A 125,866-nucleotide genomic window follows, 5' to 3' on the forward strand; every position below is an offset into this window, starting at 1 on the left:
CCTTAAAATGGTCATAATAAAGGTTTTTGAGCTAGATCGCGTTATTTATAAATGTGTCGCAACCCTCCACCACCCGACACGGCCAATCAGTAAAAGATGTGTCGCGTTGACAAAAGACAAATTGTTCACTACTTTAGCCCACCGGTGTGTTGAAGAGTGAATCCACAACATTTACAATGTTTGAGTAGTACGACGTTTCGCTGGTAATTACATCATCCAGCATCATCGGGCGATTTGCCATAATAGTGAAGCCCTCCACCTGCTCCCGGTCTTAAATCGAGCAGCAGGGTGACGTCATCATTTAACCCAATCAGGTGCAGAGATCAGGGGTGGAGAGGCGGGGGGTATTGTAATTATATAATAGATTAGTAATCAGTTAATTGTTATGATTAGTAATCAGTTGTAGATTAGTGGTGGAGGGTTGCGACACATTTATAAATAACGCGATCTAACCCAAAAACCCTTATTATGAATAATATTGGTCGCGAAAGCCTACGTGTTAAACCTTAAAATGGTGTTGAACAAATGGATTTAGGATGCAGCGAATGTGTACCGAGTATAAATACACTGCACTGGCTGTAATCGGCAAGTTACAGTGACAACAATGCGCTCATCACGGCACGCGGCATCAGCTGTTCAGGATACACAGCTGTTTCGGCTTGTAAAAAAAAAAGTTATCCAACGTTATTCGATGTTTTGACCGTCGAAAAGTCCACTCCAGTCATTTCTCATATTTACGAACGACAAACGCCGTTCGTGACCGCACGACACTAAAACTTAATTTACGTGATTAGGTTTTTTCGGTAAAGTCACGTAGGTAAAAGATAAATAATAAAAGTGAATATTCAATTATAATATTTAAAACATTGAAATTAAAAACAGCAATTGCGCTGTGACGGTTCGACCTGAAGACGGAGGCTCGTGTTGCCTCCGAAACGTCGTGATTTTTTTATTTTATTTCTATTATTTTTTTCTATTATTTTGTATTATTTATTTGTATTATTATTATTATTATTTTTCCTACGTGACTTTACCGATGAAACCCCGAAGAGTATGAATTCTTGCAGTCACGAAAGCTTCAAATCTAGAATTAACTTACGTGAGATTGTTTTGCTTATTTGAAACTCTTCTCGTCGTTGGGTTTACATTTTTAAATCCTTTATATTAAGTTAACTTGCTTGCTTGCGCGCTTACGACCGTGCAAATCTTACGGTCGTTTTTTAACCCAATTCCCGTGATCCAATCGAGCTGACATTTTGCACACAGACTCGTTGTGCGTGACAATTTATTTTCGTGAAAATTTTTTCCAAAATTTTACACTTTTTAGGAATTGTTTTTTTTTATATTTAATTACCAATTGCTTAATGGTGGCAGGCAATCATCTGACCCATAGGCGGCAGCCATCTCAAGCCAGAGGACGAGAGGACTCTAGCCGCCCGTTTCAAAGACCAATGTCCTTATATACGACTTTCCTTATATTTAATTTAAAATGCCAATGTGATCAAATGAAACTCTTACTCAAGAAAAACAGAAATGAATAATAAAATAAAACCGATGCCACGCATATAAAGGATTTATAGTGAAAAACTTTGTTTTTACGGGTTAATTTTTACCGACACGATTTTTCAATCGCGCAAGTGCACGTCCTCGTGAAATCCTCAATAACCTCACGAGACAAGTTATGCCCGTTGGTGCCCTCTACTGCGTTGGCGGCCGCTTGTCACGCGAGATTTTAAATAAAGCAACAAAAATAAACCGGACCGCGACCGAATCACCAATAAGTCGTGCAGATATTAGGCAATCGTAAAAAAAAAAGTTGGGTCGGTTCACATATACACTGCGCAATACCAACCGATGGGATTACTCGATCCAGTTTATCGCTTTGACACAAATGCGATTAGGGGAGGAGTGGGGTCATTCGGTTGCAATGGGAATTGAGACGGGACGATCATCACCAAGCTCAACTTGTATTGCAATGAGAATTGAAACCGAAGAAAAGCGTCATTAAGTGGATTGTGTGCAATGCAAAGAATCACGGCACGTATATTTTTTAACAATTCGATGATCAGCCACCAGGGTGTATAATAAAGTGCTGTCCGAAACTCTCATCCACTCTACACTCTCTGTGATATGATTTTTTTTTATTAAGGTCACAGTGTTATTGACGATTGTGTTAAGGTGTTTTTTGTTTGTTTCAGTGCTGGGATGGATAACAGGTTAGGGACCGGTTTGCTCTACTGCCATCTACTGGTCAAACACTTTGAAACAGCTTTGTGAGTGACAACGGTGGAATCCACCAACCCTGGCCTCCGGGCTTGGGACAGGATTACAGGTATGCACACAGACGCCCCCTGCCAGTTTAACACGTAGTGGCTTTCGCGACCAATATCATCCATGATATAGTTTTTTTTTGTTTAAATCGCGTAAATATATAAATCTGCCATCTGATATATATCTCTGCCCAGAAGGTGGGGCATTACCTGAAACGTCAAAAAGCGTAACACTTACGAATAACAATGTATATGGACGATGGCGTCAGAGCTGGAATATGCCAAATTAATAGAAGAAAAACGATTAACTTAAGACTGTATTTGTATTGTGGGCTACGTTGAGTTGGCGAAAGAGGGTGGTGTTGGGAGCCTTTAGGAGCAGTCCTTACCTGTGGCTGGTAACTCAGGTTGCCAGGTTGCCAGCGTAATGGGCGAAACGTAGCACCCCCCCCACCCCCCATTCATAAAACACAAAGGAAATTTACGGTGCAGAAAAGAATAGATTCTTCTAGGCGTGCTGTACTCATGCGCCACCTTATGGACACTTCGAGGGTGAACAAAAGCAGACGATGCAAGCCGTGCCTGGGGTGACGAGGTGCTCGAGGGCCAAGATAACCAAACTCTTTAGTTCTTTCGGTAAAGTAACGTAGGTAGAAAAATAAAACAAAATGAAAATAATAAATCACGACGTTTCGATCGCAACACAAGTGGTCGTCCACTGCTGATATATTATTTTTATTTTGTTTTTTTTTATTTTGTTTTATTTTTCTACCTACGTGCAGTCACGAAAGCTTCAAATCAAGATTGGCCAAGATAACCATTCACCCACCGTACAGCAATTGGTTCAATCCATCATACCTTGCAGAGCTGATGCGCATGCGAGCCTCCTCCGCGTACTTCCACATACCAAACACCAATTAATAGAATTAACCAAACGCCCCAAGAGATAAAACGTTTCCCTCCATTAAAAAAACTCGTAAATAGTTTCAGCAGCGTTGACTCAGTTTTCCCACAATGTCTCATCGGCAGAATTACACTTGACTCAACCGATGCTCCATAATGAAGAGGTTTTTGGGGGGGGTTAAATCGTGTAAATATAAATGTGTCGTTAAACTCACAAACACGCGACGCAGTCAATTAGTAAGGGTTGTCACGTCAACAGAACGTGCCAATTCGTTACGAGTACTGCACGCCGGTTGTGTGTCGGAGAGCAAATCCACAACAGTTACAATCTGCCCAGATTTGGCCGTCCGCCTGATGATGCTGGTTGTATTCTTTTGTTATTTCGTGATAGAAGAAGAAAAAGAATAATGAAAAAAGAAAGTGAATAAAAATAATACAAATAAAATAAAAACCACGACGTTTTGATCGCAACACACGCGGTCGCCCTTTTTCCTGATGACGAACGCTTGTGTTGCGATCAAAACGTCGTGGTTTTCATTTCGATTTCAAGCTTTCGTGACTGCAGGGATTCATCTTCTTGGTTCTTTCGGTAAAAGTCACGTAGAAGGGAAATAATAAAATAATAAAAATACGATCATTCTCACGACCTTTCGGCCACAACGCAAGCAGCCGTCCTCAGATGAAGAACAGGTCTGTCGGAAAGACAGCGTCTGAATGAACACCACCAGGCTTGGCAGCGTATATTTAAGCTGGGTTGGAGGGGGAAGAGCGCCTTGACAAAATAATTTGCATATCAAGAGGAATTTACTTAATTTTTATAAATTTTATTTTTAATCTACGTGACTTTACCGAAAGATCCAAAGAATATGAATTCCTGCAGTCACGAAAGTTAATTACTGGCCAAACGTTATACTCAGACTGTAAACGTTGTGGCTCTCCAACACACCGGCGTGCTGTACTAGTGACGAATTGGCACGTTCTGCGTACGTGACAAATCTTACGAATCGGTTGTGTCGGGTTGTTGCGGCGGGTTTAACGATGCATTTATGTTCACGCGAGCTCACCGAAAGCCATCTTTTATGGATGAAATTGGTCGTGACAGCCGTTGCTGTTAAACTGCGACATGTTAAAGGCAAGGCGTGTCTCTTTAAGCTATGGGTCCTAGTTTGGTGAAATATTAAATCACATAGAACTCAATAATCTTCAGCGTCGTTGTGGAGAATATAATTAATACACAAGATATGCAGATAAGAAGATAGGCTTCAGACATCCGTCTCTCCACATGAACAAATATAATGTTTTTTTTACACGACCCATCAACCGCATGCCCTTCTGGGAGTGAATAACTTCGGCAACATTAATAACAACACGACGCAAATTTTAATACAAAACGTAACTCGGAATAACCGTCGGCTTTATTTCGTGCAAAAAGAAATGTGTGTCGAGACTGACATAAGTGACATTATTGTCAATGCAACACGATCCTTTCGTGGCTTGTACACCTGGGCTCACCAAGCTGGTTGAGTCACCTGGGTTATATATGGGCAGGGCTGCCCTAAGAGGAGCGGGCAAAGGGGGGGGGGGGGGGTCGGGGGAGGGGTGTTGCCGTGGCCACCACACACAAGAGGAGCCCACAACAGGGCCCCCCTTTTTGTGCCACTAACGATAACCCCCACGTGACATTCTGCCCCAAAGCCCCCCAGGACCTCTGGGTGGTCCTGCATGTGGCATGTGGAGTGGCTGTTGTGGGGAGCGGTGCCGTAGTGGCTACGTGCGCTGTACTGCAAACCCGGCGACCAGAGTTTGTTTCACTTATTTCGGCACTGTACGTAACCAAACGGTGCTAATTCTAGATTTGAAGCTTTCGTGACTGCAAGGATTCATATTCTTAGGTTTTTTTCGGTGAAGTCACGTAGGTAAACATTTTTAATTAATAAAAGTAAAATAAAAAAATAAAAATATTTAATTTTTATTTTACTTTTATTAATTTTAATTTTTTACCTACGTGACTTTACCGAAAAAACCTAAGAAAACGGTGCTAATCGGAGCTGCGGTGAAAGGACAACACATTAAACATGAAAAAGCAGTTTCTGAAAAAAAGAGTTTACAATGTAGGTGATTTAAAAGTGCGTAGCTTCAGTGGCTTCCTAATATCGGAAGGAAGAGCGTTCCAGACGGCCGCAGAAGAGCATCTGAAAGCGCCACGCGATGCGGTGACCGCCTTTGTCCGATGGTCAGCCAAAAGCCGCCGCTGCTGCTGCTGCGAGGATGAGCGGAGTTCGCGTGATGGTGGTTCATGCTCCTTCACGAGATCATCGAGGCATTGCGGTCACCTTGTGACAAGCACCTTGCGGGCTCGATTCGCGATCAAGGCCAACACCGGTCACGATTATCTGAACCCGTCCTTGCACCTCCTCTAGGTCGACTTAGGGGCCGTCCATAAATGACGTCACGCGGTTTTGGGCGATTTTTGACCCCCCCCCCCCTCGTCACACGGCGTCACAAAAAGTCAGACCCCCCCTAAAATATGACGTCACAAGGCTCTGCTCCTCCCCCCAAAAAATAAATAAATAAAACATGCTTCAAATCTCTTTAAACTATTGTCATCGTAGTGCGTATTTAATGTGGCGCTGCACTCTGATGTTGTAGGAGAAAACATTTATTAAAAGGTCTATTTAATTAAGTAGAACGTGTTGTCGACATTTGATGTGACGTCACATTTCTCAACCCCCCCCCTCGTCACACATCGTCACAGATGTCTGACCCCCCCCCCAGGTGCGTGACGTCATTTATGGACGGCCCCTTAGCCTCAAATGAGTACCTGGTGCGATGTGTAAACGTCGCCACTCCGGAGACAAAGGCGGCCGGGCGTGGTGCTGGCCACCGACCCCCTCGTGTTCCGTACCAGCCTTCATAGGTGTTCGCTAACACCACTTGCCCAAACAGTAGAAGGCTATAGGGTGATCTTTGCCTTTGTCTTCGCTGTCGCGCCACGTAAATGTTTTCGCACAGAACTGTGACAATTTCTTTTGGAGGTTGTACTTTGCAATAAAGAACAAACTGGTAGTGATGAGGAAGCATTCGATTATCATCCGTGTAAATGCCGCAGCTGTGGTCCATGATCACATCAGCTGCTAGAAGAACTGCTGAGGCTCTACATGTGTGTACGTCATTGTGCTGCGAATGTCGTGGTGCGCACGTGCCTGTGTAAGTGTCACATTTATCTTCCTGGTTCTTTCGGTAAAGTCACGTAGAAGAGAAATAATAAAATAATAATTTATTCTTTAAAATAATAATTTATTATTTCCCTTCGACGTGACTTTACCGAAAGAACCAAGAAGATGAATCCCTGCAGTCACGAAAGTGTCACATTTGTTGTTGTTTTTAAAGCGATCGAGCGCCGGTTTAATATCGCAACTGAAAAACAAGTTGCGTTATAAATTCCACATTTCATTTGCGCGTGCGTTTGTGCGTGGTGCGAGCCCGGCATGCAACGTCGTCAGTCCACGACACCCGGACGGGCAGGCGACACACGGCACCAACACTCGGAGATGATTCCCAGCGTTTTCCTCCTCGAAGCCACGACTCCTCGTCTCGCACATCTTTTTAAACCCTAAATTCCTCTTTCTCTTTTCATATTTCCCGTGCGTGATCCCGTGTCCGCCCCCCACCTGATCTCCACACAACCTGCACATATGTAGTGTACGGACGCTTGTGAATGAGCTCGTCGCATTATGCCTACGTTCCGATTAATGGAAGCATTTATAATGATAATTTCATTTTATTGAGTGTCACTCATGCAATTGCATCCCACAACGTAGCTCATCAATTAGCCAGTCCCTTACACAATCTAGTAATACGACGTTTTACCCTTGCGTCTGACAATATTTTCAGGAGCTAAATTCCAATGTCAAGAGACAGCTGTCCTTAGAGCCGAGTCTCATACGGTGTTCGACCAGATGACGCCAAAAGGCGCCTTTGCAACATCCCTTTTGCCATTCCACTTCTGGATGAAAAACCTCCCTGGGCCGTGGAGATCGTAGGAGAGGGGGGGTAGGGGGTTTATATGGCCACAGTTCACTGCACTGATGAGTGCGGGCTGGTGTACGTGGGGAGGACAGGCAGGTGGACATAGAAGTCCTGTGCCACAATCGATTTTTTTTTTATTTAAGTACCATCTGCCACCCACCACGTGCAGCCCCAAAGCCTGAACAACAACAACAAGCTGTCTTGTGCATGGTCAGGGGTCAGGGGTTGGCGGCTCTTTAAAGGACGGCCTCGTGGCTGTTATTCACTAAAGGACCACCACCGTCTCGTATTCACCACGCAGTGCATTGTGGCTCTTGAAATATTGAGGGTTTTTTTGTTGTTTTACAGAGTTCGAATGAAATGTCACCTCTTGTTATTCTGGTTATGCGTCATGGCTGCAGGCTGCTTAGCTTCCAAGACTTGGGTGGGAAATCACAGCCTTCTCGCGGTGGCCAACTTCCTGCTTCGTGCCTTCATGTCACCTTAACCACAACGCGCGTGCCCTCGTCGATGTGAAGCGGATGTCGCTAATTTGAATGCAGGTGTGGTCAGTCGAGCCAAATGCCCGCAAAAAATGCCCATTTTAAGGACCATAAACCGATGAAATGAGGACCTCGAGTGAGCCGATAAAAATCCAAGGACTCTCAAGACCTAAATGTGGCACCAACGTGTGAAATATCTGGCCTTGGCTCATAGACTCTCCGTTGTTTATGGGCTATGCCATCTTATTCTCAGTTACTCATTGTTTGAGTGTTACGTGCCTATTAGTCCTGACCCTCAAAACATGTCCATAAGGAAGCAATAACCCGTGACAGGATTTACAATTATCAATATGTAACTCGCACTCGCGACCTTGCGAAGGTCAACTTACTTGCATTAGTACATGATAGCAAAATACATTTCCTTATATGCAAATGCCATTCGTGTGGGCCCTATAAATCTCAGGGCCATAGCGCTGGGCTCCACACATCTCTTCGGTCACCACGAAGCGTCGTCGTTTCTCACCTCCTCGTGCGTGAATCTTCTCTGCCGCCCGCTGCCACCGCCGCCTCCTCACACCATGGCCGCTCTGCGCTCACCGCTGATGCTGCTTCTGGCTATCTGCGGATTGTCGCTGCTCGTCAGCCAGGGTGAGTCGGCCGGGCACTGACGCGAGACAAATAGAGGGGTTTCACTATGAGATCTCTTTTACCAGTGGCAAAATATAGTAGTAGGTTTTTACCCTTTTAAACTGGTACAAAACTGACACCTTTATTCAAGGCATCATGTTTGCAATAACCACAACACAAGTAGTCAAAAAAGCAAACAAAAAGAAGCAACTCTGATAATGATAATAATATGCACTTTCCTTGAAGTTGATTGGTCCACACCCGAGACGGCTTTCTTTAGAGCCTAGTCCCCATTGGTGTTGGACCAGATGACACCAGAAGGCGTACAACTCAAACACAGTGCAATATCAGAGTATTGAGAGCTCGAGCATTTACACTATGAGATCTCTTTTACCAGTGGCAAAATATAGTAGTAGGTTTTTACCCTTTTAAACTGGTACAAAACTGACAGTTTTGTACCAGTTTAAAAGGGTAAAAACCTACTACTACTAGAAGGGTTTCAGTTAAGTTTATTTTTGCTTTAACCGGGTGCAAATTCACGAGATCCGTGTAGTCTCAATTTGCAAAGTGACCGATGTATGTTGCATATATGTTGAACTTCTTTCGCATCGTAGGTAGCCAGAGTAATGTATAACCCCAATTGCACAATTTGCAGGTAATGTTTTAGATTTGGCAAATTTGAAACCTGACGTCAGCACAGTGGCCAACTTCTTGCAAATAATCTTTAACGTCCTCTGCGAAGCAGATGGCACAAAGTATTTTTCTTACGGTCAATATGCACACCGCAGTATTAATCAGGGCGGACGTTTGGCCTCGAACTGTGAGACTCTGCAACACGCTGAGAACACTGCCCATGTGCAGACATTAAAATCTATATGAAGACCTTCATCTGTTTGTCTCAAAAACCTCTAGGGTACTTCCCGACAAGGTAGAACGCTGAAATTTGGTACATAGGTAGCTTTAAGGACACAAACAACAGGGGAAATCTGAGAATCCCAAATTTTTCATTTTAAGGCCCTTAAATATCGATTTTAAGTGCCCCATAAACATGTTTGTGCCTCGGTGTCATTCAGAAACCGTTCAAAATATAAGATTGCAGGTTGTTTTCTTGTGAGAGAGCGTTAAACGTCAATTACAATGAAAGCGAGAACCATTGTTCTATCTTTTATTGTTTTTTAGATATTTCGGATTAAAGTGGTGTTGAACGAAAAAAATACTAATTTTATATTGTTCAAATCTGAATAATTTGAAAACGGCAAAAGATATAAGCTTACCCTCATAGAGTATTAAGTTAATACATTTTTGTTATTTCTAATAAAAAAATAACGGAATCTTTAAATTGAGCGGTTTCCGATGGGTACGTCTTTAAATATACCAAGTTGAATCAAGTCGTCAACAATTTTTTTTATGTATTTGTGGAAAAATAACAATTTTTGGAGAAGTTGATAGTGTCTGATCGTATATATAAAAAATATATTAAAAATCATAGCAGGTTAATTATTATTTGCCTGGCAAAGACAGGCTTAATGAACGAGTAGATTATAAAGTTATATATTCACCCTCGCCTATTAATCACCCACACAAAACGTCGTATTTATGGTGTAACTGCCATTGTCTATCGTTATTCACGTTTCCAATCTTTCCACGTATCCGCCTAAACCTCAGTATCCAGAGAGTTGCATACGCCAAGTTGTGCTTGATGTCCTTTGTAACTTACATGAGCGAATGTTTTGCGACTCAGCCAAGGTGATAGGACTCACACCGAGGGCAATGTAGAAGCTACACCACGATGTGATGATGCTTACTCGACAAGGCCAACATCAGCCCAGTCGGACACACGAGCAAAAGCGTTTAATGTGCTCACAAAACGGCACGCCTGATATTGCGTGCAGCACAACACAAGGGTTTGGGTAACTTTGTGTGGATCTGACCAGGTGGTTCAGCGGTTGAAGGGGTCACCTTCTTAAGATCCTGCTTCGGGGATGACTCGCCCCATCGACCCCCGGGGGTCGAGATAACAAGTACACCATCATAGGCAAGTCAACAATGGCTGTGAAATATGGATACACTTGCCCCCGTCATAGGAATAAAGAATTTCCACCACTGCCTGAGGACTGTGAACGGGAGAGGAGATTCAGTGCTCATTCGATCAGGAAAGCAGCGTGATGACTTTGACTTTTGTTTTATTGTTTATTTCCAGGCCAAGCTCTGAAGTGCTACGAATGTGGAAGTGTTGCGGAATGTAATACGGACGCAAGAAATATAACCGTTTGTCAAAAAAATGAGAGCTGCTACTCTGAAAATTCCCGCAGTGAGTGAAGTGAATGAGCCCCAGTGCACCCTCATGTCCCCGCGACTTCTCCAACTGATTGTCATGGCCCTGGGGTCCTGTCTTCAATCCTCACTTCTTTTTAGAACAGATGCTGTTCCACATAAACCCAGGGCACGTTTATCTTTCAATCTCCGATGCGTTTTCGTGTTATAAACCGCATGTTGTGCGGCATGACATGCAACGTTTCGCTCCTCATTCGGAAGCTTCTTAAGAAGGCTTCAGAAGCCAGCCCTGGGTTTCATCCCGTCAGTTTGACTGCCTTTCGGCATTTCGGAGAAAATGGGAAAACGCAGTCGCCCGAATGTGAATAAGGCGACACTTGTGAAGGGATGTCAGAAGTGGCTCTGCAATATCTGCTTCCACAGACTATTCTGCAATCAAATCATACGATTCATACATTTGGTTTTGGTAGCATTCTTATAGCTCAAGGCTATCGCCAAGGAAGGTGCTATGTGTCACAGATGAGTGTCGTCTGCAGTAGTTTCACAGTCGTGGGTGATGTAGTGTGTGGCTTTACCAAATTAGATACGGTCATTTGAGAGCTAAAAAAAGAAACATAAAATATTTGGACCGTGGCGCCAACACACGTGGCCTACTCTCTTAAAAATAACGTCGCTGGATATTGTACGCCGCCACTGTGACGCAATCGGCATGTATGTTGTGGTGGTTAATCATGCCCGTAGTTGAATATGCCCATGGTATTAAACAGGGCCGCCGTATTCTCTGAACCGCGAGCCACTGTAACAAGCGGCGAACGCTCGGCCATGGCACCGCCCCAGGGCGACGCGGTGCTCCCTGAGAGTTTGGAATTCATTATTTGTCCAATTATGAAGCGCTATCTTCTTGATTCTTTCGGTAAAGTCACGTAGAAGGGAAGTAATAAAATAATAAAAATAAAACATAATAAAATAATTCTCACGACGTTTCGGCCACAACGCAAGCAGCCGTCCTCAGGTGAAACCAGCCGTCCTCAGGTGAAACCAGGTCTGTCGAGGCGACAGCGTCATTCAGACGCTGTCGCCTCGACAGACCTGGTTTCACCTGAGGACGGCTGCTTGCGTTGTGGCCGAAACGTCGTGAGAATTATTTTATTATGTTTTATTTTTATTATTGTATTACTTCCCTTCTACGTGACTTTACCGAAAGAATCAAGAAGATGAATCCCTGCAGTCACGAAAGCTTTAAATATGAAGCGCTACATATAAACATAAAAATGATAACATTTGGAGTGGGGAGGAGAGGGTGGAGAGGAGGGGGTGGAAGGAAGGCAAATGTAGTTTTAAATAATTTAGTATGGTCGCTGCTTAATGTGCAGCACTTCACCACTTTTGAATGTTTCTGTCGTTTCCTGAATAGATGCAAAGAAGAAGGGTTGCATTGAAAAATGCGAAAGAAATGATACTTTCATCCAAGAATGCTGCGGTAAAGACCTCTGCAACGGCGGAGTGACCGCACAGGGCCACGTGTTCCCTACGATCGTGCTGCCCCTCCTGAGTCTGATGACGACGGTGATGATGGTGATGCAGGGTTAGGAGAGGAAAAAAACGGCTCACACGAGACACGACACCAACTCCCCACCTCCTCATCCATCAAACCATCTCATACTTATTCCATGGGTCGTTCGGCAAAGCCACGTTGATAGAAAAATAATAAAATATCACGACGTTTCGATCGCTTGTGTTGTGATCTAAACGTCGTGATATTTTTTTTATTATTTTTCTTTCTACGTGGCTTTACCGACAGACCCATAGAATATGTATTCATGTAGTCACGAAAGCTTTAAGTCAAGATTTATCCCATACTTGATGTTTAGACGGAGCGCTCCAGTGTGTTTTCTGCCTGTGCCGCGTGTTGCTCGACACAATTCCCGACGTTTCGCGCCACGTGCCAATAGCTTCTTGGAGAAACTAAAGCGTGGACCGAAACGTCTGACATCATGCCACACAACGCGCGGTACAACCCGAAAACTAATCGGAGACAGCACAGCCACGAAACCCTACACAGTGACTTTAGGCCTAGACAATGAATAGTGCAGTGCAGTGTCGCCGTCATCAGCCACGGTCGATCCACTGCCGGACGAAAGCCTCCCCAAGCCTTCGTCTTTGTTCACAGCAGTCCTGCGGCGCCACGATCCAACTCGCACACAGCCACGAGACGACTTCGTCGCTCGGGCAGCGTTCCCCTCCTTTGCCTGCCACTCGGTCGTGAGTCTCGGCCACCAGACATCTGCCCATCTTAGCACCTCGTGGCGCCTACGGTGTACACCAGTGGCTCTTGACATTCACTGCACCACCTTGGGTTCTCAGTTGTTCACAAAACGTACAACGTTAATAAACGCATGGGTTTGATGAAACAAAAGTAGTTGTTCTTACGTGCCCGTGCTAATTTATGTTTCGATGATTTAACGTTTTAAAAAAGATTAATGGCATGTCTCGCACCCCCAGAAGGGGGATCCCAAGTTAAGAACCACTGGTTTATACGACACCCATCTCATACGCGTGTCCCACAAAGACGCTATCTAACGATGTCTCACATAGTCACATCTGTGTAGATTCCGTCCTAACAAAAGTAATCCAATGGCATGAATCTTATCTTATGTACATACAAATTCGAGCACTATAATCAATAGCTTATATTCCGTAATTCTTTGTCACGTGTTCTTCATAACAAATAGAAAAGGGTTCAGGGTTCAGACCCATAGATTCCATTGTCTTGCGATGAGCTAGGACACTGCCTGTGTCGTCGTCTGTACTGAGTGCTGGAGCAAGCTGCGTTCACGGGTGTGCCCTCAAATTGAAAACCCTAAACGATGTGGCGATGCTGCTGCGGCTGCTGCTGCGTTTGGCAGTTGTACACAAGCACAACAATAACAACAACAAAACTGAACACCTTCGTCAACAACACTGTGGCCTTAAAAGGAAACGTATCGCAATATCTGATGTAAGATATCATTACGAAGAAGGGCCATTGCCCGAAACGTCGGCCATTATATCGTTTTGTTCCTTTTAAGGCCACAGCGTTATTGACGATTGCGTTTGTATCCATGTATATATTAAACATTGCCATTGTGCTGCTTCACGAGCCTGTGAAGAGGAAACACTCAAGAGGCTCGTGAACGCGGAGATGAGCAAGGTCTCCCATCGCGTTCTCGCGCACGATGTTCGACGTTTCGCGCCTCGTGCTGCTGGGAGCTTCTTTTGGAATAGACTACGGGGTACACCCCCACAGCCGCGAACACACACGCAAGAGTGCAGGGAAGTAAGTACACGTGAACGCAACAGCACTGTGACGTACAGACTCATCAGATATCATGGGTAACGGAGCTATAGAGCACGTGCGCTTTTAAATTAATCAGGACAAATGATTGTAGCCAAACTAATTAAGTTTAGCCAAGCTAATTATGTGAAGGTGTGGGGCATGGTGCCGTGGTGTAATGGTCAGCACACTCGACTTGAAATCCCAAAGGTTGCCGGTTCTGTTCGATCTCGCGGCGTGGCAGTTGAAGGACCATGTTTTTTGTTTTGTTTAAACTCCACTCCTGCCTCTGTCCATGCAGCAGTGTCAACGTCAGTCGATGGGCAGGTCGCGCACCCACACACACACATCAAAGATCAAAGATACCCCTATAGCCTTAACAGACTGTCGGGGCAAGTGCTGTTAGCGAGCACCTATGAAGGCCGGAACGGTACACGAGGGGGTGGGTGGCCAGCACCACGCCCGACCGCCTTTGTCTTCCTAGTGGCAATGTTTACACACCGCACCAGGTACTCATTTGAGGCTGAGTCGACCTACACACATACACACACACAACTCTCTACATCTTCAAAGTCAGCCATTGCAGGCCTGCGCTTTCACCTGTGTTTTTTCTCCTTCCAACATTAATGTGATTTTACAAGAGGTCACAACGACGTATTGGGGCAGAAATGTGCATTTTCTTTTTCAGGAATCGTTTAAATTGTGATACAAGTCTGAAACTTGCTGGAGATATTTACAATCGTGCATCTCCAAAGATTAAAGATTTTTTTTAAAAAAAATTCTAAATTCGGCTGCCATATCTCCAAGATGGCCACCATCTTTTTTGGAGGACATTTTTGAATTTTAGGGGGCTGTTTATTGTTGTCATTAAGTAACCCTAGGAGATAATACATGGCGAACCTGGTACTTGTATCACCACTCGAACGATGATTCACGTTATCTGATCCACTCACAGTACGGTACTGGGTTTTAGACGCAAGGATCCAATGGTGTTTGACTTTAATGTGAATGCCACGGTAATTACACAGCAGCATGCATTGTACTCGCACGGTAACCCGCACGTTGTTGATCACATTGTAATTCTGTTATATGTAATGGTATACTGTAATGGGTTTTCAATTCTCGCCAAAATATAACGTTTGTCTTGCAACACCCGCACTGTCTGATTATTCGTGTACGTTCACGTGTGTCCACCTATGCATAGGGATGTCCTCTGGCACCTACAGGGGATGTCCTCTGGCTCCCACATCATTGAACACAATCTTTGACCACGTGGTTCGAGAAACGTCCCATGGCTGTGTAGGGGTGTTAGAGAGAGAGCCGTTATGCATGGCAGCTTATGGGAAACAAACACAGTGGGCGGGGCTACGTGAGTGCACGGGGGGGGGGGTGCTCTCAACGACGTCCGCACCAGGCAGCCCGGGGCCCCACCCCTCAGCGGGGGTTGAGTATAAAGGGGGATGTGTCAGAGGGCTCGGGGCAGAATGTAAAAGCTAAACCAGTGAAGACCGAAGATCGTCTAGCTAGAGCCCTGGACTCCCCTGGGACGCCACCCTTGTCAGGGCCGCGCAGGACCGAGCCAGCGGCGTGGTCCCGAGAACCAGAGCTAGTGCTCTGGGACTCCGGGTACCGTAGCCCGACTTACCAGTGTCGGGCCAGACAGCCTCCCCTAGCCCGTTAGTGGAGGACTAGGAGGTAGGTCAGAGATAGCTAGCAGTGTATTCCCAGCTAGCCGGGTGAGGGGGCCGATACCCCCTCCAGTATTGTATGTCCGCGGTTGTGACAACTGTTGCGGAATAAATACGTGTGCCTCAACCCCGGGTGTCCAAGAGTCCTCAACGTTATTACAGCTGTACCGGAGGAATTTCCATCCGGTCCAGATAGAATTGGAGGCTGATCGATGCTCCCTATTGGTCAACCATGTTATTATGTATGCCGATGATCTGGTGATTGCTGCTCACTCAGAGGAGTTGGATGCTACATATGTAGTTGCTACATTATATGTAGTAGCTACATACGTAGCTACTACATATATAGTAGCTACATATGTAGTAGCTACTACATAAGTACAACTATATATGTACATATGTAGCTACTGTTGCTACTAGGATAATCCGGCACTGGGTACCAGCGGTGTCAAGATCGGCCTCTGTGTATGAGGCTCGTGAAGGACGCTGCGACTGGGCAGCTGGAGGCAGTCGCCATACAGAAAGAACGAAGGGCAAAGGAGCAACGCTCACAACAACGAGCGGAGCGGCGGGTGGATAAAACACAGCAAGTTGGCACAGTAGGGGGCACAGATGGTGCATCGGGCCACTCATCTTGGTCAGGCTTGGCACCTGGGTCTGTCCCGTGACCTGCGAGTGGGCGTTCGACACTTCTTACATGAAATGACGTTTATAGGTGTTTATATTTTGTGTGCTTTTAATTAGTTTACGATATGAAATTGGCATAAACATAAAAGTAGACGAAAAAATAAATATCCTGCTGTTAAAAGTTACCGTACCGTACTTACCGCTCCAATCTCGAGAACCCTGTATGGGGCAATGTACTACCACTAACGCTCTTGTTTCAACAACTTGATGCGTTGAAACACGTCGGCTTTCGCGACCAATATCATCCATAATAGACGTTTTTGGCTTAGATTTAAGCGATCTAACCCAAAAAAACTCTATTATGGGTGATGCGTTTGACGATCGCCGGACTGATGCGAACACAACGGAAAACACAACGCACTGCTCACCGGGGCGCACTGTCTAATTGATGTTTTAATCACTGGAGCTATTAGTCATGTAAATGTTATACACGTGCAGTATGTTCAGTGTTTGAGCTCTATGTAGTGTATAATGTCCTGTATACAATATTTGATACTCAAATCAAGCAAAGCTGCTTTTTGTCACGCCATGGTGCCAATCGCCGGATTAGTCCCGGCCTTGTTGGATGTTGGAAGCTGGATAATCGATGATCAACTGAAGTTTAACAACGTTACATTCCCAACCACTGTCTCATAATAAGACGCATACAATACACAAGCACCGACCGACGTAACACGCACAGCATACACATGACATAGTCAAGATATAGGTGTCCGAGTTGCATTGAACTGGCCACCGCTGGATTGCAAGTCCAACATGCAAACTATGATAGCTGCACACAAATTTGTGTACATTGCTAATTGTTATATGATTAAACATGCCTTCCCGGTAACTATTTACATTGACGAACCATGTAACATCTGCCTTAAAACCAGCAGTGTGCAGTCCCTAAAATATCAACGTAAGATGACGCATTATATAGCGCTATACAATGTCAAATAAGGCACAGGACTTAAAAGAAAATATATTTGGTCTCATGCGTTTAGTGCGAGTGTTCATGGCGACGCAGCAGAACTCTGTCGTGCTCCCCGTGGCGATTTAGACGTCTGCTTAGCCTCGCTCGACGTCCGTCACTGGGCCGATTGTTTCTCGCAAGACACGAGAGGCAGCTCAGTGTTTTCTGCGCCATCGGCGGGCGCTACAACCTCGGAGGGCTCCGGCCGAGAAGGGGCCGAATCCGAGTCCGGGGCGCTGAACTCCTTCAAAAAATCCCAACTTCCTGGCAGCGTCCCGGACGCGAACAAGCGCCTCGTGGCGAAACACGCGGCGACGTTGGCCGTCAGCGAGAGCAGCATGCAGAAGGTCTTCATGGGAAGAGCCTGGTGGACCAGGCCGTCCACCTCGTAGTAGCCGGGGTAGCGGATGAGCGCCGGCATCTTGATGAGGGGCTCTCCGCCCGTGACCCTGAAGAAGAGCCCCGTGACCAGCCCGACGATGAGCCCGTAGCCGTTGGACGCCCCGAAGAAGAGCACGCAGCAGAACTGCGGGAAGATGATGATGTAGGTGAAGTCTCCGCTCCAGAACCACAGGGTGAAGGTGGAGCTCGTCTCGAGGGCCAGGATCGTGGCCAGCGAGCCAACGGCGAGCACCGCACCCCTCAGCGCCCACATGGACTCGCGGTCCGAAGCCTGCCGGGCAACGCACAATCGCGCTGTTCATTTCGACGTGTGTGTGTGCACGCGCAAACAAGATGAGTGGCCGCCGCCGCCGTGCGATGGTCGTTGCGCTGCACTTACGTTGCACCGGGTCGTCATTTCGACGATTTTTCCAACGTGCGGCGGTGAAAATAATGTACAATTGCACGTGTGTACACGGTTACGCGCACATACGACATTCTTGAAGAAAATCGTGATCCTAAAATTGCAACAATCAATTGAAAGAGAAGGGGAATTAAATTCTCCACCCCTACAAATGAAGAGTACCGGTAACGGGGGTTCATTTCAACAGAGTCACTCCGGCTCTGCGACCCCGAAAAACAGTAACAATGCCCGGCACACCACATCCACCATATCTCTCGCTATGGCTGCGGCTACCGTTCACGTTTAGTGAGATTCATCTTCTTGGTTCTTTCGGTAAAGTCACGTAGAAGGGAAATAAGAAAATAAGAAAAATAAAACATAATCAAATAATTATTTTATTATATGTTTTTTATGTTTTTTATTACATTTTTTCCCTTCTACGTGACTTTACCGAAAGAACCAAGAAGATGAATCCCTGCAGTCACGAAAACTTTAAATCGAAGTTTAGTGAGATGTTAAGCCCACGAACACCACGAGAAGGGACAGTGTGTGGGAGGCTCGGGATTCAGAGCATTGAGCCGGCATCATTGAGAGACCTTACGATAAAAATTTTAGTAGCCAACCTTGATTGAATCGAGCTCTCCCGTACAATGTAATGAGTTGATGATTTAAACCCAATTTCCATAGATTCTCTTTAAAAAAGAAAGTTACATTTGATGTTTTCACTTAGGTTGGATATATTCCAGTTCTGAGAATTTTCTAAATATTCACTTTACTACCAAGCCGTAGGTCACAATTGTCCAAGGAATCTCAAAAGTAGTTACTTGTAATGATTTAATCTACCCTTTCCTAACACGCGGGGGAACAAAGATGTCACTTGAGACATCATCCTGGACCAGAGGTCGCGGATCTCAGACTCAGCTCCGTTTTCCCTGCCTTCTGTGAGCTGTTTCCCTAACACGTGACATAATGCACTGCTCTAGGAGAGTTACAAATAGACCCATCAACTCACGGATACTACGCCGAATGCACACAAAAATTGGGAATTGAGGCACAATTTTTGTTCATTTTATTTTAAACCGCAGCACCTGGGGGCGGATGATCTGCGTGTAGACGTTGCGAGTGAACAGCGAGCCAGCCGACAGGAGCGCCGAGTCCGCGGACGACATCACCGCAGCGGCCAGCGCCCCGATGCCCATGATGGCGATGTAGTTTGGGCAAATGTGCTGCAGCACGATGGGCACGATCATGCCCTCCTCGCCCCTCTCGTGCGGCGAGGGGAGGCCGTAGGTCGTCATGTTCCAGTCTGCGCGACAGGGGGCACGTGGGATCGGTCACAGCCGGCACAGGCTACGGGAGAACACCTCACTCTTTACGGATCGTGGACACGCGGCGATTCGATGCTTGCGCCGAATTGTGCATGCAAGAATGTATTATTTTCGTGTGAAATTTTTATTCTGGAAACGAATGGTTACCCAGATTTTTATCTGACAATACATCGAATTTGCCAGGAGGCAGTGAATTGTTACAAGCCTGATGGACCGAGCTGTTACAAGCCTGATGGATCCAGATAACTGTCAGGCTAAATCAAAGCCAAAAAATTAAAGCCATCGTTTTTATGGGTGGTGCGGTGGTAAAAAATGCAATTGTAACGGCCAAATAAGTAAACATTTTCAAACACCTGTTGAGCATGGCATTCTCACTCCTCGGATTATATTCCGACTCCCTGGATTCAAACTCCAAACGTACAGACGTCGGGCGTCGGGATCAAAACCCACGACCTCCCGCGTACCAGGCGAGGCAATTAACCTGTCGCCGCCGCGACGCCCCAAAATCCCCGCAACAATCGGCACACGTGCCACCGCCACTGCCTGCCGAGTCCCGCTCGCCGAACCCTTTCCTCGCCCCCCCCCGACGAGTAATTACCGGTGCTCACCGCGACCGCTCCGATGAGGACTGGCGGGACGGCGAGGATGAAGGTGATGAAGGCGGAGGCGAGCGAGATGACCTGCGCCTGCTTCACGGAGCCTGTCGCGAGTATCCGCTGGAAGTACGCCTGCCACGGGATATTGCCGAGAACCTGCAACCAGCACGGCCGTCAGCACGTGGGACACCGCGTGCACAGGTCCACCTCGCTCGACGCGCATCACCGGCCACGCGCGACGGCCGGGAAGGGCTGACGAGCACGAACGAGGGGGGGGGGGCTCTTTACGTTAAAAACGCATCACGTTTATCAATAACAACACCCGTCTCTGTGCGTGTGGCCTTAAAAGAGAAATATTTATTTGTTAAAGGGGAGAGAGCGGTGGCGTCGTGGTTAGCGCGCTGCGCTACGAACCCGGCGGCCAGAGTTCAATTCCAGCTCAGGGCGACGATTATAATCTTAACTGGTTCTGGGCTTCCCCTAGGTCGACTCAGTCTCAAATGAGTACCTGGTATGGTGTGTAAATGTCGCTACTGGGGAGACAAAGGCGGCTGGGCGCAGTGTTGGCCACCCACCCCCTCGTGTGCCGTGCCAGCCTTCATAGGTGCTCGCTAACAGCACTTTCCCCAAAAGTATATTCAGGCGCCATTGTAGCAGAATCAGGCAGGGCAAGAAATGTATTTGACCAGAGTAAACCGAGGTCAGCAGGTCGTTAGGCCAACACCGTGTGACTGCCCCCCCCCCCCCTCCGGGTGGCGTCGGCAACGCACGCGGGCTCCCGCTGAAGAGCGCTCCTCACCATGTAGAGCATGTTGTCGATCCAGCGCGTGATGTCCCTGGTCTCCAGGCGGCCCCGCCAGGGCTCCTGGTAGACGGTTTCCGTCAGCGTGGTGCCAATGTTCTTCACCGCCGGGTTCATCATGGCAAACGGCACGCACACCACCTGCCAGAGGGGATGGAACGCGCGCCGCCAAAATGCAAGTGTGACGGGCGACTCGACCTGCGGTTGGGTAACTGCCTGATGCAACAAACTAAGCCGGCGTATGCACACAAATCTTTTTTTTTAAAGATGGCCAAGCATCCTCATGTAGAACCACAGAGCTTTGGGAATTGTCGGCGCCATTTCTGGCAGCCTCCCCCCCCGCTTGTCTGTGGATTCCCGCGCCTCTGAAATCGTTCTCACTCCCTCCCTCCCTCTCGCTGAGAGTGAACGAAAACCGCGCGCGTTACAATCTCTCAAAACATTTTTTTTACTGCGGATTAAAAGTGACGGCACTGCAATATATTCCTGGACGTGACAAAATGTCATGGGATCAATTGGTTAGCATCAGAAAGGCAAGGCCAGGCATCAAGTTGATTGAGCCAGGGATCGGCTTAAAGATGACAGGCTGACGAGCCCCAGAGCTGGCAAAGCACTGAGCAGGCAGCAAGACGAAGTCACAGAGAGAGGTGGTGACGAGACAGGTGGTGACGAAACAAGTGGCAACATAACGGTGCCAAGGATTGACAAGGCCTAGGACAGATGGAGAGGCACCAGGGGTGTCGGGCTTAGCAAGGCCCAACGCAAGTGTTGTCACCTGTCCTGGATTTCTCAGGAACGTTTTTTTTTAAGGTATCCGTCCTAGGAAATCTTTACATCTTCCAGAAACATTAAACATTAATAGTCTCGGGGATTGTCGGTGACATGTAGTTTTCAACCCACAATTGTAAAGTGTGAAAAGGGTGATGTTTAATTTAAACAAAGGTGGCATGAAGGCAGTGGGGAGGGGGGTAGCGTTGGCAGGGCAGTGAGCTCAAGGAACACGCATCAGGACTCGGCAACAGGCAGAGGCAGATCATGAGAAGCGCTTAACTTAAGCCAAGTCAGCTCAACATCTCACGTGGGCACACAACTTCCACCCCCCCCCTGTGAACACGTGGTCAAGAGCTGCGTCCTCCCACCAGCCCGACGACGATGAAGACGAGCTGGACGACGTCGGTGTAGGCCACGGAGTAGAGGCCCCCCAGGAGGGTGTAAACGATGGTGATGAGGGCCGAGATGATGACCGCCACGGTCCTGTTGATGTCCACGATGACGCTGATGGTGGAGCCTGACGAAACACGTGCGCAAGTCCCTTAGACTCCGCAGATCACAAGCGCTGAACTTCACTGTCGAAATTCATCGCACCTCGGTCTGACGGTCGCACAATGCGAAAAATTGCATCACGCTTCGGTCAATATTAAGACAAAGTCCCCCCCCCCCCCCACCAGCCCCCCGGTGCAGCCTTCACAGATTACGAGGGCAAGTGCTGTTAGCGAGCACCTGCGAAGACCAGTCGCAGGTATCGGAGGCCCCTTTGCCAACAGCGGCGTGAACAGGCCGCAGCTTTTACTGCAGCCAGATATGTGGCGGAAGTTTGCGAGTTCAACACCTTGTCGGGGTTTGGCTCAGCCCATCAACCTTCTGAGATTGTCCTATGGTTAGACTCGTCCCTACAGATGGACTCACCCCTTTAGGACAACAAAACTAAACACAAGAACAAGCCCTTCTAAAGAAATTCGTTTTCCGTTGAGCACGTAGGCTTTCGCGACCAATATCATCCACTAGCATTTGGCCCGTCCAAGGACGGGTGTATTGCGGTAAACCTGAAACTTGCAAGCGGAAAGCAGACCGCGACGTGATATTCATCGCATCAATTCGTGTGCAGTTTGTAAGGGCGCGGTGACACAGACCTATTTCATTTAAAGGTTATAATCCCTCGTTCATCACGACGTCCTTTTTACTTCGATGTCTCAACAGCGTGACGGAGACCGCGTGACGTGAGGGTTCTGCCTTTGTAGTGAGGGTTGTGAGTTGACGCCGAGGAGGGGGGAGAAGGCACCTCGCCCCCCACATGTGGAATGACGTCACCTGCTCATGATTATTAATGAGGGGGGCTGGTCGACGTGGAGTGATGTCACGCTAGGGATACACAGACATTATTGGCTCATTATAATAGTAAATAATAGTATTAAATAATACAGGGGGGGGGGTTTGTACGCGCTTTAACCCCAAAAAAACTTGTATTATAGAAATTAGTTTTCAATTTAGATTAAAAATCGCACAGCTCCAGTGGACTTCCTAACGTGAACAGGAAACATCTTTGAACTTTTGAATTCGTGATGTTTTAACGGCTTTTTTTCTTTCATTTCATCTTCTTCACATTTCTCGACGACACCGCGCGAGTGGCGGCGCGGGCGTCTTACCGAGCGCGGCGAGGACGGCGGCTGCCCAGAAGAGGTCACCGAAGGTGGCGGGGAGGTAGAAGAGAGCGCCCATCCACCTGCCGTAGCGCATCTGGAAGGGGTCGAGCATCGTGACGTAGCGGCGAGAGCGCATGGGCTTGACGAAGAAGAGCGCGGCTGTGGCGTGGCGGGCGGGTGACACCGCGGGCAAACGTGGAATGAGATTAGGAGCGAAATTGCACCATCGGACGAGCTGTACGCATGTCGGCAGCGTGTCGAACACCGGCGGTGGTGGAGCGGTTTGCGCGCACCGCTGCGCTACGAATCCGGCGACCCCCTCCCTCCCCCCCTCCTCCCCCCCGGTTCGATTTGCGCTCACGGCCAACACCAGTGACGATTCTCATGAACCGGTGCTGGGACCTCCCCTAGGTCGTCTCAGCCCCAAATGAGTACATCTGGTGTGATGTGTAGACATCGCCATGAGGGAGACAAAGGTGGCGGGGCGTGGTTGTTGGGACACCCATCCCCCCCCCCTCATAGCTGCTACTCGCTGAAAGCACTTGCCCCAGCAGTCTGTCAGAGGCTATACGGGGGATCTTTGTCTTCGTACACCGCCGTTAATGTACGCGCATGCCACCGACGTCGCTGCACACCAAAGACAAAGACCTCCCGTGTAGCCTTTAACAGACCGCTGGGGCAAGTGCTGTTAGCGAGTTCTGTTAGCACCTTAGCGAGGTGCTGTTAGCGTCAAGGAGAATACATCGTCATCACGCGACACCTCCAATCATCCTCGCAGCAGCAGCAGCGGCTTTTGGCTGCCTATGTTGAGCTTCTTTCGCACCGTACGTAGCCATCCTTGCTAATCGGCGGTGCGGGCGGGCGGGGGGTGAACGGACGACAAACTAAAAATATACATTTTCTTTGGGCCTTTCGGTGAAGCAATGTAGATAGAAAAAAAGAACTAAAATCAAAGACACGACGTTTCGATCGCAACACGAGCAATCGTCTTCTACCTCCGTGGCTTTACCGAAAGACCCAAAGAATATGAATTCCTGCAGTCACGAAAGATTTAAGTCAAAAATGTAAAGAAAATAATGAATATATAAATATATAACGAGAATAAAAAAAAAAACACAAAATAAATCAGCACCGAGCGCCCGAGGGGGGGGTTTAGGGGTGGGTAAAAGGGATCTATTTTAGTAATAGGTTTTTACCCTTTAAACTGGTACAAAAACTGACACCTTTATACAAGGCATCATGTTTGCAATAACCACAACACAAGCAGTCAAAATGCAAACAAAAATAAACAACTCCGATGATGATAATGATATGCACTGTCCTTGAAGTTGATTGGTCCACACCCGAGACAGCTTTTCTCAGAGCCTAGTCTCCACTGGTGTTGGACCAGATGACGCCAAAAGGCCTCACACAGCCTCACATATAAAAGAGGACCCCCCCCCCCCTCCCCCACATCAGACTGCCTCTCTGCTGCTTCCCCCGCTCGTGAACAAGGGGACGACCTCGCCTCGCACGTTAAGCCAACAACCTCTCTGTCTGGGGGCAAAACAAACACAAATTTAATCTGGTTTAAGACAATAGATTTTTCCCCTTTTTGTCTGGCAACAAAACTTCAATCTGGTGTGTTTTTGTTTCCAGCGGCTTGTCATTGAAAACTTACAGCCGGCCGCAAAAAATGTCATAGCATGAGTTTGCAATGTGTGGAAAAGTTGTGATCAAATTGACTTTGAAGTTGGAGGGGGGGGGTCTGAACACGCACTCCCCACTTTGTCGTTGTAAATGGTTCGAGGCAGACGCGCACGCGATTTAAATTGCAATTGGCAGGTGGGTAGCGCTGCGACTGTTGACGATTGAAATAATCGATTAGATTATTGCTTTGATTCATCTGTAATAATAATCATAAAATCGGTGTACATTTTCCACATTATAACTCGAACCTGCTACATTGACCACAATGGAAAATAAACTAAAAACATGAATAATGAACTCGCCTGGGGGAGAGTGAAGCATATCCATCCCTTCATTCACAATCTGTTTTTGCTTGTGTGTTTGATTTTCAAGTATCGTCTAGAGTTTCATTACCAGTCGCATCAATTAAACATTTGATTAAAATCAAGCAGCATACAGAACAAGCAAACATACGAACTGCTCTACATCCCATCGCCACAAGCTTAGATTTGATAATTTTGAAATAAATGTTGCTTATTTAAACTTAAAATGTAAGTTTTATATATATATACATTTTGTTTGCCACTTTGCGAAATTGATTGTCAGTTCCGTAGGTTGACAGTGTCAAAATGTCTCGTGAAAGTCTGACACCAAATTGTTTTTTCAACACGTTGGGCGTGCCCAGACGCCACCGCAGATTGAAAAGGCATACTCTGTTGAACTTCTCTCGCACCGTACACAGCCAGCGGCGTTTTGGGAGGATTTCACTCCAGTGGGCTCGACCCTGCGGGGTCTGCGGACATCAGGAATCCATTGAAGACTTGTTAGAGCTAGAAAACAAATCAGTGGTACTGCCCTGCAATTGCCTGCTCGTGCCACTGTTGTCAGAAGTGCCTCTCAAATCGAGGGGACCACTGCAGCTCCCCCCGAGTGGCGAGTTTTTGACCGAATCTTCCACGCAGGTCAGAAAATCTTAAAACGGGGCCAGGGAGTACCCACACATGCCACCACCCACGCGACCACAGACTGGTCACGTGGCCCAACGTTAATGGAACGCTGGGGCACGTCCACTGCAGGGTGCTCGTTGCGAATAATAATAATAATCACCTTACCCACGCAGAGGCTGATGGCAGCGCCGAAAGGGAACTGGTTCCAGGCCAGTCCAAGCCCCGGCGTATACACCATCTCCGCCGTGCCGTTAATGTACGCACCTCCCACCCACGTCGCTGCACAGCGAAGACAAAGATCCCCCGTGTGGCTTTAAACAGACTGTTGGGGCAGGCAAGTGCTGTTAGCGAGTACTCGTCAAGGAGCTTAAGCCATCATCACGCGGTCATTCTCGCAGCAGCAGCAGCGGCTTTTGGCTGGACATCGAACAAAGACGGTCACCGCATCGCGCACTTTCAGATGCTATATACACTACACTATGCACTACACCAGGGGTGTCCAAACTTTTTGCAAAGAGGGCCACATTTGATAAAGTGAAGATGCCCGGGGGCCAATAGTTCCTTTTGACATTGTTTTAACCACAAAAGTTACGTGGAAATACACACTGTTATAAAACTATTTTCATTGTCACAATTACCTTTATTTTTCAAATGACAATGTAACCAAATATAAGCCACTCGGGCAGACGGGAACAACTCGAAAAACGCAATTCTGCCTTTCATTCAGTCAGATAACATTGAACAAACTGTATAGAATACCTTAAATTTCCATGAGTTTTATGATGTATTTATTCTGACAGAGCTGGCGAGCCATAAATAACACATTATAAGACCGAAGCTGCGGGCCGTATGAAATCTGCCCGCGGGCCGTGATTGGCCTGCGGGCCGGACTTTGGACAGGCCTGCACTACACGATGCACTGCAAAATACACTGCACATCACCGGCGCGGCTCACCTGTGGCCGTGAACACCCCCAGGAGGGCACTCATCTTGCGGTCGCCCACCATGGCCACCTCGCTGCGCGAGCCGCCGGACTTCTTCTCGATCCTCTTGGACTTGCGCGAGGCCCAGATGCCCGTTGCCAGGATGGCCGCGTAGAAGACGACAAGGACCACCAGGCCACCGACGTTAACGGCCATCGCTGTGCGCGATCTCGTGTCCCGCGCCGTGACCCCGTTCACCTTCACGCGGACGCTGGAAGACACGTCGGACCAGACGGACACGGCAAGTCCTCGCTTAGCGTTGTAACGCGGAAGAGGCGCGTTATAGCGAACACGCGTCGTCGCTCACACGTCGTTCACACGTTATAGCGAACGCGTGTTCGCTATAACGCGCCTCTTCCACGTTACAACGCTGTCGAACAGCTTTCTTGAGCTGCTGTGCCGGTAAGCGGTGCGACACGGCACGCGGTTTGACAGAGTAACGTGGCGGCGTACCCTCGCACGCGCTACATCGTATCTCGCCAAACGTTAACCCTCGTTGCGTTCCCTGTTCACGGGGGGGGGAAATAGTTTTTCTGTTAACGCGGAACTTTTCATCAGGGACGCATCTAACTGCGGTGCACGACCATAGACAGTCGGGGCAAGTGCTGTCAGCGAGCAGCGCGCGTGAGAAGCCGACACACGAGCGGGTGGATTGTACACGTGTTATTTTTGTCGAGTGAGTTTCTGCGCACACAATGCCCACCGACTCAATGATGACGACAATCAAGGCTTGTCGTGTTGGAACTGCTTTTTGTGGTTCGTTTCCTGTCCTTCCCCCGCACCTCCGATTAGCACGCTTGGGGACATACGATGCGAAAGAAGTTCAACATACAAAGACAGAGATCCCCCGTTTAGTCTTCACAGACTGTTGGGGGAAAGTGCTGTTTGCGAGTACCACATACGAAGGCCGGCACGGCACACGAGGAGATGGGTGGCCAACACCATGCCCGGCCGCCTTTGTCTCTCCACAGCTGGTGTTTACACAGCCCGCGCAATGTACTCGTTTGAGGCCGAGTAGACCTCGGGGAAGCCCACGACTGGTTCAAATGTTCACTGCTGTTGCGAGTGGGAATCCAACTCGGGTCGGCGGGTTTGTAGCGCAGTGCGCTAACTACTGCGCCACCGCTCCCCGTTACACAAGCACCCATGACGACAGGAATTCCTAGTTTAACCATTTAAAGTCGCTCAAGACAGCCCATTTAACCCATGCGTGTATTTTCTCGGTTACCGTAATAGTAATACTACGAGTCTTTATTCGTCTTGTTTGTGGGGTTAGATCACGTGAATACGAAGCTAAATTGCGTCGTGATTCACCCTCCACATGACACGGCTAAAACAATCTGCATCCCACTGGGATTTTTGCACAGCGTTGGTGTACGGTGCTTTTTTTCTGGAAGACTTTTCAGTTTTTTCCTGTATTTTTCTGTCTGTGGATCGTCACTTTAAGATGTTTTCTTGTTCATGTTTTGTTTTTTTGTTTGTTGCGGTTGCACCCGATTCAAGAGCCGAATGGCTCACAGGGCTTTACCAAATAAATTAAACTGAAACTGGATTTAAGTTGTCGCGTGAACAAAACATGCCAATCCAGATACTCAATCGATTAACCTAACACGTATTTTACGTTTGCTCTTGCTATTAAGACACAAAAATAAAAAAAATAAACGATCACTATGACGCAGTTGTTTATCAAATGCTTTTTTTAATCTCCATCTGTAATTCTGTGGCTACAGGCGACGTTAAAACGGTTATCTTCCTGGAACTAAAATGGAGAGAAAATGTGTTTATCCAATTAGTAAGAAGAGTAACGCGACCTTTAGTAATGTTGTTTAGTGTTCACGTGTAGGTATTGAGGGTCACGTAAGATCACCGTGCAGTGCAGGATTAGCGTCGTCGCAAAAGTAGCGACACATACCAAGGACCCCGCAGTATCAAGCTCTCAATTCCGGTTCAGTGATTCTGCACTTGCTCTATTACTATAGTACTATGCCGCCTTCAACTTTTACGAACGACTGAGTGTTTAAGGTTAGCGATTTTGTCGTATTATCCGGCTGTATAGCAGATACAAAAAATGCAATTACTTTACTATGCAAGTTAAAAATGTGTGTGTTTTAATATTTACGTTTTTTTATTAGGGCCCCTTTATAACATCAAGCTACAGACCCGCACTCGCTTCATCCGGCATCGACACCGTGCGGCAATTCATCAATAGTAACTGGGACTTCAGTAGCTTCTAAGCAAGACGTAAGATCGGCGAAGAGGTTCAATGACACAACCCACGATAGCAGCAGGGACTTCAGGTGGTGCATCTCATCAGCCGCATCGGACCGGTGCACGCAAAACCGTGGACCGGGTTTCAACATTCATTGCCTCGTGGGCAGTCAGGCTTTCCTCGAATGCGGGAGAAATGCCGCCGTGCGTGTTGGAACTTCTTTCGCACCGTACGTAGCCAGCCGCGCTAATCGGACACGAGTCGCGTGTTGAACGCAAAATGATATGACGATACGTAACAAGAGCAATAGTTGCGCGTCATTGTGGACAATGTAAAATAACTTGGTAAAGCAATAGCATGAAGCTGAAACGCCTCTTTTAATTCAACGCATAGCTATCCGATGAAACAAAAATAACAATGATTGCATCAAGTAAAAGCCAGAAACTGTAGGCACCGAAAAAACCCGAAAAAGTTCACTTACGGTTAAAGTTGTAGCTCCTTGTCGGGCTTGCTGCTCACAAATGCGGGTTAACGCCTCGATATTCGGTTAAAATAAGCGAACTGGACCCACGTCACTCATGAATATTCATCAGTCGACAGGCAGTTTGTGTAAGGGGCCGTCCATAAAATGACGTAACGCGATTTTGGACGTTGACCCCCCCCCACCCTCGTCACACGGCGTCACAAAAGTCAGACCCCCCCCCTCAAATATGACGTCACAAAGCTGTGCTTCCCCCCCCCCCAAACCATTTTTCCATTTTGCAAATAAAACATGCATAACATCGCTTTAAACTATTGCCATAGTGCGTATTTAATGTGGCGCTGCACTCTGATGTTGTAGGAGAAAACATTTATTAAAAAGTATATTTAATTAAGTGGAACGCGTTGTCTATATTTATTTAAAGTTGCGCTTTTTGATGTGACGTCACATTTCCCAAACCCCCCCCCCCTCGTCACACATCGTCACAAATGTCTCACCCTCCCCCCTCCCCAGGTGCGTGACGTCATTCATGGACGGCCCCTAAGGGGTTAAATCATCGCAGGTTGTTCATCCCGAAGCAACATCCACGACAGGGAGGTGGCTAAAGAGCAAGGGGGGGGGGGGGCTTTTAACCCCAGATCGCATTGCAGTCAATACATAGACAAGCAAACATGAGGTTTTGGCTCAAGACATCCGAGACATGTGAAATGCCAACATTTCGTAAGCTGGCGGGAATGGCGATGTGATTAACGGGTTCATGTTCCTCCTCTTCCCTCAACCAAAGACAAAGTTCCCCCCCCCCATAGCCTTTGGGGCAAGTGGTGTAAGCGAGCACCCATGAAGGTCGGCACCGGCACATAAACAATAATAATTTAATAACACCAACACCCCCGCCATTCGCCACGAAGTGACGGTGACGTCTCCACGGCGCCCGTGCCAGGCTATGTGCACTTTGAGGCCACTTGAAGCATCGAGGACTCGCTGCTGACAGGTCACGGGACAGACCCAGGTGGTGCCATGGGTTGGCTGACTGAGATGACCGGTAGATGCACCAGCTGTACCATGTGTCAACTTGCTGCATTTTATTCGCCGGGCGCTCCGCTCGTTGTTGTGAGCGTCGCGCCTCTGCCCTCCGTTGTTGTTGGAGGGCGACTGCCGCCAACTGCCCAGCAGCAGCGTCCTTCACGAGCCTCCTCCGCAGAGGCCGATCTTGACACCGCTGGTACCGGTCATCGGCAAGTCCACTCAGCTCCACATCCTCCCGTACCGCATCAGCTCCATCTCTTCTCCAGCCCGTGTCGTGTCCGTTTAGCAGCCCCCTCTATGCGGCCAAACAGAAGTTGCTTGAGCTTGCGGTGGCTGGGAATGCGGGCTACACGACCCAACCTCCACCCGACACGCACGCACCTTTGCAGGCTCCATTTCAGACGACAGATGATGTAAGAGGAATCGACACGAAGCACTAATCAAAGTTTAAAAGTTTTGTTTCTTCTGCGCATTCGTCCTCGCCGCTACGCTTGGACACGACACGGCAACAAAACGATCCGCGCTAGGCGGGTCGCGGCGTTTGCGTGCGCTGTGGGACGGAGTTGCCAAAAATAACTAAATTAACTACGATTTTGACTTCCGTTAATTCGAGTCCCGCCATGAGGTTCGATTGCTGCTGGGTTGCAAGATGAAATGTGGCAGAGTGCCCATAGTTTAGGATTGTGTCAGAGTAAACTGGGCTGCCATGGTAAACTAGATAACCGTGATGAAGAGTCAAGTTTACCATGGAAATTAAGTTTGCCACGGGAGTCCAATTTACCATGGCAATCGTGACTCGGTGTTTCGTAATGCTGCCAAGCCTTGGCCATCACCTCCCGTCCAGCGGCACACGGGAGAAGAGAAGCGACACTTTTTTGTTGTCCCGCCCAACGTTTGCAGTCTTCAAGTAATTGTAAATTAACCGATTATAATTGGTCAAGTAATTTAATTTCTTTTTTCATGTACAGATTTTTTATTTGAAATCGAGGCAAGCGCGCGCGTAGCTCAGTAACACGCCAGTGGTCTCTGGGGAGGGGGATACAAAAACACGCCCAGGGCGGAGGGGAACTCTCCGGCACTCGCACAAAGCATCGGTGTGGGTCAGGGGGATGCTCCCTGCCCACCCTGACGGGGTCCGTGTAGTTATTGGGGTGGGGGGGGGAAGCAGCAAGCAACATTCTAGGGGTAGATCTGGGGGTGTGTTGTGTGGGGTGGGAGTTGGGGTAACAATGTCTCTGTCCATCCACTCTCAACTGACGAAGAGGATAATTAGGAGAATAAAAAAGGGTTAATTGATTACTTAAATAAATCAGCCCAGCTGTTAGAAAAACTCAACTAAAACATGTTTTACACTGTCGAAAGTGCACACGTTTTTAGCACGCTAGGTAAAATATAAACTAAACTGTTTTTTTTTTATTTTACCAGGTAAGGCCCACTGAGCTATTCAGCTCTTTTTTAGAAGCGACATGGCTGTCACAAATGACAGCTCAAAACGAAGTGGCTCATCAGGTGCAAATGTACAGCAGTCAAATACTCTAAACGCACGATGTTGATTCGAAATGTGGAGGGGAAAAACCGGAGGACCCGAAGGAAAATCCACACGACCGCGGGAAAAACACGCAAACTCCAAATATACAGGGCGCTAGGGCCGGGATCGAACCCACAACCTCCTGCATACCAGGCGAGGTAGTTCACATCTCGCCAACGACATTAAGGCTGCGAGAGCTCTTAGCGAGCACCTAATAAGGCTGACGTGCACAGCGCCACGCCTGGCGGCCATCCCCTCTCCCACTTCAGTCACATGACCACATCAGCTTCTCAATCAAGGCCAGGAGGCACAGCAGAGTGACAGCACTGCTCCCCGAGTCGTGTGCGAACCCGTCCTTGGTATCCCCTAGGTTGACTCAGCCATAAAACGAGTACCCGATGCGGCGAGTAAACTTCAGCACTGCAAAGACGAACGCACACAAGTGTGGAGTTGGCCCATAACACACCTGTTCCGTGTGTCAGCCTGGCCATGACGGGTGCTCGCTAACAGCATTGACCAACGAAGAAGCGTTTGGCTAAATTGGAGATCCGTGCCTTTGCCATGCTGGGTTCGTTACGTCAAGAGCATAGGGACAGATCAGTGGATATAATTTACGTGGTAAGATTAAAACACACGGGAAGTGTAAAAACCAGGTAGAAATGACTAAACGCCCAGATATTTATTTAAAAAATATTTCATTAAAACCGCAATCCATGATATTCCACTCTTAGCGTGTGTAACAAGTCAAATATAATAAAGTCGTTGTGCTTCATTATCCGATGTATTTTACAGTTGTACCGCGTGTTTCTTTTAGCACGATGTCCAACGTTTCGCCCCAATAAAAAATGAGCTTCTTCAGGAAACTGAACCGAGCGGCTCACTCTCTCTCTCCCCTCTCTCGATGACATCGCGTTTGCTGGCCGCTGCCGGTCCCCGTTAACCTCGTGCCGTCAACACGCGGCCAACAAACCCTGGACACACATCGCGTGGAAACCGACGCAGCAGTTTCGATTTAAAGCTTTCGTGACTGCAGGGATTCATCTTCTTGGTTCTTTCGGTAAATTCACGTAGAAGGGAAATAATCAAATAATAAAAATTAAACATAATAAAATAATTCTCACGATATACGCTCCAAGCCTGGGGTGTTTCATTCAGACGCTGTCTTCCCGACAGACCTGTTGCTTCACCTGAGGACCGGCTGCTTGCGTTGTGGCCGAAACGTCGTGAGAATTATTTTATTAGGTTTTATTTTTATTATTTTATTTTTTCCCTTCTACGTGACTTTACCGAAAGAACCAAGAAGATGACGCAGCAGTGTTCGCGCTTCGCTATTCACAAATTCAGCGCGTCGAGCGGTCGAAAAAAGGGCGGCAGCCTAAACGTCAGCCACCACCGCCAGGGCCAGCAGCAGAGCTAGGATGGTCATGCCGACTGCGGTCACAGGACGCAGCGCCCCTCCGGCTGTTGAAGAGAAGAGAGACGCAGGCTTTAGCTGCGACATCGATTACGCGCACACACACCGGGGCAAGCTAGCCCACGGTACATACACAGGGCTTTATTTACGACCGAATGTATGCGAGACAGAGGGGGGGGGCATCTCCCAAACTTTGGTATTTCATTTATATACGACAACATGCATCCATTTGTTCTTTATTTGTTTTGCTTATTGATGTTAGATTAGCTTAGAGTTTTGGGACCACCCAGACCGTTGGGAAGATACGAAGAAGATCCGGGCGCATCTCGGGCGATTTCAATTAAATGTCCCCTTTCACAAACAACGCAGAGCCTGAGAAACTGTGTCCTGGGTCTTCAAATCCCCAAATGAGGACACATGCAGACAATGTGTGTTGTATTTGGAGAGCCTATACTATTGACCACACACGCAAGGGTTGCTGGCAAAATGAATACTTGCTACAGATAGCAAATGTTTGTGGTGGTTGGTATATGCTTTGTTGTGGTGGAAATTGATCGTTCAAACATGAAAGCATTTGGTTCTTTCAGTAGGCGTTAATTTTTTCTTGCTGTGATTGTCCCACCTGATGATGATTGCTTGTGTTGCGATCGAAACGTCGTGATCTATTATTGTTCTACCTACGTGACTTTACCGAAAAAAACCAAAGAGTATGGATTCCTGCAGTCACGAAATCTTCAAATCAAGAATGAAAGTATCTGTTACGGGTTTACACATTCGGTTAAGGACGCAGTCGATCTCACCCACCGTTCCTATAGTGGATAAACAAAAGTATCTCCCCATATTTTAAATAAATAGAATGAGTCCATTGACTTCATTGGTTTTCCAGTACCAATATTATCCAGCAGCAAAATCTGGATCGGTTTTGACCTCATGGGTCTTATCAACAGAGTCGGACTGGTTCAACAAATACTGCCACGGTTACCCGATGTTATTGGCAAGAGCACTCCATCTAAGCTATGGTGCCCTGTTCATTGCAACAACGAAAAGCATACACATGCGTTGTTGACGAGTGTCATTATGGAGCACACACATCCATCTGGACCTGTGTCTGTGATGGAGCGTGTCATCGGTCTCACCTTTGCCCTCGAGGATGTGGTAGGTGGTCTCCATGCCAGCGTAGATGTGCTCCGTCAGGTGACAATGCAGAAGCCACGTGCCTGGATTTCGGGGCCTCATCTCCACGGAGTCGGAGGTGCCGGGGAAGAGTTCGTGAACATCGCCCCGGTGATCATGGCGCTTCTGGGTGACGGCAGCCCACACACACAAACACAGGTCACTGCCTCTCCGCTCCCGTTTTCATTCACTTATTGTTTCGCATATTAGCACTTACCCCAACTAAGAGGTTGAAAGCATGGACGCATTGACGCATTAGCGACTGTAATCTCTTCGTCGGTACAGGTCGCTAAAATTTGGTTGGAAAAAGTTGCCTCAACTTAACCGGCGAGCCGCAATTATTTATAAAACTATTTATAAAGCAACTATTTACAAAACTATTTATAAATCAGTGGCGTGTCGGTTGGTGGCGGACGCTCTTACGATGCATATCCGGCCAGATTATTATGATGATGATGATTATGATGCTATTACGTGGCCCAACCCCCAAAAAAATCTATTACGAATCATTATCTCAGCTGCGCAAACCAACCCAGCTGTTAGGATGATGACGCAGATGAAGATGCTGCGACCGACGCGTCCCCACGTGCAACCCACCCCCCCATCCCCGTGAAGACGCCCGGCGTCGTCTCTCACCTTGTAGAGGAAGGTCTCCCCGTGGAAGTGCACCGTGTGGATGTCCACCTCGTTGCCCATGCCCAGGAGGTACCAGGCCACCTTCTCCCCTCGGTACATGCGGAGGCCGCGCGCGTTTCCGTACAGCCACCCGTTGATCGCTGCCAAAGGCATCGGTGTGTTTAGTGGAGTTCGCTGGCTCCCGCTCATGCGTAACGGTGTGATTCTAATCATCCCAATGCCATCCTTATCCCCGCAACCTTGCGATTAGTGCGGTTGGCTACGTACGGTGCGAAATAATTTCAACATGCATGCATGCATGTACAGTGCGAAAAAAGTTAAAGGTGTACAGTGCGAAAGAAGTTCAACGTGCATACATGTATGTTGAACTTCGTTTGCACGGTACGTAGCCAACCGTGCTAATCGGCTAATCGGAGGTATTCAGTAACGGCTCGGGGGTCAACAGTCGTCAACCCAACCCATCGTCGTGATTCAGAGAGGTCGATAAAATTCGGTACCACTCTGTGGGAAGTCAGCTGCTCTTGGCATATGGAGAGACTGCTCTCCCTGCCATAGAAATGAGACATTTTCAAAACAATTTTGTTTTCTTTACTCAGTCGCCGAGTTTCCGAAGCGCCAAGGAGCCAGCAACAAGCAGCACTCGTGAAAAGTGTAACGATAACAAGATGTACCTTGATAAGAATATAGGCAACGCCACGTCTCATCACCTAAGCACAGAGACACTTTTGTTGAACGAGTGCCGACATGACACAACAAAGCCTCAATACTTCGTTTAAAAGTTGCAAGGAGCAAAAAAAAGCGCTACAAGGCATCAGATTCTTGGACCCATCCGTGCGGAGCGTTGCCCGATGGCGCTCTACGCTGCTCCCCCGTGCGTCCCCCCACCGTGCATGCGGTTGCTCTCCTTGAAGCCCTCGTCGGAGGCGTCGACCCGCTCGGGGTGAACGCAGAACGCGCGCACGTTGTCCTGCAGGTACCACGAGAGGTTCTCGTCGAAGATGAGGAAGAGGAGCGCGAACTCGCGGTCGACGTCCGCCCTGCGGCCCTCCGTGCCCAGCACGCCCGTCTCGCAGACCACGAGCGGCCCGAACAGCCCGCTGTAGAGATCCTGGCAGAGACGCGAAGCACATGCACCATCACGGGCACCATCACGGGCACCATCACGGGCACCATCACGGGCACCATCACGGGCACCATCACGGGCACCATCACGGGCACCATCACGGGCACGCGCGCGGGATGGCGAGGTGCTGCATCGCTCCTCGTCGTTTGCTCAGAGAGATCGCGTGGCCCACCTCGACTAGTCGCCCTCCCCGCAACGACGGCGCTCGACGTCTGCGATGGAGGGTGTCCCCCTCGCCGCTAAGCGGAACCCCGCTGGGAACGTGCGGGGACCACGTGTGTGGCTGGGGACCGCACGAGGTTAAGCCACGGGCCACAGATGCCACCCCCGCGTCTGCCACCGCGGGCACCAGAGCCCCGGGCGTGTGCGAATCAGCAGGATTCCCCCCGGCGCTCACCTTCACGGGGTCCACTCTGGAGTAGTAGGTCCACGTGACACAGTTGGGGTCACTCGGTCCAGGCCCAGAGGCCTCCGTGACCTCCCAGCGGTAGGTGTGGGTCTTTCCTGCGGGGAGGGCCCAACACGTGACCTTGACAAAACGGCCCGCGCAGCGCTCTCGTCTCCTTACTCCCCTGCTGTGCTGCCGCCTGCGTCTTGTCCTGCAGCGTGTGGCGCCTCCCAGCACAACCACGTGGCAATCGATGTGCCCCACGTGTTTCTTATGCTTCGCGTATGCCTCGTGTTGTGTGCGTGTCCCGCGTAGCGCGTGCGTCTCTTGAACCGTGCGCGTGCCGTGTATGATGAGAGTCCCCCCGTGTAGCGCGTGAAAGCCTGTGTACCGAATTAGGGCCCAACATTATTAATCGAAAAATATCAACAAAATACAGTAAAACCTTGGATTGCGAGTAACTTGGTCTGCGAGTGTTTTTCAATAAGAGCAATTTTTTTTATAAATATTAATTTGATAAACGAGCGAGGTCTTCTTGCAATACGAGTAGTATGTGTACACGTGTTGTCTGCCGAGCGTCACGTGATCACAACTGATATACGAGTGCTTTGATATACGAGTGCTTTGGATGACAAGCACGTTTCCGGAACGAATTATGCTCGCAATCCAAGGTTTTACTGTACCAATATTCTGGGTTCTCAAGTGGGAGGGTGGGAAGGTGTTAAGGTCTTCCAACTAGCTCCAAGATAACTGGTGAACCCCCCCACCCCCCCACCTCTCGCGGTCCACACTCACCGGGATCGGTGGCGGTTGTGTCGTTGCCCGCCGCGTCCACCCCGTGGGCGTGCACGCTGTACGGGCGACTCGCCCCGTTCCGGAAAACCACGATCAGCTCGTCCCCGACCTCGGCCCGCAGGACGGGCCCTGCGGTGGACGGGGCACGGCACCGGGGCAGCAGTGTCAATGTCAGCGCAGGGACACTTTGTTGCTCCATCGCCTAAACTATTCACTTTTTTTTTCGATTTAAAGCTTTCGTGACTGCAGGGATTCATCTTCTTGGTTCTTTCGGTAAAGTCACGTAGAAGGGAAGTAATAAAATAATAAAAATAAAACATAATAAAATAATTCTCACGACGTTTCGGCCACAACGCAAGCAGCCGTCCTCAGGTGGAGAGCAGGTCTGTCAAGTAGACAGAGTCTCAAGGACCTGCTCTCCACCTGAGGACGGCTGCTTGCGTTGTGGCTGAAACGTCGTGAGAATTATTTTATTATGTTTTATTTTTATTATTTCCATTCTACGTGACTTTACCGAAAGAACCAAGAAGATATTAACTTTTTATTTCACCGGGTAGGGCCGGAGGAAACCCACGCAGACGCAGCCGGGAGAGAATATAAACTCCGCGTAGAAAATGTGGCCCGGAGTCAGGAAATCGTATCCAGGCCCCTTCTTGCTGCGAGTTACAAATGTTACCACTGCACTGCCGCCCATCATCATCATCATCATCCCTTGACGGAATAAATTAATTCTAAATCAATTAATATGGAGTAAGTACTGCAGTATATTTTGATTAAAAATGATAGCTCAACTTCATACGTACATATGTACGTTGAACTTCTTTCACGCCGTACGTGGCCAACCGTGCTAAATCGAGCTCTGTAGGCCGTATCTGGCAGTTTAAACAAAAAAACAATCGGGCAGTGTAAAAAAATAAAAATTGCCACTGGTGCTGTGCGCGACGCGGTGCGGAGTTGGGGGTGGGGGGGGGCACCGAGGATGCCGAGGTGCTCCTCGTCGGGGCGTCTCGCGCGGAGCTTGGTGAAGGTGGCGTCCTCGTACTCCAGGTACACGGCCTTCTTGTACACGGAGCCGATCCGCTCGTCCCCGCGCGCAGTGAACTTGGCGGCGTCGCTGTGAGCAACGCCGCGGAGAGATGCGGGTGCCATGGACACAAGTCAGCAGGGATCAATATCTATTATGATTTATATATAGAAATAGTTTTGTATATATATATAAACTAACAAAACTAAACTTACCAGGTAAGGCTATATAGCTATTTTTCAGAACCGACCTGGCTATAACAAATGATTGCTCAACGAAGTGGCTTATCGCGTGGACATTTATAACAGCTAAAGACTCTAAACGTTCTAGATTTGAAGTTTTCATGACTGCAAAGATTCATACTCTATGGTTTTTTCGGTAAAGTCACGTAGGTTAAAGAAAATTTAAATAAATTTAAAACTGTGTTGACACACTTTCGCCAAGCATCAACGACTTAAAATACGTGGCCCGGAGATTTTCAAATCGACGCATACAAGAACACTGAAGCGCATCGACTAAAATCCGCCGCGCTCACCACTTAACAAAATCGGGCGACGCGGCAACAATCATTTCACAGGGCAAAACACCGAAGAAGTCTAAACCCGTTCAGAAATTCGCCGCGAATAAATAATCCACCGACGAAACACGGCTGCCTGGAAGTGCCCGCCCACCTCGCTCGACAGCGAAGGCCTCACCTGGCCTCGGGGTTGTCCCCGTGTCGCTCCTTCTCCCAGGTGTCGTCTGGAAAGTAGTCCCAGTCGACCTCGCGGGCTGCCAGGTAGTAAACGCGCTGGCGCTGCGCGCCGCCAGGGTGTGCGGTGCCTGGCCGCGAGCATCGGAACACCGAGTAAAACTGCTTCATGCCGGCCAGGTAGTGATCGGCGGTCTGGCATCCCACCTCGAACTTGCCTGCACGCTCCCACAAACAAATAAAACCACACGCAACAACGACAATTCCCTTCACTGGCTGTGGTGGATGGCGATGGGAATAAGCGGCAAGGGCTGCGTCGGATGTGGCGGTCGTGCTGCTGTACACAGCCCTCGGGTGTGTTCTCAGGTTGTACCGCGGCATCGTTGGGCACGGTTCCGACATGTCGCTCCACGTGCTTGACTCGAACAGTCAACGGGCCAGATCAGGACTTGTTACCCACCCCTAAGGCAGAAATGGAAACTGGCCCAGAGTGTGCCTATGGTGAAACCAGTGCTGCTGCTCAAACTCAACTGAACTAATTTTTTTTTTTTACCAGGTAAGGAGGCCCCACTGAGCTATAGAGCACTTTCAGAAGCGACCTGGCCCATAAATGATGGCTTAGCCAAGTGGTTTATCACGTGTAAATGTATCGCAGCCAAATACCCTTTAACAGCATGTAGATTCTAAATTACGGAGGGAAAAAACGGAGGACCCATAGAAAAATCCACACGACAATGGGAAGAAACAGAGACATGCAAACTCCAAATATTACAGGCGACGGGGTTGGGGTCTAACCCACGACCTCCTGCATCCCAGGCGAGAGATATAACATTTCGCCACCACCGTGCAGCCAATGGGTGGTGTGGAAATGATTTTAAATAATGTATGTGGAGAGACAAATATGGGAAGGAGGTGCATTGTCGGCTTATTTATTTTGTTTGCTTGGGAGTCGGGTCAAACGATCACGCCGCGGTCTTAAAGACATAAAAATATCTCTGCCGTAGGCTTGCGGAGAGACAAAATCGCCGCATTAGATACAAATCCCCATCCCGAGTTCCTTTCATCCTGCATGTTATTGGAAAAAAATGTATTACCACAGCCTGGGGAAATATTTTTGCACGTGTTAAACGTTTATATTTGTTGTATGCAATAGTATTTTATTGATTCTTGTACGAAAAAACTGGTGTTGCCCTCTGCCAATAACATATTGAAAGTAATAAGCAAGTGGGGGACATTTGGTGGGATGCGTTTGGGACATTTGGTTGAATGCGTTGGGGAAACATTTGCGGGTTGCGACGGGGCCAATCGTGGGACGCGTTCGGAATCCGTGACGACATTTGAAGGCGCGCGCAGAGAAGCGCCATCTGCGCGACCCCCATCTTCGGGACGTTTGCGAAAGCACGCGCGATGCGTGCGGCTCTGACCGGCGACGCGTGCCACCATGCTCGCCGTGCGGGCGACGTGCGGGAAGAGGCCGAGCGATCCGATGCGCCGCCCGCCCGCCAGCAGCGTGTTGCCCAGCACAAAGGCGCCGTGCATGTCCACTTCGTTGCCCACGCCCAGGAAGCTCCAGGACACGCGGCCGCCCTGGCACGCCGACAGACCCGGCTGGTTCCCGTACATGAAGCCGTTGATCGCTTCACGCGGAGACGGCACAGTACGGCAGCAGCCACGGCAGTAGCAGCAGCAAAGTTAACAGGAGCAGCAGGAGTAGCAGCAGCAGCCGCCACAGCCACAGCAGTAAAAGTTTTAGCAGCAGTAGCGGCAGCAGAAAAAGCAGCCACAAGCAGCCACAACAATATTTACATCAATCTTTCATCGAGATGCTGAAACGTTATCATTTTCAACGTATTAGAGATAGGAGGTACAAAAGTAACATTACTAAGACTGCATCAAGTGCTGTACTGAAGCATTGAACAAGTGGACGCAACTGGGAATGCTCGATGGAAAGTTCTTGAGGAGGCAATCATCACCAACGTCTTTGACAAAGGACATGTGGCACGTGGGGGGAGACCGTTGAACATCATTGGCTCGCGTGACCCTTGCAGCCACTAGGGGCGCTACGATCAGTTTTGTTATTAATTGAATTCGCGTTTTAAATCGTGCCGACGATGGCAACGAGGAGGAGGAGGGTGGCGAATCGCGAGGGGCCTCGGGGACGCGAGCCGAGCCACACCACGGGCACTGGGCGAGTTGGGAAGAGGGAGCGTGAAGAGGAGACGTCTCTGATGCACTGGGGGGTCAGGAGTAGGGGGGGGAAGGGGGTCAGGAGTGGGTTGGGGGTCAGGAGTAGGGGGGGGGGGGAAGGGGGTCAGGAGCAGGGGGGGGGTCACCCCAGCTACCGTGCATCTTGTTGGACTCTTGGAAGCCGGCGTCCTCCTTCTCCACGGCGCTGGCGTTCCCAGCGAAGCGCTTGATGTTATCGTCCAGGTACCAGCTTTCGTTCTCGTCGAACACGGTGTATAGGAGGAAAAACTCCTCGTCGAACGCTTTCTGCAGAGGGGAAATAATCGCAGCGACGTCGCCATCCAGGGTCGCGATCGGATGCAAGGTTACCGTGCGCTTCATTTATTTACATTTTGCCGAATTCGGCAGGCCTCTTGCTTGGCAGTTGAAACAATGGGGCGAGTATTTCTCAAATCCTCGCAAGCCTCTGTCCACCCAGCAGGACACCAATGGGCATACCCCACACAGCAAATTCGACTGTCCGGGTCTTGTGTGGCGGGCGCAAAGTGCGGTTACTCCCCCACCACATCCGAGAGGGTCTGGCAGGCGCGAAACAATAGGTCCCAAAAACCTTCTCGGAGCGCGCTTTCTGGAGCTCGCTCGAGTGGCGAAGACCCTTCAGACTGCCAGCGGAGGCGGCACCCGAACAACCAGCAGGGGTTCATGATAATCTTTTGGTTTTTCGGTAAAGTCACGTAGATGTTATTTTATTTGAACCATCTACGTACCAAAAGAATATGAGTTCCTGCAGTCACGCAAAGCTTTAAGTCAAGATTCAACGAGCAAGGGCCGCTCTCGCCTTTACCTGCTTTCCCGAGGGCTCCAGCGCCTCGGGGCGGCACACGAGCAGCGGCCCGAGCAGCCCCGCATTGGTGTCGCGGATGGAGTCGACGGCCGAGAAGTACATCCAGGCGAGGCAGTCGGGGTCGGAGGCCGCGGGACCGGCGCTCCGCGGCACCGCCCACGTGTACGTGAAGTTGCCGCCCGGGGGGACGTGCGACGCCCGGCGCTGCGCCTCTAAAATAATAATATATATATATACATACACACACAGGGTTAGGTTCCAGAGATATGTTAATTAGTTGATTTGATCGCAAGTCCAACTTTACTCCTGTCGATTACAAACACGTTGTACAGCGTGTACACTAAACACGGGGAATGGCTTTAAAAGTTGTATCATCTCCTGCAGATTTAGATGCCACTTGTTCTTCATCTCCTGCAGATGTAGATGCCAGCACCGCCATCTATTGCGCGGCGGTTGAACTTACGACCCTCGGTCCGAACAGCCAACTGGACATACGGACAGGTTTGTTCGGTCTCGTCAGCGTGACGGCTGTCAGATTACAGCGCGCTGTAGGCAACGTCAGTGGCGCCAATTCATCCTGTGGTGGTTGTTCCCTCTTTCTTGGTCGTGACCTAACAAGACGTCTCGGAATGCTGATTTTTATTGTCGAGTCTCGGGGACACCCCAAAATAGCAGCTTCCCCCGGTTAGATTTTACCGCATTGTAAATGTTGCGGCAGGCCGAGGGAGCGCCTCCCCTCCTGGGGTGGAGATGTGGTGGAAGCAGCTGTGGTGAGGAGGAAGGAGGAGGATGAAGGAAGGAGTGGAGGAGGAGGCCTCACCGGAGCGGCCGTCCGTGTAGGCGATGCCCTCGTTGTCCTTGGTGACGAGCAGGCCGTGCGGCTGGATGCTGTAGGGCCGTGTCGCCCGGTTCACAAACGTCACCACCACCGTGTCGCCCACCTGGGCTCGCAGTACGGGACCTGTGGGTGCACGCGCAAAAACGACGATTCCGCCGTGTAGCTTTCAACTGGCTGTTGGGGCAAGTGCTGTTAGCGAGCACCATTGAAGGCTGGCACGGCACACCAGGGGGTGAGTGTAAGCAACTATGCCCGGCTGCCTTTGTCTCCCCAGCGACGATGTTCACGCAGTGCAGCATCTAAATATATTTTTTATGCCAAGTCAACCTAGGGGAGGGCCCAGGACCAGTTAAAATATTCACTACCTGATATTATTGGTCACGAGCGTGAATCGAAGTCGCGTCGCCGAGTCATGCGGACCACCGCACCACCGCTCATCACACCTCCAATTAGCACGGCTGGCTAGGTACGATGCGAAGGAAGTTCACAATACGTACTTACACCACAACCACTACCCCCATACAAAGACAAAAATCCCCCGTGTAGCCTTAACAGACTGTACGGGCAAGTGCTGTTAGCGAGCACCTATCAAGGTCGGAACGGTACACGAGGGGGTGGGCGGCCAGCACCACGCCCGACCACCTTTGTCTCCCCAGTGGCGATGTTTACTACACACCGCACCAGGTGCTCATTTGAGGCCGAGTCGAAGTAGGGGAGGCCCAGGACCGGTTCTGATAACCGTCAACAGTGTTGGCCGCGAGCGGGAATCGAAGCCGGGTCGCCGAGTTCGTAGCGCAGTGTAACGCTAACCGCGACACTACCGCTCCCCATACACACACACACACGGGTCTCCAGGTAGCCAGGGTTGCCACCTTCGCCCGCGTCGTTCCACCCCCTTGTGGCCCCCGCCGAGGTCCCGGAGTCTCACCCATGAGGCCCAGGTGCTGCTCCCCGGCGTGCCGCACAGTTTTCTGCGCGAAGCTGGCGTCCGTGTAGCCCACGAAGCGCGCCTTCTTGTACCTGCCGCCCAGCCGCGTCGGCCCCCGCTCAAAGAACGTGGCAGACTCGCTGCACTCACGCACACATACGCGCACACACACGTGTAGCGGTTAGTGCCGCTGTGCTACGAACCCGTCACCGGTGACGATTATCTGAACAGGTCTTGGGCCTCCCTGTCGTCGACTCGACCTCAAATGCAGTACCTGGTGCGGTGTGTAGTAAACATCGCCAAAGGGGGGGACAAAGACGGCCGGGCGTGGTGTTGGCCACCTACTCGTGTGCCGTGTCGGCCTTCGTAGGTGCCACTTGCTAACAGCACTTGCCCCCACAGTCTGTTAAGGCTATACAAGGGTTTTGCACGCACACGTACCACAACATCGAACGTCGTTACCCGCGAAGTCATGGTGACATCACCACAAAGTGCTTGTGCCAGGCTAGGTGCGCACTTTTAGGCCACGTAAATTGTCAAAGGCTCGCCGGCAGGTGACAGGACAGACCCAAACTCAACAACAACCGCCATTCGCCACGAAGTGGCGGTGACGTCACCACGGCGCCTGTGCCAGGCTACGTACACATTGAGACCAAGCACACGCACGCGCGTGTACATTGAGATAATTAAGCAAGGAAGACTCTTATTCGGAGATCCTCATGGTGGAGGCCTCACACTCGCGAGGGCGTCGCAGCCATTGGCAACGTTGCCGAGACAACGACGGAAATCGTCGCGAGAGCTCCGGGTTGAGCGCGAACGCCACAGCTCCCGCGCTTGAGCGCGAGCGAGCGAGTTGGGCGCCAGCGCTCCGGAGCCGCGCGTTCGCTGCGTCCGCGACGAGGCCGCCGTCGCGCTCACGTTTCGGGGTCATCGAGGCGTTTCCCGGTGAAGGCGTCGACGCCACTGGGGCCGTAGTCCCACACGCTCTCCTCCGCCGCGACGAAGTACCGGCGCGTCTCGCCGCCCGCGGCCGGTGCGGGCGCGGCCCGCCCGCAGTCCCTCACGGTGTACAGCGCCTGCATCCCGGCTGCAAGGCACGCACAAGCGACCACGCTGCTGCCGCTGTCGGCGTCGTCCGCGGGGTTCCACGCACCACCACTACTCCGCTCGCGCTGCGCAAAACGGCGGCCGGACACATTCGGTCGCGCGCCACAGGGACGGGGGCAGCGGCGCGAGCGGCGGTTTTCACCGTGCACGTGGTGATTGACGCCGCACGTCAGCAGCCACTTGCCGACCTCCGTCGGCACGGCATCCCCGGACGCGAAGGAGGCGGCAAAGAGGCCCACGGTGTCGACGCGCACGCCGCCGGTCAGCGCGAGCGTCTGGCCGTGGAACCTCGCCGTGTGCAGGTCCTTTTCCCCGCCGATGGCCAGCAGGTGCCACGCCACGCGCTCGCCCACGCACATCTCCAGGCCCGGCAGGTGTCCGAACACGAGGCCGTTGATGGCTGCGGAAGGCGGGGGGGGGGGGGGGGGAGGACGGGCAAACAGCGCGACGGCCATCAGCATCGGCCGGGCGGGCTCCACGAATCGATCCACGGCTGGATGAAGGCCCTCCCGGATGTCGGCTTGGCACGGGGCCATTCTGTTTTGGTTCGTACGTGGGAGGGACGGATGCTCGAGGGAGATATCCACGCCGCCTCCCGCGGTCGCGTTGTTCATTCTCCACAAAGGATGCTCACAATTATTTAGTGTTGGTTTATTAATGCGCGTCGGCAATTTTGGGGCCGCGGATACCGGCACACACGGGCGGCACCTTTAGCGTGGGGTTTCTACGGCAACTCACCCACGCTGTTAAAATGAGGGCGGCCGCGCACCGCGCTACAATCGCGACGCTCTGCAACGAGCGGCAAAATGCGCTCCCCCCGCCATGCCGCGTCTCGCCCACGGGCAGTCCGTCACCTCCTTGTCGCTCTGCCATCGCTAGTTGCCATGGCTACCGTTGCCATGAGCTTCACTCCACGGGTCGGCCTGGTAGACCGCTCTACCAGGCCGACAACTTCATGGCATCCACACTGCGTTCAACCACCACACTGCAGGTCACAACAACACACACCCCACCACACTCCACCCCACCAACCCTGCCCACCCACGACACTGCAGGTCACTGCACTTTTCCACCCGGTTTTTGCCTCGCACTGCTCATCTCTGGAATTACCTCCCACTGTCCCTCGTCCAAAGCTATTCATTACGACGAAAACCACCTTTTTTGTTATCCACTTTACCCTCAACTGTGCCGTCTGTTGCTGGCCGCTTGGCCTCCGGGCGCCGTGCTCGGCTAACACGATTGTGAAATGTGCAAATAAATTCACAGCGTTAGCAGCCGTGCTCGAGCGACGGAGGTTGAACGGGAGAGACAGACACCCCCCCCCCCCCTGCCGGAGGCGACTCGATCATTAATTTTACAAAGAGCGTGAACAAAATACCTGACAAGTGATTGATATTCTTTGGCCACAAAACCGTTTTGAATTACGAAAAGATTTTTTTTTGTCACACACTGCAGCTATTGAACTAAAATGTTTTTATATAACGACATCATTATGGATATTATTTTTTGTAATATTTTTTAAACCCCGTATAAAACACCACGGCAAGCTGCGCACGAGATAAATTTAGCCATCGTGGAAATAGCAAGGTCAATGTCCGACGTTTCGCTCCACGTGCCACCGGGAGCTTCTTTTGGGAACAGAGTTCAGCCGGACTCCGTGCTGAACGGCGCGCGGCAACATCCCAAAAACGCAAACGTAGAGCCGCTTACACCAACAACCGCACAAACCTACACTAGCCCACTTACTCGCTGAAAGCGGGCTAAAACTTCGTGGGGTTTTGTTAGAAACAACGACAACAACGTGGATATCCCAGGGCAGCCGACCGCCGATTTGGCTTGGTGAAGCTGTGACGATTACGGTGGCTTCTGATGTACCGTGCATCTGGTTGCTCTCCACGAAGCCCTCGTCCTCTGTATCCACACTGTCAGGGCTCCCACAGAACCTCTGGATGTTCTTCCCGAGGTACCAGCTGAGGTTCTCGTTCACGATGGCAAACATGACCACAAACTCCTGGTCCACATCTCGCCGCTTGGAGGTCACGGGGTCAAGGATGCCTGCACCGCGCGCACGCCAACCAAACGTAAAGGATTAGAGTTGTAAACGCTCGCCAACTCAGGTTGGGAGCGTTAACTCTGGTGGTGGGAGGTGGTGGGAGGCGGAGACGGTGGTGAAGGTGGTGGTGGCGGTGGGGGTAGCGAGGGTTGGTCGATCGCCACACACACGTTGCGAAACTTCCATCCCGTGGGCATCGAGGAGGTGCCCATACTCTGGTTTGCCAGCCAGAAGGCAGTACAGCAAAAAATGTGGACCCCACCTGTTCCGTCTGTATGGGATAGAGTGCTTCCCCCTCGTACACATGGGTATCCTCCCAAATGTAAGCACTCAATTATTACCCGATAACGCCTTAATACATGGAGGAGCGCAGAGCTTTGGCAATCGTTGGCACAGGCTCACCGCTTGGCTGCCTTCACGTTTGTCCGTGGTTCCTGCTCGGGGCTGCGGATCCTTCACTCTCTTTACAAGGAAATAGCGGAATACTGCAAGCGTTACTAGGTAAACAGATCATACGTTACATTATTTTAAAAGAGAACCAATTGCTGCCGACAGAATCCCAAATTACATTAAAATGGCGGTTCTTTTCTTTTCTTTCAGGAAAGCCTCACTAAATCTCAGGACCCATGTTCTCATTTACCAGCGCTCTGGCTCCCAACGCGGAAGGGAAACTGGCGCGCGCCAAACTCGGGTGCCAGCCGGGGTGCTCTGACCACGGGCGCGATCGTGAACTCCCCCCGGTTGTCTGCATTGTGGGCCGGGGGGGGGGGGGGGCATTTACCTCTCTTGCACGTGAGCAGAGCGCCGACAAGGCCGGAGGCGATGTCGCGCGAGGCATCCACGTGGGAGTGGTAGGCCCACGTGAGGCACGCCGGGTCGTCGGCCGTGGGCCCAAACTCCTCGCGCACATCCCACACGTAGGTGTGCCTCCCGCCGGGGGGAACTGCGTCGTCCAGCTTGTCGTCGCCCGACGTTCCGTCCGGGTACCTCGCTCCTGCGACACACGACCGCCGGCACGGGCAGACCCCCCCACCCCCAGCAACCGCACCGCACGGCCACACAAGGCACGCCACGCCACACCGTACACGCAGACACAAGCCATCAGCCAGGAGGGGAGGAAGGAGGAGGAGGAGAAGAAGAAGCAGAAGAGTTGATGACAAAGACAGGGACTTGTAATGTGCGGTGTGTAATGTTCTGGGAAGATTTTCCCCAACGACAACCATCTTAAGAAATCAACAATGCTCTAAAAACCAGGACGAGTGGCAACCCTGTCAACTGGTAGCAGAGCGCGGCTGGCACGGGTTCCGGTGCGAGGGAAATATAGCAAGTCCCCGGGTTGCGGAAGACCCGACTTGTGGAAATCCGACCTTGCAGAAATGCTCCCGTAAATTATGTAAAAAAACGTCAACATGTAGACATTTTCACGTTAGTTACGCAAGCGCAAGTACTGCAGCGCGGCGAGGTTGCAGATGAATACCGCGTAAGGCGGCCCGGGGCCTTACTCCTCGCTCCACCAAAACACCACCTTCACCAAGCCCGAGCTTCAATAGAATTCAAATTCAGTAAATGGAATATTTTGTAGTGTTACATAACGTTTTTCCTTTTGTAGCGTTACGTAATTTTTTTTCTCTATGCTTAGAACTATATTTTCTCCATGTGTCTATTGCTTGTTTTCTTCATTTTAAGTTTATTTCATGAGTTATTTACTGTATGTACTTTATTTAACACAATTACACTTCAATTGCTCATGGTCTCAGCCAACAGCGATCAGAGAAGCCTAGGCCTAACCTAATGCACGGTAAACAAACATTCGGAAGTGACTGCTTTCTATTAACAACTCATGTAAAAAATTTCGTGGTATTCATAAACAACTGGATACAGTATATGTTCCATTAGTTTAATTGTGGGTAGTGTTATGGTAGATATTCGTTGAAATGAAATAATTATACGAAGTTCAGAGCGTATATACAGCGCGATATGGTACTTGGAGAAAACAAACGAGAAATCGGCTAGGGGAGGCACAGCGATTTCCAGCTATGGGGATTTTATTGTTGATTTTGGGGGGAAATTGTTCAGTTTCCGACGTACGGAAAATTCGGGTTCCGGATCGTTCTCGGGAACCTAACCCTTCTATAACCCGGGGACTGCCTGTTTAGAGCCGCACGTCAATGACGCGGTGAGACACCGTGCCCTAGCGGTGTGATGTAAAATGGACCCCCATGATCGAATGGCCTCCCCAACAAAACCCACCGCCCTTGACTAGAGACACGCGTGTCGAGTATTTGGCTGCCTTGATAAGCCACTTCGCCGGGCTATCGTTTGTGACACAAAGGTTGCTTTTAAAGAAGAAGTTAACAGCTCGGTTGGCCGTACCTGGCAAAATAAAAATATCTTTAGTTTATAGTTGTATTTATCTTTGACCATGCATGGTAAAAACGTGTGCACTTTCGATAGTGTAAGACGTAATTTTTTCAAGAGCCGGGCTGATTTTCTAAGTAATTAATACATTTCTCTCTCCGAATGATCCTATTGTCAGTTGAGAGTGGACACCCTGGCCACCACCACAATAGAAAGGCACCCCCCCCCCTCCCGCATGAAGAGTGCCGTGCCTTCAGAGCGCTTGTCGTAGAAGACGCCGTGGGGGTGCAGGCCGTAGGGGCGGCTCGCCAGGTTGCGCAGGTTCACGCGCAGCACATCGCCCACCTCGGCCCGGAGCACGGGCCCCAGGAGGCCCAGCCAGGCCGGCCGGGGAGACTCGAGCGAGAAGGAGGAGTCTGTGTACTCGCGGAACACCGCCTTGCGGTAAATGCTGCCGATCCGCGCCGGGCCCTGGGACAGGTACATGTGAGCGTGCCTGCGGGGGATGTGGCCAAACGAGAGAGAGAGAGAGAGATGGAGAGTTATCGTGGCAAGTTTAGGATACTTTTGGGGCGGTGAAATGCAAATGAAAGCAACACAGTTTGAAGTTATGACTAAAACTGCGTGCTACTTTTACCAGGTAAGGCCCACAGAAGCGATCTGGCCACAAATGATTGCTCAACAAAGTGACGTATCACAATGTGGAAATTTATCGCAGCCAAACACTATACACTTGTGATGTTGATCCTAAATATGGAGGGAAAGACCGGAGGAACTGGAAAAAATCCATGCGACACAGGGAGAGAAACACGCAAACTCCATATATACAGGAGGTCAGGATCAAACCCACGACCTCCTGTATACCAGGCGAGGGAGCTAACATCACTGCCACCGTGACCGCCCACTTATCTATTTTATAATAGGTTTCTTGAATTTCGTGTGCCGTGCTGGCCTTCATAGGCGCTGCTCATTCAGAGCACTTGCCCCAACAGCCTGCTCAGGCTACATGGGGAATCGTTGGGGTGTGTGTGTGTCTTAGTGTGCCCCATGTGTCTGTGTGTAATTGTGGCGACTCATTGCCAACTTCCGACTACAATCCAGCATCAGGGCTCCAGGTAAGTGAAAATAAAATATATATTTTCAAATTTGTTACTTTATTTTATGTTTCATTTACTATACTGTATCTTTTTTTACAGTATTACATGTAAGTGTATACTATTTCATCTTCATTGTGAGTTTAACAATGCTTCCATTTTCGTTGAACCGAAACACATGTCACAACACTGACCGTGTGGGCATTTAAACGGAGTGCATTGTTGTGTTCCGACATACAAAACCGTTCGACTTACGAACGGTTCTCAGGAACGAATTAGGTTCGTAGCCCGAGGACTGCCCAACATAGTCTTGCTTCGGAGGGAAAATTGGAGGAACCCTTCATGGAGCAGTGTGGGTGATCGTGGCCTACACGAATGGACGTGGTGCTGGCTGGCCGCATGCACCACTGGCCTTAATAGGTGCTCGCTACGGCAGCCTGGCTGGACGTACGACGGCTGTATCTTCGATGGAAATAAAACAAACGCGGTGCGCGGGTAGGAAACGGTTTCTTGCTTGCAATGACAGGTTTCGGCGGCTCGTGCAGAGCCAACTAATCACGAGGCAAGTACCGCCTGGGCTGAAGTGTGATCGCACATCCTGCGGGGCGAACTGCATGCCTCGTTGTTGAGTGCGACAAAGAAGGCTCGAGAGAAGTATGGGTGAACGGTTTAACACGTGGCAGGATTTCGCGACCAATATCATCCATAATATAGGGGGGGGGGGGGGGGGGGGGGTTGGGTTAGATCGCGTCGCCTGATGAAGCTAGTTGTAATTACTGGCGAAACGTCGTACTCGAATTGTAAATGTTGTTGGCTTGGCTCTCCAACACGCCGGTTAGTGCTGTACTAGTGACGAATTGGCCACGTTCTGTTTACGTGACAACCCTTACTAGTTGGCTGTGGCGGGTGGTAGCGGGTTCAACGACACATTTATATATTTACGCGATCTAACCAAAAGAAAAACCTCTTACGGATGATATTGGTCGTGAAAGCCTACCGCGTGTTAAAAAGGTGTTCAGCATCACGGGTTTAAAGCGTAACCAAGGCTGGAGGACTTTCATAATTCTCACGCGCCTCAGGTCTCCTGAATGAACTTACACAATTCCATCTTTCATAATGCAATGCCTATCCTATCGACCCATAACCGCAGCCTCTGCATCGTATAATTAAAAGACACCCACGCTCTTGCAGCGGCTCGCAGAGTGGTACTTTTCATATTACAAAGTCGTGCGTGACACACCGTGAAAAATTTATGAAAAATCTGCCTCTGGCCAGAGGGCGAATACTTTATTTGAAATTTTAATTCCCATTACACAACCTATGCTCGTGTGTCTGGATCATCAAAAATGCGTGAATTAAAGCTCTCGGTTACAATTCATAATTTGCCAGAGAATGTGCCCTGGTCGCGTATAAAGTTACTAAAAATGCGGTACGCCCAAGACTCGGTGCGTGTGTCCATGCACCCGTTTGCGAATGCGTTGCCTTCACTTTGCTCGCTTGTAGGGCAGGTCCTAGCTTTACGCGTGGCGTTCACACCGTGCACGAGTTTCAGCGATAGACGCGGCACACTCCCCCGTTGTGACGCGGTTCCTGAGCACTCAACGACAAACGAATTTGCCGAGCTGCACGGCCGAGCGGTACGACACAGCGCACTGAGTGAAACAGTGAGGCAGTGGCGTGCCCTCGGTTATTTGTCCCACCGTCTTCCCGTGCGCGTGCCTCGTGCCTGACTAAACTTTATCGTGACATTGTTTGTGGAGGAGATTGTGTTTTCGCTCAACGCGTGTTCAGCAACGCTACTACGGCGGTGAACGAGGACTTGCCGTGTACACAACACCCAACCAACCCCAAGCTACTCGGACTGTAGTGTCGGCATGGTGCCTCGGAGAGGAGGAATCCATCGGGAAATCTTGGCGACCAGTCTGCTCCCCCCCCCCCCCCCACGGCTGTTTGTCAGCAAACTGTGGAAGAGACGTCGCTCATAGGACGTAAAAATGTGATCCATCAAGTTGCCGTTATATATTTCATTCGGTAGGGGGCATACGCACTGTGCCTAGAAGGTCTACTAGGAGGATGGTTAATTAATAATTACCAGAGCTGGAATTGAACAAACTTTTGCGAAAACCTAATTTTTTTAAATGACGGGATGTAGTTTGTGGCTGTGTGTGTGCAATCAGCGATGACTGGGCCGAGATGACAAACGCTGTTCGCTACACTCGAGGACTCACTTTGATCACAGGCGGACGGAACCAGGATTCGAACCCAGGAACTTTGGCATGTATGCATGTATCCCCGACCTCGCCGGCTCATTTACAACTACTATAACTTTTCAAGGCGTGCTTCTTGAAGCATGTCATTCATTCAAATGAATATTATTTACATACTTTAGAATGGTAAAAAAAACTATTGCAAAACATATGCTCTTGTTATTTTATCATTGCATAAAAAAATCTGGTTGATTTTGGTGCCCCGATTACAGGATGATCGTGAGAAGAGCATGAGTTTCCTAGTGTAATAACATGATGATTATCATAATTAAATGGACATCCTGTATCGCCCTCGTGTGTCAAACTACCACCACGTGGTGATGCTCTGCCACCTGGTGGCCATCTTGACTTAGATGTGCTGTACAGTCACGTTCCCGCACTCAGCGAATGGTCACCATTTGAGTCGTGACAAGAGTCAGGCCCCCAGCGTAGGTATGTGGAATTTCCACCACCATTAGGAATGCATAATTTACAAATCCTGTGCCGTACTGTCATCTCATAACTACCGAACACCCCAAGCTCGCATCGCCTGGCAATCCCAAGAAGTGCCCCCATTCTGACCAGGCTGCTTTGCTTCCAAGATCTGACAAAGTCCCCCGCATCCCGATCATGGCCACGTGCTGTTATTCGTGACATCATGGCTACCAGAGAGAAACCCACAGAGGATTTAAGGATCTGGTGACCACAAACATGAAAAAACACGTTGAGACATTAGCCACAGCCATTAACATTAATCGTCATCTTTCGGCTAACCATCGAACACAAGACACTCACCGCATCGCGCGGCGCTTTAAGGTGCGTTTCTGCGGCCGTCTGGAACGCTCTTCCTTCCGATATTGGGAAGTCACTGGAGCTATGCGCTTTTCGACTCGTTTTTTTGTTGTTGCAGAACTGCCGTGTGCGTTTAGTTTGCCGTCCTTCCACCGCACCTCCGCTTAGCGCGGTTAGCTACGTACGGTGCGAAAGAAGTTCAACGCACATTTAAGTCAGTTCACAATCAATCCGCTGTCGGATGCTGCCCTTCAAGCCGTTCTCCATCTCTCGCATGCCCATGGTGGAATCATTAACCACGCACCTACACACGAGTCAATCTCATCGCGCTCCATCTCCATGGTGGACGTGCTCCGAGACTCGTTGCATTCCCCGCTCCTGCTTTGTCGTTATTCTTGACCCTCAGCTCGTCCATTGCCCTCGTGTTATGACGTACACCCAGTGCCCGATTATCCCAGTAGCACAAGCAGCGACATAACGGGCCCTGCACTTTCAAGGGCCCCGCGCCAAATGCTTTCAAGCTATCAATTCCGGTTCAGTGATTCTGCACTTGCTCTATTACTAGAGTACTATACCGCCTTCGACTTTTGTGAACGACTGGGTGCTTTAAGTTAGCGATTCGTCGTATTATCTGGCGGTATAGCAAATGAAAAAATACAATTACTTTACTGTGCAAGTTAAAAATTTGTGTTTGAATATTTACGTGTTTTTCTTTTTTATTTAGGGCCCCTTTATAACATCGTGCTACAGGCCCCGCACTAACTTCATCCGGCACTGCGTACATCCTCGTCCCTTTACACATTTCCAGGATGCTTTAAAATGTTTTAACACTCATATGGGACTATCGTTTTTAATGGAAAAAGAACGGATAATACTACACTGTAACATGGTAACAAATGTAATGTTAATAGCTTCAAAGAGTCAAAGAGTCTCTTCCACTTGTTCGCCATCATTGTCAACACGTGCCTGGAATCTTCTCCAGGTGGTCTGCAGAGCCCGGAGGCTCTGGTATTTTTGCAAATTGTTGAAAATTCTCAGAATTGTTACTATTTTTTTAAGTATCCCGTATTATAACAGTCACCTTATATCTGTTTATTGTTTCTGTATCTTTGTAATTGTACTTTGATCAGTATAACAAACAAATTAATCTGCCCCAGCTGACGTGTCAGCCGGGAGTTATGAATTAACTAACATTCTTTCACGTTTGTGATGCACGTTTTTTTTGCTCAGATGTCTATTTGTTTTATTTTACGCCGTTTTCCGCTTCCTACGTTTTTTTTCTGGCGACCCAGGTCACGCTTGCGAACGAGACTCAATTCTGTTCTCGGGGGGGTTCATGCGCCAGGTGAAATTAAATCAACTATGTGCAGTATGCAATGGCCTAATTTGCATCATCATCATTATGTTCCATTCAATAGCTCCAGAGCAACAATAGGGGCCCAACACATTTCCCTCCACGGTTGTCGCTCTCCCCCCCCCCCCCCCACTCTTTATCCAGCGTCGTGGCTTAGTGTTACTCAAGCATTGCCGCTCATGCAAATTCCATCTCGCCATCGCCGAGGAACAAAAACACACAGCCGGTGATTGTCAACCATTGTTCACAAGCTCTCCGTTGTGCCCCCTCTACATCGAGGCGTCTTCGGCCAACGCGATGAACGTTTATTCACACGCGGGAGGGAAACAAGGAGATCACCTGGGGAAAACCCGCGCGTGCGAGGGAAAACAAAAAAATCCCGTTATCCGCCGCCCTATGCCTATTATCTGAAACTTTTACTCGCGGATAAGCGGAGCAGATTCATTCTAATTTGACAACTAAATACTTGAAAACTTATTTTTGGTGTCTAGCTTGTGGTTCTTCCACCGCACCTCCGATCAGCACGGCTGGCTATGTACTGTGCGAAAGAAGTTCAGACGTATACTCCGCAGGATAGTAGGATCCGGTGACCCGTGTCACTTTCCTTGATCCGCCACATTCCCGGTAGGTTCCCCTGTACACGGTGTGGAAGTAACGTAGGGGGCGCCGCGGTGGCTAGGAGATATTAACTACCTCGCCTGGTATACAGGAGGTCGCGGGTTCGATCCTGACCCTGACGCCTGTTGTATATTTGGATTTGGCGTGCCTCTCATCATTATCATCACGGTGGCTAGGAGATGTTAACTACCTCGCCTGGTATACAGGAGGTCAAGGTTCGATCCTGACGCCTGCTGCTGCTGTATATTTGGAGTTTGTGTGTTGCTCCCCGTGGTGGTGGGGAAAAGGGGCAATCCCTCTACTGTGTGGAGCAGATCTCAGCACGTGGCTCTGTGATATCAGCTTCCGTGGACCGTTCTCTAACACAGATCACACTTTGTTCCCGTGACGACACATTCGGGGCGAGACAAAAAGTTCGGGGAAATTTACCAAAATTTACATAAATAAATTACCGATTCGCACAATAGATACAATAATCCCATTGTTTAAACGCAAAAAACACACACAAAGCGCTCCTGTTTAACCATTGGGCATATAATTATTGTTCAGTCAAACCAACCCCTCATCCCCAGCGATGCAATGATGTCATCTACGACGTCACCGTGCAATTATTGTAAGGCGTTTTGAGATGGAATCGTACGAACGACGCTGTATGAAATGTAATTATCAATATTTATATGAATCATCACTCGTTGATTTCAAGAACGCGTTCTTTAATCGCCTCACTTTTGGTGGCGGGCGGTGGCGGCTACGCACGCGGCTGCCTCCAATCGAGCACTGGTCGTGGTGGTGGAGGTGGTGGTGGAGGTGGTGGTGGAGGTGGTGGTGGTAGCAGCCTGGGTTGGTGGATCACCGCACAGGTGCCGTGAAACTCCCCTCATCCTGTGGGCGTTGAGGTGCCATGCCCTGTGGACTAATCGCCATCCGTTTCCATCTGTATGGGGATCGAACGCCCGCCAAATCCTCTTCACGTGCTAGGGTTTCCACCTCCCACGTGGTATAATAATTAAAAAAATACAACTCATCATTTATAAGAATGGGTGTCTACCCTTTCTGGCAATAAAACAGGAGGTGGTAGGATGTTTAAACACCAAATAGAAACCTTTTGCAAGGCATCACATCTGCATTAGCCGCACGTGCATAGTTTGAAACTGATTGGCCTACACCAGAGACAGCTTTCGATAGGGCCTCGTCTCAACAGCGTCAGACCAAATAACGCCAAAAAGGTGCAGATTACAAAGTGAATGTAGAAATCAGAAAAGGTGTAGCTCGGGTGAATAGCTATATCGTGGGACCTTTTGACCATTATCAAAATACGGAAAATAAAACCTATTCTTATTTTATTTTCCCCTAGATTCGCAACCCCCAGTCAGAAAATCTTGCAGGGTGGTGCGGTCAAGATCGATTCTCGTGATATCGAAGTGGTTGGAAGAAGAACGTTTATACTGATACACCAGCCCACAGGGGATTATTGTGTCCGTCCGTCGTGCAGGGAGGGGCTGGGTGTGGAGAGGGTGGGGAGCAGCTGGTCACCCCGTAGTGCCCTTATAAAACTCAACGTTTAACCTACTCACGCCGGCTTGTGCTCCGCCCTCACAGTCGGGCATATTTGCGGAATACACCACGCCGCCGTTGACCCTGGCCATTGACCGAGCAACCCAACGTTCCTACCAGCTCCCTCCGCAGAAATGTGTTCAGCGGCCGATTACGAAGAAGCTTCACAGCCTGTTGCCGTCTAGCAGCACCCAGCCCTGACGACGATCGGCTTGGCTCCGTGTTCCAAAGGCAGCGAGATTTGACTCCTCGTGCCCTGGGGCCTGGGTCGGGCGGTTCCTCGATTAATTTCTTCCACGATAATTTCTTGGCGGACGGCAGGATCAAGAGATGGGCGACTCGTCGTGTTGCCACCACGCGTTCGAACGGGAACGCAGCTGCTGAATCGAAGTGCAACTTCCGATGGAGGAGTCGGCAGCTCTCTCATGGGCAACGGCGACATCGTCAGACTGAAGACGGAAGCTTGTGTTGCCTCCGAAACGTCGTGATTTTTTATTTATTTTACTTTTATTAATTTTACTTTTTTACCTACGTGACTTTACCGAAAAACCCTAAGAATATCGTCAGATTGTTTTTTTTATGGAGGACCGGTTTGTTATGATGCACCGGTGTGCCGCCAAGACGTCTATTTTACGAACTCTCAAGATGAGATTCAAGGTCCCCATGCCAACCACGTTACGCCCATTTATTCAAGTCTTTGGTTTCAAAATAAAATAAAAAAAACCCACGAAACTAATTCCCGCCAGGCAAATTCCACCTCCACAACAACAACCAGTGCGGGCTAAATGTCACGTGAAAGAGAGTTGCCAGAATACACGGCGAATGAAATGCAATGCTCAGGGCATGAATGCACAATCGTGCCAGTGTGTATCACGCTGCACGAGGTGAATTAAATCCGCCCTCTCGACTCACGTCAATCACCGCACGAGAAGATTTGCATGAACATGAGCAACGTTTTTTATATTTTTGCATTTCTATGTGCGTCACACTTTTCTAAAGAAGTACACGAACCGGATGCCCTTGAGTGCTGAAGCGAGATTGTGGGAGGCAGGGCAGTTAAGTGAATGGACCTGTGGCGCATCTCTTCAATACGAATCAATGGATTGCAGATCCCCCAAAAAATATGAATAGATGGCACATTCCATTTATGTGAATGAAAGGCTGGCAGGGTGGGGCGGCGGGGGATGATAGGGGTACTCAGATTGTAAATGTTGTGGATTTGCACTCCAACACAACATTTACTCAGATTGTAAATGTTGTGGATTTGCACTCCAACACACAACCGGCGTGCTGTACGAGTAACGAATTGGCACGTTCTGTTGACGTGACGACCCCAACTAATTGGCTGTCGCGGGTGGTGGCGGATTTAACGACGCATTTATATTTACGCGATCGAACCCCCAAAAAAACCCTATATTATGGTTTATAAATGTTTGAACGTGTTCATGGTTGAATGTTAATTGACTGCACATGATTGCGTTCACGAATGATAAATAACCGACTTTACAAATAAAAAGGATGAGTAATTCATAAAGACACATGCACACATTAATTGCCGAATGAATTGGAGCCCGGCTTACCCTTGCTCCGGCGAAACGCCGCTGCCACCGCCGGGCGCGTAATCCCAGTCTACCTCCCGCACGGCGACGTGGAACTCCCGGTCCCGGGCGCGAACTCGTCCCACCAGCAGCGCGGCCAGAGCCGCCACCACCACAGCGGCCCGCGCGCACAGCGGCATCGCGACCCTCCTCCTCGTGCTGCTGCTCCTCTTCGTGCTGCTCCTGCGACTGCTTAGGACTGTGCTGCGCTTGATCCCGCTTCTACTGTTGTCTTCTTGTTACTACGCCTGTGGTGGTGGTGATGATGATTGGGGGAGGGTTGGTGGTGGTGGTGATGATGATAGGGGAAGGGTGGTGGTGATGATTGGGGTGAGGGTGGTGGTGATGGTGGAAGGGTGGTGGTGATGATGGAAGGGTGGTGGTGATGATGGGGGAAGGGTGGTGGTGATGGTGGAAGGGTGGTGGTGATGATTGGGGGGGAGGGTTGGTGGTGGTGGTGATGATGATAGGGGAAGGGTGGTGGTGATTATTGGGGGGGAGCGTTGGTGGTGGTGATGGACGTTGTGGTGACGATTGGGAGGAGGGTGATGGTGGTGGTGGTGATGATTGGGAGGAGGGTGATGGTGGTGGTGGTGACGATTGGGAGGAGGGTGATGGTGAGGTAACCCCAGCGGAAGGTAGTAAACCTCGCCCCCGCTTGATTGCGATGCCCTGGGTCAGCCGGTGTTCTGCCCTCCTCCTCCCCCACTCCTCCCCCACTCCTCCAGCGAGAGAGGTTTCGGGGCGCTTCTCCTCCCACGTGTGCGTGACGGACGCCGTTCAGAATGAACGCAGCCCGCGTCTCGTGAACGGTGGCATTGCGAGCCAACACATCCAGGGAGAGAGTAGTGGGCGTACGCATGTATGCAGAACTTCTTTCGCACCCTACTGTCAGCCAAGCGTGCGAATCGGAGGTGCGGGTGGGTGAGTGAATGAGTGGAGCTATGGGTGGCTGAGTAAGAAAATAAGCGAATAAGTGGATGAGTGTTTGAGTCGGTGAGTGGGCGGATGGATGAATTGGTGTGGGTTAACGTTTGGGTTGTTGATAGATGACTGATTGCGTGATTGCGTGGATGGTTTGGTGTAGGTCGGTGACTTCCTAAATCAAGTGCAGGTTGGTAAGTGAGTTAGTTGATGGTGTTTGCTAAGCGTGTGCATGTGTTCCGTGTGAATGTGTTGGCGTGTTCGCCACGTGTCTGGGTGTGTGTGCTGTGGTTAGCCACGTCAAAAGCTTTCGTGACTACAGGGATTCATATTATTGGTTCTTTCGGTAAAGTCACGTAGAAGGGAAGTAATAAAATAATGAAAATAAAACAGAATAAAATAAAATTCTCACGACGTTTCGGCCACAACACAAGCAGCCGTCCTCAGGCCGAAACGTCGTGAGAATTTTATTTTATTATTTTATTTCTTTTATTATTGTTTCCCTTCTACGTGACTTTACCGAAAGAACCAAGAATACGTCCAAAACTGTTGAGGGGGGCGGGGTGGTCTAGTCCCACGCACGGCGCCAGCAGTGGTTCGCACTTCTGGTGGAATCTGTGACTCATGGCGCGCGCCTCCGTCCACTGCCAATACAGAGAGGGCCCTGTGATGGCACAGCGTGGGCCAGCTGAAGTCTACGTGCTCTGCCCCTCGTGGCAGCGGTCACCTTGGCCCTATGCCTGTGACGACGAGGCCGAGTGGTGGCCGAGCCCAAGACGTTCTGTTGATTAAAAACCAGCGCGCAAAAAAAACATGTTCCGTGCCAAGCCCTCGACCCAGCAGGTTTCATATATTTTACGCCAGCCGATTCATCAGAATAATACATAAATAAATAAAGTGCCGAGTCAGACTGTAAGGCAGCCAAAGGGGTGAGTGAATGGGCTCTCCGATGAGTGTTCCCCGGTTGTGACCGCTACGCGTGCCGTTCGGGGACACACGACGTCCACGAACCGGGAGCTTCTTCGGTGGAACTGAACGGGGAATCTTGGGAACTGAACGGGGAATCTTGGGAGCCGAACAACGCCCGCGGCACAACCCCAAACACACACGAGGAAGTGAGAGAATGCTTTACTACGTATTCTTAGGTTTTTTTTCGGTAAAGTCACGTCGGTAAAACATTAAAATTAATCAAGTAAAATAAAATAAAAATCACGACGTTTCGGAGGCAACACAAGCCACGACAGCTGTATCAAGTAAGGTCGTGATTTTTTATTTTATTTTACTTTTATTAATTTTAATGTTTTACCTACGTGACTTTACCGAAAAAAACCTAAGAATATGAATCCTTGCAGTCACGAAAGCTTCAAATCCAGAATGCTTTACTACGCTTTGAAATTGCCGTGCGCTCCGTTTACGAGCGTTCTACATCTCATCTGCTAGTTGTGTAATATTCCTTGACGTGGTTTTTGTTTTTTTCTTCTTGGTTCTTTCGGTAAAGTCACGTAGAAGGGAAATAATAAAATAAAAATAAAACATAATATTTTTATTTAATGTTTTCTTTTTATTATTTTATTATTTCCCTTCTACGTGACTTTACCGAAAGAACCAAGAAGATGAATCCCTGCAGTCACAAAAGCTTTAAATCGTGATTTTTGTTGTTGTTGGTTTTTTGTCTTGTCCTTGCTACTGTGCTCACGCAACATCGCGGATTATCCCGTGACAAACAGCTGGGCAACTTGCATAACGGGATCATCATCATCATCATCACCGCCACCATCACACGTGTAACAAATAAAATACATTTCTTCAACGCAATTAAATCGCGGTTCTCAATTTGTCCTGATTGCGATGCCAAATCTAGCTATCAGCACTGTTTAACTGAACCCCACGACCCCAATCAGTAGGGAATGTAATCGATGCATGGCTTCAACGATTAAATTGATTGTTATACTGATCCCAGTAAACATGCCAAAGTCGGGTCAACGTTTGCCCAACTTGCCATGTTTTACTCGGGTGATACGTGCGTAGTAGAATTGTATGTGTAGGAATGGACACTTCACGATTCGCCAAATGATATGTGCACGATATGCTGTTCCATCTCGTCTTATCATCATCATTCATCATTTATACGAAAAAAGAGCAAATGTGAGTTTCTTCCTGTTGTCTGTCCGGATTTGTTTTTATTTAAGTAAATTTTTTGTGCGTATAACATTTGTGAAACATCACTTCAAGTAAGTGTTAATTTTAATGTATGTTTTAAAAGTCAGTTTAAAAAATGCCGATTTTAAAATTTCGGAAACATTACAACCGGCTTACGACAATTTTGATTTGCGACACGCGTTTATGACGTCTGTATAAGGCCACCGTGGATCGATTTACAACACAGAAACACTTCACCCAAATTTTCCCACTCGACTCTGAACTCGTCTTGACAGCGATGAGCGTTGCCGTGCAACGTGGTAGAGAGACCCTCGGTTTAGTTTGTAGAGGTCAAGTCAGTCACGCAAGCAGAGGAAGGACGAAGAGACACTCGGTTTAGTTTGTAAAGGTCAAGTCACGTAAGCAGAGGCAGGACGAAGACAAGCAGAGATCATTGTTTTTGTCTCTGTTTGTGTCTCTCCCTTGTGATGGGACTTTGTAGGATGAACGTTGAGGTTTATTAGGGGCACGGGGTGACCAATAAGGTCTGAATTTGTCTGTAGTAAGGTAGGGCACTGATAAGGGGTTGACAGGTTTGCATATCTTACAGAGGAGAGTTAGAATATAAAAAAGTGGATTAAGATTGGCGGGCGACGTGTTTGGGCTTTGTAAAAAAAATGCTGTTTCCTCTTTCATGTATCCCTGTAATATCGACGAGGTATCTACAAATGGATCGCCCTGTAGGTTTGCTTAACACTCTTCTCCAATGAATGTATAGCGCTAGGGGACTCTTTTGTAACATGTTAATACGTTGATTTTGAAATAAAAACACCGATTCGCGTCTTATAGTAGTTTAGATCTTACTCATTCTAACCGAAGGTTCGAATTGAAACCCGAAGGCCCCTAAGCCTCCGCAGGAGCTCGGAGACGAGGGACCCGAAATGTTCACGTTCATGCGAATTCAACAAAGCAAACTACAAAGGAGATGGGGGAAAACCCCACACACGAGTCGAGTACACAGCGGACAACAACAGATGTTGCTGCACTGCCCCATGCTGCCCACCACATAACGTTGCCGCCTATCCCGACCTGTCCGTGCGAAGTGGTCACCCATCGGGCTCGACGCCTGCTGAGCGTCCAGGATGTGCCTAGATCTGCCATGGAACATTCTGGTTCATGTGGTCATTGGGATTGCGTCGCTGTATTCCGTCAATTAGTGGGCATCGCTTGCGTGGATTCCACAGCGGCGTTGGGTATGGCCTGGGTAGGTCAGTGGATTTCGTCACACCCTGTTTGCCCCTCTCATTACAAGCCCAGCACTCGGGACAAAATCTGCGTTCCCATGCAATCACAACACGCCACGATTATCATTCACAGGCCGTGGCATGCAGCGTGGGTCGCTGGTGCAGTCGACCGCATGCAATTGTGTTGAGTATTGTGGTCAGCTGCAATAATTAAGAGTTCCTCCTATACGATGAACATGAGCAACACTCACACTATTTTTTCTACATTAAACTAAAATGTTTTATTTTACCAGGTAAGGCCCACTAAGCTATATAGCTTTTTTTCAAAAGCGACCTGCCCACAAATAATAGCTGAACGAAGTGGCTTATCACACGGAAACGTAGAGCAGCCAAATACTCTAAACGCGTGTTTCTGAATGTGTGCAGGACCGGGGGAAATATCCACGTGACCACGGGCAGAGCGTGCAAACTCCATGTATATACAGGCGTCAGGGTCAGGACCGAACCCACGACTTCCTGCAGAACCAGGCGAGATAGTTAACATCTCCTAGCCACCGCGGCTCCCCCTACGTTACTTCCACACCGTGTACAGGGGAACCTACCAGGAATGTGGGGGATCAAGGAAAGTGGAGGATACGTCTGTTGAACTTCTTTCGCACCGTACGTAGCCAACCGTGCTGATCGGAGGTACGATGGAAGGACAACAAACTCGACACAAGAAGCAGTTCTCAAGAAATTAGTTAGTCAATTTAGAACGAATCTGCTCCACTTAACCTCGGGTAAAGAGGTGCAATAGGGTGGCGGATAACAGGCATCTTTTGTTTTGTTTTACCGGAGAGCTCCCGTGAGTAATAGAAGCCACTGGGAATAGGACCGTGGGCAAAAGAGTTCTCCCTTCTGTACGTATCGTGCGATCATGCGACGAAGACCTTCGTCCGGCCGTAGATAGACAATGGCTGATGATGATGAGCTTGAAAGGCGAATACACCAATGTGAGTTGAGAGGAAGGTTCCACTGTGTCAAGGCACGTGCTTCCAGAGTAACCTACTTCACAGCACAAGGGACATTTCCCCGAAACGTCGCCTACAGTATCCAGTTTTCCTTTCAAGGCTTGACGAATGAGTGAGTTGTTTGAATTATTATTTGTGCATCACTGCAAACAGAGCGGTGTCATCGTATAACTTGTCGTGCAGTATAATAGTTGGCATGCCAAGGGGTGCGGTGGTGGTGGAGGGGGGAAGGGGGTGGAGCACCGTCCAAAATCTCAACAGGTTTTGAAGTGTTGTTTATGTAACAGCGGGTTACAATTGCTAAACAAATGAACTTGTAATGTTTGACTGGACTTGTCAGATTGCTGTCATGAAGTGCCAACAAAGTGTGCAGCTGACAGGCAGCCTTGGCCGATTGTGGATGTGGTGTAATCGTTTCAAGAATCTTGGGTTTCAGTACTCCTTTCAATGGCACTTGTTGGCAAAAAAAAACGTTGCATCATTCTGGTTATACCCCGAAATTAGAAACTCGGTCTCGAAGACACGCACGGTTAGTTTTTGCTGTGTTTTTAGTGAATAGCAGAGTTTGCCAGGCGTGTTTTCATTACAATTTCGCTTTGAACCAGCTGACCGGGTGGCCCAGGAATTAGGGCATTGCCAATACCCGACTGGCACACCGAAGCTGAGGCCAGCGCCAGGCCCCACGGTACGGGTGGTTTTTCCACTGGCTATTTGCCATGGTGAGCTGGAACCAAACTGGGATATACGCTGGCCTTACAAGACATCTGAAGCAGGCTCGGGGCCAAACAAGGCCAGAGGCGAGGATAATGGTCATCAAACGAAACAAACTTTGTATTTTACCAGGTAAGGCCCACTGAGCTTTAGCTCTTTTTCAGAAACGACCTGGCCACACATGATAGCTCAGGAAAGTGGCTTATCACGTGGAAATGTATAGCGGCCAAACACCCTAAACGCGTGATGTTGATTCTAAATGTGGAGGGAAAACCCGGAGCACCCGAAGAAATATCCACGTGACCACGGGGAGAGAGACACGCAAACTCCAAATATACAGGCGTCATGGTTGGGTTTGAACCCACGTCCACCTGCATACCAGGTGAAGGCGATAACATCTCGTCACTGTGACGCCCCTGCAAGTACATTGTGTATGCGGTAAGCCAGCACACCGCTAGGGCACGGTGTCTCACCGCGTCATTGACGTGCGGCTCTATACAGGTAGTCCCCGGGTTATGGAAGGGTTAGGTTCCCGAGAACGATCCGTAACCCGAATTTTCCGTATGTCGGAAACTGAACAATTTCCCCCCAAAATGAACAATAAAATCCCATAGCCGGAAGTAGTTGCACCTCCCCTAGCCGACTTCTAGTTTGTTTTCTTTCAGTAACGCATCACGCTATCGTCCGTTTTCTATCACTATCTATAATATTGTATCGCTGTACGTACGCTCTGCACTTCCTGTGATTTTTTCATTTCAACGAATATCTACCCTAACTACCCACAATTAAACTAATGGAACATATCCGGTATCCAGTTGTTTATGAATATCACGGAACATTTTTATATGAATTGTTAATAGAAAGCGGTCACTTCTGAATTTGTGTTTACCGTGTATTAGGCTAGGCCTAGGCTTCTCTGATCGCTGTTGGCTGAGACCATGAGCAATTGAAGTGTAATTGTGTTAAATAAAGTACATACAGTAAATAACTCATGAAATAAACTTAAAATGAAGAAAACAAGCAAGACACATGGGGGAAATATAGTTCTAAGCATAAAAAACAAACAACTACGTAATGCTACAAAAGGAAAAGCATTACGTAACGCAACAAAAAATTCCATTTACTGAACCTTGATCCAAGCAAGCCTGCCTTACACCTCGCTCCGTGGTATTCATCCGCAACCTCACCGCACTGCACGACATGCGCTTACATAACTAACACACACAAAACCCGCATATTAATTTTTTTACACCATTTACAGGAGCATTTACGTGAGGTCGGATTTCCATAAGTCGGGTCCTTCCACAACATGGGGACTGTCTGCATATGCCTCGCGTGCGACATCAACGGCACGGCTCAGGTTCTGTAGTGGAAAAACAAATCTGGTGTGCCCGAAGCCGAACCGGGCTGGTTCGTCATGACCCCACGGTGGCTCGGTTTACGTTGGATAAAGGTGGGGTTCGAATCCCAGGTCTTGGCGTCCCGTGATTATAACCGGGCTCTCAAGTGTAGTGATGTGACGTCTCAGCATTGGTCACCGACAACTCCACAAACGAGATAATAAAGTGGTGGTTTTGACTTAAGATCGCTAGATTCTAGCTGCGATAGCGAAGAACATCGCTTTGATTAACAAGCAATGGGCACTCGATGCAAAGGCATAGAAAATGTGTCCCCCCCCCCCAGACGTGATTCAGAAGTAGTTCTGTCATGTCCTCTTCAAGTAGCATCCTCCCGTCACCGAGCAACTCGGCCTTAGCTGTATAAAACAGAAATGTCTACGTCTCGTGACTTGGCGCCGATAACGCAACTGAAACGCACAAGAACAAAAAACGATTGAAGAAAAAAAGTGAATGTTGTTACTAGGTGATCGTGGGCCCTGGCCCCACTACAGAAAAAAAACTAAATGAAATAAACAACCTCGATAATACTTCCCCATTTTTAACTGCATATTATACGAAGTTTTGGACTCGATAAAATCGCACGGATGATTGTAAACGGAAGTGAATAAGCCGGCGTGCCAGCCACTGGTAAACTCGTTCGAGCAGCGATTGCATTCGCTTGCCGTTTGGCCAGCCCGAGCACCTACCGTTCTGTTGACAACTGCACTCTCCAAGACAAATAGTTCACTACTTTAGCCCACCGGTGTGTTGAAGAGTGGATTCACAACATTTACAATTTACATTTACGATGAGCGTCTTGATGAGAGAATATTTCTGTGCTGGGTGATGATGCGAATCTGCATTCAGATAGGCATCCGTGTGCGTTCCCTTTCGGTAAACGCCGTGTGTTATTTTTACATTTTGACCGCGTCCAAGCAAAATATCCAGGAAGGGGAGTATGTTGGTCACCTCCATTTCCATGGTGAACTGATCGGCTGGGTTTTGCACATTGAGATGATTTAAAAATGCATTAAGTGTATCTTTACCATGTGGCCAGACAACCCAAGTGTCATCGAGATATCTAAACCAAAAATATAGTTTTAATGTACTTGAGGCTAGTGCTCTTGTTTCAAAGATAGACTTAATTAATTTATAAATCATCTCAATGTGCAAAACAAAGCCATACATTGGGCAAAGGCAGTGTCAGATGGTGAAAGTTTAAGGATAGAGATTAAACAAGTTAACTGACTGAATGGCTACAATAATGCTCAAATTAACAGAGCATAGAATGCCAAATCAAGATCGAACAATACTGCTGAAAGTAATCAGATTATCAAAACAATTAAAATACCATACATCTCGGGAGTTACTGACAAATTAGCCCGTGTTTTGTAAAAGCAAAACATTAAAGTGAGATTTGGTACGGTACACGAAATTCAAAAACTAGTGTCTTGTACTAAAGATAAATTACCGAAGTTATCAACAGAAGGTGTATATCGGATTAATTGCTTATGCGGCAAGTGTTATATTTGACAGACGGGACTTAACATTAGCATAAGACTAAAATAACACCAAAGGAACATTAAATTATCTCAATCACAGCTGTCAGCAGTGGCAGAGCATGCTTGCCAACAAGGACATTCAATTGATTTTGATAACGTTGAAGTGTTTAGCAGAACTAATTATTACTGGCCAAGACTAGTTAGAGAATCAATTGAAATTCAGAAGAATTCAAATAATTTCAACCGCTGTGATAGCGACAGACTCAGCGCAGCGTATTATTAAGTATTACACAACACATATTGCAATTCCTTACAGGTGAGTCACATGCTAAGTGGCTGATTACTGATCTATTACATAATTGCATACACCCCCCCAACCCCCGCCTCTGATCTCGAATCCTAATGACGTCATCCTGCACTATTTAAGACCGGAAGAACGTGGATGGCTTCACTATTCTGGCAAATCGCCCGATGTTGCTGGTTGATGTAATTTCAAGCGAAACGTCGTACTACTCAAAAATTGTAAATGTTGTGGATCCACTCTTCAACACACCGGTGGGCTAAAGTATTGAACTATTTGTCTTTTGTCAACGTGACACATTTTTTACTGATTGGCCGTGTCGGGTGGTGGAGGGTTGCGACACATCATAAATAACGCGATCTAACCCAAAAAACCTTTATTATGAATAATATTGGTCGCGAAAGCCTGCTACGTGTTCAACTGATGGAAGAGGAGGCTAAAATATCCACTGTAGAGGCTCTCTTAATGCTCCCTCTAGTGGCGTGTGTAAGCAATTGCGGGGCGTGCACCTTTGCCTCTTACACTGCTGACAAACATGAATCTCCAAGGCCTCTCTCGTATGTGAGCACTGGTTTCTCCGCATAAGGAAGGTAAACAAAGTCCTCCTGAAGACAATAACCGTGCCACTTTAATCACCCGTGGAAAACGAACGACTCAAACACGTCTCGCCCCATCCATGCCGAGCTCGGGGGTTTTTGGGCTCTTGGCCCACCGGTTATGGCACAGAGTAATTCTGATCGGCGAAATCTGAGTGTGCGGTGCCCCAGTTTTGCTCAAATTATTACTTGAATAGAGTACAGCCCTTGCCACGAGAGAGAGAGAAATGTAGAATGTGGAAATGTCAATTATTGCTACTGGGTAAAATTCACTGCGCCCCAGTGCGGCCCCACGTCTCACCAGCACACAGACACCACGCAAAGCAAGGTGCCCAGGAAAGATCAGTATAAATATACGTGTAAAAATTTGGTCATCGTGCACGTCACATTATTTACAAAATTCCTTGCCGTTTTCCCAAGCACCGTCATCCCGCGCACGTCTGCCTGATATCCGCTTCACCGCCGAGCTGCCCTTCCTCATCGGCCACCAACGTCATTTCCAACTGCTCTTTGTCACCGTCGGGCACGAGAACCTCGGTGGGCCGCGGCTGCGCCGGGGGGCCGGTGAACTCTTTCAAAAAATCCCAACGGCCGGGCAGCGTCCCGGACACGAACAGGTGCCTCGTCAAGAAGGACACGGCGACGTTCACCGTCAGCGAGATCAGCATGGCAATGGTCTTCATGGGAAGGGCCTGGTGGACCAGGCCGTCCACCTCGTGGTAGCCGGGGTAGCGGATGAGCGCCGGCAAGCTGAGCAGCGGCTCGCCGCCCGTCAGCCTGAAGAGGAGGCCCGAGAAGAACGCGACGATGAGCCCGTAGCCGTTGGACGCGCTGAGGAAGAGCACGAGGCACAGCTGCGGGAAGAGGACGATGTAGGTGAGCTCTCCGCACCACAGCCAGAGGCTGTAGGTCGACTGCGTCTGCAGGGCCAGGACCGTGGCCACGGATCCGGTGATGAGCACCGTTGACCTCAGCACCCACATGGACTCCCGGTCCGAAGCCTGGCGAGGGATGAACGACATTCGTTCCGGCGTTAGGGCGCGCGTGAGAGGGAGCTGCTGTTTGCGGTTGCGGCGCTGAGTTCAGAAATACGGTGACGCCGAGTTCTATTCCGAGCCGTGGCGGAAGAGCGAGTGACGATGAGTCGGGCTATGGGATTGGCAGAGCGGTCACGATGGTCGTGGAAATCGCGAACTTGAATAAAGTCCAATCTTGACTTAAAGCTTTTTAATAAAGTCCGTGAAATCCTGGAACTGGCTGTGGAAACCCACGCGATTAGACGCATCCCTTATTTCCAAAAATGAGTTTTAGTGGAGTTGGAGGGGCGGGAGGGCGCTGTCCCAATAATGTAACAGTAATTAAATGATTAAAGATCCTGTACCGGTTCAGGATGTGTCACACTTGGTAAATTGTCTTGGGACAGTTGTGACGACTTAAGATAAACATAGAGACTCTTTGAGGTTCATTTGGGCGACTTCCCACTTTAAGGAGGTGACCCGGTGGTCAGCCAGCAAGGGATGGCATGGGACAAAACAAAGATAACGGAACTCTGATACGCACTTCTCTACGAGACATGCATGTTGAACTTCTTCTGCACCGTACGTAGCCAACAACGCTGATCGGAGGTGCGGGAAATCCGAACGGACCCCGGACACTTCAACTCACGACGCCGACAGCAAGACCCGAATAAAACAGGAATGAAGGCGATACTTTGGTTAACCGCAGCACCTGGGGGCGGATGATCTGCGTGTAGACGTTGCGCGTGAACAGCGAGCCAGCCGACAGGAGCGCCGAGTCCGCGGACGACATCACCGCGGCGGCCAGCACCCCGATGCCCATGATGGCGATGTAGTTTGGGCAAATGTGCTGCAGCACGATGGGCAAGATCATGCCCTCCTCGCCCCTCTCGTGCGGCGAGGGGAGGCCGTAGGTCGTCATGTTCCAGTCTGCGCGCGACAGGGGGCACGTGGGATCGGTCACAGCCGTTTATGCAGCAAGGCGAGCATCGTCATCATGTTCAAGTTTCAAGTTGATTTTGTTTAACGAGGTGAGAACTTGAGAGACCAAGATGAAGTGCAGGAATCGAGCAAATAGAAATCGGCAAAAAACGACCGCGTTGCAGGAGAAACCGAAAATACCGCAACCCACACCGACTCACCAGGGTGGGGCAGTATAGTCAAACAATCCCATGGCACAATGGCACGGGGAGGCTAACAAGGCCCAAATTTGCTAAATTTTTTAATGACTAACAAATTCGCAAAAGCCACAACATCGCCCGCTACTGTGAAACTACTGAAGACTGCAATCATTTGGGAGGCGGTGACTTTCTTCATGATTTCTGCTTAGGCTTGCGTAATACCAATTTTATATACGATTTGATTTTATTGCTAACAAAATAAGCAGAAATGACACTTCCATCGCACGTATGTCCCTCCACACCACAGCAGCCACACGGCCTTCTGGGAGGGCATTAGTTCAGCGGCGTTATTTCAACACAACCAAACTTGCGATTGGTTTCAACACTCATTGCCTCATCAGCAGTGAGGCTTGCTCGAGCCAATGCTGGTGAACTGCCAGATGTTCATAGGCGAGGACCCTATGCATTAGATATGGCTCCTAGCTCAATGTGCAACTACGATGTTATTTGATGAATGCAGCAGTGGATTGACAAAGGGCTGAAAATGCAAACTAATGTATGGACGTATGTTTAAATTATTTCGCACCGTACGTAGCCAACCGTGCTAATCGGAGGTGCCGGGGGAAGGACAACAGACTAAACACAAAAAACTGTTCTAAAGAAATTCGTTTTCAATCTAGACGATTCAATAGTTCATCGCTCCAGTGGCTTCCTAATATCGGAAGGAAGAGCGTTCAGGACGGCCGCAGAAGCCCATCTGAAAGCGCGCGATGTGGTAACCGTCTGTGTTCGAGCGCTAGCCATAAGCCGCTGCAAGGATGACCGGAGTTCGCGTGATGGTTTATGCTCCTTAACCCTCTCCCGTTCCGAGACGACTGTAAGTTGAGGGTGGCTCCCATTCGCCGCTGAATCTCGGAACGCGCAAGCGGCTCAACGTTAAATTTGTTTATGGAGGCATAGCGCCGTTGTTTTTAATGACACTGTCCTCACAGCAGAGAACCGCAGCGACACGACCGCACGCGATGATAGCTGGCACAACACTGTGCCACGCGCCCTGCCGTATGGCCTTGTGGGAGCCTCGGTACCGATGAAGTTATTTTAATCTAGCTACGTACGCGTACGCCATCGGAACGGGAAAGGGTTGATCACCGGTGCTCACGGCCACCGCGCCGATGAGAACGGAGGGGATGGCGAGCAAGAGGGTGTTGAACGCCGACATGAAGGAGATGACCTGGGCGTGCGTGCCCGACTCTGCGGCGAGCACCCTCTGGAAGTAGCCCTGCCACGGGATGTTGCCCAGCGTCTGCAGGAAGCACAAATCCACCGGTCTCCTCAACTCGAGTGCAACCAGTGCCCCAGACTGCCGGGGGGGGGGGGGTGAGCAGGGCCCTCCCCCCCTCTGCTGAAGGGCTTAAGGCTGCGATATCCTTTTAACGTTGCAGTAAAAAAATGTTTATTCCTTATGCCACACGGCGACAGCTGCCACTGGGGGTTCCCTTGGCTAGACTGCAACGGGCATTGGTTTGGTTGAGAATAAATATGCTGTGAAAGGACAAACAAAGAAACAACTTAATCTGTATGTATGTCTCAGAAACCTCTAGGGTACTTCCCGACAAGGTAGAAAGCTTAAATGTACCACACTGGTAGCTTTTAGGCCGCAAACAACAGGAAAAATCTGAAAATCTCGATTTAAAATGTTTGCGCATTTCATTCAGAAACCGTTTGATAGAGCGTTAAACAGCGAATAAAATGTAAGCAAGAACCATTGTTCTATCTTTTGTTTTTGAGATATTTCGGATTAGAGATGGTTGGAACAAAGAAGATATGCATTTTATCATGTTCAAATCTGAATCATTCGAAAACGAAAAAAGATAGAAGCTTCCCCTCCGAACATTAAGTTCATTACTGTTTGTTCTTTGTAATTTAAAAAAGGAATCTTTAAATTGAGCGGTTTCCGATGGGTACGTCTTTAAATATAACAAGTTGAATCAACAAAAACATTTTTGCGAAAAATAACATTTTTTGGAGTAGTTGTTAAGTGTCTGATCGTGGATAAAAATTGTAAAAAAATCATACCAGGTTAATTATATATCTTTAAAACTTTTGCCTGGAAAAGATAGTCTTAATGAACTAGTATAATATAAATTTTGATTTCAAGCGTTCGTGACTGCAGGGATTCATATTCTTGGTTCTTTCGGTAAAGTCACGTAGAAGGGAAATAATAAAATCATATAAATATATTTCTTTTTTTTTTTAGTATAATATAATATAACGGGCAACGTTTTGGGAAATATCCCTACTTGCGAGCACCTATGTGTGCGATGGTAAAGGGGCATTAATCGAAACGTGACGAGCAAGGGTCATTGGCCAAAAACGTCGCCTATGGTAAACTTTTTCTCCTTTTAAGGCCGCATGTGTTACTGACGAACGTGTTGCATTTTTTGTTAATTGTGCTAGGCAGGATGGGATGGAGATCCGAGACTGTCAACCCCCAGACTACGCTAGGGTTAGGGTCACGTGATGATGTATACTTTACAATATGGGACCTCCTTTGCCAGTAGCAAGATATAGTAATAGGTTTTTACCCTTTTATCTGGCAATAAAACTGACACCTTTATACAAGGGATCATGTTTGCATTAACCACAACACTTAAGGTCAAAATGCAAACAAATAGACAACTGATAATGTATGCACTGTCCTTGAAATTGATTGGTCCACACCAGACAGCTTTCCTTAGAGCCTAGTCTCAAAAAAGGCGCCTTTTGGCATCATCTGGTCGAACAACGTATGAGACTTGGCTCTAAGGAAAGCCATCTCTGGTGTGGACCAATCAATTTCAAGGACAGTGCATACATTATCAGAGTTGTCTTTTTATTTGCATTTTGACCACAAGTGTTGTGGTTAATGCAAACATGATCCCTTGTATAAAAGTGTCATATTTGTTGCCAGATAAAAGGGTAAAAACCTATTACGATGTATACTTTGTTGAACTTCTTTCGCACCATAAATTTGCAATGTGTACAAACTGAACTTAATAAGGACATTCAGATGCATGGGAGAATAAATTCAAGAAAGAGAATATTCTTCGGATTCTAACAAGAGTCCGATACTGATGCCGGTCGGAAACCTAAGACACTGCTACACTGTCACGAGCTGTTCTGTACGTATGCGTGTTAAACTTCTTTCGCACCGTACGTTGCCAACCGTGCTAATAAGAGGTTCGGGCGAAGAATCACAAACTAAACACAAAAAGCAGTTCTCAATAAATGAGTTTCTATCTAGATGATTTTAAAGTGCATAGCTCCAGTGACTCCCTAATATCGGGAAGGAAGAGCGTTTCAGACGGCCGCAGCGCGATGCAGTGTCAGTTTTTGTTGGATGGCCAGCCAAAAGCCACTGCTGCGAGGGTGACCGGACTTCGCGCGATGATGGTTTATCGCTCCTTGACGAGATCAGCGAGGTATTGTGGTCCATTTGCGGCAAGCGCTTTGTGAGTAACGAGGTGGTGAAATCTGAGCGAGTTGTCCGAGGTCGTCAGAAGGTCGTTCGGTCAACACGCGACTCCCCCAGGGTGGCGTCGGCAACGCGCGCGGGCTCCCGCTGAAGAGCGCTCCTCACCATGTAGAGCATGTTGTCGATCCAGCGCGTGATGTCCCTGGTCTCCAGGCGGCCCCGCCAGGGCTCCTGGTAGACGGTTTCTGTCAGCGTGGTGCCAATGTTCTTCACCGCCGGGTTCATCATGGCAAACGGCACACACACCACCTGCCAGAGGGAAAGGCAAGACTTCAGACGGCGACACGGAACTACACTCGATGATCATCACCATCATCATTTTTTGTTATCATCTCAAGGTTTAGAGAATATGGCTGCGATAAATGTCCACGTGATGAGCCACTTCCTTGAGCTATCATGTGTTGCCAGGTCGCTTTTGAAATAGAGCTACATAGCTCAGTGGGCCTTAAATCGTAACATAAAGAAAAGTTTAGTCTTTTTTTTTTAAATAGTTTGTGATGTCGAAAGCAACGAGATTGTCACATGTCACATGGGACAAAGACAAAGATCCCCTTAAGAGTTGTAGAGGCTACTGGAGGCAGGTTCTATGAGCGAGCACCTATTGGGGCCCACTCGGCTCACGACTGGGTGGTGTGAGCGGCACCACTCTTGACCCCCATTCATCTCCCCTCTCCTAAGCTACGGAGGAGCACTGTGAAGCAATTGATCCTCATGGCGGTACCCCGGGGTACCAAATAATACAAAATGGCCGAGGCAGTTAAATATTTTATTTCTGGGACACTATTTTGTTCAGGGGTGTAACTTAACTCCGCGACTGGGGTACCAATCAATCCGAAATCAGTGCCACGCCGCGATGTCGAAACGACAAACATCGGAATAACAAAATCTGTTATCGAAAAATTCTACTTAGAACAGTGCATCGTGTACAGCTCGTCGAGATGAGTCGATTGCCGCATCGCCGACCATCAATAGACTAAAAATGACTACATCACGGACATTATGCGAGAGCCGGGGTACTGTGGTACCCCGAGGTACGGCCATAAGGTTCAATGGCTGACATTAACCCTCACCTGCACTGTGCGCGTGTGTGTTGCATTCATCGTATTCATCGGTCAAGTTAATTCATGTATTTTATCACTGTTAAAAACTTAAGGGTGGAACAATTGCGCAAGCGGTTAGCGCGCAGTGCTATTATGTGTCCGGCTACCCGAGTCAATTCCCCGGCTAACGGTAACATCAGGGGAGAGCGAAATCCAAAATGGTTCTGGACACACACCCTTCACCGACCCATATTGACCGGTGTGGTGAAGTATGGTCAATCAACCCCGACAACGACACGACGATAAGCGGCATGCATTCAGCAGTGGACTAACAAAGGCCTGGAAATATTATGACATTACACTCCATGCAGACATAACAAAGATCTAAACATAAAACAACATGGAGCAGTCGAATAAACCGAAACAAGGCCATAATTTGTCATTTTAAAAGTACATTTAGTACACTTACAACCACAAGGGGCTGTAAATTTAACGAGCTCTGTGCGGAATGTTAATCTGCAGTGCTCATTAAAATCCGAACCCATTGTATAAAGACATTGCTTACTAAGCTTGTTAACATTCAGAACATTTTTCATTCATTTAAGCTATTTAGATTAGAGATATCCTCTTGACTGTTTAATTTATGGTTTTCCCACCCACGTGAAATGCAACTCAACCCCGAGTTCCCTATGGTGAAATGAGCAGCAGCCTTCAAGCAGAAGCTCAAGGCTCAGGCTCCCACCTGATCAGGCGATCACCTGATCAGGTGATCACCTGTTGAAGCTCTCACTTGTTCAGGCTCTCACTTGTTCAGGCTCTCACCCGTTCAGGCACTCGCATTTTCAGGCTCTCAGCTGATTCAGGCAATCGCCCGTTCAGGTTTTCACCCGTCCAGGTTCCCATCCATTCAGGTTCCCATCCGTTCAGGTTCACACCCATTCAGGCTATCACCCATTCAGCCTGCCATCTTTTCAGGCTCTCAACTGCTTCAGGCTCTCAACTGCTTCAGGCTCTCACCCGTTCAGGCTCTCACCCGTTCAAGATCTCGATCGTTCAGGCTCTCACCCGTTCAGGCTCCCACATTTAGGCTCTCACTTGTTCAGGCCATTGTACGGGGGACTCCGAACTCTGGCTCTGTGCCTCCGAGTTTTTGATCGAACATTGCGTTCGATTAGAGAAATATGCGCATGTTACGAATTGTTTAAAACTGCATAAAAGTGTTTATTGCACTTTTAAATCATCCAGATTGAAAACTCATTCCTTTAAAACAAATTTCTGTGTTTAGTTTGTTGTCCTTCCCCCGCACCTCCAATTAGCATGGTTGGCTATGTACAGTGCAAAAAAGTTCAACATATATAAAAACGAAAGGCCGGCTGGCAGAGCTAATGTATTGAAGGTTTCAAATTTAGTTGGAAGGGGTAATCACATTGAGAGTGAACAAAAACAGCGATTGGCTGAGACCTGTGACCTACCAGGCCCACGACCATGAAGACAAGCTGGATGATGTCCGTGTAGGCGACAGAGTAGAGACCGCCCAGGAGCGTGTAGATGATGGTGATGAAGGCTGACACGATGACCGCGATGGTCCTGTCGATGTCCAGTATGACGCTGATGGTTGAGCCTGCAATGTAGGCCTTGGAAGCGTTTTCACTCGGGTCGCCGAGACATCAATTTCCGTGATACGAAATTAATTTTCAAGCGATGGAAATTATCACGATATATCAGTTTCCAGTAACTCTCAAATAAAGATGACCTATTAACGTTCTTCGACTGTAATTCACTCAACACAAGCCTGCCGTAAGCCTGCCTATCAGTGCATCTATAAAATCCATAACACACGTCCGCATCGCACAGAGTGTCGATGTCACGCTGCCTGACTGACACGGCCATTTACCAAGTGCCGCTGCCACCTTTGGGTTACGCGGAGAAGTCGGAAGGCGTTTCTGGCTCCGCCAGAGAAAAACGATGATGTGCTGTCGAGCAAGTTTAAGAAAATAAAACGATTCATTTAAAATTGCTTTGTCAGTCCACTACCGTGTCGGTCAAGGAACTTGTTTGACGATACTCTTTTGACAAAGGCTATTAAGAAGTAAGACGCTATGTTTCCCAAATGATTATAGTCTTAAGTAGTTTTTGAAGTCGGGGGCGGTGTTGTTACATAGCTTTGACAAATTAGTTATTTGCGAGTCATTTTAAAAAAGGCTAATTGGGACCATGACAGCCTTCCCATGTCATCTTGCCATGGGGGTCGTTTGACCGTACTTCCCCACGCTGATCAGTGTGGGTGGGGGCAAGGGGGGGGGGGGTTCCGAGGATCAGTTCAGTTATCGCTAGCCGCTGACGTTAACTGTGGCCCGATGATTAAACACAGGTCACCGGGGTCAGAGTGCAGCACGCTAAACATTACACAATGCAATATAACTTAGGTAATACGTTAATAAACATTGTCAGCAATAAAATAATAATTCACCAAAAGCAATCATGGTAAATACATCAACATCTACCCCTCTATTTAAGGACCGAAACAGGAGGGTTTCTCCACAAATCTGGCTACCGCCTGATGAAGCTGGTTGTAATTACTGGCGAAACGTCACACGGTACTCAGATTGTAAATGTTGTGGCTTGGCTCTCCGACACACCGGTGTGCTGTACTAGTGACGAATTGGCACGTTCTATTTACGTGACAAACCTTGCTAGTTGGCTGTGTCGGGTGGTGGCGGGTTTAACGACACATTTATATAATTACGTGATCTAACCCAAAAAAACCTGTGTTGTGGATGGTAAATCAATGTAATTATCTTTGGCTGTTCAATAAGTGTTCTCGCATGACATGTGGATGTTCTTTTCTAATCCTCAGGGAACCGAATTACCGGAATTATTAATCACCAAACAACACTAACAACAACAAACCCAACCCATTTATGAATACCACTGCCATAAAAAAGGAACTATTATATCCTGTGATAGGCGAGGTTCAGGAAATGGCCCTTCTTCAAAGGAGAGAGAAAGCGGACAGCAAGAACGAGTGAAAGACAGAGACCGCACCATTCACCATATACACAATGGGGCTCTCATACAAATTAAAATCTAAGAATGTGTTTCAATTAAGTCTTTTTTATTCTTCTTATTACATTTATTTATCCAGGAAAGCCGCACTGCGTCTCAAGACTACTGTATTTTCAGTTGGATCCTGTTGGGTTTTTTTGCAGTAGGGAACAACAATAGCCCTTTGTCTCTTTCCATTAAGTGACTTGCGGGGTCATTTTTATCCCATTTGGCACAATTGGACCAAGACGCCGTCGCCGCATGGCCCGACCTCTTTTGGATAACATCACGAGATCTGGAAAGTCCACTGCGACGCCGCGTACATTTCGGGTCAATACACCCCGTCAGTATTAACGAAGGCAGCCACGGCCTCGAACCCCGAACCTCCGCAAACAAGAGGGGCAAACGCAACTACCGCTGGGCCGTGTCACCTTCTCACATTGGCACACGAACAGTTGCACACACAAGACTCCTGGGGGCAGCTGCCGCCCACGTGTAATCATCACCCCACGCTATACCACGTGTGAACAACGTGGCAGAGTTTGCGGTGACGATACGCGTAAGCCCTGTGCGACCTCCAGCAGTCTCATGGGGGGCAATGTCCTGCTACCTCATACAAAGTCTCTGCTCGGGTTGCGCAGTGGGAAGGGGAAGAAAAAAAAAAACCTGGTGGCTCTTTGAGCCGCACCGGATTGGCTCGGCACAGCCCCGGCATGGCTCACCCTCGGGTGTTCCGGTGGGCAAAAATAGCACGAATACGTCCACTGGTGCAACACGGCGCGGGCGTTTACCAAGGGCGGTGAGGACGGCGGTGGCCCAGAAGAGGTCCCCAAAGGCCGTCGGGATGTAGAAGAGCGACCCCAGCCACTTGCCGTAGCGTATCTGGAAGGGGTCGAGCATCGTGACGTAGCGGCCCATGCGCATGGGCTTGGCGAAGAACAGGGCACCTGAGCGTGCGACACAAAGACGAAAGGTCCCACCGTGTAGCTTTTAAACCTCGTTTATTATTTCGTATTTGCAGAGCGCCTTAGCTCAAGGCACTTTCCACGCGGTTTAAAAAACGGTAACAAAAATAGTCATTTTTCGATGGCAAGGGCCGAGTGGAGAGTCCAGGGGAGGGAAGAGATAGTATTTTGGGCAATGGGAACACTGTTGGGGCGAGTGCTGTTAGTGAGCACCTATGAAGGTCAACCTGAGCAATGCTATCCACCCGTATGTCCCGTCACAAAACCTACGCTCGTCTGCTATGGACCTACGGCTTGCTGCTGTGTGTAAAATCCACTCGGCAGAACGGAGCGTTTCATTTACAGCCCCATAGTCTGGAACTGTCTGCCATCTGAAGTACAGTCAGCCGTGACAATCAGTGTGGTTAAGACCGGACTAAAAACAGCGCTGTCAGCGCTACTGTCTCAGCTTTTTGCACAATATGGGGTGCTACAAATCTTGAGATTGACGGCGCACGACTGGATGCATGGTCAGCACCACGCCTGGCTGCCTTTGTCTCCCCACTGTTGATGTTTACGCATCCCACCAGGTACTCATTTAAGGCTGAGTCGACCGAGGGGAGGCCCACGACCCAGTTTAGATATTTGTCGCCAAACTAAAAAAATAAACACAATCAGCCAAGAGCTGTAATCGAGCTCAGTGTCCTGAACCCTCAGCCGCGTGGCCACCTGTTATGTTTATAAATATGTTTTTAAATCCACGATACGTAACTTTGTCATAACCTCCTCTAAGAGCTTCCACCCTGTCGGCAAATGTCAGCCCATCAACGCTTTTAATTGTCTGCAAACCCTTTGCACGCAAGTCAAGCCTCTAATTTCTTCACGCAGGTTCTTAAGATGAAAACGGACGACGCTCAATTATCCAGGGTAATAATGCGGAGAGGTGTGGCACTGAAAAACAAAAACATAGATAATGCAAGACATAAATTGACGCAAAAAACAACATATTTACCGTTTATCAACGTAGATTCACGGTGAAGGCATAGAATGTATCGTCTATTTTTATTAAAAATCATTTCAACTTGTAACGTGCAGCACAGTCTTTGCTCACTCTCAAAAACTCGAGAGGAATACGGATTGAGGAGGAGCCACAGACGAGAAAGGAAAGGCAACAGCCAAGCAGCGAGCCTGGTGCCAACAATTGCCAAAGCTCTGCGCTGCTCTATATATTAAGGCATTACCGGGCAATTAAGGAGTGCTTAAATGCGGGAGGAAACCCACGAGGGTGAGGGGGAAACACTCTATCCCACGCTGATGGAACAGGTGGAGTCCACATTTTTTTACTGTACCGACTGCCCCTGTGATTCTTGTTAACTCGGCACCCGCCCTACCCACGATGTCAGTGGCCAACATTTTCTCGGTCCATTGATTGCAAGGCCCTTTGCCCCACATTTTTCTGGGCTTTCTGCCCAGTGTCTCCCTCCCCCCACCACCAGCTCCTTCAGAACGTCTACACACTCATCAACCAGCACACTCATCAATCGTCAAACTATTTTTCAAATAAATTAATCATTGTTGCTTAATTCAGAAAAGCCCCCCCCGCCCCCACGTGGTCTCGAGACAGGGTTTGCCAGTACTCTTTAATCCACTTTTTTTTGAAATTGCTACGTACATTGTAAAACTGGTGTCTGGCCAAAACATACCAATGCTGATAAATCACTTACAGAATGCTACTCAAATGGCAAAACGGCAATGGATCATCCACGCCCCCCCCCCCACTGCTAGCGAAAACTTAGCAGGATCCTCCAAACCAAAGTAGGTAAGACAGCACGGCTTTCCTGAGCAAACACGCGTGATAAAGAGCAAGCTTCAGTAGGCCTCTTCGTCAGCATTTAAGGGTTATTCCCAATGTTGCTGTTATGACTTGGCAGTTCCATGGCCGTATTCGATATTCCTTGTGTTTTACCCACGTAGCGCGAAGACCGTGAGGGGCTTGTTAGTGTCCTTGACCGACGTGGTGAAGTATGGTCAAATAAACTGCCGCAAGGCGAGTGAGTACAGGCCCTCATCCAGCAGTGGAATGACAAAAGAATGTCGTGCACGTATGTAGATTTACAAGTGTTCCAGGATTAAAAGACACATTTAAGCCGAAGAACAGCCAATTGGCAAATCATTTTGCATGGGTGACCTAGACAACGCAAGAACGATAACTTGTGTTAGATCGAAATTAACAGCAAGGAAAGTGCATTGAGTCTTAGAGGAAATGGAGCATAAATGGTGGCGTCCTCTTTGGATGCCAATTTTCATTCACATATGCGTGACATCAGGTTGGCATGCCTGTCAATTACGTGGGAGAAAGGTGCATGTTTGGACACGTTATAAGTGGTTCTCAAAACATATTTTTTTACTAAGATTGCCAAGTATGATGCCATCTAGTCTTAACCGAACCCTACAACCCCACTCCTACAGTGTGTTTATAATGTGTTGCTACAGTGTTTGTATAATGTGCTCCTACAGTTTTTTCCGTAAAGTCACAATATGTAAAAAAAGGAAAATAAACTAAATCACGACGTTTCGGAGGCAACACAAGCTTCCGTCTTCAGGTGGAACCGTCACAGCAAAATTGCTGCATCAAGTGAAGAGAAAACTTCAAATCTAGAATTCCTACGGTGTGTTTATAATGTGTTCCTACAGTGTGTTCATAATGTGCTCGGCAGAGCAACGTCCAAGGGGGAATATCTTGGAATTACACCGAGATCCAAGAGAAACAGAGTTAGAGATGTTATTGCCTGCGGCTTTTGCACGACCGGGGGCGCCACGGTGGCTAGGAGATGTTAACTGCCTCGCCTGGTATGCAGGATAAATTTCGATTTAAAACTTTCGTGACTGCAGGGATTCATCTTCTTGGTTCTTTCGGTAAAGTCACGTAGAATGGAAATAATAAAATAATAAAAATACAACATAATAAAATAATTCTCACGACGTTTAGGCTACAACGCAAGCAGCCGTCCTCAGGTGGAGAGCAGGTCTGTTCAATCGCCTCTTAAGGACCTGCTCTCCACCTGAGGACGGCTGCTTGCGTTGTGGCCGAAACGTCGTGAGAATTATTTTATTATGTTGTATTTTTATTATTTTATTATTTCCATTCTACGTGACTTTACCGAAAGAACCAAGAAGATGCTTCAAATCGCTTTAAACTATTGTCATTGTAGTGCGTATTTAATGTGGCGCTGCACTCTGATGTTGTAGGAGAAAACATTTATTAAAAAGTCTATTTAATTAAGTAGAACGTGTTGTCTATATTTATTTAAAAGTTGCGCATTTTGATGTAACGTCACATTTCTTACCCCCCCCCCCCCTCGTCACACATCGTCACAAATGTCTGACCCCCCCCCCCCCCCCAGGTGCGTGACGTCTTTATGGACGGCCCCTTGTCTCCCAATACTATTTTCATAATTCCGGGTGTTCAAGGATGAATGACAAACCAGGAGCAAGAATAATGACGGGTTCTGATCCGACCTGGATGGTGTCACCATGTTACAGGTCGGGGCTAGGGTGGGGGCTAACTGATTGCACTGGAGGAGGCTGGAGGTCAAAGTTGAGGAGCTCGAAGGAGCTTTAGCCAAGAGGAGAGGACACAACGCAGCTTAGTTTGGGAAGTAAAATGACGTGGGGGTTTCAATTCCTGCCTCAGGATTGTTTTTGTGTACACCCACCCCCTAGGCCACAGCAGACATTGTAACACCCACCCCCCACCCCCCCCAAGTGGAGGGAGGTAGGGAGGGGGCAGATGATAGCCCCCCCAATTTTTGCAAGGCTGGAAATTGAACACATCTACACGCACATGCTCACACACACACACAGCAGCTTTAGGCTCAGGGTAATCACAGCTTCGATTTGGAGTTCTACAGCTTTAGGTACATAGGCCAAAGTTAAACTTAATCAGCAGAGGATTTACAGTTGTATTGTGTAAGCGGAAAAGCTAAGGCCGAGGTGACCCGTGGGACAATCGCCTCTTAAGGACGAGACTCGAGCCACCCACACGATCACCATCACGTTTCAGCTCGTTATCGGCACTGCGAGCCACCGCGGGCCACTGAGCAGGCACGCAACAACGACGCGTCAAAATGATCGATGCTTGTTGGGAGAGCGTCAATTCTTATGCCAAAACATTTTTGACGTGTCAGGACTGATTATTTTCTGTAGGTGAACGGGGGGGGGGGCAGTGCTGAAAACGTCTACGTTGAATCTAGGCATCAGCCACCCGTGATTGAACGGGGCAGCATTTTACTTCACATAAATGATACTGGTAGGAACCTCCTGGTTACACCAGCCCACAGGGGATTATTGTGTCCGTCCGTCCTGCAGGGAGGGGCTGGGTGGGGAGGGAGGGGCTGGGTGTGGAGGGGCTGGGTTGGGAGGGTGGGGAGGGGCTGGGTGGGGAGGGGCTGGGTGGGGAGGGTGGGGCTGGGTGGAGGTGGGAGGGGTGGGGCTGGGTAGGGGGTGGGGAGGGTGGGGCTGGGTGGGGAGGGACTGGTCACCCTGTGGTGCCCTTATACAACTCAACGTTTAACCTACTCACGCCGGCTTGTGCCCGCCCTCACAGTCGGCCATATTTGCGGAATACACCACGCCGCCGTTGACCCTGGCCATTGACCGAGCAAACCAACGTTCCTACCAGCTCCCTCCGCAGGAATGTGTTAATGACATCCATCGGATCAAATGTTGTTCGAATTGCAGCCCAGAGAATATGCGTACAGTATATATGCCCTGTCAAGTGACAAATATCTGTGGCAAGGTTTTTAGAAAAATGTGCCCTCGAGTTGTGTGGATTACATTAAAGTTAACTTTGAAGGTTATCTGAAGATGATATTACCCTTCTTTGGGCCATTCTCTAAAACAGAGAGAGATATACACACTTGTCTGTGAGTTCAGAATGGATAACACTATGTACCACAATTTTTGTTCCTGGGTACTAAGTGTTATTTTTTTATTGCTTATGCCTAAAAAGTATAGAAAATGGATATTATTCACCCACAAACTTTGCTTTTGTGACCAGGCCTTTCTGTGAACGAAAGACACAAATGCACACGTTTTCTCATTGAAAATAGGTACATTTCAAAATATCACTGTCCTGGTCACAAAAGCAAAGTTTGTGGGGAATAATAGCCATTTTCTGTACTTTTGAGGCATAAGCGATGAGAAAATAACACTTCTTACCCAGGAAAAAAAATAGTTTTTGTTACACAGTGTATTCTGTCTCATGGCATGATACCGATAGAACCATTCCCCCCCCCTCCAACCAAGAGAGTCGATGATTTCCGATACGTCGTGCGTAATTTGTTTATGTAAACCCTGCAGCCTCTGTAGAATTATGCAGTTAACTGTAATGGCATAAAAACAGGATAGATTCTGGAATCGAATCGCAACTAAAAATATCACCACAATCCATCGGAATATGATCAGGGCTAACCACACATCCAGAAGTGCTCTTTTTCACTTCTTTCTTCGTACACCGTTTTTAAAAGCAACTGACAAAACAATGTAAACAGCGTGTTGAATCTGGTAAACTATTCGATTACGTCAGGAGGCGTTTGGTGTTCAGTGTCCGAACCTCCTGGGCGAGTGTATGTACCAAGGCCGTAGCCATGGAGTCAACATTGGGGGGGGACCAAATCTTCCAGGGGGTCTGGGGGTCCCCCCCCAGAAAAAAAATCTAAATTTGAAAATGAATTTCCTACCATTTCCTGCCTAAAATATTAAAAAATTCACTGACACATAGGATGGACTTTTTATTGATTTTTGTTACAATAATGTCTAATAGTGTATTGTATTACATTGCTCTGTTTTATCTTTTTTACCTTTTCTTGTTTCATTGTATGTAATGGCAGAGATTCGGGATTAATAAAGTACAACCATAACCACAATCATATAAACAGAAATCAATTTTATAGCAATATATTGGGGGGGGGGGCATTTTGAGCATATTTGAATATTGGGGGTCCCCCCCCCAATATATATTATAATCACGGCCTTGGTACGTACAATGATGGGCAGTGGTTGGTTACGTGACGAACGTAGGATGTTTATTTATTTTTCCATTCTATAACGCACTGGTAGGTTCGTTGTTGAAACACGATTAAGCACTTAGTGACCGCAAATTCATACACCTCGTGGTTAATGATTGAACTGGGGAAACGCCCTTGTTTTCTTATAGGCCCTATACTTTGCACAGTTCAGTTGTGTGTACATTACAGTAGTGGCACCTAGCCACTGGCTTTCAATGACACACTGGATAAGGGAGAACCATTAACACATAGCAAGCGTCACCCTTCTCAAATGACCAATGAGCACCGCCGCGGAGAATCTGGGTTTGAATCCACGTTTCAGCCGCCCGTGGTTAAACCAGGTCAAGCGCATTGAATCGACCAATGACTGCCCAAAGCAAAAAAAGCCATCGCTCGCCACCAATCCACGTGCTACGATAGCCAGGGATACATATCAGTTACCCGGGGGATAGGACACAGAAAGTTCTGTTAAGAATTGTGGCAAGTCCGGCAGGCTACAATTGCAGTACGATCCTGCATGTTAAAAGAAAAAAAACGGATCCTATGTCTGTCGGGAGTGGGATCGCAACTCTCAGTCTCTCATAAGAGCTGCTGCTACGGATTGTGTCGGTGATCCCACTGCACCAGCCGATCGCGTTCATTCATTATTCATTTTGTAATGTGTACAAACTGAACTTAATAAGGACATTCAGATGCAAGGGAGAACACATTAAATAAAGAGAATATTCTTCGGATTCTGACAAGAGGCCGACACTGATGCCTGTATAAAACCTACGACACTGCTACATTGTCACAAGTTGCTCTGTATGTATGTAGAACTTCTTTCGCACCATACATAGCCAACCGTGCTAATCGGAGGTACGGGGGAAGGACAACAAAACACAAAAAGCAGTTCTAAAGAAACGAGTTTTCAATCTAGATGATGATTTAAAAGTGCATAGCTCCAGCGGCTTCCTAATATCGGAAGGAAGAGCATTCCAGACGGCCACAGGAGCGCATCTGAAGGCGCCACGCGATGCGGTGACCGCCGTCTTTGTCCGATAGGCCCCGTTCGCCACGCAATGAGTGCCTCAATGCGGAGCTCGCTGTTGCGCAACACCGCTGCCCCCCCCCGCCACTCCACCCCTTACCGAAGAAGAGGCTGAGGGAACAGCCCAGGGGGAACTGGCTCCAGGCCAGTCCAAGTCCAGGCGTGTACACCACCTCCGCCGTGCCGTTAATGTACGAGCCTCCCACCCACGTCGCTGCACGCACGCACACACACAGGGAAGGCCGCATTAGGTTTTCTTTTAAGCTAGGCTGCTGTACTTTAAGGGACGTTTCATTTATTGCGCTAGGGCAGGACACGTTATAGTCAGGGATGATGGTCAGTGGTCGAGACTAATGATGGAATGGAAGCCAAAGGAGGGAACGCACCCCGAGAGAATATTCACCGCAATTTGATCGATACATTGATACATGAGATGAGCGGAGTGCCATTAGTGGGGTTGGTGGGGGGGGGTCTTGATTTGGTGGGAGGGGGCTGCCATACAACAGAGGTTGAGAACTACTGCTCTAAAAAATAAGAATAGGTGATACCCTTAACACCTATTTTATTGCCAGAAAAGGTAAAACCTATTCTCACTTTTCATACTTTTGCAGTGAGTTCAACTGAGTTGCAGAATGTTCTCTTTGGAGGCAACACATTTATTAACACCAACACACGGGCTAACTGCTCCTTAACAGAATAACAACCTGTGGTGGTGACCACCAGGCTAACTACGCTAATCACACTGTAACTAGCGACAATGGACCGGACCCCAGCTTGGGTCCCGGGCCACGTGTTGGGAGACTCTGTAGGACGTAGAACGTAGACGAAGGCTTCTTCAGGATGAACAACAGCCCCACTCCCTCTGGGGGACCCGGCTTATATCCTCTGCAGCGTGGCCGGCTCCGCCCCTGGCCACGACCACCTCCCAGAACCCTCGAGCAGGATCGCGACCTGGACCACGTGACCACCCCTAGCCCCCACGTGGGGCCCTTTGTAGACTTAACCGGTCACGTGTGCTCTAGGGTCAACCGGAGTGCCACGGCCTATTGTAACCGCGTTCCTAAGGCCGGCACTTCCACACCCTATCCTGTAGGGCTGGCACTGCACGCCAAGCATGATGCCATCCAGCGCTATCACTCAGCGCTCACCGAGCCCCTCTAGGGCCGGCATTACCCAGTGACATCCCGCGATGTCACGACACTTTGATACTGGCAAAAAGGTCCCATTATGTAACCACTGCTCTCCTCACGTGCGCCAAGCCTACCGATTAAAATCTTGAGGTTTTCCAATGTATAAACCCTATTACTGTTTACAGCAAAAAAAAAAATTTCCAGCATTTTTGGAAAGCTGTATAATTATCTTTTAAAAACCGGTATGCGGTAAAAGTGCAAGGTTTCCAAGTAAGCTCCTGCAGTTAATTAATTGTAAACCCAAGGGCTGCGTTTATGCAACTGCATTATTTAACATGAAATATTGTGTAATCGTTTAACAATGCAAATCATTTACGAACAGGAAAGAAGGCACTGCTTTACAAAACTCGTGTCCTTAACTGCTCCATGTACGTAGAACTTCTTTCGCACCGTATGTAGCCAACCGCGCTAATCGGAACTGCAGAACCTCCAACGGTGTTCTGTGTTTATAAACTAAAACTGAGCTTTGTAGCTATTTTTTCAGAAGCAACCTGGCAATCACAAATGATAGCCCACTGAAGTGGCTTATCATGTAGAAAATTATAGCAGCCAAATACTCTAAAACGCACGTCGATTCTAAACGTGGAGGGGAAAACCGGAGGACCCGGAAAAAAATCCACATGACCACGGGGAGAACATACAAACTCCAAATATACAGCAGGCATCGTCAGGGTTGGGATCGAACCCACGATCCCCTGTATACCAGGCGAGGTAGTTAACATCTCTCCCCCACACACAGCTGTGTACCCTGGCCTGCCGCCCTGATCTAGAGTTGTCACGTCTGATGTACAAAAGAACCCGGACACATCGTGGGAAGAATATCTCACAATAGAGGAACAACGAGTCAGTGCGTTGTCATAAGCAGGGTTCAATTTGATGGAGGGAATTTCCCCCATCTGAAGGGGTGGGGGGGGGGCTATACATTTATTCCCCCAGATAACAGATTTCACTATACAATGCCAGGATTGAGGCTAGTTCATATTTGGGAACAGCTATCTATAGCTGTCCTTCATTCAAATTGCATCTCTCACAATCACTGAGGAACCAGGCAGTGAGTCGGCGCTACAAACAATTGCTCAAGTTCTGTGGTCCTCTTTATATGAAGATGTTTTCTAAACTAAACTTTTAATTTTACCAGGTAAGGCCGACTGAGCTATATAAATCTGTTTCAGAAGCGACCTGGCCACAAATTATTGTTCGACGAAGTAAGCTTATAATGTGGAAATGAATAGCAGCCAAATACTCCAAATGCATTTTAATTCTAAATGTGGAGGGAGAAACTGGAGGAGTCGGAGAGAAATCCATGCGACCACGGGGAGAACACGCAAACTCCAAATATACCGGCATCAGGGTTGAGATCCAACCCACGACCTCCTGCATACCAGGCGAGGTCGTTAACATCTTACCACCGTGGCATTTTAATGTTGGGAGGGAACCAGAAATCCCATGGGTGCGATCTAGCAACACTCTATCCCATACAGAAACCCTGTCCTTTGAGTGGTGGATTATTACGCAACTGACAAGACCCGAGACGTTCACTGTCCAGGGAAGTATACTAATAGGGTTTTTCCACTTTTTTTCCTGGCAACAAAACTGATACCTTTTGCAAGGAATCATGCTTACTATTAGTATATTTTGGTACTGGCAAAGGCGGTCCCATGATGTAGCTGCTCACCCCAAGCTCTCATTACTCTGGTAGTGCGTTGTCTTTGAACTGTGCGCCTTTTGGCGTCATCTGGTCGAACACCATATGAGACTAGGCTCTAAAGAAAGCTGTCTCTGGTGTGGTCCAATCAGTTTCAAGGACAATGCATAAATGATCAGAGTATTGTTTTTTGTTTGCATTTGACTGCAAGTATTGTGGTTAATGTAAGCATGATTCCTTGCAAAAGGTATCAGTTTTGTTGCCAGGAAAAAAAGGGGAAAACCCCTATTAGTATATTTTGGTACTGGCAAAGGAGGTCCCATGATGTCCAGGGAAGGTTTACAGGTTTCCCAGAAGAGCAACACGAAATCGGAGGCGAATCCTGAGAAAACCAGTACAAGGTGGCAACCCTACCCAGATGGCCCCCGCCCTCCCGGTGGGTCCGTCTTGAGGTACCGTACCGGTGGCGGTGAAGACACCGACGACGACGCTCATCTTGCGGTCTCCCACCATGGCCATCTCGCTCTGCCCGGCCTGGCAGCCCCTCTCGGTGGCTCTGGACCGGCGAGCGGCCCAGACGCCCGTGACCAGGATGATGATGTAGAAGACGAGGACGGCCACCACGCCAGCCACGTTCAGCGCCATCTCCTCCCGTCCAGGTCTCCTGCACGACGGTCGGTTCAGTCGGTGGCGGTGCAAGGACCGCTGTGAGCTGCAGAGAGCTCTCCTTCAAATGGGAACCCGGCCAAAGCGGCAGGCACTTTTAACATGGGAAGGGGAGGGTTTCAAGGGATTTGCACAGAGCAAAAAGCGGGGACATTGTATAAACAACCAATGCTGTGTGCAATGGAAATCTTGTAGGCGATCCAAAACAACATTATTCATCACAGTAGAATTTTGAAATGCTATTTATAACAAGGCTTACAATGGCACTCGCTGCTATATTGAATTAAACATGCTCAGTGTGTGACTGTTCTGTCATACTCACCTCCAAAGGCTCTTCTTTGGTAATTTCCTTCTCTTCTGTCAAGACTGTCGCTTCTTCTGTAACACGATCCTCTTTGTCAAATCCTCGGTCCTGGCAAACGGAACTCTCCTGTCAAACACTCCAGACACTTCCATAAAACACTCTCCCTCCTCCTCTCAAAAACCCATCTCTTGCCATACTAATACAGCCCCCGTATAACCTTAATGGGCTATACGGGGGGTGTATTGGTCCTGCCATACACTCTTATGCTGTAAAACACTCACCCCCTCTGAAACACTCTCCGCCTGCCAAAGAGTACTGCACCGTCAAACACTCATGTGCTGTCAAACACTGTTTTGTCCTCCTGATACTGCATATCCTCCTCTGAAACACTCTCCTGACGGCCACGCCGATTCGGTAACACGCTCCTGCAAAACACTCGTGTCCTGTCAAACACTCGTGTCAAACACTCGTGTCCTGTCAAACACTCGTGTCAAACACTCGTGTCCTGTCAAACACTCGTGTCACTTTCCCTTCGTCTCACTCACCTGTCAAACACTCTTCAGCTGTCAAAACACTCCCTCTCTTGTCACTCTGCTCATGTTGTCAATCACTCCCTCTTGTGAAACACTCGCGTACTAGAATCAACTTCTTCTTCTTGTCAAACACGTCTCATTGTCAAGGCACTCCTCCTCACCGCTAGTCAGACACTCACCTCGAGACAGGAATGGAAGTGGGGGGGTGGTTGTTTCGGAACTCGCTACTCTCTCTCGCTTAGCCTTGGGAGCCAATCGCCGCCGATGAATGAGGACCACGCAGGGCGGGACACGAGACTTGACTCCCTGCCTCCCTCCCTCCCTGCCCGAACCACTACGAAGACGACACTGGCACACAAAGAGACCGCCGCCCTGGCATGCGGCTCCCACTTGTCCGATTCTTCTTCCTCTTCCTCCTCCTCTTGCCTGCCCCCCCCCTCCCTGTTGGGCGGACGTCCCAGTCGTGGATCGCTCGAAAACGCCGCAGCACACGGGGGGTGAGAGGGTCACGGCACAACGCGTCCGCGGTGAAACATGGACAGGAAATCGAGCGCGGGAGGTTCCCTCCCCGCACACCACCAACCCCCCACCCCGCCCACCACCAACCCCCCACCCCACCCCGCCCACCACCAACCCCCCACCAACCCCCCACCAACCCCCCACCAACCCCCCCCCCACCAACCCCCCCCCCACCCCCCACCAACCCCCCACCAACCCACCACCAACCCACCACCAACCCCCCCCCCACCCCCCACGTGGACCGATAACTTATTTAAAGCCAAAAATATAGAAACGTACGCATAAACGCCTTCATTACATCGTTTGAAAAGTTACACTTCTTATACCGGGGGGGCGGTGGGCAGGAATCCGATGAGCTGCAAAGCTCTTTTGCACAGACGTCCAGTAGTGTGAGGCTCAGCAAGTTACAACAGCAACAATAAAACAACACACAGGATAAGTGTGCAAATTTAAGAGAACGGTAAGCGCGCCACTGCATGTAAATTAATTACGCAATTTTTTTTTATCGAACTTATGCAATTACCATTGTATAACAACAGAGTTGATATAAAACAAAACAGGCATCTTGAGGGGAGTTGCAACCGAGGTCACTGTCAGTCACAAGGGGCTTCCCAACCTGGCAACCTTGAAGTCCCCCCGTACTCACTGTATCGTGAGCACACCACCCCCCCACGTTTATATAGTAACGAGCTCGGTGGTACGTATACGCTATGGGGACACTTTCACCGCGCGTTAAATATAAGAAAAGGGAATACATTTTTACATTCATTAAACAAACACATATATCTACGTTAATTTACATATTTTATATCAAGTTAAAGGCTTCGTTTTTAGAACGATTTAAATACAGTTATCGTACGCTCTCTCTTTTAAATAAATTATGTTAACTCTTGCGCATGCGCAGTCGTGCGTAATTGAATCGGGACGCCGGTCAGCTGTAGAGCCGCCCCTTTATTATATTTCCCACCACGGATAGGCGATACTGACGTGCCAGCCAATGGAAACACGTCGCCTGCTGCCGTTCAACCAATCGTGTGGCTCCAAGGGGCGAGCGGTGCCTATCCGTTATAGGTAATATTATCCCCATTGAAATATTTAATTCATTTCTTTTTAAATCTAGGACCATCCGGACCCAATAACAATGCAAAATTAGTTTTTCTCTCGCGTGGACATCTATAAAGTACTCTTTGGGTCTTTCGGTAAAGTCACGTAGATAAAAGAATAATACAAAAATAAAAATTGCTTTACTCTGGTTCTTTCAGTAAAGTCACGTAGAAGGGAAATAATAAAAATAATAATAAAATGTATTGTTTAATATTTTTATTATTTTATTATTTACCTTCTACGTGACTTTATCGAAAGAACCAAGAATATAAATATAAGCTTTAATAAGATCTATAAAAGACGTACACAGAGGAGATGGAGGGATGAAATCAAGTCAGCTGTAGGTTGCAGGGTCCAGCTTACCCAGGACTCCTCTACTTACAAACTTTCAACTTACGAATTTTCAGAGATACGAACAAACGTGTCCGTATGTCGAGTTGCCTGTTCGGACCGAGAGTCGTAAGTTCAACCACCGCACAATAGATGGCGGTGGTGGCATCTACATCTGCAGAACGTGAAGAACAAGTGGCATCTACATCTGCAGAACGTTAAGAACAAGTGGCATCTACAGGAGATGATACAACTTTTAAAGCCATTCCGCCGGATTTAGTGTAAACGCCGTACAACGTGTTTGAAATCGACGGAAATAGAGTTGTACTTACGAAACAAATCGACTTACGAACAGACCTCTGGAACCTAACTCGTTCGTAAGCAGAGGAGTCCGTTTATTTAATAGAAAGTGGCAACCACAATAGTTAGTGGGAGCCATTCATCCAGCAGTGGATTGGCCATGGCTGACGGTGATTATGAAAATATAAGCTACAGCATTCGGTTGAGTGCAACGCAGTGAGACACATATTGTTAAATTTATTAAATATATATTTGGATTATAAAACAGCAATACAATTCAGAGTGCAATCAGTGCAATACTGCAATCAATACATTAGGTATCTGTATATACATACAGTTTTCATTTGCAATGTATTATTTTCGTACCGGGAAATATATTTGTGCAAAAAGAAGCATCTAGTCTTTAAAATCCGCATAAAATCATGACGTCCAATGGGCTGTAGGCAGCATAATAGACGTGCATTGAAAATAACATTGCATGTGTACAGAGATTTGAACCCAGGTGGAGTTACATGGGGTCTCTGTTGGGACGAGAGGGCCGACACTCATGAGAAAATCTGCTCACCATCCCATGGCTCTTCTTCTTGGTTCTTTCGGTAAAGTCACGTAGAAGGGAAGTAATAAAATAAAAAAAAAACAATTCTCACGACGTTTCGGCCACAACGCAAGGCGCCCTTTTCCCCCCTTCCAACCCAGCTTATATATATGCTCCAAGCTCGTGTGCTGTTTCATTCAGACGCTGTCGCCTCGACAGACCTGGTTTTCACCTGAGGACTGCTGCTTGCGTTGTGGCCGAAACGTCGTGAGAATTGTATTTTATTATGTTTTATTTGTATTATTTTATTACTTCCCTTCTACGTGACTTTACCGAAAGAACCAAGAAGATGTATCCCTGCAGTCACGAAAGCTTTAAATCGAAATCCCATGGCTCGTTTGCAATATCCCACACGTGTTTTAGTTGTGACCTTTGACGTGTCCATTCAGTCGGGTCGGACACGAGATCAGCCCATCCGTGCCGTCGATTCGCACGGGTGGCTACGTACGTTGCCAAACAAGTTCAACATATTTTGAAATATTCTTTGGGTTTTTCGGTAAAGTCACGTAGATAGGTTCAACATATTTTGAAACGCACGAGACAACGTGGCTTTTGCAAAAGGCGACCCGAATTACATCGAGACATTTAGACTAAACGTAGCAATTTAACACTATTAATAATGCTATGGCAAGAAGGTGAAATTGCACTTAGAAGTTTTAAACATACGGAATATAATTCGTAATAGCAAAAAATGTGTTAGATGATAGTGCAGGTACAATCATTTCTTTTTTACGATAAGGAGCCGTCCATAAATGACGTCATGCGATTTTGGACGATTTTTGATCTCCCTTCCATCGTCACATGGCGTCACAAAAGTTAGACCCCCCCTAAAATATGACGTCACAACGCTCTGTCCCCTCCACCCCAAAAACATGCTTCAAATCGCTTTAAACTATTGTCATTGTAGTGCGTATTTAATGTGGCGCTGCACTCTGATGTTGTAGGAGAAAACATTTATTAAAAAGGAGGCGTTGGAAAGCTTAAATTTAGCATAAAATTAACTTGAAAATATTCAACGTCTAACTAAAACTGCAGATGTTCAGAATATTATATTGAAATTATCCTATATTGTGATTATAAAATATTGAAATTAATTATAACTATTTAAAAAATACTTGAAACTTTGTAGCAGAACGAAGCAAAATGGAGAGTACAATTATAGCAATCATATACAGTATTAGTTCCACAGAATGAAAAGCCCTGGTAGAATCATTATAATAAAAATGTTTAATAACAATCATAAAAAAAAATTCTAAATGTATGCTTCTCCATTCTCCCATGGAGAAGCAAAATGCTCCTTCATGGAATAAATAAAAGGTGACCTTAGTAAATTTAAATAATCAAGTAGTTAATAATGAAAAATAATCAAAATTTGTGTTGTTATAAAAATTCTACATTTATTTAAAGTTGCGCATTTTGATGTGACGAGCAAAATGTTTACATTTCGCCTGGAGACTACATCCATTATCACCAGGTGTTAAGCAAGCTCAGCTCTCCCTTAAAGCACATTGGTCGTGAAAGACTAACGAATAAAATTAAACATAATTTCTGGAGAGGAATGTAAATCAAATATGCAGGTTACGCGTCATATTCAGCTCCATCGAAAATACTGCGGAGGTCAATCAAACAACCTGAGCAATAATAGCCATTGACATCATCCCACACCCACCGAAACTGGCTCCTCTGTGCTTAGTTCTCATATCGCCAGCTCTACTTTTTGAGGAAAAAAGCATGGCCCAGTCACTCGTCAGTTTAATTCTGTGAACCCATTAACATCCGATGCATGAAATGCATTCATTGCTGCTGTGTTTTTAGAAAATTTACCAAAAATTGCATTGGCAACTGGTGAACAAGGACACATGAAACGCGTATCACAGCAGCCTCTGTCGTGGTGCAATGGTTAGCAGGCTGGATGTGCAATCCAAAGGTTGCCGGTTCGATTGCATCTCCCGGATGAGAAACCGGGCAAGCTATCTGTGATGAAACCAGGTTCTCAAGCATGGAAAGTTGATGGTCTTATCCCAGTAACTAATGACTTCCCAAAAAAAACCACATCAGCCCAATCTCTTAAAATGGCCTAGATTATTTCTAGATTTTAAAATGTTGATTCGATAGACACGCGACCAGCAATCTTTCCCGTGTATATTAAAAGTGTGAATAACACATCCTTATCAGAGTTGCTTCTTTTTGTTTGCTTTTTTGACTACTTGTGTTGTGGTCATTGCAAACATGATGCCTTGAATAAAGGTGTCAGTTTTGTACCAGTTAAAAGGGTAAAAACCTACTATTATATTTTGCCACTGGTAAAAGAGATCTCATAGTGTAAATGCTTACCCCGAGCTCTCAATACTCTGATATTGCACTGTGTTTGAGTTGTACGCCTTCTGGTGTCATCTGGCCCTACACCAATGGGGACTAGGCTCTAAAGAAAGCCGTCTCGGGTGTGGGCCAATCAACTTCAAGGACAGTGCATATTATCATCCTTATCAGAGTTGCTTCTTTTTGTTTGCTTTTTTGACTACTTGTGTTGTGGTCATTGCAAACATGATGCCTTGAATAAAGGTGTCAGTTTTGTACCAGTTAAAAGGGTAAAAACCTACTATTACAAAAAAAACTGTCTATTGCAGCGACCTCAGAAGTAGTCCTGTGACGGCATCTTTCAGGGGCCATTCGGTGAATACGATACACCGCGAGCGGCGTATCTCTCAACGTAAATTCTTCATCGCCCGACACGAACTTCGACAGCATCATTTATAACACAATTGGACTTTTTAACGCGTAGGCTTTCGCGACCAATATTATTCATAATATAGGAGAGCTTCACCATTTTTGCCCGATGAAGCTGATTGTAATTATCAGCGAAACGTCGTACTCAAATTTTAAAATGCTGTTGATTCTCTCTTCAACACACCGGTGGGCTAAACAAGTGAATAATTTTGTCCTTTGAAAAACGTGACACATTTTTTACCGTTTGGCCGTGTCGGGTGGTGGAGGGTTACGACACATTTATAAATAACGCGATCTGATCCAAAAACCTTGATTATGAACAATTGTACTTGGTTTCTTTTTACATACACAACATTAAAAACGATGCCGTACATACGTTTAGCAAATGTAGCGGTGCCGCACCTGATCAAGTATACGCATGAAGAGGTACAAAATTTAAAAGAGGGCCCTCTTGGCCGTCAAGGCATCCACGGGGTCTTCTTGTTGTCGTTTCCTGGGCAGCGTGGGGGCGGCCGTGGCTTCGGGAGGTCCTTGCTTGCTGGGCGTGCACTCCACGACCACCGTCAGATCCTCAAGCGGCAGGTGCAAATCATCGTCATGCCAACTCTCGTGCCCGCCGCTGATGGACTCCGACAGCTTCCCGGGGTCTGGGGGGAGCGGAAACGCGCGTTCGATCATCAGTTTAACGCATCGGCTTTAGCGACAAATATTATTCAGAATAAAGTTTTTTTGGGTTAGATCGCGTAAGTATAAATGTTGTGTCGTAACCCTCCACCACCCGACACAGCCAATTAGTAAGGGATTCGTCACGTAAACAAAACGCTAATTAGTTACTATTTCAGCCCATCGGTGTGCTGGAGAGTAAATCCACAACATTTACAATTTACAATACTCATTGGCGTTTTGTTTACACGACAAATCCCTTACTAATTGGCTGTGTCGGGTGGTGTGGGGTTACGGCACATTTATACTTACGCGATCTAACCCAAAAACCTGTATTGTGTTCGATCATCATCCTCTCTCACGCTCGTGTCGAATACATTTGCCAATGAGATCTAAAAAAATTGGAACTGTTTCAGCTCGTTCCCCTCGCACGCCTCAACTTTTGAATTCTACACTGCCTTTGGATCTTCCTCCATCGCCTATTTTCCCAAGTTCCTATGAAGCCTTACTTGTTTTTGGGCTAAACCACGTGGTGAGTAGTTTCATGCCAACATTCTTGTCATTAACCCTCCACCACCAAACAAGATCGTCACGTGATAACCCTTCGATTTTACGTGCTATGAACTGGCAGTGTTTAATGATGGTGACAAACACAGTTTTAAGTTTACAAATGAAAAGTCAAACGTAACTGTATAAACCGATGTAAGTTAAAAGTAATACTCTCACATTGAATGCTAATCGCATCATGGTGAATACAATTGTATGGGTGTCAGGGGAAGGATTCCCACCAATAGGAGGGTTAGTGGGAGGGGTAATCGAAGAGATATAGGGGAGAACGGGCGGTAAGAAGGGGCCTTTGGCGGGAACGAGATTGGGACGGCTGGGGACAGGTGTGGATGGGAGAAAAGGATTAAAAGACGAACCCCCTGCAACCTTGTGTCGGCTTTCCTTTACACAATGATAACAGTGCCGCGTCTGTTGGGATTGATGTGAAACCACATGTCACTTCTCATTCTTGCAAAAGTGGAACGATAAAACTACTGTACTGCACTTCTTCTCCGCCTCATGGCGGACTGGCTTGGCGACAGTGGGCATACTTAACACTCATTCATGGGACTGGTCAAACGTCCCAATGCACGGCCCTCCCGAAAAAGAGTACTTGAGATCAGTGAGATAATTCTTTGGTAAATAAAGGGCATTTTTACTATTACAATGTTTCCTTTTGAAATATGTTGCTCCAAGCAAACTAAAGACTCTCCCTAGTCAACAGGAAATGTTGGACCAATATTGAACCAACATCGGTGCAAACATTCCAACAACAGACCAATATTTGGCCCGACAATGCATGTTTACTGGGTTCACATTCCAATTGACTGGATTATCCCTCTCATGGAAATACTGCATATTTAAAGTATACATTGGCCATCCATTTACCTGAGTTATCACTCCCGTTGTCGTCCTGCAAAGACAAAAAGAAATATGATTTTGTTAGCAATGTACTTGGGCAGTAGTGGCATTGCAGTGAAACACGGGGAGACACTGCGCATGCAGCGGCGATGGTCCGCTGGTGATGGAGGCCGGTTGCCTCCAACTGCCTGGTAGCGTCTTTCACGAGCCTCCTTCACAGAGTCCAATATTGACACCGCTAGTACCTTATCCTTCGCAAGTCCACACACTCCCAAATTCTCCTATACCACATCAGCCCAATCTCTTCTGAAGCCCATGCCGTGCCTGTTTAGCCCTCCTTTATCCAGCCAAATAGAAGCTGCATGGGCATGCGGTGGCTGGGCATGCAGGCTACATGACCCAGCCAACATAGCCTCGCCTGCTGGAGTTCACTGATGGGACTGTTTCCAGATCTTTCAAGGATCCATGAGCTCCTCAAACAAACCAGTGTGGTTAAACCCAGGATGGATCATAGGCAGGCCAGCCTACATGTTTCAAACTGGTGCAGATGTTCCTTTAAATGGATCCATGTTTCGCAAACATAAAGAGGGAATAACTGTGGCCGAGAAGACCCGGAGCTTCGTATGGAGCAATAGAGAAGGCAGCTTTCAAACGGCGTTACACAGCTGATGAAAATATAATGCCGCTCAACTGATTCAGATTGAGACCTCCGCTGCCAAACCAGAGCTGGTCATAAACAAACTGCCCAGGTACAGAAACTTCTCCACTCTGTCCACAATTGCCTCATCATTCACGTGTAATTGAGGGAAGGAAGCATTCGATAGCACATCAGCCAACCACCACGGCCGCCAGCACCACCAGCACCATCCTGGCTCTCTCACCTTCTCGTCCATGATCTCGTCGAAGGCCCGTTGGACGCGGGGGACGTTCATGTGCCACGGCACGAGCCACAGCGGCGTGGGATCGCCCTGCGCCGTGTCCACCAGGGCGTGCGCGCAGTAATCGCGCAGCCTCCCGTCCATCACGCCTAGCTGCACCCCCGCGCGGCGCAGGCGACGCAGCCCGGCCCGCACGGCCCCGACGTCTCCGTAGTAGATTCGGGAGAACCAGACGCGCAGCCGGTGTCGGCCGCCGCCGACGTCGCGCAGCCAGCTGTGCAGCAGCCCCGAGCAGCGGTGGCAGGGGCTCCACGACGTGAACCACTCGATGCAGAAGCTGGCGCCGCCGTGCTCGCGGACGTGGCGTGTCATCTCATCCAGCAGCAGCTCCTCGGTGTGCATGCCGCGCTTCTCCGGGCTCTCGCGTGGGATGCCGTCGGCGACCTCCCACTTGTTGGTGGCGTAGCCCCAGAGCTCGGATCCTGTGGTGCCGGTGGTGCCGGTGGCGCCGACGGCGTAGATGGGTTTGAGCTTGAAGCAAATGTAGCATCTGTTCCTTCCGTACGCCTTCTCGAGGTTGTCGAACTCGAAGAGAAACGTGTTGAGGGGCAGCTTCTTGTGGAGGAAGACCGACATGTTTTCTGAAGAAGGCCGGCCGGCCGAAACGTCCGTCAAGTTGTTGTTTCCTCTCCTCCTTTCTTGTCGGTAAGTTACCAAAACCAATCAAACGTATTGCTTTTGAAGGTAAAAGCGCATCACAATTGCCTGAATATTTGATGAATACGTAAAAGCATTCCCCTTTCCAGCACTCTCAGCTGCCTGTGTTGTATCCATAGGGGCTGTCAGTCGTCACCCTTCCAGCGGGGGGGATAACACCGCAAAATCGGACGGAGCGTTCGCGTTACGAGATCTTCCACGTATCAAAGGTCATTTAAAACCACCGGGAGTGTCCCGGTAAACACGGTCCCTACACGCAACAGGCGTACGCAAGCAGCCAGCCCACGCTGGCTTCTTCGTCACCGAGTGGCTGTCACGGCTCATGTGAGCGGTGCGAATGCGTTTCTCAGCAATGATGGAATTCCGGTGCCTTGCGTCACTACTTGGAACTGACCATGGGCGTGCACAGGCAAGCCCCAGAGCTGGCAAGCTGGCCAGTCCATTGAGGAAGTCTCCCTCTTATACTTTGGACATTGATTAGATCAGTGGTTCTTAACCTGGGGTGCACGCACCCCCTGGGGGTGCGAAATTCCCCTTTCTGGGAGTGCAAGACATGGGCAAATTTTTTTAGAAGGTAAGTCATCGAAAAAACAAATTAAGCGTGGGCAAGTAAGAACAACTACATTGTTTAATCGAATCCTATGTATTTACTAACAGACATTTTTCTTCTTCTTGGTTCTTTCGGTAAAGTTTTTTTTTTATGGTTGCGAACCAAAGGGGTGCAAGGCTGCAGGAAAAGTTAAGAACCACTGCATTAGATTGATGTGTATAAAGACCCCCGTATAGCCTTAACAGACTGTAGGGGCAAGTGCTGTTAGCGAGCACCTATGAAGGCCGGAACGGTACACGAGGGGGTGGGCGGCCAGCACCACGCCCGACCGCCTTTGTCTCCCCAGTGGCGATGTTTACACCCCGCACCAGGTACTCATTTCAGGCTGAGTCGACCTAGGGGAGGCCCAGGACCGGATCAAATAATCGCCACTGATATTGGTCGTGAGCGGGAATCGAACTCGGGTCGCCGGGTTCATAGCGCAGTGCGCTATCCACTGCGCTACCACTCCCTGCGAAACGCGCACACCGACCACAAATCGCATTCACGTTGTTCCAGCGCTCCATGCTTATTGGGCACTGTGCGATGACCGCTTGGGCTCCACAGGCAGATCCTAGTGCCTGTGTAATGGGTTCAATTTAGGCGCGCACACTTCTTGGGAGGCAACACTCATTTTATTAATGAACACAACGGTCACTCAACAGTTACTCTTACTCTACCCAGAGGGTGGTGACCACCGACCTACCCTAGCTAACACACACACTTGTCTCTTAGCTACTCCAGCGTGACCCAGCCAGGTGGCTGCTGGCGGTCCGCTCACTGTAGGCCTTCTCTTCTTGGCATCTTCACGAGGCATCTTCATTCTCCGCAGGAACAGCCCCGAACCTCCTTAGGCGGCTGCTTATATGGGGCTCGGCGTGGCACGGGCCCCACCCCGGCCACGCCAGGTAGAAGGGTACAAAAACAAATTATCATATTTTTTACTGGCAAATGAGGTTCCAATGGTGTAAATGCTTAACCGAGCTCTCATACTCTGATGGTGCATTGTCTTTGAGTTGTGCGCCTTTTGGCGTCATCTGGTCCAACCCATGTGAGACTAGGCTCTAAGGAAAGCTGTCTCGGGTGTGGACCAATCAACTTCAAGGACAGTGCACATTATCAGAGTTATGTTTTTTGTTTGCATTTACGACTGCAGGTATTGTGGTCTATGCAAACATGACTCCTTGTAAAAAAGGTGTCAGTTTTGTTGCCAGGTAGAACGGTAAAAAAACAATTATCATATTTTATGTTGTTATATATGTAATATTTAAAACATGTAAACAAGTTTACATAACAATTACAACGGGTAAAAAAATATACCATTCCCTCCCCACTTACATTTACTGTATAACGTATAGAAAATATTGTCTAGGAAGTCAGTCTTCATATATATTATCACGTGGCATAAATAAATACATTGTACACAGGAGTGGACACGGTGCTGTCTGCTTGTGCTCCGTACAAACTGACCCAGCGCTCCAATCACGGGTCGGCTTCATTCCTCCCGTCCGATTTAAAACTCGACAGATTTTGAAATTCTTTCTGCTCCCGTGGAATCGTGAGGACTAAAGTGGGCAAGGCACATCGCTCGGAAGGAGGACAGCCAAAGGCCAAACCTGGTGATGGAGTGGCAAGCCAAAGGAGGGAAGAGCAATGCCCGCCGTGGAGATGGAGCCAAGAGATTTGCTTGAGATGGAGAGAGAAGCGAAGATCGTGTTGATGATATTGGCAATCAGTGTATCACGTGGGCTTTCGCGACCAAAATCATCCAAGTGTTTTTTTGGGTGAGATCGTTGTGGATTTGCTCTCCAACAAACGTGTGTTGCTGTTCTCGTAACGAATTGGCATGTTCTGTTTACTTGACAACCCTTACTAATTGGCTGCATCGGGTGGTGGTGGGTTTAATTTATATATACGCGATCGAACCGAAAAACCCTATATTATGCATATTAGCAATGGTAATGATGATATTTGTAATTATTTGGTTGAAGTTTAACACGTAGGCTTTCGCAGCCAATATTATTTCATAATAAAACGTGTCGTAATCCTCCACCACCCGACACAGCCAATTAGTAAGGGAGTTGTTGCGTAAACAAAAGCCAATTAGTTACTACTTTAGCCCACCGGTGTGTTGGAGAGTAAATCCACAACATTTACAATTTGAGTAAAGTATCTGGTTGAAGATGATGATGATGATCATGGTGAACATCGCTGAGATGATGTTACTATGATGATGATGGTGATATTGACGATGGTGATGATGGATAAGGCAAGTTGGTGGTGATGATGAACGTTGGCTGTGTATTTGGATGATGGCTGGGGCAGGCTTTGCATCAGTGTGTGAACAGTGATATTGGCTGGCTGTGTCGGTGCAGCTGTTCCCCACTCTGTCTACATGAGCACCGTCGCCTGGTTCATGTGCGCGGACAGCAGGGCGACCACGGCTTGGTGGGCGTAGCGCACGGCCTCGTGCAGCGGAGTGCTGCCCCAGCTGCACGCAACGACAGCAGTGAACACAGTGGTGAACACACGGTGAACACACGGTGAACACTCGGTGAACACACAGTGAGCACAGCACACAGTGAGCACACAGTGAGCACACGGTGAGCACACGGTGAACACTCGGTGAACACTCGGTGAACACAGCACACAGTGAGCACAGCACACAGTGAGCACACGGTGAGCACACGGTGAGCACACGGTGAACACTCGGTGAACACTCGGTGAACACACAGTGAGCACAGCACACAGTGAGCACACGGTGAGCACAATACAGCGTGAACACACGGTGAGCACGGCACTGGATGAACACACGTTGAACACGCATGGAGTGAATATGCACAGTGAACACAATGGTGAGCACATAGTGAGCACACAGTGAGCACAGCACACAGTGAGCACGCCGTGAGCACAGTACACAGTGAACACCCGGTGAGCACAGCACACAGAGAGCACATGGTGAACACACGGTGAGCACAGTACACAGTGAACACATGGTGAAAACCAGTGGTGGCTCCTGCAAAATCTCTCAGGGGGGGCAAATGTCTGGATGATTGATAAGGATAAGGTCCACCCATGCAATGGATAAATTAACAGCTTAAGCATGTAAAGGCAACTTCACTTCTTTAATATTAATGAAAAATAAAGTGATTCTTACAATACATCTTGTTTGTTTCTATCTCACTATTATTACAATCCACTCAGTTTCTTTTATTAAAGATTCCACTAGGTGGCGACAAATAATATTGTTGACTGAAACGTGCTTACGTATGATGACGTAAGCACGTTAGTGCGAGCCCTCCCGGAAGCCATAGAGAATGCATTGCAGCGCCCGCCATTCGAAAAAAAACATCTTTGAATGTAAGTCTATGGGACCACTCGGGGCGATTCTCAGCCGGAGTGAAATCGCCCAAAAGGAGGCGGTACTCCACAGAACGTGACATGACGCTGATTGGACTCTATCCAGAGGCACAGTGACGGCTGAGATTGGTGGTGCGTCGCCCAATCGCCCTAATGAAGAAACCGCCCCTGGTGAAAACAGTACAGCGTGAACACAGAGTGAACACACGGTTAGCATGGCACTGGATGAACACACGTTGAACACGCACGGAGTGAATATGCACGTTGATCACGCACGGAGTGAATATGCACGTTGATCACGCACGGAGTGAATATGCACTTGCTCCATACCGCTATACAAGGGCGGGGGGGGGGGGGATGGTGCTTGTCCCCTTGTCCATATGTATGGCGAGCGGTCGCGTAGCGGCTAGCGCACTTCCCTACGAACCCGGCCACCTGAGTTCGATTCCCGGACATGGCAAACGTCAGTGGTGGCGCCTTGTACAGGCAGTGGTGTGGGGGGGGGGTGGCTTTGTCTTAGTGAACGGTGCGTGCCGGGTGGCCGGGTGGCCGGGTGTGAGCGTCGCGTGAGCGTGAGCTACCGGTCGCGGGCGTGGCAGTCCGCCCGAGCCGTCTCCAGCAGGAAGCGCACGGCGTGCAGGTGACCCTCCGAGGCGGCCAGGTGCAGCGCCGTGCGGCCGTCGTAGTCGGCCAGGCCAGGGTGCACGCCGGCCAGCACCATCCTGCGAAAGGGATGGCGGAGAGGTTCCCCGCGTAGCCCCCGGGAGACTGGGGGGCGAGTGGCGTTGGCGAGTGGCGGCACACGAGAGGGTGGGTGGCCAGCACAACACCCGGCTGCCTTCGTCTCCCTCGTGGCTCCCTAGCGGTGCCACGGTGGCAAAATGTTAACGACCTCGCCTGGTGTACAGGAGGTCGTGGGTTCGATCCCGACCCTGACGCCTGCTGCTGTATATTTGGAGTCTGCGTGTCTCGCTCTCTCATCATCATCATCATCACGATGGCTAGGAGAAGTTAACTACCTCGCCTGGTATACAGGAGTTAGTGGGTTCGATCCCGACCCTGACGCCTGCTGCTGCTGTATATTTGGAGCTTTCACATTCTCCCCGTGGTCGCATGGATTTTTATCCGGGTCCTTCGGTTTTTCCCTCCACATTTGGAAACGTGTGCTTAGAGCATTTGGTTGCAATAAATGTCCACATGATAAGCCACGAAGTTGAGCTATCGTTTGTGGCCAGGTCGCCTTACCTGGTAAAAAAAAAAAATAGTTTATAGTTCAATAATTTATAACGGTAATATAATATAATGCACATACGCTTATATTTGGTGAATATAATAATAGTATGGTAATACAATGCTAATATAGTGCGATTATGGTAATATAATGTTCAAATATAACGTTAATATAATGCAAAAATGTTTTGTAATATTCCGCTAATAGATAATGCCAATAAAATACGAATATATCACGGTAATATTAAAAGAATATAACACGAGCATTATACTAATATACTTCCAATATATCACACTAACATCATGCTCATATAACGCAAATGTGATGGTAATGTGCACGCTAACACAATACTAATATACCACTAATAAAGTCTGTCCATAATCAACGTTTTTGGGTTTAGATCGCGTTATTTATAAATTTGTCATAACCCTCCACCACCCGACACGGCCATTCAGCAAAAAAAGTGTCACGTTGACAAAAGACAAATAGTTCACTGCTTTAGCCCACCGGTGTGTTGAAGCGTGAAACCACAGCATTTACAATTTTTGTGGTTTCACGCTTCAACACACCGGTGGGCTAAAGCAGTGAACTATTTGTCTTTTGTCAACGTGATTGGCCATGTCGGGTGGTGGAGGGTTACGACACATTTATAAATAACGCGATCTAAACCCAAAAACGTTGATTATGAATAATAGAGTCTGTGCTGTGTACTAGACGCTGATGGCGAGAGGGCACAGGCCCGAAGCTGCCGCGTGGTGCGGGAGCCGCCGTCACCTGCGGAGGGAGGCGACGTCGCCCCGGTACGCGGCCAGCAGCAGGTTCATGATCCGGTATCCCTGGCGGCACGGCCAGACGAAGAGAGCACCGGGTCATCACACAGCACCGGGTCATCACCGGGTCATCACCGGGTAAACAACAGGTCATCACCGGGTCATTACCGGGTCAACACCGAGTCATCGCTAGGTCAGCACCGAACGAGCACCAAGTCAGTACCAGGTCAGTGCCAAGTTGCCACGGTGGCTAGGAGATGTTAACTGCCTCACCTAGTATACAGGAGGTCGTGGGTTCGATCCTGACCCTGACGCCTGCTGTATATTTGGAGTTGGCATGTCTCTTTCTCTCTCCCTGTGGTCGTGTCGATGTTTCTCCCGGTCCTACGGTTTTTCCCTCAACATTTAGAACTCATGTGCTTTTCGAGTAATCGACCGCTATAAATTTCCACATGATGATAAGCCGCTTCACCGAGCTCTCGATTGTGTCCAAGTCACTTTTGAAAAAGAGCTACATAGCTCAGCGGGACTTATATGGTAAAATAAAAAACATAGTTTTAGTTTAGTTTAGAGTGAACACGGGGTCAGTAACGCGGTCGCTCCCTCCCGCCGGTTGCCGTCCCTCTGTAGTGACATAAGAGGGGAGGGGCTGCTGGGGGCTCTGGGACCCTAGGCAACCCAGACGCTTAAGCCCCTTGGTGCCGGTGCCAGGCGCTGGAATCCCAGACAACCCAGCCAGTTAAGCCCCTTGGCGCCACCAACGGGGGGGGCTGTGTGTGCTCTGTGGGATATCTGGGGGCGCACACAACCCCACCCCTCGTTGGGGACGAGGCATAAAAGGGCAGCTCCCTGGCCGATCAGGGCCAGTTGTAGCTCAAGACCCAAGACCCAAGACCAGCCATCTCAGGACCCTGGGATGCTGTGAGGGCCAGTGGTGGGACTCTGGAACTCCCGGCTCTACGTCCTTGTGAGGGCGAGTTCCAGAGCGTAGCCAGAGTAGTGTATCTAGGCTGTGTACCTAGGCTGTAACAGAGTATCAGGACTGTTGGAGTGTTGGATTGTAATAAAGAAGTTACCTCTACAAGTGTCTCCGGAACCCATTACACCTCCACCATAGGTCTGGCTTCACTCGTGTGAGCCAGAGGCAAACCCATAAGTGTGAACCCACGTGCCCTTCAGCAAGCCTAGTCACGTAAGCCGGACTCTTTCACATCTGAAAACGAATTTCTTTAGAACTGCTTTTTGTCTTTAGTTTGCTGTCCTTCCCCGACACCTCCGATTAGCGCGGCTGGCTACGTACGGTGTGAAAGAAGTCCAACATACATACGTACGTAATGCATGGAGGACTTTAGGCAGCATAATAGACGTTCTTTGAAAAGAACATTTCACTCGTACAGATATTCAAACCCAGGTTGAGTTACATTGGGTTTCTGTTGGGACGAGGTGGCCCAAAATCGTGAGGTAATCTGCTCACCATCCCACGGTTTGTTTCCAAAGTCCCACGCGTCTTTAGTGAGTCAGACTCCTGCACTTTAACCAGGGGACGAGATCAGCCCATCCGCACCTCCGATTATCACGGTTGGCTACGTACGGTGCGAAATAAGTGCAACGTGCTTTCATACATTCACTGTGAATCCAATGCTCACGCGCGCGTCCAGGGATACCTCCGATTCGTGAGACCAAGACGACAGAGGTCTGGGCCGACGGGGCACGCTGTCGTATGGGTGCAGCGCGAACGTTTGCACGAACTCCTGCGCGCAGACCGCACCGCGTATCGTCACCACCGCAGAGCAGACCCGATCAACCACAGACAACCACAGCCTCCAACTCGCCGTGCACACGCTACAGGCCCCCACCCGCCCGCGTCACCCCATCGTTCGCCCGACCAGAGGCACAAACGGAATCCAACTGGCGAACTCAGACCTCCGATGGGATCCGTGGGCCCTCACCAGATTAAAATAAAACTTTAACTAACTAGCCTAACACACGGTATGTTTTCCCAGCCATTATGAGCTAGAATTGATTTTTGGGTGAAGCCACTTAATGGTCATTCAGACGCTGTCTCCCCGACAGACCTGGTCTTCACCTGAGGACGGCTGCTTGCGTTGTGGCCGAAACGTCGTGAGAATTATTTCATTATGTTTTATTTTTATTATTTTATTATTTCCATTCTACGTGACTTTACCGAAAGAACCAAGAAGATGAATCCCTGCAGTCACGAAAGCTTTAAATCGAAATGGTCTGACCAAGTTCGTGTCGTGCATTTAAGAACTGCTTTGGTGTTCAGTTTGTCGTCCTTCCCACGCGCCTCCGATTAGCACCGGTTGGCTACGTTCGGTGCGACAGAAGCTCAACGTGCGAGCGTGTGCCGGTGACCTCCGCTCGCTCACCTCCAACAGCCGCAGGCCTCCGCGTGGGAGGTCCGCGTCGTCCAGGAGCGGCGACCAGAACGCCAGGCCCAGCACGCGCGGCACGATCACGATCAGCGCTCCTGTGCGCGAGGACACCACGGGGTGGCCCACCTTCGAAACGAGCACAGAGACCCACAGTCACAAGTTCGCCTCCATCCTCCTCCTCCATCCTCCTCCCTCCATCCTCCTCCCTCCATCCTCCTCCCTCCATCCTCCTCCCTCCATCCTCCTCCCTCCATCCTCCTCCTCCATCCTCCTCCTCTATCCTCCTCCCTCCATCCTCCTCCTCCATCCTCCTCCTCCATCCTCCATCCTCCTCCCTCCATCCTCCTCCTCCATCCTCCTCCTCTATCCTCCTCCCTCCATCCTCCTCCTACATCCTCCTCCTCCATCCTCCATCCTCCTCCCTCCATCCTCCTCCTCCATCCTCCTCCTCTATCCTCCTCCCTCCATCCTCCTCCTCCATCCTCCTCCTCCATCCTCCATCCTCCTCCCTCCATCCTCCCTCTTCCTCATCGTCCGCAGAACCGCTCTCTTTCCCGGAATGTTCTGGACTCTTTAAGTCACTGGAGTCTTTTTATATCCCCGTCTTACAACAGATCTGTTCGAACACTCGCACACCGCCCGCCTGTGGAGGTTCCATGCGTTATTCGTCAAGAGTCTGTGCAGGTTCCCTTCACACCTCCTTTCTCCTGCCCCCACCCCCTTCCTCCGGGTGTAAATGGGTGCACCGCAGCCGATCATCAAGTCGCGTGTGGTGGGGTAAAGTGTGGACGATTCCACCCCACTCAAGACGAGCGGGGCTCTTCTAGAGCTCCTTCTAATGCCAGTGGTGATGCGACCAAGCCATCGCAGGGCTGTGCGATTCCCTTTTTCGCAGTCGTTCGTCCGAACGTGAACGGCGTGCGTGCGTACTTCAGAGATTAAGGCCGCATGGTTTATTTTTTCGGGGCGTGAATGTCTGCGGGCGTCACGGTGACGAAATGTTAACTTCCTCGCCTGGTATACAGGAGGTCGTGGGTTCAACCCCGTCCTTGACGCTTGTTGCTGTATATTTGGAATGTGCGTGTTCTCCCCGTGGTTGCGTGGATTTTTCTCCGGGTCCTCCGGTTTTTCCATCCACATTTACAAAACACGCCTTTCGAGTATTTGGCCGTGATAAACATTTCACGTGATAAGCCACTTCTTGGTTCTTTCGGTAAAGTCACGTAGAATGGAAATAATAAAAGAATAAAAATAAAACATAATAAAATAATTGTGAGAATTATTTTATTATGTTTTATTTTTATTATTTTTTTATTTTATTATTTCCCTTCTACGTGACTTTACCGAAAGAACCAAGAAGATGAATCCCTGCAGTCACGAAAGCTTTAAATCGAAATATAAGCCACTTCGTTAGGCTATCGTATGTGGCCAGGCAGCTTCTGAAAAAAGAGCTGTAGAGCTCAGTGGGCATGACCTGGTAAAAAAAAATTGCGAGCGGTCAATGCCCGCTCGCTCGCTCGCTCCCTGTATCTCTCTCGCCTTGTGATGTGCGTCTACGGACAGACCGCCGAGTCCGTCCGCGTGAGCGCAGCAGAGCGCGGAGCGCACCGCGTCCGCCGCCAGTGCCCTCTCCTCTCCCGCCACCGCGGGGGGAACGCCGCCCGCCGCCAGGCAGCCCGCCACGCCCGCACACCACTCGCACGTCACCTGCACGCCCGACAGCTTCGCACAGAAGACGACAAATTCCCCCGTGGAGCCTCCGTAGACTGTTGGGGCGCCCGTGCGCGGACAGGGCGTTGGCGTTACCTGCACGAGGAGCTCCAGCGCCGAGTCGGCGTCCGTCCTCTCCGGGAAGCACTGAGCACAGAGACAGAGAGAGACAGAGACAGAGAGAGAGACAGAGAGAGACAGACAGAGAGAGACAGAGAGAGAGACACACACAGAGAGAAACAGACAGAGAGAGACAGACAGAGAGAGAGACAGACAGAGAGAGACAGACAGAGAGAGACAGAGAGAGAGAGAGACACAGAGAGACACAGAGACAGAGAGAGACAGACAGAGAGAGACAGACAGAGAGAGAGACAGACAGAGAGACACAGAGAGAGAGACTTTTGACTTTTAAACAACTTTTATTGCCATACTCTTTGGTTTTTTCGGTAAAGTCACGTAGGTTAAAAAAGAAAACAAATAAATTAAATCACGACGCTTCGGAGGCAACACAAGCTTCCGTCTTCAGGTGAAACCGTCACAGCAAAATTGCCGTATCAAGTGAATACAAATTGCTGTATCAAGTGAATACAGCAATTTTGCTGTGACGGTTTCACCTGAAGACGGAAGCTTATGTTGCCTCCGAAACGTCGTGATTTAATTTATTTGTTTTCTTTTTTAAGCTACGTGACTTTACCGAAAAACCAAAAGTATGAATCCTTGCAGTCACGAAAACTTCAAATCTAGAATTAACTTTTATTGCCGCCAGCAGCAAAAGCACTGGAGGCGATTTCGATATGAAATACACAAAGTCACCAGCAAAGAAATGAAAATAAACGCTACAAATCGACGCGCTGTGGCGCTAAAAGCACCGCGCACAACACGAAAGAAAAGCCACGTGGTGGTTGTGGTGGTCATCGCGCACGCCACGGTGACGAGCGAGCGCTTCAGAAGGTGAACATGAAGGTGCCGTCCACGCACAGAGAGAGAGACAGAGAGACAGAGACGACGCGGGCTGAGCCACAACCGCAATGCCCCACAACACAACAGCCACACAACACAACAGCCACACAACAACAACAACCACAGCAGGCACACACGACACACGCTGAGTGATAATGCCAATTCACATTTGTTGATTGTGTGAATGCGTCACAGTGTTGTTTGAGTGAAGGCGATTTGCCTGACCGTATAGCTGTGTGGACTTACGATTGGTTGCGTTAATTTGTGTCTGAGTGAACAAGTGATTGTGTGATCATTTGACTCTGCAGTTGTGCGACTGAGTATCTCTGTGAACGTGCGATTGTGTCAAAGTGTGATTGTGCAAATATGTGACCGAGTGAATGTGAGACTGTGATTATTTAAAATCTCAAGGCATGTGAATGTGTGATTGTGCGAATATGTGACTGAGTGAACGCGAAACTCTGTGATTATTTAAATCTCAAGGCATGTGAATGTGCGATTGCGTGAATATGTGACCGAGTGAACGTGAGACTCTGTGATTATTTAAATCTCAAGGCAAGTGAATGTGTGATTGTATGTGACTGCGTCGCGACACGAATGTGACATTGAGTGTCTGTGTGAGCGTGCGTGTAGGTAGGGCAGGCATGTGTACCTGGCGGTCCTTCATGAGGTATTTCACTGCCTGCAGTCTGTTGGGAATGGGTCCTGGTGAGCTGATGATAAAACAAAAAATGCAAAGATCCCCCGATAGCCTTAACAGACTGTTGGGGCAAGTGCTGTTAATGATTAGCACCTATGAAGGCCGATACGGCACACGAGGGGGTGGGTGGCCAACACCACGCCCGGTCGCCTTTGTCTCCCCAGTGGTGGGTGATGTTTTACACACCACACCAGGTACTCATTTGAGGCTGAGTCGACGTAGGGGAGGCCCAGATAATCGTCACTGGTATTGGCCGTCGCTGGGTTCGTAGCGTAGCGCTAACCGCTACACTACCGCTCTCCACAAGCTGTGATGAACGCACACACACACACGCCACTCCGTTTAAATCTAGTTTGAAAACTGATTTCTTTAGAACTGCTTCTTGTGTTTAGATTGTTGTCCTTCCCCCGCACCTCCGATCTGCACGGTTGGCTACGTACGGTGCGAAAGAAGTTCAACGTGCACACAGTGCTAGATCACGTGGGAAGGCAACAGGCAATTGGCACCTTACGTAGATTGACTAATCATTATTACTGCTACTGCTGTTGCTTGTTTACCCAGGAAAGCTTCAACGAGTCTCAAGACTCTCTTTCAGGAGGATCCTGCCGTGTTTTCACAGTAGGGGGGTGGGGTAATGTTGACGCTGCTCCTGCTTCTCTATGTAAACCCAATTCAGTAATTTACAGATCGCCTTTCATCACGGGGATGTTTTGACCGACTGCCGTTACATTTGCGCGCATCATATTTAGCGACGGGAGGAGGAAACTGGAGGAATGAGTAGGGGGCGGGTTGCGTGACCAGCAGTAGCTACAGCCAGCGTGGAGAGGAATGAATGGATGTGGTGTGCGCGGGTTACCGAAGTATATCCTGGCTCGCCGACTCGAGGGAGGGGAGGGAAAGGTTCCGCCACTCGCCACGCCGTGGCCTCACCTGCGTCGGGTCTGTGTTGCACCCTCCGGCCCGGCCAGCTGACCGTACGCCTCCAACACCTGCCGTGACAGGGGCGAGCAGGCAGACAAGCAGGCAAGGCAGACAGGCAGGGGGTGATCCATCAGGCCAGCGTGGAGCCGGCAACGAAAATAACAAGGGCAGCCAAAATCGTTTTTTTTTTCGTGATCGAATTCGGTCGAACAATTCAACGAACTCAACATTGCCCGAGCCGCAATGCGACGTGGATGATACGAGACGGCGGTGCTTGATAAGTGGCGTCACGGAGCGGTCCCTTTGCACCCTTTGGGTGTCTTTTTCGATTTAAAGCTTTCGTGACTGCAGGGATTCATCTTCTTGGTTCTTTCGGTAAAATCACGTAGAATGGAAATAATACAACAATAAACATAAAACATAATAAAATAATTCTCACGACGTTTCGGCCACAACGTAAGTAGCCGTCCTCAGGTGGAGAACAGGTCTGTCGAGGAGACAGAGTCTGAATAACCTATTCTCCACCTGAGGACGGCTATTTGCGTTGTGGCCGAAACGTCGTGAGAATTATTTTATTATGTTTTATTTTTATTATTTTAGTGTTTCCATTCTACGTGACTTTACCGAAAGAACCAAGAAGATGAATCCCTTTGGGTGATTGATTCTCCGCCCGCAGCAGCTGCCGTCCCCTCGCCCCAAGGCGGTGGCGGTGTTGGCCCGCCGGGTGTGCAGGCGGTGGAACTGCGCTTGGTGCCCGGCTACGGAGCGGTGGGTTACGACACATTTATACTTACGCGGTATAACCCCAAAAAACCTTTATTATGAACCTCCATTCACGATTCGCTGATTTTGGGTCACATCGTCGTTGTAGCTGTTGCCCTCCACCACCCGACGGAGCCGATCAATTCAAGCTGTCACGACGACGTGGGCAAATGCACCGTTTATTTTTTGTTTTTCTTATTTTTTTTCTTCGCCAAACTAAATTATGACAGGGAGGGTTATGGTTAAATTAATGTATAACATACCAACGCGAGGATGCAAGCCAAAATAAACTGAATCATGGACAATTGGTCGTGAAGGCCTGTTTGTATGCAACGGGCACCAATTTGTCTATAACACAGCAATCAGACACAAATGCTGGTGTAATAGTTCTTTGAGAGCTTCCCTTATTTCGCATTCATTTCACAGTGAGTGTGTTGTTGTTGTGGAGTGACTCATGCAGCCAGCTATGCCTACAGGGTTTGGTGGTACATGTTGTTTATGTCGTTTATTGTGAAATTTCGGTCACAGTTCCTATGATCACTGTTACATTGCTTATGGCTTTATTTGGGTGATTTCGAAAAGTTTTTTGGTTTGGCCATGTTTGTTGTAGTACGGAGTTTTAATCTAAGTTGTCTTGTGGTTGTTGTTGTTGTTGTTTGACTTGCATCCCACTGGGATTTTCGCACAGCGTTGGTGTACGGTGCTTTTTTTTCTGGAAGACTTTGCAGTTTTTTCCTGGATTTCTCTGTTTGCGCATAGTCACTTTAAGATGTTTTCTTGTTCATGTTTTTGTTCGTTGCGGTTGCACCCGATTCAAGAGCCGAATGGCTCACAGGGCTATACCAAATAAATGAAACTGAAAAAAACTGAAACTGTGTTAGTGCGTGTTTTATTATGGGGAGCGGTAGTGTCGTGGTTAGCGTGCTTCGCTTCGAACCTGGCTCCCCAGGTCCATTCCCGCTCACGGCCAACACGAGTGTTGATTATCTTAACCGGTCCTGGGCCTCCCCTAAGTCGACTCCGCCTCAAATGAGTACTTGGTAAACATCGCCACTGGGAAGACAAAGGCAGCCGGGTGTGGTGCTGGCCACCCACCCCCTCGTTTGCCGTGCCGGCCTTCATAGGTGCTACTCGCTAACAGAACTTGCCCCCAACAGTCTGTTAAGGCTACACGGGGGTGGGAGGATCTTTGTCTTTGCTTTATTTTACTACCAAGCACTCCTCGCCAGTACCGGATGAAGCTAGTTCACAGTAAAGTAATTGTATGTTTTCATTTGCTATACAGTCAGATAATACGACAAATCGCTAACCTTAAACACCCGGTCATTCGTAAAAGTTAAAGGCAGTATAGTTCTAGTGTAATAGAGCAAGTGCAGAATCACAGAACCGGAATTGAGAGCTTGAAAGCATTTTGCGCGGGGCCCTTGAAAGTGTGGGGCCCGTAGCTACTACATTTGTAGCTACTACATGTGCAGCTACTACACATGGAGTAGCTACTTGTGCTACTGGGATAATCCGGCACTGTTCCTCGCCACGCCACGCGGTCCGGCGAGCGACCTCACCAGCTGGAACGCGTCTCTCCCGGGCGACTGCTCCCTCAGCGCCGCCTGAAACGATCGGGAAGGAGAGAAGCACCACTCGTGATGCGGTTCTCACCGACCGCAGCAGCAGCAGGCGTTGTCGCCACATCAACCTGGCCACCGCGGTGGCTAGGAGATGTTAACTACCTCGCCTGGTATACAGGAGGTCGTGGGTTCCGATCCTGACCCTGACGCCTGCTGCTGTATATTTTGAGTTTGCGTTTCTTTCTCTAATTATCATCATCATCATCACGGTGGCTAGGAGATGTTAATTACCTCGCCTGGTATGAGGTCGTGGGTTCGATCCTGACCCTGACGACTGCTGCTCTATATATGGAGTTTGCGTGTCTCTCTCCCCGTGGTCGCGTGGGTTTGTCTACCTGGTCTTCCGGTGTTTCCCTCCACATTTAGAATGAACAACACCACGCGTTTAGAGTATTTGGCTGCTATAAATGTCGACATGAATAACCACTTCGTTGGGCCATCATTTGTGGCCAGGTCGCTTATGCAAAAAAAAGCTATACAGCTCAGCGAGCCTTAACCTGGTAAAATAAAATAAAATAGTTTAGTTTAGGGAGTCGTTTAAAATGTTACGCTAAGGATCGCCGGCTTTGTCTGAGGGTAGCGGGCAGGTAACGGCGGGTCGATTAAGACGACACATTGGTCAATAATAAAGCAGCGTGTGGCCTTTAAAAAGGGGAACAAATATGTGAGGTTTCGGACAGTGGCACCTCTAAAATAGATCCTTGTCCTCAATAACTCATGGACGTGCCGAACACACCGACGATGCCGATGAAGATGCACATTTTTTACACGCTTTCATTTAACTCACTCTGTTATTGTTGTTGTCGTTGTCGTTGTTGTATCCTCAAATCTTGTAACTCAATTTTAACCCACTTCCCAATGTGGTATCGATTGCAAACTTGGTATACTTATGTCATACTGATGACAATATTATGTTTAATTATGAAAAAGAAAAAAATATTAGCATTTTAAACATTCTTTTTAATATGTTATGTTTCGGCTTGGGTCTAATTGTCCAAGGTCAACTGACGTTGGCTGTAATTGCCCACGGTCCCTTACGTTATGGCAAGCTTCATGGCCACTTCATGGAGTCGTGGAGTTCTGCCATTACTAGTACATTTCATAAAAGCGTGCTTTTTTTTATTACTTATATACTGAACGATTGTGTTGTGCTGAGCTGACGACGGAGCTGATCAGGTAAAGGCCGGTGCTCAATGAACGAAGACGGTGCAGAAGATATGGGCATCATAGTCATACGAATAATGTTCATCCGAATGATAAACCACGCTGGCCATTTCACACAACCAGTTTACCTGCAGCAATGCAGCCACCAGCAGACTCCCGGAATCCGACAAAGGGCTAAGGGAGCATCCTGCACACAAAAACACAAACATCGCCCGTGTAGCCTTAACAGACTGTTGGGGCAAGTGCTGTTAGCGAGCATCTATGAAGGCCGACACGGCACACGAGTGGGTGGGTGGCCAGCACCACGCCCGACCGCCTTTGTCTCCCCCAGTGGCGATGTTTTTACACACCGCACCAGGTGACCATTTGAGGCTGAGCCGACCTAGGGGAGGCCCAGGACCGGTTCAGATAATCGTCACCGGTAATGGCCGTGAGCGAGAGTGGAACTCGGGTCGCCGGGTTCGTAGTGCAGCGTGCTAACCGCTACACACACAACACACACGCAACACCACGCAGACACGCAAATATAATAATAGTTTGGACACGATAGGCATGAGGAGGAACCACAGACGAGCAGAACGACAGCAGCCAGGCAGTGAGCTCTGCGGTCCTCTATATATGAAGTTGCTCTGCGTGTTTGTTGTTGCTGAACTTCTTCGGTACCGAACGTAGCCGACCGTGCCAAATCGGAGGCGACGGGGGAAGGACAACAAACGCAAGGCAAGAGACGAGTTCTCACTCCTACCCGACAACTATGGAGTGAGTTTTTTTTTACACGCAGGGGGTGAAACCGGAGCACCCGATGGAAAAACCCCGCCACAAAAATATTAAAACACAAATGTTTAACTTGCATAGTAAAGTAATTGTATGTTTTCATTCGCTATACAGCCAGATAATACGACAAATCGCTAACCTTAAACACCCGGTGGTTCGTAAAAGTTAAAGGTGGTATAGTACTATAGTAATAGAGCAAGTGCAGAATCACTGAACTGGAATTGACAGCTTGAAAGCATTTAGCGCGAGGCCCTTGAAAGTGCGGGGCCCGTAGCTACTACACGTGCAGCTACTACACGTGCAGCTACTACACGTGCAGCTACTACACGTGCAGCTACTACACGTGCAGCTACTACCCGTGCAGCTACTACACGTGCAGCTACTACACGTGCAGCTACTACACGTGCAGCTACTACACGCGCAGCTACTACACGCGCAGCTACTACACGTGTAGTAGCTACTACACGTGTAGCAGCTACTACATGTGCAGCTACTACACGTGTAGTAGCTACTACACGTGTAGTAGCTACTACACGTGTAGCAGCTACTACACGTGTAGCTACTACACGTGTAGCTACTACACGTGCTGCTACTACACGTGCAGCTACTACACGTGCAGCTACTACACGTGCAGCTACTACACGTGTAGCTACTACACGTGTAGTAGCTACTACACGTGCAGCTACTACACGTGTAGCTACTACACGTGCTGCTACTACACGTGCAGCTACTACACGTGCAGCTACTACACGTGTAGCTACTACACGTGTAGTAGCTACTACACGTGCAGCTACTACACGTGTAGCTACTACACGTGTAGCTACTACACGTGCTGCTACTACACGTGCAGCTACTACACGTGCAGCTACTACACGTGTAGTAGCTACTACACGTGTAGTAGCTACTACACGTGTAGCAGCTACTACACGTGCAGCTACTACACGTGCAGCTACTACACGTGCAGCTACTACACGTGTTGTAGCTACTACACGTGCAGCTGCTACAGGTGCAGCTGCTACACGTGCAGCTACTACACGTGCAGCTACCGTTGCTACTACGATCATCATCCGGCACTGTGCGTGGGGCAACGCGCTGTCCCCACGCCGACGGTAACGGGCAGAGTCCGACGTCGCGGCGTGCACGATGGGGGGCGAGCGAAGGAATCAGTGGGGGGGGGGGTGGGGGGGCCGGTGGGGGTCGTACCGCGTGCCTCGGACGCGGGGTCCCCGCCGGCTCCCGCGTGGCCGGCCGCCTCGAGCCGGGCGAGCAGGCGGGCGGCTCCCAGCGCGTGGCTCGCGAGCGCGTGGCTCAGCAGGCGCGAGACGTGGCCCAGCCGGAACGGCAGGGCGCTCGTGCCCAGCGAAAGCCTTCGGTGACAGCAGGAACAGCAGCGGTGCGGCAGAGGCAGCAGGAACAGCAGCGGTGCGGCAGCGACACCAGAAGTTGCGGCGTCAGAGTGGAAGAGAAGACGGCTCGGGTGAGACACCGTCACGATTCCGTTTATCGGAAAGAAGAGCGTTCCAGACGGCCGCATAAGTGCATCTGAAAGCGTCACGCGATGCGTTGACCACCGTTTGTGTCCGATGGGGCAGCCGAAAGCCACTGCAGCTACTGCTGCACCGGAGTTCGCGTGACGGCGATTTATGCTCCTGGACGAGACGAACACGTGCCCGCTCACCTCTGTCCGTCCACGGTGCAGACGGCCAGACCCCAGCCTGTCACCGCCTCGGCCGCGCCCTGCAACAACACCCACAGGGGTTGAGCGGCTCGTGTCAATGCCACCGTGTGCGTGCGCACCCACGCCTAATGCGTGTGCACGGTCCTAGGGCAGCGCTTGTGCTGCGGTTAGCGGACTGCGCTGCACAATCTGGCAACCCGAGTTCGATTCCCGCTCGTGGCCCAACATCGGTGACGAATATCCGAAGCGGTCTTGGGCCTCTCCTAGGTTGACTCAGCCTTAAATGAGTACATGATGCCCGCACCGCTCTGACCCCTGCGCCGTGTCGGCTTTCGTAGGTGCTCGCTAACAACAGCCTGTCAAGGCGACACGGGGGTGTTCCTCGTTGTGTGTACCGGAGATCTCCGTCGTTGTGTGTGCCGGGGAGTGTCAGCGTACCTGGTCGCTCTGCTCGTGGGTCTCGCGTCGGCACTGCAGGAAGATGCGTTCGAGCGTCGATGCGAAGGATCGGAATCTCGGGATGGCCAGACAGCCCTGCAGGGCCCTGAGCAGCAGCCGAGCCTGCAAGCCCACACACCTGTCACATGCCAAGCACATGTCACACACACACACACATGTCACACACACACACACATGTCACACACACACATCTGCCACATGCCACGCACATGTCACACACACACCTGTCACATGTCACACACACACATCCCTGCCACATGCCACGCACATGTCACACACACACATCCCTGCCACATGCCATGCACATGTCACACACACACCTGTCACATGTCACACACACACATCCCTGCCACATGCCACGCACATGTCACACACACATTCCTGTCACATGCCACGCACGTGCCACACCGTTGATGACAATGATGTCTGTGCTTGTTTTGATGATAATATATATGGTTGGTTTGATGATGACGATGATGATGACGATGTCTGTGGTTGTTTTGATGATGATGACGATGTCTGTGGTTGTTTTTATGATGATGACGATGATGACGACACTGACCTTGAGAAGTGCTCCCGAGTCACGGTGCCCGCTGGGTCTGTGTCACGTCCCAGCGCCTCCAGCCCCGGCCTCAAGCGTGGATCGGACCTGAGCAAGCCCGCGTCACACACGGCCTGCACACATTATATTTAGTATTATTATTGGAACGCTCATGAACTCAGACGAGCCTCGCTGAGTCGTGGCAAGTTCTTTTTCTGTAGGGGGGTAGGGGGTGCGGAGCGATGTTTTAATCTGCCTTAGAGTAATTTGAAGATAATACTGGTAGGAACCTCCTGGTTACACCAGCCCACAGGGGATTATTGTGTCCGTCCGTCCGTCGTGCATCAAAAAATGGGAAGGGTGGGGCTGGGTGGAGAGGGGAGGGTGGGGAGGGGCTAGGTGGGGAGGGGCTGGGTGGGGCTGGGTGGGGGGTGGGAAGGGTGGGGCTGGGTGGGGAGGGGCTGGTCACCTCGTGGTGCCCTTATAAAACTCAACGTTTAACCTACTCACGCCGGCTTGTGCCCGCCCTCACAGTCGGGCATATTTGCGGAATGCACCACTCCGCCCTTGACCCTGGCCATTGACCGAGCAACCCAACGTTCCTACCAGCTCCCTCCGCAGGACAATGTGTTATCTCACTCGGCATTGCGTTGCTTTGACCATGAGCGGTTACATTGTATGAGTGGAATCTTGATTTGAAGCTTTCGTGACTGCAGGAATCCATACTCTTTGGTTATTTCGGTAAAGTCACGTAGAAGAAAAAGAATAATAGATCACGACGTTTCGATCGCCACACCTGAGGACGATCGCTTGTGTGGCGATCGAAACGTCGTGATCTATTATAATTTTTCTTCTACGTGACTTTACCGAAAGAACCAAAGAGTATATATGAGTGGAGTTAAAAAAAATAGATATAGAAATAAAATAGATTAAAAAAATAGAACCCGGAGCAAACCCATTTGGAATGCTCCCAAAGCAGCGCGCGTGACTCCGTGTTGGAGAACGGCTCTGGGGAGGGAGCTGTCACGAGACGAATCACGTGACACCTCCCGACCTTCACCGTTCACCACGTGGCCCCCCGCTGCAGATGAATCTCCGCCGCATGGCAATCGGCAAAAAGAGGTGGGGACCGCCTCGCGTGCCTCGGCCACTTAAGAAATCCCCCCCAACACCGTCTCAGTCCCCTCCCTCATGCCAACAAATCTGTCGCTTCTTTGTGGATTGAATGTCTCCGCGCCGGTGGTCTCTGTGAAGGCACTTTTTGAAATGTTGGCCCGGGGCAGTCCTTCGTCTCTCTCGATGCGGTGAGGTGCGGACAGGTTGGCAAGTTGTGACCAACCGTTGGCAGCGCAACAAAAATGCGCCGTGGAGTTTCTGCCGTCGACGGACCTTGACGAACTCGGCCACGTGCACCCTCCCGTCCACGGCGAATCCGTCGAAGAGGCGATCGGTGGCGCTGAGCGCACGCAGGGCAAGAGCACCACGCGGGATTAGCGACGCGCCTGACATTCAATTCATCGGCAGCGCACACAGGCGGCAAGAGCGGGGGGGGCGATTGTCGGTGCCATCATCAACCGACTTGGCACACCAGCAAATCAATCGTGAACGTATCAAGCAAGGGAGCAACAAAACTGACACCTTTTGCAAGGAATCATGTCTACATTAACCACAATACTTGCAGTCAAATGCAAACAAAAACACAATACTCTGGTAATGTATGCATTGTCTTTGAAACGGATTGGTCCACACCAGAGACAGCTTTCTTTGGAGCCTCGTCTCATACGGTGTTCGACCAGATGACGCCAAATGGCGCACAGTTCAAGACAACGCACTACCAGAGTAATAAGGGCTCGGGGTAAGCAGCTACATCATGGGACCTCCTTTGCCAGTACCAAAATATACCAATAGGGTTTCTCCCCTTTTTTTTCTGGCAACAAAACTGACCACCTTTTGCAAGGAAAAAACCCTATTGGTATATTTTGGTACTGGCAAAGGAGGTCCCATGATGCGACTTGGCACACTTTGGAGTGGGGAGGCAAAGCAAATTTATCAGTCACAGCACGCAAACATGGACGGGGAGGTAGGAGCCAATTGATATTCGGCAATGTTAGCATTAAAAAATAACACGTTTTTTTCCCAACATACCGACGTATATATAACTTAACACGTTTTAAAGAGTTAAACGCGCTGTCACTCGGCGCGGTGACGCTGTAGCCGAGGGAGGGAGAGAGAGGGGGGGGGGGGGCAAGTGACATTTTTTTTTTTAAAAGGTCGCCAAAATAAATCTGAGGCAGGGATTCCGGCTGGGCGTCGTTGGGGCCTCGTCACCACCACCACCTCCTCGCCTCCTATCACACCCCCCCCCCCCCCCCCCCCCCCCCCCCCCCGTTGGCTACAGCACCTCCACGCAGGACACCGCCGATCTTCTTCCAACTCAGCGTCTGCGGCAGTCACCCCCAGCTCCCACCGCTTCGCACCCCACGCCTTCCTTCCCTCCGCAACATCGTCCAGCGCTGCCATTGGTCTGGACGTCTGGATGTATGGATATGCCTGAATGTCTGGACGTGTCTGAATGTCTGGATATGCCTGAATGTCTGGATATGTCTGGGCACAGTCACTCCTTCACGGGGAAGACCTGCAGAACAACGGTCACATCTTGGGCCCTGAAGAGCTTCTCTCGCTCCTCTCCACTAAATAATGAACAAGCAAATCAATCGTGAACGTATCAAGCAAGGGAGATACCACACCGAGCTTCTGCTGGGACTGTCTAAACGTGACCCCTGCAAGGGGTCACCGCCACCTGCCCTCGTGTGCCCCCCCACCACCACCCCCGGATCGTCCGTGCTCTGTGATCTTTAACCTTTGTAGAGTGCGGCTGCCCGCCCTGTGGGAAGGTCTGCAAAGTCTAACCCGCCTCTCAGCTAGTTTGTGGTCAGTCGCGTGAGTGATGCACGGCTCAAAGGTCACAGTGCACGTGCATGCGGAGTCGTCCCCTCGTCGGCTCGTTGCGATATAACAATAACAACAATAATCATCTTCTTTTCCCTCTTTCGATGGAGTGTCCCGGTTTGGGGGTGGGGGGTGCGAGCCCTAATGAGTGGCCCCGTGCGAGATGCTCGCACCTGCTGGCCATGATGTGCGCGCGCTCGCCCTTCGTCCCCGCCTGAAAGGAGACGGACACAATGCCGATTGCAAGACACGGGGATTTTTTGCACCACACCGCACGATACCGCACGATACCAGGTCGCCCATCGTGTTTGACGCCGTGTCTGCGTTAGCATTACTACGGCACGTTTAAATCAGTAGGGTTTTATTGTTTTGAGATACGGCGTGGTATTTGATGATTATCTATAATGGATAGCTATAGGCTTAGTACTGCTTGGAAGCGAATAATATGATGAAATCATGCATTGTTTAAATGCATGCCTATACAGGTCAGCATACTTCAATAGGGATTGCCGTTGAACAATAGGTATAAAATACCTACGTGACTTTACCGAAAGAACCAAAGAGTATGGATTCCTGCAGTCACGAAAGCTTCAAATCAAGATTAGCTCCGGCTATCTTAGTAGACACAATGGACAGGAGATACACGAACAATGGGCTGGCGTTCATTACCATTCAAATAACCAAAACGGCAATTGATATCAATTGTCATTTATATTCATTCATTAACCCCCCCACCCCCCACATCGCTCAAGAGGTACTCACAAGTGACGTCATCACAAATAGGCCTCTATTTAAGGAAATCTGGCTGTCGCCTGATGAAGCTAGTTGTAATTACTGGCCAAACGTCGTACTTAGATTGTAAATGTTGTGGCTTGGCTCTCCAACACGCCGGTGTGCTGTACATATGACGAATTGGCACGTTCTGTTTACGTGACAACCCTCACTAGTTGGCTGTGTGGGATGGTGGCGGGTTTAACGACACATTTATATATTTACGCATTCTAACCCAACAAAAACTCTATTATGGATGATATTGGTCGCGAAAGCCTACGTGTTAAAATTTGAATCTATATTTAACGGACATTTTCTTTAAAACATTTTTTTTTTACATTTCGATTATGATTTTGCTGCCAATTTTTTTTTTCATTTCTCTAATCTGTCATTGCTTATTATTCATTTATTTTACTGCGACTTGTTCCGTTTGCCGCAGAAGCGGCGGTGTTGGTTGTTGTCGGTGGAACACCGACTCAAGAAGAGCTCCTTGGCTCACGGCGTACTCCCAAATGAAACTGAACAACCGAACCTGGGGCGCGTCGCCACCACCACAGCCGTCGCCGACCGCCTCGGGCCTGGCGTCCCCCGAACTCTGCCCGTCCGCGTCCGCTCCCACGACCGGTCGCAGCGGGGGCAGTCGCCACCAGTCCCGGCGCGCGGCGGCGCCGCGCCGGTCGGGCCGACGCGGCGAGGGCGGCACCTCTTCCTCGGCGTCCGCCGCATCTTCGCAGCAGCCGCCGCCGCCGTCGTCGGCATCCTCGCCGCCGTCGGGCGATCCGTCGTCCCTGCGGGCGGCCGCGGGGCCTCGCGGCTCCAGCAGCTTCTCGCCCAAGAGGCCCCCGTAGAGACGCCGCCACTTCTGGCGGCCCGACGGAGAACGCTCAAATCTGGGGGTGGGTGGATGGGTGGGTGAGTGGGTCGGTGGATGGGTGAGTGGGTGGATGGGTGGGTGGATGGGTGGGTGGGTGGATGGGTGGGTGGGTGGATGGGTGAGTGGGTGGATGGGTGAGTGGGTGAGTGAGTGGGTGAGTGGGTGGATGGGTGGGTGGATGGGTGAGTGAGTGGATGGGTGGGTGGGTGAGTGGGTGGATGGGTGGGTGGATGGGTGGATGGGTGAGTGGGTGGATGCGAGGATGGGTGGGTGGATGGGTGAGTGGGTGGATGGGTGGGTGGGTGAGTGGGTGGATGAGTGGGTGGATGGGTAGGTGAGTGGGTGGATGGGTGAGTGGATGGATGGGTGAGTGGGTGGGTGGATGGGTAAGTAGGTGGGTGGACGCTTTCTTGCTTTATCCAAGCAACTGCGTGGACACTTCACTCCAACACAGACACTGACCACATGACCCTGGTGACAATGTGGATCTCAGTATGATAGCTAAATACCTCCATGACTGACATGGGTGTGGGGAAGGCCATCAGCAATGACAGGACAAAATTAATGTACGGGGGTGGTCCAGATGACCCACATTTAATTATCAGATTTTTTAGAAGTTTTATTTAAGACATCAATGAATATGCAAAAGGGAAACATGTTAGGAGGCGGCTGGGCTGGACCCGCCACATATTCTGGAGCCGATCGCAGCATGTCGTCGGAGCGGGCGCTCGGAGCTGTTGGAGGGACGACGTCTCGCTCGTCGGCGGCGTCGGCACAGGTGGGTTCTTCCGTTTCATCGCCGATTTGGACATGACGGCGAAGGTTCGTTGGCACTTCTGGCACCAAATGTAGTGTCTTCAAAAATTACTCGCACCGACACGCTGTAACAAGTCACCTGCTTACGCTTTATTCAACTATTCTTGCACCAGTTGTAGGCACACCTAAAACTATCTGTATGGTCACATAAACTCAACTTCTCCCCGCTCTTATCTATTCTGCACCTCACTTATCCTGCACTCAGCAGCTCTGCTCTCAGCGTCTCCGCACTCAGCCACTTTGCACTCAGCAACTTCGCATCTCCACTGCTGCCCTCAGCTACGCTCCCTCAGACCCGCTCACCCGTCTGCCCCGGGCGGGGGGATCAGCCAACACCCGCCAGGCGACGGAGCGGCAGCGGCGAGATGTCTTCACTCTTCGTCCCCGACAACAACTCCCGACCCTCCCATCCACTCCCGCTTATATCACCCGGCTCATCCGGAGCCCTCACGGGCTTCCACTTAAGCTGCCGGCACGCCGGCGCTAGTTGCCCCATTAATCTCTTATCATCACCCCCCCCCATCGTCTCCCGTCTCCTAGGCGTCAACCACCGGTCACAGCGCAGCACCTGTTCGACCTCGGCTGCACCCGCTTCTCCCCTTAATTATTGGCGGGTTGTCTGTGCAAACCTCGTGCTGCAACACGCACCTCTGTGTTCGACCCCAGTTGCACCACTTCTCTGTACGCACCGCGCATTTCTCCCCTCTACAAAAGTATCATTATGGATATAATAGTGCCATAGGCGCGTACAAAAAAAATCAGTCGCAATATCACATACGTGTTGCTATTGTGGTGAATCTCAGAAATCCGCTCGGGGTTAATGATATCTTCGGTCTATG

General features: G+C 49.0%; 5 protein-coding genes across 12 annotated transcripts; all 5 read right to left on the reverse strand.

Annotated features, from left to right (window-relative positions):
• Positions 1-16,552: 16,552 nt before the first annotated feature.
• Positions 16,553-26,912, reverse strand: LOC144950063 (high-affinity choline transporter 1-like). The gene is made up of 8 exons (XM_078880060.1): positions 26,729-26,912; positions 25,939-26,052; positions 23,162-23,317; positions 21,878-22,026; positions 20,736-20,879; positions 19,939-20,092; positions 19,101-19,318; positions 16,553-17,901 (listed from the first exon to the last, which is right to left on the reverse strand). Exons 1-8 carry the CDS (start codon positions 26,910-26,912, stop codon positions 17,344-17,346), a joined length of 1,677 nt encoding a protein of 558 aa, XP_078736186.1. The 3' UTR covers positions 16,553-17,343.
• A 5,045-nt stretch (positions 26,913-31,957) lies between these two features.
• On the reverse strand, positions 31,958-59,545 carry LOC144950060 (hephaestin-like). 3 transcript variants are annotated; one of them, XM_078880050.1, is made up of 19 exons: positions 58,798-59,543; positions 49,811-50,055; positions 47,983-48,195; positions 47,024-47,203; positions 45,291-45,548; positions 44,960-45,128; positions 44,042-44,181; positions 43,096-43,236; positions 42,276-42,487; positions 41,587-41,737; positions 40,669-40,881; positions 39,249-39,462; positions 38,504-38,643; positions 37,530-37,658; positions 36,744-36,850; positions 36,109-36,331; positions 35,224-35,363; positions 34,551-34,713; positions 31,958-33,461 (listed from the first exon to the last, which is right to left on the reverse strand). In XM_078880050.1, the coding sequence occupies exons 1-19, from the start codon at positions 58,953-58,955 to the stop codon at positions 33,376-33,378; spliced, it is 3,282 nt and encodes a 1,093-aa protein (XP_078736176.1). In that variant the 5' UTR covers positions 58,956-59,543; the 3' UTR covers positions 31,958-33,375. The 3 variants fall into 3 exon arrangements, with proteins under 3 accessions (XP_078736176.1, XP_078736178.1, XP_078736177.1); XM_078880052.1 differs by lacking the exon at positions 49,811-50,055 and having other exon boundaries at positions 58,798-58,864; XM_078880051.1 differs by lacking the exon at positions 31,958-33,461 and having other exon boundaries at positions 34,571-34,713; positions 36,109-36,320; positions 58,798-59,545.
• A 2,392-nt stretch (positions 59,546-61,937) lies between these two features.
• LOC144950062 (high affinity choline transporter 1-like) lies at positions 61,938-91,258 on the reverse strand. Of its 6 annotated transcripts, none has more exons than XM_078880056.1 (10): positions 90,917-91,258; positions 90,223-90,312; positions 89,696-89,898; positions 86,500-86,613; positions 79,149-79,304; positions 76,785-76,933; positions 74,378-74,521; positions 71,908-72,061; positions 70,350-70,567; positions 61,938-69,622 (listed from the first exon to the last, which is right to left on the reverse strand). In XM_078880056.1, exons 3-10 carry the CDS (start codon positions 89,877-89,879, stop codon positions 69,047-69,049), a joined length of 1,695 nt encoding a protein of 564 aa, XP_078736182.1. In that variant the 5' UTR covers positions 89,880-89,898; positions 90,223-90,312; positions 90,917-91,258; the 3' UTR covers positions 61,938-69,046. The 6 variants fall into 6 exon arrangements, with proteins under 6 accessions (XP_078736182.1, XP_078736180.1, XP_078736184.1 ...); XM_078880054.1 differs by having other exon boundaries at positions 89,696-89,961; XM_078880058.1 differs by having other exon boundaries at positions 61,938-69,475; positions 89,696-89,994.
• A 1,996-nt stretch (positions 91,259-93,254) lies between these two features.
• On the reverse strand, positions 93,255-100,284 carry LOC144950064 (DNA dC->dU-editing enzyme APOBEC-3C-like). Its single transcript, XM_078880061.1, has 3 exons — positions 99,264-100,284; positions 98,410-98,434; positions 93,255-96,959 (listed from the first exon to the last, which is right to left on the reverse strand). Exons 1-3 carry the CDS (start codon positions 99,894-99,896, stop codon positions 96,748-96,750), a joined length of 870 nt encoding a protein of 289 aa, XP_078736187.1. The 5' UTR covers positions 99,897-100,284; the 3' UTR covers positions 93,255-96,747.
• Positions 100,285-101,240: 956 nt separating this feature from the next.
• On the reverse strand, positions 101,241-119,228 carry LOC144950190 (glutaminase liver isoform, mitochondrial-like). Its single transcript, XM_078880268.1, has 14 exons — positions 119,056-119,228; positions 118,618-118,676; positions 118,143-118,306; positions 116,294-116,352; positions 114,939-114,983; positions 112,624-112,682; positions 111,646-111,706; positions 110,130-110,180; positions 109,863-110,045; positions 108,318-108,449; positions 107,592-107,678; positions 105,932-105,993; positions 104,508-104,648; positions 101,241-103,057 (listed from the first exon to the last, which is right to left on the reverse strand). Exons 1-14 carry the CDS (start codon positions 119,212-119,214, stop codon positions 102,958-102,960), a joined length of 1,362 nt encoding a protein of 453 aa, XP_078736394.1. The 5' UTR covers positions 119,215-119,228; the 3' UTR covers positions 101,241-102,957.
• Between the last annotated feature and the right edge of the window lie 6,638 nt (positions 119,229-125,866).

This window comes from Lampetra fluviatilis, chromosome 56 (assembly GCF_964198595.1).
Source record: "Lampetra fluviatilis chromosome 56, kcLamFluv1.1, whole genome shotgun sequence".
In the NCBI taxonomy this organism is placed as follows: Eukaryota; Metazoa; Chordata; class Hyperoartia; order Petromyzontiformes; family Petromyzontidae; genus Lampetra; species Lampetra fluviatilis.

Bases quoted from the DNA above. Each gene is read 5' to 3' on its own strand.
- LOC144950063 (XM_078880060.1), bottom strand. From the start codon at position 26,912: ATGGCCGTTAACGTCGGTGGCCTGGTGGTCCTTGTCGTCTTCTACGCG. The intron at 23,318-25,938 runs GTAAGGTGATTA...GCCACGCCACAG, and splicing joins TGCCATCAGCCTCTGCGTGG to CCGCGCTCTTCTTCGTCAAG. The intron at 22,027-23,161 runs GTAAGACGCCCG...GTGTTTCGTCAG, and splicing joins CGCCGTCCTCGCCGCGCTCG to GCTCCACCATCAGCGTCATC.
- LOC144950060 (XM_078880050.1), bottom strand. From the start codon at position 58,955: ATGCCGCTGTGCGCGCGGGCCGCTGTGGTGGTGGCGGCTCTGGCCGCG. The intron at 48,196-49,810 runs GCACGGCACTCT...CGTGTGTCGCAG, and splicing joins CTACGACAAGCGCTCTGAAG to GAGCGAGGTACCCGGACGGA. The intron at 40,882-41,586 runs GTAGCTGGGGTG...CTCCGCGTGAAG, and splicing joins AGAGTCCAACAAGATGCACG to CGATCAACGGCTTCATGTAC.
- LOC144950062 (XM_078880056.1), bottom strand. From the start codon at position 89,879: ATGGCGCTGAACGTGGCTGGCGTGGTGGCCGTCCTCGTCTTCTACATC. The intron at 86,614-89,695 runs GTACGGTACCTC...GCGTGCGTGCAG, and splicing joins CGGTGTCTTCACCGCCACCG to CGACGTGGGTGGGAGGCTCG. The intron at 76,934-79,148 runs GTAAACGCCCGC...CCTACATTGCAG, and splicing joins CGCCGTCCTCACCGCCCTTG to GCTCAACCATCAGCGTCATA.
- LOC144950064 (XM_078880061.1), bottom strand. From the start codon at position 99,896: ATGTCGGTCTTCCTCCACAAGAAGCTGCCCCTCAACACGTTTCTCTTC. The intron at 98,435-99,263 runs GTGAGAGAGCCA...TTGTCTTTGCAG, and splicing joins ACGAGATCATGGACGAGAAG to GACGACAACGGGAGTGATAA. The intron at 96,960-98,409 runs GTAAATGGATGG...CGCTCCCCCCAG, and splicing joins CAACGGGAGTGATAACTCAG to ACCCCGGGAAGCTGTCGGAG.
- LOC144950190 (XM_078880268.1), bottom strand. From the start codon at position 119,214: ATGTGCTTGGCATGTGACAGGTGTGTGGGCTTGCAGGCTCGGCTGCTG. The intron at 114,984-116,293 runs GTAAACTGGTTG...CGATCGTTTCAG, and splicing joins TGGTGGCTGCATTGCTGCAG to GCGGCGCTGAGGGAGCAGTC. The intron at 107,679-108,317 runs GTGAGCGAGCGG...GTCTGCGCGCAG, and splicing joins GAGGCCTGCGGCTGTTGGAG to GAGTTCGTGCAAACGTTCGC.